This window comes from Mesocricetus auratus, unplaced genomic scaffold, assembly GCF_017639785.1.
Source record: "Mesocricetus auratus isolate SY011 unplaced genomic scaffold, BCM_Maur_2.0 Super-Scaffold_4256, whole genome shotgun sequence".
In the NCBI taxonomy this organism is placed as follows: domain Eukaryota; kingdom Metazoa; phylum Chordata; class Mammalia; order Rodentia; family Cricetidae; genus Mesocricetus; species Mesocricetus auratus.
In genome coordinates, this window is record NW_024429182.1 from 16,661,765 (window position 1) to 16,803,968 (window position 142,204).

Sequence of the window (142,204 nt, forward strand, 5' to 3'; positions counted from 1 at the left end):
AGATCTCTTGTAGGTTCATGGTAGTCTACCAATGTGTGTGTGTGTGTGTCTGAGTTCAAAGTAGATCTCTTGTAGGTTCATGATAGTCTACCAATGTGTGTGTGTGTGTGTGTGTGTGTGTGTGTGTGAGAGAGAGAGAGAGGGCCATAACAGGATGTTACTTTGTAACAGTTGATGAGAACAGTAGTTCTAAACAAAGGCATAAGTCTGGAGCGGAGGCAGAGGCCATGTTGGCTCAACCTTGAGTGGAAGAAGTGAGCTAGAAGCAAGTGAACTAGATTCCCAGGGCTTGAACTCTTAAGACATGGATTCTGATTGGATACGAGAGATGAGTTAGAGGAAGGAGTCAAGATGACTGGCTGAATGCTGACTTGTGCAGTTGAATGGATGGTGGTACCAATCCCAGACTGGGATCAATGAAGGAGCCAGTTGCGTTTTGGGTTACAAATGTCACCTAAGAAGGGCGAGGATAATGATACAGGGAGATAAGGAGTTATGGTGTCTAACTCCGTTAAGTGGTTGAGGTCTTTCTGGCTGGGCCAGCTGGTGGCAAGGCTGTAACTAAATATGGTTGGGCCTTGAACTACATGGGAGGGGCCTGGAAGTGGGAGAACTGGGAGACCTGGATGCTTAGAAGTGGACCCAGGGTGGCCCAAGGCCTGGGTGACTCCAGCCTTCATTGGTGACAGACGGCTGGGCTAGGCCATGCTGCCCTCTCCTCCTCTGATAATTAATCCCGCGCGGGGGCCGCGGGCGATGACAGGGCTGTCTAGCGTGCACTTAAGCATTAAATGACCAATTTCTGTCAGACTAACTTCCCCAGCCTCCCCATCCCCTCCCCTGCCGCCCACCCCCTGCCTGGGCCCCCTCCCTCTGCTCCTTGCACTCTGAGTTTTTCAGCAACTGATGGCTCCTGGTTCATTTCTGTGGAATTAATTGGTCCCTGAATGAATTCTGTTGACAGGGCAATTTATCATGTGTTTGGGCTGACAGTGCGGGTGTGTGTATGGCGGGGTAGGGGTGAGGAAATAGACTGGGTAGGGGCCCTGAGATGGGGGAGGAGGTCCCGGGTTGGGGTGAATATGGACTAGACATAAGGGCCCGAGAGGGACAAGTCTAAGGGTTTGGGGGTACCACAGAGCACCCCAATCATGGTTCCATCCTTTGCTACACATCCTGGTCTCACAAGCTTGAGAGAAAACACAAAATTGGTAAGGAACCATCAAACTTAGTCTGGCTTCTCTTCAACTCTTCCGTCTCTCACAATTCAGGTGTTTTCATCGGGAGAACTCAGGACCATTCTACACAAACCCTGATGTTTGGAATGGGGCCGTGGATTCTGGGACAGAGAGAGAGAGAGAGAGAGAGAGAGAGAGAGAGAGAGAGAGAGAGAGAGAGAGAGAGAGAGAGAGAAGAGAGGGAGGGAGAGAAACATCTCATGCTCTCAAGGAGAGAAGGACTGATTAGGTAAGTGAGCTAGTCCCCAGAGAGTTGGGCGCTCAGCCGGCCTGGCTAACAGGGTCCTGAGGGACGAGTTAATTAGGGTATTGGGATGGTTTGGGCAGGCAGGCTATGGGGAGAGGCTGGAAATGTAGTTGGCCTCAAATAGCTGCTTCCTTTGTCTCCCTCCCCATAGTCCCTACCTTGCACCCTCAAAGGTCCCTTCAGGCCACGTTCATTTGCCTTAATGCTTATGTTCTTGATCCAGAGACCTCTAGGCAGACACTGTGAAGAGAGATGGGAAGAAACAGATGGAGAATGGAAATGAGAAATTCGGTCTCCTTCTGTAGCTGAAAGCACACCCCTTTGCCTTCCCTCATCTGCCTGTAGCCACCAGAACTTTCCAGAACATCTCCTGGTCACAAAAATTGCCAGAACATCTACAATATATGATTACCTAAGACTAGACTGGATAAGTGGGGAAAATCCCTGGGAGCCATCAGCTTCTGTGAGGAAACAGAGGCAGGTAGAGAGGAGGAAACTTGTTGACAGTCACATAATGACCTTGTAGGATGACTTGTGGGTCTCTTCTGCCCGCAATTTGGCTGAACCTCTGCCTTTACAACATATTTTTTTGCTTTGCCTCTAAGTCAACATGTATAAATTGGAATTTCTGTGTGAAATTCCTCTTCTACATGTGGGAGCAGAGGCCATGTCCAGGCCCTTGGTGGTGGGCAGTCACAGTGACCAGGCAGGAGAATAGGTTCAAGGTGATGCTGGGATCCAGTTAATCAGGGAGTTCACATAAAGGATGGGATGGGGGCATGGGAAGGGAATGAAATTTTGGGAGTCTAGATGCTGTGCCATGAAGGATGGTGCCACAGTGAGCCGTAGATTTGCCAGCAGAGACGTGGGTCTTCCACCGTAGCTGATTTCCTTCTGGATCTCTGGCCTTCTCAAGGCTCGATCAGTCCTGCCTTCCTCTCAGTGACACACATAAGACAGCTCACAACTGTCTGTAACCACAGCTCCAGAAGATCCAAGGTCTCTGCTGGCACATAGTGAACATATACGCTCGAAGCACTCACACACACACAGAAGTAAAAACAAGTAAGTGAAAGCATATATATCTATATATATCTTTGTCATATCTCCATATCTGCTTCCTTCCAGAGCCTATCTAATTGTTCAACTAGTCCCCATCTCGTCTGGCTTCACTGCCCTGAATTACCAGTGTCACAAACTCTTCCCCTACCCATGGGCTCTCCTTAGGTCCCAGCCCATGCTATTGTCAGATCATTCTTCCAAATAGCAGACACACAGAGCTATTCTGTTGCGCCTATGGAAAATGATATCTAAAACCCTTAACAGGGTTTCGTGTTCTCAGAACTTCAGTCAGAGATTCATGATTGTGAGTGACACCCAAAATATATTTGTTTAAGCCCCCAAGTGGAAGTGTATTGGCTTCTGACCCTGGAAGCTACAAAACAGGCCTTATTTCACATCTGTCTGGATCCAGAGGCTTAATTAACACTGCCAGGACTCTCTGGTGCCCTCCACTCAACTGTGCTAGTCTCTGCTTGATTGAGTGGGCCTCACTCACAGGCAGGCACTCTAAGCACAGAAACATACTACAGAGAGTTCTTAGGGCTCCTGGGCCCTCATTGTTGCCCACAGTCCAGGTGGAGACCCTTGCTCCTTCAGAAGCCAGTAACAGTTCTGCTGAGGTGCTGAGAAAAAAAAAAACCACCTTCCCTCCCTCCTTCCTCCCCCTCCCTCCCTCTCTCCATCCCCCTCCTCTTTCTTTCAAGACAAATGTCCTTCTTCATAGCCCTGGCCGTCCTGGAGCTCACTATACAGACCAGGCTGACCTCAAACTGAGAGATCTGCCTGCCTCTGCTGACTGACTGTTGGAATGAAGGGAGAAAACTGTTTCTAACTTGAGGTCTATGCTCTATAGCCAGAGACACAGGGTCTTCATTATTGAATGGGCTGGTAGACCCTATGTGTGGTCAGAGACACAGGGTCTTCATTATTGAATGGGCTCATAGGCCCTAGGTGTGGTCAGGAGCCGGTGTGACACTCTGTCAGTGCTGTCAGGACTACACAGGATGCTACATGGTTAGACCTCCATGGAAGGAGGGGTGCTCCCCCAGTGGTCCCCACAGGAACTGTGACTGGTGCTTTGAGTTGTGTGTGACAGTTATTTGAGAAGCATGGTGCTCATGAGTCTCAAGCCACCGGGCTGTGGAAGGAGCAGGAGAAGCAGCTGTCTCCTGGAACCTTTTAGCAACTCAGCTAAAAGGTGATCCTGCTCTGTCTTCTCTCACCTCAGTTCTTGCGGCTGCCCCTGCCTCAAGCCTCCTGCTTCCTCGTTTTCTTCCATCGTCACCTCATTCACGTTTGTCTGTCATGTTTGTTGACCAGCATTGTGTGCAAACACTGTCCTTGACATCCCACTATACAGCTGTCACACCATAAACACAAAGCAGCCTGTTTATGCTCTATTGACACGATAGGGGATCCTATCGACAGACGCGACGTAACCTGCCGGGTGTGGCGGCGCACACCTTTAACCTCAGCACTCAGGAGGTAGAGGCAGGTGTTTATGCTCTATTGACACGACAGGGGATCGACAGACGCGACGTAACCTGCCGGGTGTGGCGGCGCACACCTTTAACCTCAGCACTCAGGAGGTAGAGGCAGGTGTTTATGCTCTATTGACATGATAGGGGATCGACAGACGCGACGTAACCTGCCGGGTGTGGCGGCGCACACCTTTAACCTCAGCACTCAGGAGGTAGAGGCAGGTGTTTATGCTCTATTGACATGATAGGGGATCGACAGACGCGACGTAACCTGCCGGGTGTGGCGGCGCACACCTTTAACCTCAGCACTCAGGAGGTAGAGGCAGGTGTTTATGCTCTATTGACATGATAGGGGATCGACAGACGCGACGTAACCTGCCGGGTGTGGCGGCGCACACCTTTAACCTCAGCACTCAGGAGGTAGAGGCAGGTGTTTATGCTCTATTGACATGATAGGGGATCGACAGACGCGACGTAACCTGCCGGGTGTGGCGGCGCACACCTTTAACCTCAGCACTCAGGAGGTAGAGGCAGGTGTTTATGCTCTATTGACATGATAGGGGATAGACAGACGCGACGTAACCTGCCGGGTGTGGCGGCGCACACCTTTAACCTCAGCACTCAGGAGGTAGAGGCAGGTGTTTATGCTCTATTGACATGATAGGGGATCGACAGACGCGACGTAACCTGCCGGGTGTGGCGGCGCACACCTTTAACCTCAGCACTCAGGAGGTAGAGGCAGGTGTTTATGCTCTATTGACATGATAGGGGATAGACAGACGCGACGTAACCTGCCGGGTGTGGCGGCGCACACCTTTAACCTCAGCACACAGGAGGTAGAGGCAGGTGTTTATGCTCTATTGACATGATAGGGGATAGACAGACGCGACGTAACCTGCCGGGTGTGGCGGCGCACACCTTTAACCTCAGCACTCAGGAGGTAGAGGCAGGTGGATCTCAGTGACTTTCAGACCAAACGAGTCTACATAGAGATTTAAGGCCCCTCGGGACCATATAGCGAGACCCTGTCTCAACAGCAAACAGACATCTCACCTTCCAGGCAATATGAAGAAGCAGGGAAGTGAATGGAGAATGGTGTGGTGTTGTATAGTTTGTTTTCTTATTTCAGAACTGCAGGTTAAACGCTCGGTCTTACGTGTAGTAGGCAAGTGCTCTGAGCTGCATCCCCAGTCCCTGTGTGCCGCTTTATTTAAGGTGGTTGGAAGGGCTCTCTGATAGATAACACTGGCGTAGAGAACACAGGAAGCGAGAGCCAGTCATGGGGAAGGGTTTCCCAGGCAATCAAGTATGAGTTTCCTTAGGACATAGGAGGTACAAGTCTGCTGTGACTGACGGACAACCCAGAGGTCAGAGAGAGCACAGTGAGCCAGGGGCAGTACAGGAGCTGAGTTCAGGCTGTGAGGGTGGAGCATGGGTGAGCATGGGTGAGCAGCCAGAGAGTGGAGAGCCTGGGAGGCCAGTCAGGGTCTACTCTGATCCAGGTAGGGAACCAGCTGAGGGCTTTGAGCAGACGGGGACCTGTCCTGAGTGTAGTTGGGAGGGTCGCTCTGGTTGCTACTGGAAGGCGAAGATGGAAGCAGGAAGATCAATTAGGGTTTTTCCCCCCATCCATCCTTCTTTCCTATATTTCCTTCCTTCCTTCCTTCCTTCCTTCCTTCATTCCTTCCTTCCTTCCTTCCTTCCCCCTCCCCTTTCTCTTGTGTTTCTTTACAGGTTATGGTGACTTGAACAGTATGGTATAGAGCAGAGGCAGGAAATGAACATTTTCTGGGTCCATTTTTAATGGAGACTGATTTTGCTGATGGATCAGATGGACGTGGGAAGAGTTGAGCCTAGCCTTGAACATCTGGTAGAATGGAGCTAATTTTACTGACCCAGTGAAAATTAAGGAAACCCCTCAGGGTCCTCACGGGCCTTTGCCCCGCCTGGGGAGCAGCCTTGTTTTCTCCACACTGTCTACCTCTGCTTTGTGAGAAAGGAAGAAACAGTGTAGACTCAGTCCGATACACTGTGTACACAGCTTTCCTTAAGTGGGAGGTGCCATTTTGACATTCTCGCCAGTGTCTTGGCTACCAACTAAACTATGTTAAGCCTCACCTGACATTTTCTCTCCTCGTTCCTCTCCAGGTACCCAGTACTCTAACCACTCTAGCGTACTTTCATGCCTTTGCCCGCAACTGTTTGCCCAACCTGGGGCACTTTTCCCCTCTATTAAACCGTTATATTTGGTTATATCACTTGGGAATCTGTGCCAATGAGGTGGGGCAGGGTTAGCAGACAGAATTGGGTGAAAGAAAATTGAAGTTGGAGACCAGACCCTCTTAGTGTCTGGGTGAGGTAGACCAGGCAGCTGGTAGAGACTTCGGAGTATGTTTGGGGGCTTTCAGGCTGATTCCAAGCTGAAACCAGAGCTCCAGGAAGGGCACCGTGTGAGATTTCCACCGGGAAACAGCCACCATAAATAGTGTGGCCTCTGCTGTCTATTTGGGTGGGAGGAAGACCAGAGTAAATAGGAAGTGGAGAGATTCTGAGGCTTCCACCCAAATGTCTCTGACTTTCCTTTTGATGATGAGTAGATAAGGCCACTGGAGGCAAAAGCAGGTGTCCAAGGCTCGGTGTTTGCAGTGTCTAGCTAGGGCAGCATCCTGATAAACCCACTGAACTTCAGTCTAACACAGAGTCCTGTCTGCTTTCAGAAATCCCCTGTTGAGCATCAGATAGTAACCAGGACTTCCACGGGGGCACATCTAGCACTTGAAATAACTCACTTATGATTGAGAAAAGGTATCAGAACTTCTGTTTCTATGGTTTCCTATTTCATTCATAATGCACTAATTGCTTTGTGGGAAGCATTAAAAAGTAGATATTGTTAGGCTGGAGTGAACCTCCAGAATTCTTTTACAGAGAGTGAAGACTTCGTTCTTTCTGGAGGCTGGAGGCCAAGAGGCCAGGGCCTGCAGGGTAAGAGTAGACAGAGTCACTGGTGAGGACCGGGAGGAAGGTGCGGATGGTTTACTATGTTGGAGGTCCTGTGTACCCCCTGGCGGTGTGACATGATTAAGCCTGGGTAAACTGTTCTGGGAAGGTCTCTGGCATGTTGGTAAGGAGCAGCTGTCTGGAAGGCACTGCCTCAGACTAAAGTCTGCTTCCAGACCCTGTTTGCAGCTCTCAGCTAGTCCTGGAAGATTAGAGCCTGAGAAGGAAGCTTGGCTACAGACACTCCCTAGAGCTCAGAAGGAACATCTCCTGGGGTGGGGGGGCGGATGACCGCTGGTACCACAAGTCTTCGTGACAAGAAGGGAAGGACTGGAGCTGGCAGGATGCTGAAGAGATGGGCAGGGTGCGTTTCTAAGTTTCTCTGATGCAGCAGGACTGCCGTGGACAATCAAGACATCCCTTCCCTAAACAGGAACAGACAGACAGACACAAGGACAGATAGGTCTTTCCCTCTTGCCTGAGCTCAAATGTGTTTAAAAAGACCAACACTGCTCTTTCTTCTCTGCTGCTAGACCTCCTCTAGGACACATAGGCTCACACAGAAGAACAAAACTTACTTCATATGCAGGAAGCAGCTGATCCACCTACCCACTCACATTCCCCCTTTGCCCAGGGCACCTAAGCGTTTCCTCTCTGGGCACACCCAGATTCTAAGCCTGAGCCAATAGTTTCAGCTACTGCTTGACATGTCCCCGGTGGGACTCTGCAACACTCAAGTTGGCCCTTGAGGCCCCATGAGCCAGCTCTTAGGGTCTAGAAATAAATGCTGGAAGGAGAAACTTGGGGCCAGGGTTTGCAGCCTCTTCAGTCTCTTAGGGGACACAGCACAAAATTTCAGCTGACCAATGAGCAGCTGAACCCATTAGGGGAGTGTAGAGAAGACAGGACTGAAGGCTACCCCCACCCTCCAAGAAAGAGCCCTAGAAGTTTCTCTTTCGGGGAACCTGCACCCCTAGGTGTGGTTGCGGGACACTAGCAGTAAGACAAGGCTGATTGGCTGAGAAGGGTCATGTCAAAGTCCTTCTGTAGTTCTGGAAAGCCAAAACTACTTGGTCTACAGCCTGGGTGTGTGTGTGTGGGGGCAGTTCTGAGGCATAGACTTCTCAGGCCATCATCAGAGTTTAGCTGCAATCCAGGGGAATCTTGGCCAAGAATTTAGAGGAGGTCGCATTGGGAGTAGAGTTGGAGCCTTGACAGAATTATTGAGGGTCCATCAGTGCAAGGACAGGCCTATCCCAGAGGCAGGGAGAGAGAAACCTGGAGCCATGGGGAGTGACATACAAAATTTTATTATTATTATTTGTTATTATTATTTATCATGTGCACAAAAAAGAAAGCAAGGAAGGAAGGAAAGAAGAAAAAAACAACAAAACGAACCGACACATTGAAAGTGGCGGAGGAGACCAAAACTGTGGAAGACCTTTCGAAGGCTAGGCCTGATCCTGGACCCTGTGCTCCTGAGCGCAGCCAGCTTCACACAAGACTGGGATCAAGCCTGGCCTCAGTGCTGGGACCTAGGCGTCCTCGCCATCCGGCTCCAGTCACTGGACCGGGACCAGGCGCCCGCAGTTCCCTTAAACTGTCCTCTTTTCTCGTTTTCCTTTTCAAATAAAAAAGGCTCGAAGGGAAAAGAGATCTGGGCTAGGACTCCAAGCCTTTTCGGATTTGTTCAAGGATTTTTATTTATTTATTTACTTATTTATTTTTCACTTTTATTGACTTTGTTTCTGTTATTTCGAGTCGTCACGATCCACGGTTGAGGAGACATGCAGGGAGCATCGCCGCTACCAAGAAAGCAACTACAGGGCGGGGCGGGGCAGGGCGGCCTTCCCGGGGCACGGTGGCAAGGCCACAACGGGCTAGCCCGCAGGCTGGCTCTGCCACTTCTGATGTAGCCTTGGTGGCCTGGGGCAGGAGGGCCGGGACCGAGACAGAGACAAGAGAGGCGGAGAAAGAGACACAGAAGGGGAGAGCAGCAGAGAAAGAGGAGATGAAGAGGGAGAGATGCAGGGAGGTGAGAGCGGAAAACACGGAATTACAGAGAAACAGCCAACAAAACGGAGGCGAGAGGTGTCCACCGGACCATGTTCGTCATTTTGCATAGAGATTTCTTTCATAATTTTTTGTAACGTAAAAAATGCCCCCTCCCCCAGGACGTGCTGTGCTTTAGTGGGCATGTAGCTGTGTCCCCCCTTCCCCCAGCGAGCGGCGACTCTCACAGCACGGACAGCAGGGTGTGTCTACAGGCAGGGCGGGCGGGGGACAGGGACTCTACGGTACCCGGCGGGGCGGAGAGGGAGAGGTTATGTACAGAGAGAGGTTCGCCTCCACACCACACACACCGTCTTTCTACAAAGCAGCCTTTTGGGTTTTTTCCGTTTTGTTCATTTTTGTAAAGACCATCTAAATTTTAAATAAGTGTAGACGTTTTTTTTGCGGCTATGTTCAGCTCCCGCCCGAGGGAAGGCTGAGGGTGGGGGAACGAGCAGCCTCCAGTTCCCATCTCCGGGCCGCTCGGTCGTCAGTTCGCTCCTGGCTCCTACGGCCCGCGGGTTGGGAGTTTGGGGTGGGGGGCAGCGAGTTATTGTTGGGAGAGGCCAGTGCTCGCAGCCGCAGTCGGAGGAAACTGTTCCCGCGGTGGCCCCGACGGCGCTGCGTTCTGGGGACCAGACACAGGCGTCGTGGGGTGAGGATACCAGGAGGGGAAAGTGAGAGGCCAGCAGATGAGAGGCGCTGAGGTAGGGACGAGGCGGGCCGAGAGTAGAGTCTCTGCAGGAGGAGATCCCAGCCCTGGGGAACCAGGCAGTTCGCGTGGACGAGCTCAGTGGCGTCTGGGTACCAGCCTCGGAAAACTCCGACGTCGCAGACGCTGCCCCTCGAGTCCGATCCTGGCGTCCCGGCGCCACTGTCGGGGGCAGGACGCAGACGGAAGGCGGGGTCAGCGTGGCAGGCACGGGGGTGGGGCAGGAGTTTCCCCGGGGTTCCGCTCGCGGCTCCTCCTCCAGCACAGAGTCCTTTCCTTAGTTTCCCTTGCTCCAGCGAAGCCTCCCGGCGCCCGGGCGTCGGAAGCGGGCTGCCCCCGGGTGGGCCACGCTGATTGTGTGTCACAGAGACGTGTCGGGCGCGCTGGCCGGAGGCGGGCGGGCTGCCGGGCGGCTCGGTGGTCCAGGCAGGCGGGGAGGGGCGGCAGGCGGGGCTGGCGGTGAGCCCGGGCCTGAGGGTCCCACCCGCGGCTCCACCGGTCCTGTCGGGCCATCGGCAGGGGGACGTGGAGGGCTGCGGGGAGGGGTGTGGGGCATCTGGAGGTGGGGGTGGGACTGGTGGCCGAGTGGCAGCGCGTCGCTTCGGTCCTCCCTCCCTCTGGGGTGGGCGGTCAGACTGGGACGATGTGGAGGCCGAAGCTGTCTGCCTGAAGCTTGATGTGGTCCCCGCGGTAACTAGTGGCGGTCATAGGCAGCGGCAGCAGCGGCAGGGGCGGAGCCCCGGGGGGCGGCACTATAATAATAAGGGGAACCTGGAAGTTAACACAGGAGAAGAATGGGCTGGGTGAGAGGACAAACAGGAGAACAAAAAAGGAAAGAAAAGCAAAGAAAAGCCCTCCCCGGGTCCGGCAGGATCAGGACTGGAGTGCTGTGGCTCGCTCGGCCCTGAGGCCAGGTGCCCAGGAGGAGTGCTGCATTCACAGGGCGGGAGGGGACAGGACAGGTGACACCTGGTGGCGGACAAGCCAAGGGATCCGACGGCCACTGCGGCCAAGAGCCTGCCAGTGACGGAGAGACAGGGGAGGGGAGAGTCAGGATGCGCAGGCGCCCTCGAGGGATCCCCAGGCCCCAGCGCCGCTATAATGAGTCTGTCTCCCTGGCTCATCCGGGCACCCAGAGTTGGGATGGTCCAGAGTGGGGTCCGTGTCCCGAAGCAGCCTGAGTGCCCGAGCTGGCGGGCGGGCAGGCGAGCCGCCAGGCCGCGGGCCAGCCAGGTGGCGTACTCACTTAGTAAGGCGGGGTTGCTGAATCTCCAAGCCTCGTTGTAGGCGGTGTACTGGGGATGGCTGTACGGGTTGCCTGAGAATTCGCTCCCTGTGGGAGGGCGGGGAACTGGAATTAGATGTGCTCAACGTGCCCAGTTGGCCTCTTCTGCCCTCCCCACTAGTCCGCACTAGTCTCGGGTCTTACAAGCAGAGCAAGTACCCCTGGGGGCAGGTCAGAGGCGAGGCAATCCATGCTGTCTGCACGGGGACCGCCACCAAAAGAAATATCCATATCTCTGCACACCTTGGCATGGAGGGAGGGATCTGTGGGCAGGTTTGTGCCTGGGCTCCTCTGAGAAGCACCGCTGGCTACCCGGGTTTGACCTGGCCTGGCTGTGCCCACTTGAGTAACTTGGGGGCTGGAGAGTTTTTATGGTGGACAGTGGCTTTAGGAACTCCACAGGATGAAAGGGGGGAGGATGGTGAAGGAAGACCCTTGAGACACTTTGTCCCAGAAAGTTCCAAGAATGGCATCTCAGCTCTGTGCCAAAACTAGGCAGGTGGCGATGGTGGTGCGCTTCTGGGAATTAACCCCTCCTACTTTTCCCTCCTGAGGCCCAATTCGAGGGCCACACCACAGGGGAAGGAGACTTGCAGGGATCAAGTGGACTGCCGGCTGCCCAGGAGCTGTGAGTAGTGGAGGGCACTGTGGGTTGGGAGCCTTGGAGAGCAGCCTCCCTCCCTCCACGAGGAGAAAGGCCAGGCCTATGGGTTTCCCCCTCGCCCTTTCTCCTGTGTGATGACCCCAGACTGTTTACAGTGATCCCTAACCGCGGGTTAAGTAGAGGAGAAGGGGCCCCACTCCAAGAAGGAGCTGGGTGGGGGTGGCGGATGCAGCCACTGGAAAGCCTGTTTATTGACGAGGAGGGAAAGCATGCGTGCAGCAGGATAATGAGCTTCTGAGCTCAACTGTGACCAAGAGGAACTGAGCTATCTCCTTCCCCATCGCTAATGAAACAAGTGTAATTTCCTCATCAGCACTAGATTCTGTTTAACGACTCCCCCCTTGCCACCATGAGCTCTCCGCGGTTCCCCTCATCTCCACCTCCCTGCAGACTCCCCACCCCCACCCCCGCTCTCCTCCCCCCCCACCTCCCTAAGACCTCCTCCAGCCTCCACCTGCTCACTCATCTACCTCCAAAGTCTTTCCTTGCCTTCTCCAAGCCTGAGTAGGAATCCCTACTCACACCTCCAGCTCCTCGCAGCCCTGTGCAGTGGACTCCCGCATTTTGTCAACCCCCCCCCCGCCTCTGCGTACTCAGGCCACTTCCTTGATTGCCCAATCACCCTCCTTTCTCTCCTCTCCTTCTCCCCCCGTCAGCCAGCGAGGGTTGAACTTCAGGAACAGGGCAGGCGAAAGACTCCAGAGGCAGTGGGTTGCAGGCTGGGGACTTGTTTGTCATTTTTAAGAGAGGAGATGTTGGTGTTTCTGCAGACAAGAATTTCTGCTCCCTTTGACTTTAAGCCACGCCCACTTGGGGGTGGAGGATGGAGATAGAAGGCTTTAAACACAGCCTTTGCCTCCTTAATGCCAAACCCAAGTCCAACGCCTCTCAGCAAAAAGGTGTGCCAGAGTCCCAGGGCACCGTGTCCTCTGAGGAAGTGTAGAGGTGTTCTAGTTTGTTTCCTTCTGAAGCCAAGGTCTCCCTGTCCCCTCCTGCCCTCCACTCTGAGACTAGCTTCCTTCTCTCTCTGGGGTGGGGTTGGTTCTCTGCCGTGCTCTCCTCCTCTGGTTGGTGTGGACCAGTGTGGCTTTGGCTGAATGACTGCCATGCCCCTGAAAATGGTCTTAGGTTCCAAGTTTCCATGGAAACCAGGGCAGGCTCTTCCAAGCAGTGTCAGCTAGCTGGGGTGGGCTGGAGCGCTGGGGCGCAGGCTTGGGTGGGTGGGTGCTGAGGAGGGGCCATAGCCTACAGCTGTGTACACAAGGGGGCGCTTCTGTAAGTTCCCTCCTTGCCTTGTTTCTAAAGGGCCGACTGTGACTTCTGAGGAGAAGGAGGGATGAAGGAGAATGGTTTGTTGGCTGTCTTCCCACTCCCAGCCTCAGACTACAGACCATTGAGCAGCTCACCCACAATTTAGTTACCCCCACCTAGAGCAGACATCTACAGCATTGTCACCTACCAGGCACCATTCCTGCCAGGGTGGAGGTAGGGTAGCTTCCCTGGCCAGTGGGGGGCACATGAGGGGGGTAACCAGGTAGAGTGGTGCTCGTCATATCACGACCTGGAAAAACACAAAGGGAAGGCGTGAGGCCTGGAAGAGAGGGACCTGCCTCAGCTCACCCCTGGAAGAGAGGGACCTGCCTCAGCTCACCCCTGGAAGAGAGGGACCTGCCTCAGCTCACCCCTGGATGCCAGGGAGAGGATACTCTCCAGGAGGAAGGAGATGTGCAGATGTCTATCTGAACAATCGGGCCCCCGAGTGCCTGAATATGGGTTCAGATGTCTAAATGTGTGTCCACCATCAGCTTTTGTGTGTGTGTGTGTGAATACCTCTTTTATGTTGCTCATTGTGTATCTGTGCATACATGTATGCCTGCCATACCCAATCAAGATGGAGATGGGAGGGTGTGACCTGGTTTACTCCTTCTCCACAGATACTCAACTGTTATTGTCTAGAGGACCTCTACCATCCTGTCTACTGCTCTTCTCTAACACCTGTCTTTCCGTCACTACACCCCACGACCACCTCTACAGAGGCAGAGCCCGTATCCTAAGTGGAGCTGTAGACGCCGGGCCTGGTAGCTCTGAAGGACAGGGGACTGCCAAGTGGGCTATTTGGCTGTGACTGTAGCATTCACATGATAGAAAACCATCTTTGATGTGAGTCAGGAACTTTGATGGCAAGCAGATCAGACCAGGTTCCAGTGAACAAAATCTGCTCCCCCTACCAGCAGCAGCCCTGGAGGCCTCTACTACCCTGAGCCTAGAGAGTGGGTGATGGGAGTTTCCTTGCCCGGAGCAGGAAGTGGAGGCAAAGTGAGTCCATATTAGAGAGATGCATCCACCCGGAGACATTTGTTCTGGAACACATGTAACTGGCTTCCCTTCCGTTGCTGTGAAGGGGGTAACCTCTAGCAGGCTCCAGTCTCCACGAACAGGATTGATTCTTCCTGTCCCCGCACACCCATACGCTGGAGCCTGTCCTCTCCCGGAGCCCATGTATCTGTTGTAGATTCCCCTTGTCTTCCTCACCAGACAGTGTCACTCTGTTCCTCCTGCCTCTGTCCCACCCCACGAAGGCAAGGTGTGGCTGGAGGAAGTCATAGCACTCTGTACACCTCCCCTCGTTCTTTTTCTTAGTTGTGTCCTAGTCATGGTTAGGTCCATGGAACTTCTCGTGGCTAGTCTATAGCATCTTTCTCTCTCCACTACTGTCCACTTGATGTCGTCGCCTACTTCATTCCTCAGACATGTACTTTCTCACCCCCCCCGACACGTCTGAAAGAGTCGTCCTTCTCTAAGAATGCACACAGCCACTGCTCAGGCTTTTCCATTCCTGGTTGCCTGCTGAAATCCCCATTAGCTGTCCACTGTCACCTCAAACGCAATAGGAATAAAGGTCTATCTACTTTCTCCTCCATCGGTTCCCCGGCCCTTTTGGAGACAAACCTAGAACTTCAGAGTTCTAGGCACAGTCTTCTTCCCCCACCCCTTCCGATATGCGATCAGTCCTCTCTAGCCATCTCTGTTATATTCATTTCTATTTCCTCTGTCACATTTGTAGTTCAGCCCCCAAGTGCCTGCCTTTGCTCCATTGGTTTTTTTCTTTCTTGTATTCCTGCCCCCACATTCTTCCCTCTTACGATCTAAAATGCATTTGCTAGCCTTCTAAAACATTGCTTTCGTGGTGTCTCTTCCTTGTAAACACTGCCATTGATTCCCTGTAGGTTACAGTTTGAATGGAAACTCTCCAGACTTCAAGTGCCCCAGGTCCTCACCCCACGTGGCTCTCTTACCTCTGATTCTTACTGATTCTCACTTCTGGTTGTTTTCATCTTGTGATGTAAAATGCCTGTGCCTGAATGTGACCATTGCTTCCTTCTTACTCATAGTTTTCTTCCAGCTCAAGCCTCAACATTCCCATCATTCTACTCATCAAGGAAGTTTCTTTCAAATTTCCACAGCATCTGTGTTCCTTGATTGACTACGTCATTATGTTGCAAAATGCATTGCCAGTTCTGTTGTCTCATGCCAAGCAGACCATAACCCACTCAAGGGCAGGACCTACATTCTGATCTATCCTGCATAGTTGAGAACACAGTGGACTCTCAATAAGTACTTATTGATCAATTCTCACAGTCCCTACATTGCATCCACAGCCAATCCCTGACAGATGGTAATGGTTTATCATTCTTTTGTAATGTGTTGATCTACTATAGAGAAGCAAAGCCAGGACAAAATCTGCTTGAATCCTTTCCCTTAAAAATCAATTAAAATGAAGGCTGGGTGGTAGTGGCACATGCCTTTAATCCCAGCACTTGGGCGGCAGGGGCAGGCGGATCTCTGGGATCTCTGTGAGATCCAGTTCCAGGACAGGCTCCAAAGCTACACAGAGAAATCCTGTCTTGAAAAACCAAGACAGGGACAGGGAGAAGGGGAGGGGGAGGGAGATATGGAGGGAGAGGGGGAGATCACTTGAAATGGGGCTGGAGGGGGTGGCTTTGTGGTTAATAGCACTGGCTACTTTCCAAGAGGACCCTGGTTCAATTCTCAGAAGCCACATGACAAGTCACAACCGTCTGTAACCCCAGTTCCAGAGGACTGATGCCCCCTTCTGGCGTCTTTGGCACGAGTATTGTGGTGCACAGACACGCAACCAGGCAAAACACCCAAACACACAAAGCAAATAAAAGCGTAAAGGTTTGAAAAAGTAATTGAAACAACAGTGGAATTTTTACCAAGACTTCTAGTGATAGCTTCACCTCTGTTGACTCAGAATTACCATGCAACAGAATGATTTCCGTATACCTGCTGAGTATAGATAATGCTTTATGTTTCCTGAAATTCACTTGACAGAGAACTAGCAAAGAAGAGTCCACTCCTGAGTCCTAGGCAGTAGAAGAATCTGCATTTGCTTTTTGTTTGTCCTATTTTGTTTTGTTTTGAGACAGTCTTACACCTAGCTCAGGCTTGCCTCAAACCTGTGATCCTCCTGCCTCAGACTCCTGAGTGCTGGGATTACAGATAAGTGTCACCACAACTTGCTTGTGTTTGCTTTGTTGTAGGTTTTCTTGGATTGACTTTTTTTTTTTTTTGGTTTTTCAAGACAGGATTTATTGTGTAGCCTTGACTGTCCTGGAACTCCCTCTGTAAACCAGGCTGGCCTCGAACTCAGAGGTCCACCTGCCTCTGCCTTCGTGAATGCTGGGCTTAAAGGTGTGCGACACCACTGCCTGGCTCCTATATAGACTTCTATTGCCAATAAAAAAGTACATATCTCCTGACCATCTCTCCGTGGAGAGGACCCGAACTGCACAGCAAGAGAAAATACCTATCAGTTCAGAGAAAAAGAGATGAATTATACAGCATTTATTTGTCAAAAAAAGACCCAGGGAAAAAAGAGGATTATGGGAGATGTGAGATTTTGAAGCTAGATACAGAACATGATTCTTCCAGGCCCTGTGATCTCAATGTCCACAAAGCAACCCGGAAGCAGAGGGTGCCTCTCCTTGTTCTTTGCCCCTCCCTTCTTATCCCTTCTATGGTTTTTTTCATGCTGGACAACATATGTCTTTGTTAATAACAGAAAAATTGATCTCCGCTGCCATCATTCTTACAACTAGTAGAATACAAATTCCCCCACAATGGAAGGTATTCACCCAAAACAACATCAAAACAAAACAACAAAAACCAGGAGAGACAAAGAAAAGCTGGATGGTTTGGAAGCTGTCTCCAGGCAACTTGCAAAGTTTATCCCATAGTTCTCTTGCCTGCAAAATGGTGTGTTCAACTTCCAGCAGGTACGAGACTTTGCATCTCTGTCAACAATTGATTGGAAGGCAGATTTCCAAATTCTACTTTTCAAAAAAATCTATGTCTGTAGGTAGCAATTTGAAATTTGAAAAATGTGGGAGAAGAGGCCCCTGGTGATGAAAATGCATTTAAGAATTTCTAGTGTTTGTCATACACCCGCGCTTTGTTCTGTAGCAGGACCTGTGTGGGACCTCTAAGCCAACGAGGCGCCAGCCACTGAATACAAAGCACGCTCAATGACTTCATTAGTACACAGATGACACCTGAAGAGCAGGGGAAAATTGACCAAAGTCTTGCTAGAGCCATATATTCTCCTGGAACACCATTGTCAATAATGAAAAACACACAAGGCAGGAAGTTTTCAAATTACTAAAACTGTCATACCATTTGCCCAGCAGCGTTCTTTGAGCTCGCCTCCTTTGGTGAGGGAATATCAATGGGAAACAGAGGGCCTGGAAGAGCACGGGGCGCTGAGGTGTTACAGAGAGGCAGGCAGATGGCCGTGGGGTGACTCTGAGACTAAGGTGGCACGGCCGTCCCCTTTACACAAACAAGCACAGAACCAGGAGGAAAGCCCACACGGCAGAGAGCATCAGTTATAAAATACGCGCCATCCCATGGAGGACGGGAAGCAGTAAAGCGTTTGCTTGCACACTGACAATGCCAGTAACATAAAAATAGCACCAGGGATCAAAAAAGGATAAAAACTCAACATTACCACGAGAGAGTGGGCGTTTCATGCTGCCTGCTGGCTTTCTGATGTTACAAAGCTTTCAAATATGAGTCTTCAGGATGACCATGCCCTTGTTTTCAAAGTAGAAAGATGGAGACACATGCATAATGACTCTCCTGCGACTACACGGCTAGTAAGTGACAGCAGCAACATTAGAAGCCATGTCCATGCCGCACTGCCTTTAATGACAGCGTGGACCCAGATACTCCCCCAAAAGAGCCAAAGGAACGGAAAAGAGTTTTCCAACAAGCAAAACCTCACACCACCACATTACCATTAAGATGAGGCAGGGAAAAGAGGGACATACGGAATGAACAAGTGTATGGGAGGTCTGTAGTAAAACTCCATGGGGTGGAGGCTTCGTCTCCTTTGAGAGTTTTCTAACACGAAAAAGCCCCTCTGAGAAGCAGTAGTGGTGGAGAATCTTAAAGTACCCAGAGTGTTAGAAGCACTGTACTTGATGAGGATGTCTTTGCAGTTCAACTGCGGGAGTCCCTGAAGACTCCAAAGCCAATTTTTGCAGCAGTCGCTCTGTCTGAATCAGACAGTGCACTTTCGTCAGGCATTCCTTAGCAAATGGGCCAGAGCAAATCAACTGTTTTGGAGAAATCTAAGTGCAGCCTCTCTCCCAAGTACGGACAGAAGTGAAGTTCCAGGCTTTAGGAAGAAGTTAGAGATTTTAAGTCATCAGATCGTGTGTGCCTTTTTGTTGGGTGCTGGATCAGCGATCTCTTTGCTGCTGCTATGTGCTAGTCAACACCTTCAATGTCTTACATGTGTTAGCATCTCCTTTGATTCTTTTATCAGTTCTACCAGCTGGCCTATTTTTAATCCCTGGTTTTTCATATGAGACACTGAAACACAGAAGAACTAAGGGTTATGGTCAGGATTTCACAGATAATCAACAGAGGAACCTAGACTACAGACATGATAGATCAGGTGATTGACACTGGAATGATATTCCTAAATATGACAGACCTAAAGACAGAGTGACCTGAGCTCATGCTAAATGAATCTGTTCTGTAAGAGGACATCTTGGACTGTTTACTTGTTTTGGTTTCTCGAAACAGGATTTCTCTGTATAACCCTGTATATCCTAGAACTCACTCTGTAGCCCAGGCTGGTCTTGAACTCAGAGAGATCTGCCTGCCTCATCCTCCCCAGTGCTGGTATTAAAGACGTGTGCCACCATCACCTGGCTTAAGACTATTTGCTTCTTGTGTGTTTCAGCTTGCCTTATTTTTGTGCAGTGGGGGATTTTAGATGGGGGTTCATTGATTCGCTAGAGCCCCACAGACCCATTTCAAGGGATCCATAGAAAGCAATACGTAAGTTATTATACACATATCTTTCTGGAAAGTATTCATGGCTCCATAATGAATAAACTGTTTATAAAACAAACAAACAAATAAACAAGAGAACCTCTGTTCTTTGGTAGAAGAAACTGATTTGTTTGCAACTACTCAAATAACATTAATGAAACCGTGTAAGAAACAGCAAAATGTGAAGCATCAGGCTTATCTCAAGTCCAGGCCAATGACAGTGTTCAGTAAGAAGGAAGCTGCCCAGGACACAGAAATGGCTACTAGTGAGGCTTTGGCAATGAGGCTCATTAGGCACAGATTTACACAGCAGAAGTTCTACCCAAAGACTTTAGAGATGCTTTTGCTTGGCATCTTTCTCTGGAGATGAGCGTTTCTGCTATCCATTTGACACCGTGAAGGACCCTAAGGCCAGAGAACATAACTCTTGTTTTACTGCCCTATCTTCACATTTGTCGGCCGCGCATATAAGGTGGCAAAAAGGAAGACATTGGATTTCCTCAAAGCTTGTGGTCTGTGCTTACATCTGACACAAACATAATACGTGCAAGAATATAGCCACCAACTTTTTAATTACTGCCTAAATCTATTTTATCATTAAAACAATGATCCTTGAATCTGTAAACGGTGCTTTCAATGGGAGAGGGAAATGGCGTTCTGTGTATGTCATTTTGCTTTTATTTCTAGGGTTCCCAAACTCTCCCAAGGTTTGCCTTCTAGAACAGAGGAGCCTGTGGAAGGACCCCCACCTAGGTCACTGTTTTGGCCTACACTCAGCTCTAGGCTCGCCTGCTCCAGGTTCCAGCAGAGGGGGCTGTGCTCACAGCTCTGGGTGGCTTGTTCTTCTAGCTAAGCGGTTTGTCCACTGACAGCTGGACCTTGTGTCTCCAGGGTGTCCTAGGCAGAGTTGCTAGATCTGCATTGGCTCAGTGAGGTCTGCCCCTTGACCGCCAAACATCTGGACACAACTAGCCAGGCTAGCTCCACCTTCGGGGCCCTTATAGGGCTGTGCATTGCAGCAGTGGGGGGGTGGGGCACAAGGGGTTTCTTCTAACTCAGCCGGGCATGGATGGAACTGCTCAACCTGAGGGAAGACTAAGGAGAATCACTTTCAAAAGACTGGAAGAAGACTCAGCTCATTTACTGCGGTAGACACTGAGGCTTGGGAAGAGAAATCTCCAGTACTCTTCTCAGTTGCATGCCCACGCTGCCTTCTCTGATATGGGCAAATGAAGAGCAGAGCCAGGCAGGTTCTGGACCCAGGAGGATGGGCAATGGACTCACCCATTGGCTCAGTGTGTAAGAGACCCTCGTGCTGGGTGGGCAGAGGTTAAGCCTGTTTGCACAGTCTCCTGATACTCCGGGTCTCCTAGTTCCTCTCTGGCTTTATTTTGTTCTCTGAGAGGAAGGAGCGCTGGGTTGTCAACTCTAATCCTTCTGAAAGTGCAGCGTTTTTCAGGGGCTCTGTGTGAGCGAAACCCTAATCTCAAGGAAAGCAGCCACTTAAGCTGCTGGAGCGTTAGGCTGCTCTTGAAGCCACCACTGGATTTCCTCCCCTCTGCCAGGCAGCCTCGCCGCCGCCACTGGGGAGGAGAGAAGAGGATTCCAAGCTGAAGGCAGCAAAGCCTCTCAGAAGTGACAATAGTGGCAGGGCTGCCTCGCAAAGCTAGGGGTTAAAGCAGCCCTGGCTTATTTGTCCTGAGGTGACAGCTAAGGAGGGTCTTCCTGTCACCTTGTGAGTGTCTGGTTCTTTGAGAAACAGGTTTCAAGTCTTGCCTTGGTGGCTTTAAGGCCACTAAGACATTTCTGAGCCCCACCTGTGACATTCCTTAGGGCACCACAGGTCAGAATTCCTGGTGGCTCGGGAAAGGCTGCATTAGCAGGCTTCTCCTTAGGCAACCTCTTCTTAGGAAGGGCCAAAGAGCAGAGCAAACAAACCACGTGTTGGGGGACCCCACTTTGGGCCACCCCTAGCATCTCTAGACAACCTTCAGTAGCTGAAAGGTTCTTTCTACCCCCTCATTGTGAAAGCAGGATGCTTGCCCAGGCAGCCCTCCTTAGCCTGAGTTGGGTACAGTCCAACTGCACACCCTTGAAATGAAGACCGTAAGTTTTGTGAGAATGTTTTCTTTCACATTCTTAGCAGGCTTCTTTCTCTTGTCACTAAATGAGTTAGAGCATATGATGAAGGAAAAGCATGGTCCCTTTGACATGCCCAGCATCTTGGTTTGTTTTGTGGATAGATGAGATAAAGAGAAATGGTAGAAACTCCCATGATGTGGACCGAATTCTGGTTTAGCTTAGAAGGCCGCAGAACAAGTCTGCTAAGATTCCCCAAACCCTTGCCATCTCCCCCCATGAGTCCATGTGTGGTTTCACTGTCAGGCTGTGGGCCCACTTCTGGGGAGGCTAGCCCAGCATTCCTGGGATGGCTGGTAGGAAAAGACATGGGTATATGTTACAACAGTTCAGCTTGGATTCTACTCTAACCTGGCCAGCCAGTCAGCCAGTGGGTTAAAGGCTCCTCATGACATCTCTCCCCTCAAAAGGTAGACTGAATGAGAGAGGGAAGGAGAGTCCCGTCCAATGCCTCCCTAAGCTGCAGGCCCAGGGCCCTGGCGTATCTGTCAATGTCTCATTGCTATGGAAATGCCTCCATAATTAAATCACAGTGAGGTCTGGGGCTTAAGGTCCTTGGGGATGTAGCTAAAGGCCTCAGAGATAACTAGAGGAGGCCTCAGGCTTTCTCGACCTAAGAAGAGGTGTAGAGAAGAAGCCCACTGGGTGGCTTGGTGGCTCGCCACACATCTGGAGCCGCCCTCACCCTCTTCTTTCAAGGTTGGAGGGAAACTCTAGTGCCTGTTCCCTAAATTCCTCCAGCTAATCAAGGTCTCTGAGCCAACAGACAAAAGTGGGAGACTCCCAGCCTCCTTCAGCAACATTTCTGAGCCTTTATTGCCTTCTCTTACCCTAAGGGGCTGGCCAAGGGCTATGTGTTTATTTTATGGGGGTTGCAGTTGCATTGGATGGGATTGTTAACTACAGGAAAGGGGGGGCTGTTGGTGCTCAGGACTCTGTGTAGAGAAGGAGGTTTCCCAGAGTCCACACCTCTATCTGCCAAAGGGCCACTTTGCTGTCCACTGGGGATTCAGGCAACACGTGCGAGCTGCTGCATTGGCACTCTGCACCAGCATTGCTTCCCCTGGTCACCAGGAATGTTCTTTAGCTCTGGGTCTCTAACCTCGCTTCTGTTCAAAGTTGATGGTTTCTATCTCCTCTGTCTGACTTGTGCACTCCACTCTTGGGTAGCACCCACAGGGCCTGCCTGTACCTGAGTGACAGCTTCCTACAAAGCTCTTGAATAAAAATACATCCTCCTACCAGGGCTGGGAAGATAACAGAGTCTAGCTCACCTTCCCTTGCAGCATACAGGGGAGGAGAGCGCTGTCCTGTGCCTAAAATCTCTCATGGTATTATCCGAAAAAAGAGCGACACTCTGCCGAGAAGACTCTGAATTTGGATAAACTAGGAATAGGCTCAACCCTCGTCCCCTTCACTCACTGGCCTTTTGGATCTCCATTGTCTGACAGTTGACTTCGCACCAGGGGAAGGGGTCTGGATCTGGGCTAAGGAAAAAGCTAGTCTTTCTCTTCGACCTTTTCCTTAATTGATCTTCACTTTGGGATATTCCATGAGAGCTAGCTCTTAGGGATGGCAATGGCCCTCTGTATCGCTTCTGCTAGCTTTCCCTTTGATGGTGGTTCATAGTCACATGAAGTGTGGGAATTTTATATGGTGAGCTCATCATCTATGGTGGGCTTTTGCTTGCTTTTTTCTCAATGGGAATCCTTTGCATCTTGGATCATGGGCTATCTTAAAGAGAAGGTTTCATACCGTTCCTGCTGGCACCAGAGTGAACTATTGACCCCACAAAATTCAGTGTGAGTACTTGGCTTGGGGTTCCCGCAACTACTTATGGCATGAACTTGGACTTAGGCCTGCATATGGGTTTTTGTGCCTCCATTTCTCAAGATGACATGCGCCTCTCTCCTTTGTTTCCCTGGGTCATAGAGAAGAAAGAGCCTGGACAGTGCTGTCCTTGTCCTGTCTCTGTTTCTCACACCTTCTGTCTGGTACGTTATATTCAACATCCCCGAACTAGGGTTTACCTCCGTGTGAAAGCCACAGTGTCAAACTTCCTGCCCTGACTCTGACTTTCCTCTGTTTCTGGCTCTCGTGCGAGGTGCGGCTGAGTATTAACTACTCTGCTGTTACAGTTTACCCAGCTCTGTTTTGCTAAGCTTAGCCTGCCTTGTTTCTGAGCGCCAGCGCCATTCCTCTCATACCTTTGACTGTACCAAGGGTGAGAACTACACTTGGACAAGGTTCGCCCAGTGCTTGGCCCACGCGAGGCCAGTGAAGCCCGCCGCACTCAGCTGCTTGGGGACAGGCTTCTCTGGGAAGCGTTGGGGCTGTGCTGGCACCAGCTCCCTTCAGCGTCATTGCAGACTGCACAGACCCAGGAGGGAAGCTTGCTGTGCTGTAGAACAGATTTGGCCCAAGTCAAGGCACTGTCGCCTGCTCCGAAGCACCCCTAGTGACTATGAGCATCCTAGAACTCGTTTTCATCTTCTCCTCTCAGATTAACATCACTTTCAGGGTCTCTGCAGGCACCCTACTGCTGCAGCCTGGGCCAAGGCCAGAGACAAAGCTACGGGGAAGAGGAGCTCTTGTTGCTAATGGTGACGGGATATAGCACATGAGTGTAGAGTCCTGGGTGACAGGGTTGGGGAACACTTAAGGGTTAAAGGCTGCTCCCCTGCTGAAGAGGATAAGAAGGTGGTTGAAGGCAGCTCCAAAAAACTGCCCTGAAGAAGCCTGAGGCCACAGTGCCCCTGGCCCACTGTCCCATTTAGTGGGTCCCATTTTCCTTATCACTTAGTTGAGACTCGGCTCTGTTCCAGACCGGCAGCCTGGAGCAGTGGGCTGGAGCAAAGAGACGCAGCAAGCTAGGGCAACCCAGCAGCAGAGGGGAGAATGGGTGATAAATTTAAATAACCAGCTTGACTTGGCAGCTTGCTGAGTTGTGATGCAGTGAAATTAAAATCTCGGCAGAACTTGCAAACGCTACCCTGAGAAATGGTGTCTTGCCTTGGTTCCCTGCTGGAAGCTGGGTAGGGAGGCTATCGGGCTGAGTCCTAGCTTGTGGCGGCAGCCACCCTTGCCTGTGATGTGATTAGCTGTGTCCTGGCCCACTGGCTCCCACTCTCCCCTCCACACAATAGTCCAGGCTCCTGTCTCCTCTCAGTCCTGACCTTGTGGAACAGCTGTATCAAGTGGCTGGTGAAGTTTGAAATCAGCCTCTAGTGCCAGGAGGTGGCAGGAATACCAATAAGGTCTGGCTTTTCAGGTTGGGCCAAGGCCTTCCCAGCAGCTTCCTTAAAAGCCATTTCTTAGGGTCTGCCTCTTCTTAGGGAGGAAAGTGAACCGGTACCGGTACCCTGGGACTTGTGGAATGCCTTGACACATCCAAGGCTATAAGCACAACACGACCTTGTAGCTCTCCGAGTTAGTACTCGTCAGGCCACAATTGCCCACCTACTACTGGGTTCCCTTACTATTCCCAAACGAAATCAGAGTGTTTGTGAGCCAGGTGCAGTGGGCTCACTCTCTTTAAGGGAAGTGGTGGGTTAAAGGCCAGCCTGGGCTACATAGAGAGACTCTGTGGGGAGGGGGATTTTAGAGAGGAATTTCTGCAAATACACCGAGTCACTTGTCACCTCCCCAGCGTGCTTGAAGCCTAGTTCTCACAGATGTCAACATCTCTCTAGAACTCACTCAAAAGTCCGTTTGTCCTGCCTGTCCTTGCCACACTGCTTATTGCTTCCTATCAAGTCCTGGCCCCAAAGCCAGCAAGCTAGGCCTGTTCCCACGATGGCCCGTGAGTCTCTGGCCCATACCCGTTTCTCACCTTGACAGTACCTCCAGCAAATTCTGTTTGTCCCCATAATAAACACATCATGAATCATTCATCTTTAATAGATTATGCAAATTAGGAGGACATAAAATCAACAAAGATCAATAGTTGCAGCCGTTTAATTGCCAGCAAAAACATTTTAAGAATGAGCATAATCTGCAGCCCTTTCTCCAGTAATGGCACTATTAATCCAAACATTGGATCTGGGTCTAAGTGTGGAAAAATCGCTCCCTGCCCCCACACGCCCCACCCCCTCCACACTCCGCTCTTTTTTGGTAATTTCCAGTTTCTGAGCGAGTTTCCCCGTCATTACCACTGGTGAACATCTCCGAATGTTAATGGCTTTGCTTTTGTTACTCCTCGCTTGATTGAAATGTCGCATACAGATTGAGATGTTAGTGCTAACTTGCCACCTGGGAATGTCAAGCTGGGTCTGAAATGAACTTTTCTCACACTTGGATCCAGATGGATCAGCCTAAGATGTTCCCAGGCTGAGCTGGGACCGTTCCAGGGCCATGGGGGGGAGACTGGCGGAGGCAGCTCAAGGTGGAGGCGTTTTTCTACATTAGCCCCCCAGTGTCCCCTGCAGCAGGAGTCCTGCCCGGAAGAGCCACATGTCCATCCCCAGGAAGTTCCTGCCTTCTGGACCACTGCACTGACGAGGGAGAAAAGTCCAGTACTTCTGAGGAGCGGCCACCGCACTGGAAAGATGCCCTGGCTTGGGTCGGAAGATCGGAGAACTAATATCCAGGCCCATTGATCTAAGCCATGTGGGCAATGACCCCTCTGGGGTCGCATATCAGATATCTTGGGTATCAGATATTTACGTTATGATTCATAACAGCAGCAAAATTACAGTTACGAAGTAGCAAGGAAACACTTTTACAGTTGTGTGTGGGAGTCACCACAGCATGAGGAAAGTCACAGGCATGAGGGGGTCACGGCGTTAGGAAGATTGAGGACTACAGATCTGAGCTGCATCCTGATTCAGTGGGGACATCACTCCTGAAGGCCTGGTCAGCCCAGGACCACTTCATAGACTCAGTCTTTGGATTCCTAGCCGAAGACTACAACTCTGGTTTTGCTGGACACACTTCAGGAGAGCATGGGAGAGGTAGGGCTCTCTGGAGCCCCCTGGAGGGGGCTTGGAGCCCACCTCAGCCTGAGCTGTGCTCCTAGCCACAGGAAGTTACCAAGTCACCAGTACAAGTCACCACAGAACCCTGTCCTATGGCAGGGTCCATGCCTGCTCCCTCTTTACCTCTGGCTGTGATTCTGGCTGCCTACAGCCTTGCTGTCCTGTCGCCAAGCGGTCTCAGCTCACTCACAGGTAATGCCTCAGTGTCTCCCAGTCCCCACCGAGACCCTTCTGGATCATCCTGTCTCCCAAGGTACGAACGGCACATTGGCTTTAGTGCCTCCAGAATAATTAGGTGAATTTTAATAACCCTTCAATGTGTGTCTCTCTTCCTGGAGCACTCTCCTGGCCCGGAAACCCTTCTGGAGGTGGCATCTGAAGCATCATCTACTAGCCCTCCATGGCCACTCCAGTGCCTCTGCGGCTCTCATCCCCGGGACGCTTGGCCGCCATGCCTCTGCCCTGTTTTTGACCTCCCCCAGCCTTGGAGTCCAACTTTCCTCTCAGTGGCTTTCTCCAGGAAGTGGGGGAAAGGCTGCAATAAGGTGTTCCACTCTACGAGGCTGCCGCTACACCCTCAGGTCCCAGGGCATGGCTGCTCAAGCTGCCTGGAGAGGGGAACGAAGCCCCTCAGCACCGTTGGGGACACAGAAGTGTGCAGGCTAGAGACTGGGAACCTCTGAGTCACTTTCCTCAGCTGGCCGGTTTGCCCTGACGTTCTTCTGCACACGTTCTAACCAGGGGCTGGGAAGTCTGGACAGCTCGAGGAAAGGAAGCAAGACCGCAGGCAGCAGGCCTCCAGACCCCACATTCTCAGGGCGAAGCGAGAACCCTGACCACAGTATTTCATGCCTACGTCACACACATCTGCTCAGGAAGGCTCTCTCTCGCTTCCTCTCTCTCCCTCTGCAGACACCATGGCAGGGGGCCCGCTTGTCACACTGGGCCCCAGATGGCTTAGATCGGAGGCACCCCACCGAAAGCAGCGCCCCACCCTCCTGAAAGCCCCCTTACCAGTCACGACGGGGTAGGTCTGTGTGCCTGACACATTGCTGCCCAGCTCGGGGTTGGTAGATGCAGATAGACCGGACTTGACTTCATCAAGCCCCGGGGTCAGGGCCGGGAGAGAGTATTCATTCCCCTGGGAGGAGAGAGAAAAGTGACAGCTCTCTATTGATGCGTATACATGGAAAGATTCGGTGTGCAGATGGAGAGGAGGACCCCAGAGCCCTCCCAGATGGGGTAGAAGGAGATGGCTGGGTGGGGCAGGGAGATGGGGAGGGGCTCGCTGGGCGGGGCGGGAGAGTTTGGAGAGAGTGGCGGTGCACCTGACATGTGAGGGAGGTGTGGTCTGTACACGGGGGTGGGGGGGTTGGGGGGTGGACTTCCCAGCACCCCTGGAGATACTCCATCATCGTTTGCCTAAGGAGCTCCAGGAGGAAGTACAGCAGTAAGGACCCCTTGCTGAGAAGTATGGGGTGCTCAGGTTCCTCTGAGTCAGAGCCTTGGGGAGCAGAGATGGCCCCTGACACATGGCTGAGGTGGTTGTTGGGGGAAGGGCCTGGTGGGGCCTCCAACCTGGCACTGCTGGGTTGGCTGATGGGGTATGGGCGCCCCTTTTTAAAAAACAAACAAAGACGGCCCCATGGGCCCCTTGCTCTCTGCCTGTGCACTGGGGTATGAAATTGGGGAGGGGGGAGTCCACATGGCTAACAGAAGGGTGGGAGGGGGCCAGCCATCGAGTCTGAAAGGGTGTCCTGCCCGAAACGCTTGGGTAATTGCCTTTTTATTGCAGCCACCACCAAGCCAGACCCTGGAGCTGGGCAGACTAGGAGCCACACAAAGCAGGAAAAGTTGCTCTGATTAATATTACGTTAAATTAAAACTGATTTTCTGCTCTTTCGGGTCCGTTTTTTTTCCTTCCGCTTCCTGGCCCCCCCAGAGGACCCTCTCCCCTCCCTGGCTGGACGGGATTGCCTCGTCATTTCCAATTCCTTCTCGTATTGATCTTCCTGTAGAAATCAGTTTTGTAATTAGCTGCAAATTAGGCCTTCTACTGGGGGTGAGGCTGCCCCCTGATTTATCACCAGAGTAATTCGCTGTGATCGGAGAGAAATTAAAATGAACTCAATTAGGCTTCGGATTTGCTTTATGGGCCCTGCTCCGAGTTTCAGGGGGAAAAATGACTGTGCTGGTGTTTAATAGTCTAATGAAAGTAAATAAAGGTTATTCATTGTAATACAGCCGGGGACTTGGGGAGGGTGCACCGAGCCGCCCGCCTCGGCCAGCTCCTCCTTTGTTGGTTTATGGCTCAGGGCACCTTAAAAAGACTTTTGATTTTTGTTTTATGAAGACAAACAGCTTATGGGATAAAAGGACGGGCGGGGAGAAAGTCGAGAGAGAGAGGCTGGGAGCTGCTGGAGTCCTGGAGTGAAACTGTGCTGAGCGGAGCCTGAGGGGCTGTGCCGGTGTACATGTGTGTGCGCCTGTGTGTGAGCATACAAGCGTGTGCGTGTGTGTGTGTGTGTGTGTGTGTGTGTGCGTGTGTGCACAGCAGGCTGTGTTGTGCTGCAGTTGGAGGCCTGACCTGGGCCATATATGTAGGCTGGTTGGGGAGCTGCTCTGATGTGTGGGTGGAGGCATGAGCTAGAGGGTTGTTGAAGGGGCGTCCAGGGAAGCGTGTGCATTTCTGGCTCTGCAGGACTGCTGGGTTACACAGGGAGTGAGTGCTGTGTGAGGCAGGAAGAGTGGGGGAACGATAGTGGAAATGGGAAAATTACTAAAATAAAAATCACGGTGTGGGGAGTAGGTCACACCCTGGCACACATGTGAGAGTCAGAGCACAGCTCTGTGGAGTCATTTCTACTCTCCCACATCTACATGGGTTCTGGGGCCCAAATCCAGGCTGTCAGGCTCACAGTGTTGGGTGGCAAGTGCCAATACCCACTGAGCCACCCTGCTAGCCCTGAAGTGTGAGGTCGTTGGGGATATGTTTCAGAGTGCTGTGTTTTGCTGACGTCACTATGTGTCAGCCTATGTTGTGTGCCCTGTGCTCTTCTATTTCCATAAGCATTGTGGGTGACTGAGACAGCTGTTGGCTGGCCTGGGCTCACAGTCGAAGGATGAATCAAGGAGAAGGAGGCAGGTGCAGGTGGCTTTCCTTCTGACACAGGACAGGAGGATCTTCATAGACCTTCTGTAGGGCCGTGTGGGGGCAGGGCAAAGGTCACGGCAAGAGGGAATTTCTGTCTTTCTCGTACCAGGATCACAGAATGCAGAGCTAGGGCGGGGAACTGAGGGATGGCCAGCATTGCCCTTCATAAGGAATGGGGAACCCTGAATAGAGATAACATGTATCCTTCCACCAGATCTCATCATCTTCAGTGACGATATACGGACATTACTTCTCTTAATCATGCCGTCATAGTGGCCTGTGCTGTCATGCTCACATAGCGCGCACACGGTGGCCTGTGCTGTCATGCTCACATAGTGCGCACACGGTAGCCATATGAGCACGCGCCCTGCTGGGTGAGCAGGAAGCTTCCTTCTCACCTGTTCCGATTTGATGTGCTCTGATGCTTGGAAGACGTCAGGGTAGGAAGGACGCTCGAAGACTCGATCCAAAGCTTCCAGCTGCTGCTGGGTGAAGGTGTCGGCCCGCAGATGCTTCCGTAAACTGTCCACACCACTCTGGGAGTCTCCGTTGGGGACAGAGCCCTCGGACACATCTGTGGAACACATAGATACTTAAGGCATGAGCACCAGGCCATCAGAAACAAGCAGCATGCAGTGGGAAATGATTGTGCACTTGGCTCTGGACCCTGGGCCCCTGAGCCCCTGCTAAGGTCCCTTACTCCCAGTCCATAAGCTAGAGGGGGCTGGAGGCCTAGGCCTACAGGCCCATGAGGCTGCCCCTTCCTCAGAGACCTGGCTGAGGAAGCCAGAGCCTGCAAGAGCTGAGGGGAGGAAAAGAAGGGAGGCCATTGCAGGGTGGGCAGAGGTGGAGTCAGGGGCTCCACAAAGCTGTTTCCAAGGCTTTCCTTTCCCGGGGCCTCCACCCATCCCCAACCTGAGCCATCTGGGCGAGGGGTTGGGCTCTCAGACAGGCGTTACTGTGGAGAATTGAACTGGGTGCAGATAAATTTCAGTTCCACGGATTCCAGGGGTTGAAAATCATCAAATCTCTGAAGCTAAGTATAACACAGAGTGTGGGTAAAGTAATTAACTACTCCCGAGGAGGAGGGCCTCTGAGAGGAAAGCTGAGGTATACTGGCTGGGCTGGAGACAGAGCAGGAGCAAAGGGAGTCACATGCCGCTTGGACACCCCTGGACAGACTCCAGAGAGCATAAAAACTGCTGTGGCCTGGCCACCAGTCTCCCCTGGAGGGCTCTGGCTCACACCTCAGGGGAAGCCAGCTCCCTGGATGCCTGGTTCTTACAACGGATTTCCACCAGGAGTCAAGACCTGCCCTGTGGATTTAGGGCTAGAGTGTGTTTCTTGCCGGAAGGCAGTCTGGTCTCCAAGTGGGGATCCACCTCGGCTGCTCACTGCCCCGTTTGTCCCTGCCTTCCAGTGTTTGGTCACTTGGAGCTTTTAGAGCACACTGAGGACAAACAGCTTGTCCTACAGCCCCTTTGAGCCCTCACTTAGTAACTGCACTGGCCTTCTAACCCCGGCCCGCCATCCCTTAGATTCCCCACAGCCCATGACAAGCTAGGGAGCCTTGGGCTTGGGGCCAGCCTGTACTTTAGGGTTCAGGGTGTTTGTCTGGGACCGCTATATATATCAGTTTATAGGTGATTATATGATATGATATAATCAATATTGCATTATATACAGTAACATCATACAGTATCATTTAGGAGACCATAGAAAGTATTACATATTGATTAACCTCAATCTACAGCCATCCTCCCTTGCTGGCCTCCCAGATGGAGCAAAAGGCACTACTTTTCAAAAGGACCTCCCATCTTCCCGCCAAACTTTTCAGGAGAAAAGTAAGTTTGCGTGTGGTGAGGGAAGAGAGAAAATATGGAGAGACAGAGAGAGGCAGAGAATGAGAGGGGGAGAAGGGAGCCCAAGATGGGTAGAGGCAGCCTTGGTGGTATTTTTGTATTCCTGTGGATGCAAGACCTGGTAGTTGTATTTGTGTGTGTGTGTGTGTGTGAGAGAGAGAGAGAGAGAGAGAGAGAGAGAGAGAGAGAGAGAGAGAGAGAGAGAGAGAGAGAGAGAGAGAGAGAGAGAGAGAGAGAGAGAGAGAGAGAGGTTCTGGAACCATGTGTGACCCTGTAGGGGAGCTGAAATACAGTATGCTTATTTTTCTCTTTGTGTGAGTGTTCTCTCTCTCTCTCTCTCTCTCTCTCTCTCTCTCTCTCTGTGTGTGTGTGTGTGTATGTGTGTGTAATAAACATCTGGGTGAATATGGGTCTGGATGAGTTTGAATGATGCTACGAATCTCTATTGAAAGAACCCATGCACACAAGGAAAGTGAGGCCATGTCCCCGTCCTCCTGTGAGCTCGCTGCCTCCACTTCCTGTCCCTGTCCCCATGTTCCACTGTGCCTAACCGCCTCTGCTTGCAGTCCTCCTGCTGGGGGAAGCCCTGCTGCTAGGCCGAGTGAGAGCAGCTTCGAGGGACTTTGTATTTATTGCTCCTACCGAACGGGTCCTAGGGAGAAGAAGGTACATTTGTCTGTGAGCATGCCTTCAAGTGTGTGTGTGTGTGTGTGTGTGTGTGTGTGTGTGTGTGTTGAACTAAACATGCCTCGGTGTGGATCTGTGTACATGCCTGTGTGTGGCTTGCCTCACCCTGTGACTGAGAGGGTGTGTGTGTGTGTGTGTGTGTGTGTGTGTGTGTGTGTGTGTGAGCTGAACTAAAGCTTTGTCCTCAGGTCACTGGCTGGAGGAGTCCCTTTGCCTTCATTTATTCAGGGGCCCTTCAGATCTTGACAAATCTGTCACTCTAAATTTGCGAGAGATTATGGTGCTCTCTCCCCAGCCCGCAGAGAGGTGATATATGATATCTGCTGCCCCTATTGATTGCCTGATCTGGTGGCAGAGGCCGGCGAAATGAACTTGAAATGAACATCATGCCTCAACTCATTGTGCGTATAATACACTACTTAATCCCACATTTTTCAGCCGCTATGGAATTCAATTGATCAATCATGTTCCACTGATAGTACTGTTTTAGGGGTTATTGCTGCTCCCTCCACTCACTGACCGTTTATTTATTTATTTTTTTGTTCACACTGGCCCTGGTGGCAAGACAGGTTACAGAGGCAGCAACAGAAAGCTGGGGAGGGCTGGAAGGGAAGGAGAAGGAAGCCGGCTACTGGCAGAGGAGGCACTGGGAGGTGGAGAAAGGAGAAGGATCAGGGGAGAAGGAGAGAGGAGAAGGAGCAGGGGAGGCTGGAAGCAAGAAAGTGCTCATGGCTGCAGCAGCAGGACAAAGCCGGCAGAGAACTCAGGCTGGAGGAGTCTGGAAGGAGTCAGCACGTGGCGAGAAAGGCCTCGAAGAAGCACCTTCATCCGGAAAGGCGGGGTTTTGATGAGCAGTGAAGGAGAGTGATGGAGGGACTCGTGTCAGGGGAGGGTTCAGATAAGTGAGCTACAGGGCAGGGAGAAGACAGTGAGCATACCCGAGGGTGGGGAGACAGGGATATGTCCCTGCAGTTCAGCCACAGGCCTGGGCTGTCACCGGCATGCTCTGTGAAGGGGTGATGCCCTTCCTTTGGGAAAGAAGGGAGAGGGAGGAGCTAAGGCTGGCAGAAGCAGGGAAAAGACGAGGGAGGGACCATGGGCCTGGAAGGTGCAAGGAGGAGATGCTTCTGCAAGAAGAAAGAGAAACAGGGGAGGGACAGAAGGACAGGGGGGAAAGGAGGAGACCTTCCGTACCCAAAGCCAGGAGGTATTGGATGGGGTGAAGACGCTTGGAAGAAGGATGGAACCTGGTGTCACCACTGGGTGTCCGGCTTTGGAAGGCAGTCGGGAGCTAGAAGGGGGTGAGATGGGAGACTAGGAAGAGGAGAGAAGGGAGAAGAGCGCAGAAGGGAAGATAAAGCACGAAAGAAGAGGGCGGGGAAGGGGAGTAAAGTGGTGGGTGGAGTAGCCAGCTGGAGTGCCCTCCCAGAAGCGATGGAGAAGAGGCCACTGCAAGGACCAGCCAGAGCTTGAAGGGCTACCTGGGAAAGCCATGGGCCCATTGGCAGAGTCAGAATTGAGTCCTGACCTAGGTTTTTGAGTGAGGGGGAAGGTAGCATCAATTGCAAAGACATTCCCCACCCCCAAGGAGCTAGGTTCTGCACTCCTATGGGCAGGGACCATGCATTTCTGAAACTCTATGCTAGGCTCTATGCTAGGCATGGCACGTATTAGGTACTGAATGAATGAATGAGACTCTCCCTTGTGGTGTTCAGAATGAGGCCCCTGTCAGAAATTCTCTAGACTGACCAGTCTTACCTGATTGGTGCAGCTCTGTCATTTGTCAGGTGAGTTGCACTTCCCGCTAGCCTCTGGCCAGCATCTACTCCCATCCCTGGGAAGTCCTTCCTGCCTCAGCATACCACCTACCTACCCACCGTGCCTCGAGTTAACAGAAAACACTGTTCCTGAGTAATACCATCTACCCACCGTGCCTCGAGTTAACAGCAGAAAACACTGTTCCTGAGTAATACCATCTACCCACTGTGCCTCGAGTTAACAGAAAACACTGTTCTTAGTTTAGGGAGAATTTAGCCTTGGAATCAAAGCTGCTCCACGATAGAGATCAGAGTCTACACGAGTCTACATTTGTACTCCAAGAAGGCTGGAGTATGATGCCAGTATGGTCTGAACTTTCTGGAACAATCCCTACTTACATTATTCCTTTCAACTCTCAGGCTATGCTTTTAGGGAGAGGTTGAAAATAGTCTTAAGCTGTGGCTTAAGTCTCCCTCAGTGTTAAGATAGGACCATGTGCTGGCTAATAGTGACTGTTGGGTCAATCCTGTTTTCTCCTGGCCCCTGCCAGACCCCTAGCACTGCACAAGGATCGGGACCCCTTGGACTGGAGATATGGCTCAGTGGGAGCATTTACACAGCACATCCAAAGGTCCCAGAACTGGGTAGTAGGACTTTTAAGCCAGTGGCCATTCTAGGGCCCCTTTCCACAATAGCACGCTTATTCCCAGGGAGGATGGGCTTACTCCAAGTACTTTAGGGAACACAGACAGCTATAGATGAATTAATTAAACCCATGTTATCTTCTTTGACTCCTTATTTGCTGAATACCTAACACAAAGTCTTCACAGATCTTGGATTATTTGGACTTCCAAGCAATTCTCCAGTATTGCTAGGAATCAACCCTCCTTTAATGAGTGGCTGAAGTACAGATCAGATAAAGGGTAAGTGACCAGTTCTAGGGCATATCCATCAGGGACCCCAGCACAAGGAAGTTCCTCAGCAAACAGTTAAGCTATGGGCTGAACTGAGTGACAGCACTGCCCGCTCAGTGACATAGCAGGAAACCTCCACATAAAGGACAACCATGAATGCAAATATCATCTTCCTGGAAATACTGCCCCCAACACGGCCACAGTGGCTTCTTCCTGGTCATAAGCAGTTTTACTTTCTTTCTGCCTGTGCTTTCTGACATCGTCTACGCTTTGTGCAATGACTTGTATTACTTCTAGGATCTTTAAAGTATCTCAGGACTAGCAGGGGAGCTTAGTGATGGAGCATGTATTCAAGGCTCTGTGTTCAGTTTCCACACACACACACACACACACACACACACACACACACACACACACACCCATACACCACATACACACTCACACACATAAAAAGAAAAGAAAGAAGGGACATGCCTTACCCCTCTATCTGGCACCTCCTGACAGCCTTACCCTATCAAAACTGCCACTTCATCTGCTCCTGGGCTGCTCTGGAGCAGACCCCACCTCACACCTGACCCCAGGCCAGAACCCTCAATCTGGCCAGTCACAAATGGGAATATCCAGTGATGTCTCAGAAGCTCGGTGAGCGGGAAGTAGCTGAACGCTGTGACTTTGGCTGGAGACGAAGGGAAAATATATCTGTTCTTCCTGTGTTTACCTTTACCTGGATTCCAAAAGTGGCCAATGCAAAGGAAAAGAGGTAAATGGAGCCATGCACTCACCAAAAGAGAGGAGGATTATGGGAGCAGGATAGAATAATTAGCCATTTCTTTTGTCAGATAGCACCGGGGCTCCTAAAAGTCTATACCCTCAGAGTGAGGTGAGCTGGGGCAGTACACTAAATCCCAACAAACAGGATCGAGTTGAGCTTGAGCTTTTAAAATTATTCATATATATGTGTCACACACACACACACACACTGGCTTTTCGAGACAGGGTTTCTCTGTATAAGAGTCCTGACTGTTATGAAACTCATTTTATAGACCAGGCTAGCCTTGAACTCACTGAGACTGCATGTCTCAGCCTCCCAAGTACTGGGATTGAAGGTGTGCGTTACCACCTCTCAGCTGATTATTTTTATTTTTAATGCTATGCAGGCATTATTTTCCTGTGTGAAAGTATGTGCATGTGAATGTAGGAGCCTAAGGAGAACAGAGGCATCGGCTCTCCCTGAAGCTGGAGTTACGGGTAGTGTGAGACGCTCGGTTTGGGTGAGGGAATTGGAACTCTGGTCCTCTATAAGAACAACACATGTGCCGGGCGGTGGTGGCACACGCCTTTAATCCAGCACTCGGGAGGCAGAGGCAGGCGGATCTCTGTGAGTTCGAGGCCGGGCTGGACCGATAGCCTCCGAAACAATACAGAGAAACCCTGTCTCCTAAAAACCAAAAAAAAAAAAAAAAAAAAAAAAAGAACAACACATGCTCTTAACCAGTGAGCTATGTCTCCAACCTTCAAGACACTTTTTAACATAGGAAAAAAAAACTATGTAGCTTTAGTATTAAATTTTTTTCTTCTAGAGGTGGTGCTCAAACTCAGGGTCTTGAATATGCTATGCAAGCAATCTGGCATTGAGCTTTAGTTTTCTAAGCCCAAACACAGAGGCGCACTGGTCATGAGGAAACCAACAGCATGCTTTCACCTATACTTGTTAAATCTATTCAACTTTACTAGGTTCTTGTCGTTGTCATCGTCATCATCATCGTCATCATCATCACCGTTTTTTCAGCTAAAGACCTAAGTCTCACAGAGCAAGTTGCTCTGTCTAACATCACATAGCTGCTAAGTAGCAAAGCCTGGGCCTGAAGTCAGAAATGTCTGTTTCTTCCCAGAAAGTCAAGTTTGCCTTTGTCTTCTGGCCATTCTCATCACAGCCATCATGTGCCACTTACTTCCTGCCCTCTGGGACAGACTCAAGGCACTGGCCACGCTTTGCCTCACAGAGCACCCAAGAGAGACATCCCATCCATTCAACTTTACAAACAAGGAAAACAGCTCTGGAAAAGTCCAGCATGACCACAGGAACTGGAACCGGAGGGAAAGAGAGTAAAGAGAGTGGAGGAAAAGACAGCAGTGTTTGGGGCAGGAGCATTGAATTTATTCCTCTACCTTATCTCCTCCACACCCCTCCCCCCTCAGAAGGGCTCACCCCCAGCCTGTCCCCCAGTCCTCCCCAGCTGCCAGTTGTTGGAGTTTCAAACTCAATTGTTCTCCCCGGTACTGAGGCAAATGGAGTCATTAATTACCTTCTATCTGCTGGGCTGAGTTCAGACTGCGATCAATATCCCCTCTTGTCATTCAGGGCAGCCCGCCTGTGCAGCCCCAGCCCCACCCCCCCATAGCAGTGGCACAGCAGGACCTGGACAGGTTTGGGATGCCATTTGGGGCCTCCCATCTGATGGTGGAACAGGGAATGAGGTTGCACCCCAGAACTGGGGCACCTTTTGTACTGGGAGAAGAGCAAGGAAGGAAGGGGGGGACACAGAAGGAAGAGGGAAGAAGCAAGAAAACAAGGGGTGAGAGGGGAGGGGTCTAGATGGGAAGAGAATGGGGAAATGGACACGGGAAAGAAGGGAAGGGAGGAGCGGGAAGCCTGGAGCAGGGGGGGGGAGGAGGAGGAGGAGGAAAGGAGAGCAAGGAGAGACCAGGCACCACTGTATTGCGGTGCCTGGACAGGAGACAGGGTGGGACACTCCACTCCTTCCCCCCCTAAGACGGATAAGCTTGGAGTCTGCTCTGGCCATGCACCCCAAATCAAGTTTGACAACGGTGAAAAAGCCCTTGGCAAGCTGGTGTTGTGGTGCTCGTCTTTAATCCCAGTACTTAGGAGGCAGAGGCAGGTGGATCTCTGTGAGTCTGAGCTCAGCCTGGTCTATAGAACTAGTTCCAGGACAGCCAGGGCTACATAGTAAGGTCCTGTCCCAAACAAAACAAAATAACAGAAAGTAAGGACTCTTGGGGATCTGGCCCAAAGTTTTGGCTCTGAGCAATGCCAGGTCTGTGCAGTCCACCAGCCCTGGCAAACCCTCATGCTTCTTTTGGCCACACCCAGCTTCTAAACACTGAGTGGATTCACCTTATTTATGGTGGGAGGCTGGGGTGGTTGATAGTATGCCTGGTCTCAGGCTTGCTATGCCTGCCCATACCTACTTACTTCTGGGAACACTATGTCAGGGACCTTAAACCAAGGCTGGGATAGATGTAACATCCTTAAGGCATGACTCAGCCCTGGAATAGCTGTCCCGTTCCCCAGGGCTAATCTAGGCTCTTCTTGATCACTTTCTGTGTGACCTTGGACAAGTCCGTGAGCCTTGTAGGCAGAGTTTCCTTGGATAGAGATGAGAAGGCTGGGGTCGTCCTACAGCAACACTGGCTTTTTCCTCTCTCAGCGTTCCAACACTATCTACCCAAATTTCTGCTGTAGAAATATTAACAACATGAACCCAGAATCTGGTATGATACCAGGCATGGGGATTTAACTCTTAGAACAATGGCATCGAATTTATTTAGCACTCAGGGTATAATGGGTGCTTGTGTCAGAGTTTTTACTGTAGTGACACATTCAGTTTTTATACGAAAAACTTTGTCAGGGAGATCCTATTATTACACCCATGTCATAGATAAGGGAATAGAAGTGTGGAAGTTAAGGGACTTTCCCAAGGTCACACAGAGGCAGCTAATGAACGATGGCAGAGAAGGCAGGGCCAGGCCACAGCGGTGTGCCCCCTGGAAGCTGAGCTCATAACCTGGGGAAACAGGGCTTTTGAAGATAGGTGACTGTTCCAAACCTACTTACCACAGTGAATGTCAGAGCCAAAAGTAAGCTCTGTGTGCAGCAGCTACAGGGCCATGCTTGCTCTCTTCACTGAACTGTCTCACAAGGCAGAGCTTCCCACATTTCCTCATCTTTGTAAGCATAGCACAGGGCCTGATCCATGTGCTCTCAGATGGTGGCTGACGTGTTGAATTCCAAAAGCAAAGATGGGTGAGCCCTGAACTTGCCCTTCTCCCCCATTCTACCTTTCAGAAGAAAAACAGGGAGCAATGGTAGAAGTCGCCACTGAGGATTTGTCACCACACTTTCCAGTTGCTAAGTGTGTCCTGAAGACCACGTCTTCCAATTCCTCCTTAGAGATTTAAACTCAGAAGAAAACAAAACGTAGGCTCAGAGAGGTTAGGTAACCCTTCTGTGTCACAGAGATGGTCACCTGTCCTATCCCTTGGCTCTGGCCAAGGAAGAAAAATGGATTAAAGGGAAGTGATGGGAATCTGGGAGGAAGGAGACCTTGTCTAAAGCTGGCAAAGAAAGGGACTTTGGGGGAAATCCCACAGGAGAAAAGAACACACATGAAACTCCATGCCAAGGGAGTCTAAAAGATGTAATTCCACAGAAGAGATATGCTCTGAAAGATGAAATTCTGCCTCCATAAGCTTAAATGGCCAACCTGACGATGTAAGGGGACTAGGAGAAAGGGAGGGAGGAACGAGAAGGGCACTTAAGGAAATCACTGTTGCCGAACACAGCTAAGCTTTAAAATATGATGAGCCTAGAATTTAAAAGGACATGCACATCGAACAGTGGAAGATTATGCAGCCATTAAAAAAATCATGTTTTCAAGGAATATGTAATGACATGTGAAAATGCTACCATATAATGTTAAATAAAACTAGCAAGACACAAAGCTGTGTGCATAGCAGCACTCCAACTTTAATCAAGAATTACATCTCTAAAGTTGCACGGGCATGGGAAGAAAAGACTCTAAAATATTCCTAACTTCAACATTGGTCATCACTCAATGATGAGGTTATCGATTATTGGGTGTTTTAGAAACGCACTGTCCTGTCCAATATTTTACAATAAGCATGTGCTGCACTTACAGTCAGACAAAAGCACCCTGCACCCATAAAAGGCACAAAACAGATGGAAGAAGGGACAGTACCAAAGAGAGGGACGCAGCAGCACTGGCCTGCGGGAAGACAAAGACCCAGGAGCTCAGACAACGCAAAGGGCCTCGACCTGCTCCAGGGAGGGCCACAAGGAAGGGCAAGTTTGCTCAAACCTTGGGAAGAAGAGAGGAGAATTGAGGAGAGGAAAGGAGAGGAGAGGAGAGGAGAGGAGGGGAGGGGAGGGGAGGAGAGGAGAGGACAGCAGAGGAGGGGAGAGGAGAGGAAAGGAGAGGAGAGGACAGCAGAGGAGGGGAGAGGAGAGGAAAGGAGAGGAGAGGAGAGGAGGGGAGAGGAGAGGAGGGGAGGGGAGGAGAGGGGAGGAGACGAGGACAGGAGAGGAGAGGAGGAGAGGAGAGGAGAGGAGTGAACTCCTAGTTTGCCTTTGTCTCCATGGAAAAGGGCAACAATGCCCAGTGTGAACAGCAGGGGCTGAGGAGGGTCCAGTAGCCTGTGAGCTGACCTTCTCAGGTCACTGTTACACTTCAGGACTCAGAGGAACCAAGGGTCCTAAAACTGTTTCTGCTGAGTCCCTGAGTCCAGAAGATTTTGCAAATGACACTGCAACACCTTCAGTCTCAGGCTTTGGGTATTTATTACACCCCTGCTTTGAGGTACTAGAAAAGAAAAGGTGACACCCGGGAAGTTGAATGTGCTTGCTGAGAGTATATTGTGACACATTAACTGGGTATTGATGCTTAGACTAAATGCCACCCATCCTGCCGCCGCCATGATGGTGTGCCCAATTGCCTTGGCTGGAAGATACAACTCTGTTTTGTTTTATGTTTTAAAACAGTCCTCATAGCCTTTCTGCCATGATCACAGCAACAATCACATTCTGCTTCTGTGATGTGTGCACATCTGCATGTGCACATCTGTCTCAGCTAGACCGTAAGCTTCTTGAAGTCAAGAGCTGTTCCATCTCCCTTTGTAAGTCAACCACACATCTTTACATAGCAGACACCCAATCCGCTTACCATGATACTTTTTCTTCAACTGATTTATTCAGAAAATAATGTGGACATGGTAAGTGTTAACGTTTGACAAAGACGCCCCCTCCCCTTTCTGTAGGGACAGGGTGGAGGAAAGCGAAATTGTTGATGACTGTTGAGCTCAATGGCGTCTAAAGCACTCCTTTATTACATGGGGGGGGCTTCACTTTTTGCCACATGAGTTTCTTTATTTGAAAGGAGAATAACAGCAAAATGAAGAGGGAGGAGGAGAAAGAGGAGAGGAGAAGGAGGAGGAAGAGGAGGAAAAATCCTAAGACTTCTTGGATAATGATATAGAAGACATCCTTATGGCTTTAATCAGGTAGAGTTAAGAGCCTGAACCAACAAGATGAAAATGCAACAGGGATAAATGGGTTACCCGGTGTTTAGGTTTAAAAAAATCAATTGCACCGAGTGCAGAATGGGTGGACTTAGCTGGGTAGCAACTGATGTGAAAAAGATCTTAAGGTTTCAGTTGACCATGAGCTTAATATGAGCTTGAGTCTGACACGGCTGCTAAAAAATCGAATGTAATCTTAGGCCATGCTATGGGTATGAGTCTCCAGGTGAGAGAGGGGCAGTGGTTCTGCAGTGAGTTCTTGGCCTTGGCTGGACTGTCTCTGGGACTCGGTGTTCATGAATCCAGAGATTGGTGACCAGGATGATGAGGGGACGCCCTCAAGGGTAGGAACCTAATCAAGAGGGAAGCTGAAACCCTTCTGGGTTCAGCCCAGAGTTTTCTGAGAGCTTAGTAAAGAGGGTGGAAAGACAGGGAAATAGGAAGTGGGGAGGGAGAGGGAAGGGGAGATATCAAATGGAGATCCTCTGTCACCACTCACTACCGTACTGGTAAATGTCATGACCTCTAAATACTTTACCAGACACGAAGATTGTGAGGGATAGTGTAAATACTAATGCATCCTAGAGCAAGTAAGGTGTGGGGTGGCCTCCTGTGCCACACCCTTCCTCTAAACAGAGAAAGGCATGGCTGCAGACAGCAGGCACTGTCCAGCTATGTCCCATGTCCATGCCCAGGCTGTGGCCCAGCAAGCAGGAAGGGCAGGCTTTATGGTGAAGGCTAGGCAAGGCCAATGACCCTCAAGAATCTGGGATTCTCCCTGTCACCACTCTCCCGGGCCCTGGCCTCCATCCACATGGGAGGCGTCTCTGGAGACAGCCAGTGCCGAGGCAGCCCTATTGCCTGCTTCCTCTTTTTATCATCTCCCTGCACACCCCCCCGAGTGCATAGCCAAGAGGCTTGCTTCTTAGTGAGCAGACACCTGTGTGCCCTGTGAAGCCCTGCCTTTCCAGTAAATCTGCAGCCCAGCACCGGGGGCACCAGGCCCACACTGGCACAAATCTCAGAGTGTTTTCCATACCCTATCAATACTCATAGACTCTCAGCTTTGCCATCTGTCTGTGGACAGAGGGATAGTAAGAATGATCATTTAGGGCCCTCATGGTTAATAGCCAACCTAGAAAAAGGAGATGGGATAGGGGGAACCCAGAACCCCAGAAAATTGTACTACAATAGCTACTTTGTCCATTTTGGGTAAGCTGGCTTCCTCTTCCACCCCAGAAAAGCCCGCAGGTTACCCACTGCTGAGGCAGAGCCAGCCCCCAAATCTGATGCCTGCATGAGTTGGAGAAGAAGCTCAGTGAACAGAGATGGGGGAGAGGAAATGAGGCTAGAGGTGATAGGAGGGGCACACGCTTGGTAAGGGAGCAGACAAACCCACTGGAGGAAGGAGCCCTAGGGTGAGCTCCTGTTGGCTTACTCTCAGAGCCAGTGGGCGGGAGGAGGCGCCCGTGGAGTGGGGAGCTCCTGTTTGAACCCCAGCTCTCTTTCTGCCCCCTCCAGAAGGGGCTGGGGCCTTCTGCCTGATTCAACTCTCAGCGGGCTCCAGTTGGGCCAGAACCAGCCTGAAACCTCTCTGAAGCTAGGCGGGAAGGGGCTTTGTTAGCTCTAAGGACACAAGCAAGGCGAAAAATTACATAGCAGGCCGCCCTAAGTATGCTTGTTTAGAGAAACTGCTTGCATTTATGAAGTCTTTGGTGCGGAAAGCAGGGTTGCAAATGACTGCATCAGAGCGACAGTAAAGGCCATTAATTTCCTGTTATGTTTTCCTGTGTTGGGGGCTTTATTAATTTAATTTTACACTGTCGAACAACAGCGAGAGCTGACACTGCCACACCGCCACGGTTGGGGTTTTCTTTTTGTGTGTGTAGCAAGGCTTTGCCTGACATGCAAATCAAGGCTATTACCAGAACCAATAAAGATGTGGAGGGAAGAGGGGAGGGCTGAGTGGGGAGGGCAGAGGAGAGAGCAGGGGACAGCAAGGGCCAAGGCTGTCCCTAGACAGTTTGTGCCCCACTCTTTGCCTGGCATCTACTGGATGCTCTGGGATCCTCCACAGTCAGCAATCCCTGCCCACCCTCCCCCCCTCCCTTCTGTGCGTGTGTGAACTCTATCTGTCAGTCTCCTCTGTCCCAGCTCCTGGCAGAACTTGAATACAGCAATGGGGGGGGGGGTGGCGGTAAGCTGACATCTCATTGACAGGTGAGAGTCAAGGCACTCTCTCCTTTCAGCCACATCCTCCCCACAATCCCTTTTCTCAACAGTTATGGGTCCTGGTTAAACTCGGTAGGACATATACATCACACGCGCGCGCGCGCGCGCGCGCACACACACACACACACACACACACACACACACACACACACACACACGCACGCACGCACGCACACACACAAGCACAAGGCAGGGAGAAAGGAAACAGAAAAGCTAAAAAAAAACCCAGACAATGGAAGAGTAAAGGGACAGGTTGGAAAGAGGGGATTAGAAGAAAGGAGGGGATAAGAAAACATTATAGGGGTGAATATAATAAAAATATACAAGCATGAGGTGTCATAATGAAACCCATTATCTATAACTAATATTTGCCAATAAAACAAAACCTATTATTATAAAAATAATAAACAAAGTTATGGGGTCTGGCCCACTCACGTATTCTTAGCGTGCATTTAACACAAGAGAGCCCTGTGGGGTGTGCAGAAAGGTCTGGAAGGGCCGATACTCTAACTTGGTTGTAAGTCTCTCTGAGATCTCTCATGGCCTCACCTTGTCAGTCATTTACTTTCTTAGAATTCCAGAGAAAAGGCAAAGGTCTCAAATAATCTCTCCCTAAGAGACTAGCTGTCTTCAGTAGCTACAGGGAGCCCACATGGGCATCGCCCAGCACCAGAAGAAGAGGCAAGTTTCAAGGAGAACTAGTGGTGCCACATTCTGGTCCCTTCCAGGGCCAAGTCTCCATTCCTGCTGCCCAAGACCACACACACTGTCCCTTACTGGCTTCCACGAACTGACTGCCCCATGCGGTCCATAGTGTCTTTGGTTCAGTTTGCCATACAGTCATGCCACACAGTGCCCATACTGCCAAGTGCCTGGGCTGGCCACACTGCCCGAGGGGAAGGAGATGGCAGGTGGAGAGAGGAGGAAAGACGGGCTCCTGGAGCTTCTCCTCCCAAGCACCACACCACCTGTCTCCCTCGGTCCTGGCTTCTCAGACTTTCTCAGCCGTGTGTGTGCGTGTGTGTGTGTGTGTGTGTGTGTGTGTGTGTGTGTGTGTGTGTGTGTGTGTGTGTGTGTGCGCGCGCTTCCACCTGAGCATCTGCAGAGTGTCCATGCATTTCTCCCTCTGTCCCTGGCTCACTCACTCTCCTGCCCACACTTTTTCTCCTAGAACCACTTGGCAAGCTTGGAGAAGCTGTTGGACGGAATTCAGCTCTCCTGAGGAGGAGAGCATAAACTTCATAAACTGCATTTACTTTAATGCAGGTTCCTGGGGCTGTTTTCCTACGGCTTCTCTTTCCCACCCCATCCTCTCTGTCTCCGTCACTTTCTCTACCCTGTATGCACCCTGACATATGCATGCACAGGCGCCCGTGTACACACACACACACACACACACACACACACACACTGCAGGAACATGTTCTACAGCTAGTCCTGAGAAGATGAAATCTGGGGTTGAGCGGAAGGGAAAGGTAGGAGTTCCGCTGGTCCTTTCATGGGAGAAGGCCACAGCCGGGGGTCCTCCACAAGCTCCAGGCCATGCCCACACCCTGCCACCAGTGGAGGTGAGCACAAAGGACTCTTTGAAGCTGGCTGCCTCGGGGAGGGAGGGGACGCTGGCATTTCATAAGGATGGCCAAGTGAAGAGTCACCTGGAAGCCAGGCCACAGGGCTGCTAGCACGGGAGGAAAGCGGCAGCCTGCAGCAGGTTTGTGAGGCCTCCTGTGTGGTGCTGTCAAGGTCAGCAGGTTTGGGTTCATTGAAGGGTCAGGATGGTTTGAATTACTGGCTCTGCTGCAACTAGGCTCTGAGGCTCATGACTGACTCCCAGCTCCTGCGCCAGGCCCCACCCTCTCCCAGCCTGTCTGGCTTTTCCACCGCTGTGGGCCAGAAAATGAGGCCCCAGACAGTCCCCAAGGCCACTATGGCTCTGAGGAAGGCAGGTTGGGGAAGGGTCGCTCCCTGGTCTCAATGGTCTAGGATGTTGCAGGCATCCTGAGTCTCTCAACCCTTCACTTTCTTCATATCCATTCTGAGGGGTTCCGTGCCAGATGCCTGTCTTTCCCCACTGCCCAAGGGTCCGCAAAGATGGGGGCACCAAGGAAGGTGAGCAGCAGGGCCCAGGAAAGCCCTGAGCCTGGCTCTTCCTGCCCGTGAGAAGGGAAGAGCCTTACTGGGGGGGGGGGGGGACAACAGAGCTGAGATGATGGATTTCTTGCTTGATGCCCTGGCTGAGGCAGGGAGGGGGGAGGAGAAACCAAACCAACCTACAGGGGCGGACGAGGGATGGAAGACACACACTGCTACCATGGGCTCTCATGTGAGGGCGGCAATGCAGGAAAGCCGTGGAGGACCCGTTTGCCTTTGCAGAGAGCACGTGGCCTACGCGCAGTGTTCAGGAGCAGAGAGACACACACAATCCCCTCCACAGCAAGTCAGCACCCTCTTTCCTGGGGCAGCCAGTCTCTCTGTTCTTTCTGTCAACGTATAGAAAATGCATCCTGTTGTGGCAAACCTCAGAATACTTAAAGCAACCCACTCTTGAGCCACAAGAGCATGAACTAGCTGGGAAAGAAGAAACGACAACTTAGCTTTCATCTCTCGTGCAAGTCTGCAAACCTCTGCACCTGTGCACCCCACACAGCGTGGTTGAATCTGGTACCCCTCACAGAACAACACAAGTTACTTCTACAGGGGCCACAGCCAAGACTTAATAAAACATCCACACAACCTGTATCTGCTTCTGAAGAGCCACAGGCTCATGGTCAATGCTAGAGTTCAGCTAAAACATGCAATCTAACTGAGATAGAAAAGAACCTGCCACAGGTACAGCCAGCCTCATGTCCGTGGTTACCAAGAAGGTATAATCAGAACCATGAATGATTGCTCACAAGTGGGTTCAAAAGTCTCTTAGTGACTTTTGAACTTAACTCTTTCTTCAACTTTATTTTATTTGCATTGGTATGAAGGTGTCAGTTGTGAGCTGCCATGGGGGTGCTGGGAATTGAACCCGGGTCCTCTGGGCCATCTCTCCAGTCCACTTAACTCTTTCTTGAACTGGGTAGTAGCCAAGTTTTGCGTCTTTGCTGGGGATGAACACAAATTCAGTGTTATCAATGCAATCGAACCCGAGCACTCATCTAGACAGGGGGCTCCCATGATGGGGCTCTGTTTTCTGGGCTGCCGAGGGGCCTGTCACACTGAGGTAGAGTCTGCAACACATGCTCGGTAGTACTCAGCACACACTCAAAGCCATAAAACCCAGTGTGACCCACAGGGAACCTTAGTTCCCCTTATGCCAGGTTTTGCTTCCCCCGACTTCAGTTATCTTCCATCTAAAAATGTTAAGTGGCTGGGGCTGGAGCGATGGCTCAGCAGTTAGGCGTACTGGCCGATTTCCAGAGGACCTGGGTGCAATTCCTAGCACCCACATGGCAGCAGCTTATAATTGTAGTAAGTCCAGTGCCAGGGGAGCCAACACCCATGGCAAAACACCAACGCACATAAATAAATAAATAATATTAGGTGGGAATTTTCAGACATAACAATCCATAGGTTTTCAATTGTGTATCTTTCTGGGTAAGACACCAGAGTCACCTGCTTAGTCCAGCCCTATGGGCGAATCATCCTTGTGCTCAGTATATCCACGCTGTACCAGTTAGTCACTTAGTTCTGTCTCCATTAGCAGATTAAATTTCACAGTAGCAGCTGGGCGGTGGTGGCGCACACCTTTAATCCCAGCACTCGGAAGGCAGAGGCAGGCGGATCTCTGTGAGTTCGAGGCTGGGCTGGACCGACAGCCTCGAAAACAATACAAAGAAACCCTGTCTCGTAAAACCAAAAAAAAAAAATTCACAGTAGCAAACTATCATTATAATTATTCTGCTTTATTATTGTTGTTGTTTATCTCTTACTGTGCCTAATCTATGCATTAAACTTCTGTATGTATGCATGCACTGTGTAGATAGAATTGGGCATACAGGGTTCTCCACGATTTCAAGAGTCCGCCAGGTGGTCTTGGAGAGTTCCTTATGAGTATGAGAAGACTACAGTATTCTCAAGAAATGAGTCAGGTAGCATATTCCTCTCTCTCTAGCTTACTCTTACTGTACTCTTTCGCAGACCTTTGTGTGTGTGTGTGTGTGTGTGTGTGTGTGTGTGTGTGTAAGGGTTAGGTAGGCACAACTGTACTCATGTACTTGGCTTAGGTTAAAGAATCAGTCCAATCTCATATTGTTGGCCCAACATGTGCAACCTTATGGTGTCTTCTGAACGCCCACCCCCAAGTCTTCCCCCAGCTCCTTCAGGCTGTGTCCTGTCCTGTTGAAACAGAGACTTCCTGTGCCTTTCCCTTGCAGGACAAGCTTCAAGACCAAAGGCCACTGAGAGAGTCGGACTCAGTTTACAGTCTCTACCTCTAAATGCCAGCCCACACCCTTCTCAGGTCCTAGACAGCCTACCTATCCAGTTGTGCTCACCCCTAAGTTGCGGCCATAGCCAGCTGCACCCAGAGATCCAAGGCCAGGACGACTTCTCCGCTTCCCCAGGATCCCCCTAGCCTGTCTTGTCTGACACTGGTTCTCTTCCCACCGTTCCTCCAAAGGACAGCTGGGAAGAGCTTGGTGACCAGGGCACGCCTGGTTTCCATTAATGAGATACACGAGTGTAAGCCAGCCATGGAGGCAGCCTACAAAAGGAGGCGATCGCGGCGGCCAGGAGCCGAGCTGCTCAGGTAATTGGTTTATCTATCTGGAAGCAGGGGGAGCAATCTCAGCACAGACAGACTAGCAGTAAAGTCTCTTCCTTAAGGCTATTTCCTTTGTCTTTTCAATTGCTTGCACATCCATGTGAGAGAGGGAGAGAGTGTTAAAGAGAGAGGGAGAGGGAGAAATGTTAATTTGTGAATTAATGGCTTTTCTCAGCGGAATTGTAAATTCAAATGTCACCTCACACGGTGACACCACCGCTGGTCTGCTGAAGAAGCAATGATAAGATCCCCCACCTCCCTCAGTGCCCCTCCCTCCCCAAAGATGGCTGTGGAGTGGAACATGCTACTTTTAATTTGCAATAACAACACAACAGAGGTATGCAGTAATGACTGCCTTTTCCACCCTCCTCCCAGCTTCCTGCCCCCCAGTCCAGGTGGCTCCCCCATTTCCTCTCTCCCCGCCCCCTTCTGAAGTACCTCACCTCACCCCGCTGCCCCCACCCACTCCAGCCAGTGGCTGATCACATGGGGGGTGCCTTTGGAATTGACGATGCTGCAACCCTCTCTTCTCCTTCAATAATCAGGGAATTAATGGCCCTGAAGTTAGAGTGAGGCTGATACCGAGGCCCTGCCCAGCGCTGGGAAAAAGCCTTCATTGTTTTCAAGCAGGAGGCGGGCAGCAGTGAGGGAGATTCATGGATGGAGATTGAATATGCAATTTTCTTTCACCTTGCCAAGAGCTGCCCCTGGGCTGTGCCTGGCCTAAATTTTTCCTTTTACCATCTCTGCCTTATCCGGCCCTCCCACCTCCCTTCCATTCTTTCCAGAAAATTACCTTCAAAATTGATTTCCACTTTTACAAACAAATATAATGGGAACACAGGAAAAAACTTGGGCCGTGATGAATTAGGGCTGTCAGGTGCTTCCAGGTCTCCTTTGCTTTTGTTTTACTACCCAATCCACTCTTTGTTTTTCCAAGGCTGGAAAAGCTGCCCCCATCCACCAAGCGGCTGACCCTCCGGGCCACCAGGCCTCAGCCCCAAACCTCTGTGGTGGCCCATGGTGGAAGGGATCCAGGCCCAGGGACTGTTAGCTCTCTAGGGCTCCCAGTGAAAGCCTGTGCCACTGCCTTGAGTTGGCTGTCTGCCCTCAGGACTCGTTTCTCTAGCCACCACCCCCAAGCTGTCCCCCTTAGCCCCCACACCATGTTCCCTCTGGCCCTCGTACCTCTCAAAGTCCAGACCAGATGCAAACCTCCACCTCCTCTAATGTGGGCAGGATCAGTGTATACCTCGACTAGAGTAAATAAGAGACAGACAGACACTGAGAGATCCCGAAGGACAGGCAGGTAGATCGGGGGCCGGATCCCCAAACTGGGAGACCAGGCTCCTCTTCAAAGAGACACAAAACTTCTGAGCTGCAAATCACACACAGCCTGAGTGGGAAGGACCAGTTCTCTGCCTCGGTTTCCCTAGTCTTGGGGCCCAGCCACTCTCAGGGGAGGGCTTAGGGCAGGCTGCTGATTTGCTAACAGCTGTAAGTTGATACCAATGGGCTCTAGGGGCTAGACGCTATGCAGGCCCATGAACACTCAGCATGGCTCGGTCTGGTTTAGGATGCTCCTGGTTACAGGTGCCAGCATCACACACACAGTACTTTCTCCAAGCATGTGCATTACCTAGAAAACTACAGGCCTTTTTAACATGTGACATTCCACATCCCTCTCCTCCCAAAGATCTCAAAGCCACATTACACACACAATACACTTACATAAACCATAGAAATATTATATATGGTTCAGAAAACAATCATGTGCTCTCCAAGGTAAATAAACTTGCACATAGGAACAGAAACGCACACAGGAAGACACAGAGAGTAATAGCTCCATATCAGAAAAAGAAAGGGACTTTTATATTACATGCGCAGAAAACTCTGGTGGAAGCTAAAAAAATGACAAGTGGCCCACAGAGCAACAAGTGGACAGGTAGAGGCAGACAAAGTGTCTCAACCATGCAGGTGGGATCAACTGCCTCGTCCTTTCTAGATTAGCGTAGCCCAGAGTTGCCAAGTGCCCGCTGGGGTGAGGAGTCTAGGCCCAAATAGACCTCTTTCTCTCACAGTTTCATTTCCTTCTCGTGACTGTTTCTTGCCTAGGTGAGCCATCTTCCAGGGTGGAGCTACCTTCATACTCTAGAGCAATGCTGTGACTACTTTAATACAGTTCCTGATGTTGTGGTGACACCCATCCATAACATTGTTTTCGTTGCTACTTCATAACTGAATTTTGCTATTCTTATGAACCATAATGTAAAAAATATCTGTGTTTTCTGATGGTTTTAGATGACCCATGAAAGGGTCATTTGGCCCCTGACAGGGTCATGACCCCACAGATTGAGAACCACTATTCTAGATACCTCATGTTTTAGAAATCTCTCTGTAAGAAGTAAGGGTTGAGCCTGATGGTGGTGGTGGAGGCCTTTAATTCCAGCAGTGGGAGGCAGAGGCAGGCAGACTTCTGAGTTCGAGGCCAGCCTGGTCTACAGAGTGAGTTCCAAGCCAACCAGGGAGTCTTGAAAACAAACAGCAGGGCGTTGATGGTACACGCCTTTAATCCCAGCACCGGGGAGGCAGAGGCAGGCCAACCTTGTTCACAGAGGGAGTTCCAGGACAGCCTCCAAAACAATACAGAGAAACTCTGTCCCGATAAAAAAAAAAGAAAGAAAGGAAGGAAGGAAGGAAGGAAGGAAGGAAGAAAGAAAGAAAGAAAGAAAGAAAGAAAGAAAGAAAGAAAGAAAGAAAGAAAGAAAGGGGAGCTGTTTACAGCTTTGCTCAGCCTGCTTTATTAAAGAACCCAGGCCACCTTCTCAGGGATGCCCCACCCACAATGGGCTGGGTCCTTCCCTACAACAAAAGAAGTAAGGGTTGTGCTAACCCATTTGACAGAGGAGCTGGGGCAGTAAAATGACTTCCCCAAGGTCACATAGCTGTACTAGCGGCTCTAGGATTTCAGTCCAGCGGTGTTCACAGTTAAGCCAGGGCTGCGTGGAGCTGTGGCCCTGGCAGGCCTCGTCCATGCCCCTGATACGGAGTTTTGAAACCTTCCCTTGCCTCAATCTAGGGCCCCTAAACAGGTGCTGACCATTCCTAGCTCAGTCCCCTTGTGTGCTCCAAGCACAACCTGAGCACTGCTCTTGAGGACTTCTAGGAGGACACTAACTAAGGAAATAAGCTGCCTCTTCCGGCATCAGCATCACCCAAAGCGGTGATGGGACTCAGCCTTCCGCAGTCATGTAGCCTGTCCGGTCCACAAATGCACAACAGTTACAGCTTGGCGCCGCCCACTGCACAAGCCATTGTGCACCTAATTGGTGGAGTATGAAATCCCCGCCCCCTACAAGCCCACACACCCATGGCTGATATCAACACACCTCCCTTCCACACATCTGCAGACCCTCACCCTACGACTCCACACATCTGCAGACCCTCACCCTACGACTCCACACATCTGCAGACCCTCACCCTACGACTCCACACATCTGCAGACCCTCACCCTACGACTTCATGTGGACTTTTGGATGAGCCACAAAACTTCTCCGTGCTTCATGGCCGCTGCCGGTGGACAGCAAAGCACCGAGCTGTGGCCCACAGCAGTGGAGAGAAGGCAAAAGACATGGAAAAGACATGGGAAAGACATGGAAAAGACATGGGAAAGACATGGGTTTTCTGTGGTTGGTTTTGTTTTCTTTCCAGGTCGGGGATTGAACCTGGGACCTTATGCCTGCCAGGCAAGTCCTCTACCGCTTAGCCACACACTCCCCAGTCTGGCTTTCGTTTCTGAACCTGATTATAGATAGGCTGATATTCTGTTTTCCAACTACAGGAGCCGGGGTGTGTAACATGCAGGGAATTACATTTCTTAGATTCCCAGAGCAAGCTCTGATGTACCTGCCCATGACTGTGGGTTGGAAGTGAAAGTTTCAGCACGGCATTGATGAGGATTTCTCCTCCTTGGACTGATACACAGCCTGTGTCCCAGGTGCTTCTGTATATTTTCTTTATCTCTCTCTGGTCTTTCTACCTGGGGTCCTAGATCCACATTTCTCAAAAAACAAAGACAAAAACCCCTGAATTTTGCGTATTCCCACAGGTCGGGGTTTGGGAAGGAATCTGGATCAGCTCCCACACAAACCCTGAGTCAAAGCTGATTGGCCCTTGATGAATATCCCCAGTGATTGATGGCCACTGATACCAATGTTGCTGGTCAATACCAGCAACACTCTGGTTACTACCAGTGTGACACCAGTAGGTACCGCTGAGCAGGCCTTCGTTAATGCCAGCACACACTGTAGTCAGCGCCCACCCTTGCTAATGCCCACCACCGTGATGTGGTTAAAGCTAAAGGATGGGCCACATTGTGAGGTGGAAGCCAGAGTAGCTTCCTGGAGGGCAGAGGGACACCCAGCCTGCCTCAAGATAAGGCATTTCTAGGGAGATATCACTGCACCTGAGGTCAAAGAAGGGTCAGTGTAATTGATACATTTAGGACTCTCCCAGAGGAAAATGCACTTGGCCCTCTAATCCCTCCGGGGTCCCTGGACACACATCCCAACACTCTGCACTCCCTCAGATCAGTTTCCATTTTATCCAAAGTCCTGGCCCAAGAGTTGAAGGACACACCTGGGTGTTTGTACAGCCTGTGCCCCAGGCTGCTCCTGCGACAACGACACGGACTGGCCTGCCAGCTGCTTTGCTACCTTGGCCTGACTGCAGAGTTGGGCTACATCATCTTGACACATAATTATCTCCCCATTCTTAATCATCCTAGCTGCTCCTTAATGCAAACTGGGCCCTGCTGCTCGGAGGCCTCGAGTGGGGGAGGGGGTGTCCTCTAGCTCTCCTCTCCCTTCTCTCCCTTCCCACCTGGGTCCCGTGGATCAAGACTGAGATGCTGGTCCGGGAAAACTGCCTCCCTCCCAGGCCCAGTTTCCAGGGAAAGGACAGCGCTGTCTGGCCTGGGGTTGATGAGAGAAAAAGAGAGAGAGAGAGAGAGAGAGAGAGAGAGAGAGAGAGAGAGAGAGAGAGAGGGAGGGAGGGAGGGAGGGAGGGAGGGAGGGAGGGAGGGAGGGAGGGAGGGAGGGAGGGAGGTACAGACAGGGCAAGAAAACCCCCACAAAAATGCCAGGGTCCCAGGTTACTTCTTGTAACCTGGTTAGGTCTGGCAGATGAGTGTCTGAGGCCGCCGCTATCCCTCACTTGAAGAGTGCAGCCGCTTGGAGGACCCAAACCAACCCTGCTCCTGTGTCTCCTTGCCCAGACACTTTTAGGGCTGCTCCTGCTTTGGGGAAAGCCAGTCCTCTTACACAGGTCAGTCTTGGTCACTTCCGGTCATTCTGTCTACCTGGGCTTGCTTCTCAGCGCTGCCCTTCAGACCCTCGAGCTCATCTGTGCAGAAGCCACCCTGCCATTGCTGTTCAGAGGGTTGCTGCACCAGGTAGAATCTCAGGTTAACATTGTCCTTAGCACCCCCCAGACACCCCCGGGGCCCTCCTCAAGGAGCAGCCCTTCCTGGCAGGGAGCCCCCTCCCTCCCTTCCTCCCCACATAGAGGCCTGGCCAGATCTCCACCACACCATATCTGATGGTCTTTCTACTCTCTGGATGCAGCGTTTAACATATGTGTAGAGTATAAGCTTCCTAAGGACAAGAATCATATCTTGTTTGGCTCAGGAACCTTCTGTACCAAGCTATTCTCATAGCTGACAGGCGGGGGCGGCGGGGGGGGGTCACTGAATTGAACTGACAGGAAACAATGGATGTGAGCAAGGGGAAGGAGAGCATTCCGTTCCTGACTTGGATGGCTGGCCCAGCCTGGGTAGCCCCAGCCTCCCTTCACCACCCATGAAGGCCCAGGCAGCAGAAGGCACACAAAGTCCCCGCTTCAGACCAATGAAAGAGAGCACAGAAGGGTTCCTGTGACCTTCCGGTCCCCCTGGACACCTCACACTCTAAACAAGGCAGGTGGCTAAAGAGAAGCCCTTAGGGTCTGAGGCAGACGCTACCAAGGCGCTCGGGGTGCCAGGGAGCCTGGCTAAGGCCTGGATGTGAGAAGCTCCAGGGAGAACTGGGGTTTAGGGCCTCTCCTGTAGCCTCCCCCTGCCCATCAGGGGCTGCCGCCAAAACAACCACAATGAAATTTAGTGAGTGGCAAAGGCCGTGGCAGCCAAATGGGCTTGGATATTTTGGAAGAAAGAGAAACCGAGCCAGACAAGCTGTTTCCCTGGGAAACGAGGCCATTAGGGCTTCTGGAAGGAGGCCAGCACCAGGTCATCACTGTCTTGCCAGGCCTAGGTCTCTCCTGCACTGTGTTCCTTCTGCTGGAGGCCAGGGAACTTCTACTGTCTTCCCTCTGCCTGGGTCTGGAGAATCCAGACTGCAGCCTAAGGAGTGTCATCTTTGTCCCTGTCTCTGTCCTTTACGCCCTCAAGAGGAGCTTATCTATGCTTGAGATGACCACAGAACCCACTGTCCAAACACAACATTTTCTGAGGGGAGAAGGAGACACTGCCCGGTTCAGATGCAGGGACAATAGGCAGAAATTGTGACTTCCTTGAGCTGATGGAACACGTGGTCATATCCCCCTTTACGTTTTATGGAGAGTATCTTTAGAATCCTGTACACCTTGCAAAGACCAGAAGTTACCACTTCTCTGGCTGGGACCAGCTGGCCTGAGATATGGGTATCCGTGTTCATCTGGGTGCCCAGGCCTCACACTCCAGAGGAAAACAGCTGGCTGAGTGCATCACCAGTGCCGCAGCGTCTGAGAGGCACTTTGCCCATGTTATACCACCAGTCTTTCCCCTGAGTATCCTTCATCCCATGTCCTCCTCTTTAATTCCCCATTCCTCCGACTGGGTCTGTGCTACCCAAGGGACTGGCTGTACCTTGAGGGACCAGGTAGGAGGAAGAGAATTAGGTGTCCACTTTCATGATCAAGAGTATGACAAGGCTATGCCCAGCTCCCCAGGTGGTCTCAGTGGGAGCAGTGTCCATGTGCCACAGAGAAAGGACCCCAGGGTTGTCCATGTCCGCATCACCTGCTACTTCTCTCTGGGATCAAGTGAGGCCAGGCAGGGCAGGCTGGCCTTACATGCCCAGGTCAGATACCAGCTGCCTCCCCAACCTCTACAACCTTCCCAAGGTAAACAGTTCACACTACTCCTCCTGGCGTCCCATGGGGACAGCTGGGGTGAGTCCCAGCAGAAGGTGAGACCTTTGGGGCTGAGCAGATGGTGAAGCTGGTGGCCCCAGCAGCAGCCGCCCTCCCTAGCTCCAGGAACCAGCAGGGCAGTGGGGGCGCCTCGACTTTGCTGCTAAAACTGATCTCACAGCAGAGCAGCTGCGAGGCCCGCAGAAACCGGAGCCCGAGTCCAAGGACAAAGCGAGCAAAGGGGAGCCTGAGCTCCTCCTCCCTACCTTCATCACGTTTCCTCTTCTCTCCGTTGGAGCGAGGGATGCCCAGGATCCCGTTGATGGAGTAGGATCCGACTGGGTCGTTAGAGGCGCTGGACACAGGAGGGGAGGCCGTGCTGGGAACTGGAGGAGAAGGAGGAGGAGACACCATCAGGATAGCAGTTGTGACTGAAGCCCCAGGCTGGGACAGAGTGGAACAGAGGGCAGAAGGAGGCTCATGTCTCCTTCCTTCCTCTGAGACTTGAGGGAGGACTCGCTCCCACAGACAGACAATGCAGGCTGTTAGCACTTCTGCCCAGCCTGAGGAGAGAGGTGACCAGTCAACCCAGCCCCACTCCCCCCTGCCCCCCCCCCCCGCCGCCGCCGCCCACTGCCACCACCACCACCTGTGGCATTTGCTGGTCCCTCAATCCCCTCCCCTCAGATGGATGTAGTATAGGCTCAGAAACTGCCAAGATTAGCTGTCTAGAAAGCACTTCAGTGACCTTCTGGACAGTGCAGCTCCAGGATGCTCTCTGGAGCCATGATACAAGCCCCCACCTAATCCAACAGCCGAGGAAATCCTTCCAAACCCCAGTCCACTGCTTCTCAGTCTCCCGGGTGTAGTCTGAGGTTTCCTAAGATCTGCCTCTGACACTTGGGGCAGCTCTCTCTCCTCTAGGCGCTTCTGGTCTTACCATGGGAGAAGTTCCTACTTCCCTCTGGGGACAGGCGGTGAACACAGACGTTCACGGTGCTGTGATCAGCTCGGGTACAGCTCAGCAACCCTCCCTCCAGCTTACTAACCCAGGCCTGGGTGGGCAAAGACTCCTGACAGCCCAGTAGAGCTGGGCAGGAGGGAAGGAAATCAAGGAGAGGTCAGGGTTCCCGTGCCTGGGACCCTGGAAAGTTGCAGCAGGTGTTCGGGCAGGCCTGGGCTGTGTCTCTGAGGTCCTGTGAAGCGCTAAGAGGGCCAGGGAGGCAGAGAGCAGAAGAGGTAGAGACAAAGATAAGAGGAAACAAGCCAAAAGAAAAGAGGCCAGAAGGAAGGGTGGAGAGAGACTGAGGGACAGATCCACAGCGTACATGAGGGAGAGAAGTGGACTGGGGAGGAAGGGAGAGATGGGGAGAAGGGAGGAAGATCATTAAAAAAAAATAAAGGCTGGGAGATATAACTGTGGAAAAGTGCTTGCCTACCATGCATAAGGTTAGGGGTTCCATCCCTTCCTCTCAATTTTTAAAAGAAATATTTACCTTTTTTCTTTTGGTTTTTCAAGACAGGGGTTCTCTGTGTGGCCCTAGCTGTATTAGAACTCTCTGTAGATCTGCCTGCCTCTGTCTCTAAGCTCTGGGATTAAGGGTGCGTGCCACCACCACCTGGCGGGATTTACTTTTTAAATTTATGTGTATGTATGCATTCAGGTCCTCTGGAATTGGAGTTATAGGTGGTTTTGAGTCTTGCCTGATGTGGGTGCTGGAAACCAAACTTAGGTCCTCTGTAAGATCAATACATGCTCTTAACTGCTAAGCCATCTCTCCAGCCTTCCACCCCCCCCAAAAAAAAAGACGTCTTAAAAAAGATGAAGTAAACCGGGCATTGGTGGCACACACCTTTAATCCCAGCACTCAGGAGGCAGAGACAGGCGGATCTCTGTGAGTTTGAGGCCAGCCTGATCTACAGAGCGAGTTCCAGGACAGCCTCCAAAACAATATAAAACCTGGTCTTGAAAAACCAAGAAAGAAAAAAATAAAAAAGATGAAGTAAAAAAGTAGATTTGAAACAGTGTAGGACTTGAGGGAAGGATATATAGGGGGAGGGAAACAGATAAATGATAACCGAGCAGAAGATGCTCAGAGGAAAGGGGCTGAGGGGCAGGAGGGGAGGAAGACAGACTGAGGAGGCCACGTGGGAGGCACTGAACTAACATCACCAGAGAGGCCCAGGAGGAGAGGAGTGACTGGGGACCATGGGACCCTGGTCTCACTGGAGTGGACAGTTCCAGGAGGGGAGGAGTGACTGGGGACCATGGGACCCTGGTCTCACTGGAGTGGACGGTTCCAGGAGGGGAGGAGTGACTGGGGACCATGGGACCCTGGTCTCACTGGAGTGGACAGTTCCCAGGACTGGGCTGCGCTCTCTACGTTGACTTCCCTCTTCCCTGAGCCCTCTTACCGATGGTGTGGCCAGGGGCAGTCACTCCTGTCCCTGCGCCATCCGGTGTTGGGTGAAAAGGCTGCTGAACTTTGGTCCGAATGATCCTGCAAAGCGTCACGGCAGCGTTACACACGAAGGCCAGGCCCAGGCTCGCCCTGCCTGGCAGAGGGGCCTGCTGAGCACAACCCAACCCCCTCCCCCCAGCGGCCCTGCCTTCCCGCCCGCACCCACCACAGCTCTCCGCAGAGGTGGTCTGCAGTCTGCCCTGCCCCGAGCACCAGCTGAACTATAGCTTGAGTTCGGGCTGCTCGAGTCATGGCTCAGTCAAGTGGAGCACAGCACTTTTTCCATTTCTAGGGGGGAGGACTGGCCTGGCTAGTGGTCCACCTTCCTCCCTCAGTCACATTCATGTAGCCCCTAGTACCAGGAACTGTTGGGGGAAGTCCTGTGTATTTGTCAATAAAGCACTGTTGGCCTATAGAGAACCAAGATAGGTGGGACTAGGAGTCCAGGAGGACTCTGGGAAGGAGAAACACAGAGAGTCAAGATGTAACGCCATGGGGGTAGGAAGCCTGGAACTATTCTCCGGTAAGAGAAATACTTAGATTAACAATTATGGGGTAATTACTTAAGTCAGAGCTAGCCAGTAAGAAACAAGCAAGGCTAACAGCTTCATAATTAATATAGCCTCCTGTGTGTTTATTTGGGACTGATGCAGCTCTAGAACCAGGCTGGCAGGAAGGCTTCTCTCAAGGAAAAGGCTTCCCTTTACAAGGAACACCTGAGTCTGGGGTCATTTTGGCTGGCTTTGCAACTGGGATTAAAGTTAGGGAAGGAACTTCCTCGTCTATGGAAGCCTGGGGAGAAGGCAGAAAGGCAGGGCTGGGCCACAGCTGATCCCACAACAGCACCCGGTCCCTCTGCCGGGCATCAGGCCCCGTGCAACCTGCTCCTCATCTGACTGGCTTGCGGCCTCCCTTTCTTTTCTATGGTCTTCCTTGAGTCAGAGCTTCTTTACCAGTCTGGTTGAAGAGCTAGCACCATGCTTGTGCTCCCCCCGGGAAATAAAGGAACGAATCAAAACCTCCAGGGAGGGAGAGCACACCTGGCAGGAGTCCAGGAAATCACAGAGCTCCATAATGCAAGAGACCAAGCTGAGGGACTGGGAATGCCTCTCCCTCAACCCTGTCCAACTCAGCATCGCCCCTCCCTACAGACAGCCACGTAAGTTGCAAGCCGTGAATCACTCCACTTCAGCTTTTTATTTTCCCTTCTTCTTCTTTGAGACAGGGTTTCTCTGGCTGTCCTGGAACTCGCTCTGTAGATCAGGCTGGCTCCAACTCACTCACAGAGATCCCCCTGCCTCTGCCTCCTGAGTGCTGGGATTAAAGTTGTAGGCCACCACCGCCCAACTCAGCTTTAGCTTTTACTGATCACTTGTAGGCATATAGTTAGGACCCTGTCTCCCAGTGCTGTAAAGTTGGGACGGTATGCTGGGAAGCCCAAGGCAATGAAGCAGCCAGGGCTGGGGGAGAAACACCCCTTAAAGGTAGGGACCAAGGGGGAGAAGGGAATGAGGAGCCTGGCCCAGAAACAGTATAAAGTGTACCAGGCTGCACAATACTGGTCTGTCTTGGTCACTAAGAAGCCACACAGCCTCACACTTATCACTTAGTGTCTCTGTGCCTCAGTTTCTCCAAGTGAACAATGAAGGGCTCACAGGGACACAGCATCTCCAAGGTCTGTTTCCCCAGGAAAAAAAAAGTTAATGTGATTTTAAGAGGAACGAGAGAATGGAGGGAGGAGGCGTTATACACGGGTGCTGGAGGAGGGTGGAAGACCAGTGAGGAGGCCGAGGAGGGCCACCACGGCGGGGGGTTGACGCCTACACCACACCCACAGCCAGAAGCAGCGGAGGCATGAACAGGAGGGAGAGGAAATGGGGCTGAAAGCCTGCGCCTGGTGACAGAAACAGCTATTTTCCACTCGTTAAAATGTTGTACATTGATGTTATATATAATCTATATGACTCCACATGTCCTTCTGCTAACTTCCACAACTGTCTTCATTTTGCAGATAGAAAACCAAAGCCGACAAAGGTTAATGATTAAGGTTTCCTTAGGACCATAGTGTCAGTTAGAGGGGAATCTAAATTCAGTCTCTAAAGCCTGCATCTTCTGCTACTCTGTCATCCCTCCGTCGTTGTGAAAGAACCAGGTCTTAGAGGCCTGAAGCCATGAGCAATGCTCAAGTTAGAGGGGACACGATCCAAGTGACTGGCCTCAGGAAGCTAATATGTTGGCTTGAGGCAATAACAAGCTGGTCTCAAGAAGGACACGGGGAATCTTCAAGGGTGTGAAGGGGAAGAAGTGAGGGAGAATTGCCAGGGCTTGGTGACGAACTGGAGTCCAGCACGGCTCTAAAACACTCCTGTGTCATCGTGGAGAACGGGATGCAGGAAACTGAACCGCGTGTGACGTTGCCTCTGGATGTGTGAGTTGGGCAAGCCCAGGCGTGGGCTGACCCAGAAGGAAGGAGTTGATTGGTAAAGGGGCATGGAACAGTAGGGGAGGCTACAGTAGTGGCCACCGTAGACGGAGGAAGACATGCTAAGGATTTAGTCTATAGAGCCAATGCTGGCATCAAAAAGTGCATGGGTTTGGGAATAAGAAGAGGGGGCCGGGTGACCTTTAGTGACTTTGAGAAGTGTCTGAGCCAGACAGCCGGAACAGGATCCTGGCAAAAGAGGTGCAGGGAAGAGGAGAGTTCTAAAAAACGACTGTGGTGTAGAAGTCACAGGACGGCTCAGTAACCACAGAGTGTGGGAAGGGCGATTCAGGACAGGAAAGAGGAGTACAGGGAAGAGGAAGAGGGTGAGGTTGCCAGGGAGACCAGAGGATGCAGAGCGGGCGGACTAACGGGCGACAGGAGCAAAGGACCAGGGCGGAGGCAGACACACACACACAGCAAGATTGTCAGAGGGAGCTTCCTTTACAGCTCCACACTCTCGGCAGTCAGGAGGTAGAGGACAGGTCCCAGTCTGACCACTGAGAGCAATATGACCTCACCATCAAGAAAGTCTAGAGGTAGGACTTCTCCCAAGCAGCTGTTACTACGCAAGCTTTCAGGGTCTGGGGAACCTGCAATGGCTCTGCTTATAGGCCGACAGGCTCTGGTTTACGGACTTTCAGGGCTGGGGCCAGGGCACACAGATAACTGGACTGGCTGGTGGAGTTCCTGTCTTTATTACGAGAGCCTCTGACCCCTGAGGCACTGATACAGATTTAACTGAGGCAGCAAGTGATGGAAAATCGCTATGCCCTGACAGCGGCTTGGTGGTGCACGGCAGAGAAGTTGGGCAGGGCGCCTGCTGTGAGTTCCTGAGGCTCTTGGTGTCCATCCATGGCCCCAGGCAGTGGGCACCTGCCAGGTCCCAGAGCTGGTCATAGGGAATTTAAGAACCACGGCTGTGAAAACCCTGTGGTTACTTTTATTCCTCCTACATTCTGTGCTCAACGTGGGAAGGTGCATAGCTCCCCCTCCCACCCGAGCAGGCTTTCCCACACAGGAGGCACTTCCCTCCTCCATTTCAATGTGAGCTCAGCCTGCTCACACTGATCCCAAGACAGGGACAGCTGGGATTTTTAACGTCTCCCAAGGATGCATGTACAGTTAAAGGAATTCAGATTTTGGTTTTGCTTTTTTTTTAAATTTTTTTATTTTCATTTTATGTGAATAAGTATTTGCCTGTATATGTGTGTAAGTACTATGTGCATGCCTGGCACTCATGGGGGATAGAACAGGGGATTGGATGCCCTGGAACTGAAACTATAGACAGTGGTGCCTTCCAGGTGCTGGGTAGCACTACAGCTGTGCACCACCACAGTGAGGGGTTTGGGATATGGGCTCCAGACTCGGTCTACCTGAGTCAGAATCCCAGTTCTGTTCCATTCTCCCTGGGAAGCCATTGGGCTTTTCTTATTCCTCTATGTGTAAAATGAGATAGTGCTACTATGGACTTCCCAGCGCTGTGGTGAGGATTAAGTAGGATAATTCATGTAAAGTGATTAGTATGATGTCGGCTCGATAAACACTGGCTGTAATAATAATGTTCACTTGTGTTATTATCCCTGTGGGTGACCCCTATGCCTAGCTGCTTTCAATTTAGGGGTTGAGCCAGGTACAGGCAGGAGGCCTCCCTTCTCAATCTGCCCCAACCGGATCAATGCAGGCACTCCCTGGGAAGAAATGGAGCAGACGGATGAACAGCAGCCGGAATCACAGGCCGATCCCAAAAGAGGCTGCAATCAGAAAGACTCCCGGAAGGCGGACTGGGCCCGGACCAAGTTCCGCCTGCGTGCTCTGGGATGGACCCACAGAGGACTCAGGTGATGGCAGGGCTTCAGAGCATGGGGTGATGAGGCAGAGGGTGAGGTCACTTCCTCTTAGTTAAACTCCCAGGAGACCTCCACTTCCTCTCACCTTGAAGATCAAAACAGTCTCAGGTGCTCTGCGAGACAGAGGAAGGTCTGCCTGGGTCTCCCCAACAAGCCTTTTAAACTGATGAGGGGATAGCTCAGCCTTCCACTGGGAAAGACTCCTACTTAACCCTTCCCCCTCTTTCTCCTCCTTGTCCCATTGTTTCCTCTGTTTCCTTCTCCGTCCGTCTCTGCCCCTCTTTCTCTCTCCGTCCATCTGTCCATCTCCTTGCACCCTGAAGTCCCACTATGGCTGTGTGAGTTTATTGATTCCTGGGAGCTGGGGGGACGTGGGAGGCAGGGCTGGGGTGCTGGGCTAAGGGATGGAAATAGAAGGCTATAAATTATTTGTGACAGGAAAGCAATAGTGGCAGAATGCTGAGCACAAGTCCTGTGTCACTATTAGATTCCTTTTAGCCTGATGACACTGTAAAAAAGGTTAAGTGTCTGCTGGAATCGTACACCTGGGGGGCCGGGTTGGCCTGGGAGCAGAACAAGCCACTGAGAGCAGGTATATCAATTCTCCAGGCCAATAATATTCCTCTCATTGATCGCCACGCAAAGTTCAAAAATCTCATTACAGCCAGGCAGACCGGGAACTTTTTACAAATCAATAGAATGATATAATGTATGTATACTTAGTACAAATGTATCTATTCATCTATCCATCCATCCACGGTCTGCCTCAGGGTTTCCAAGTTAGCCTACCCATCATATTATGTTATGTTATGTATGATGGTATATTGCATTATATTATATGATAATAAATGATGAGCAAAAACTTCCCCTCAGGTGGAAACAAGAAGCAGTCCTATTAGCATTGAGATGACCGCAGACAGCTCACCTTGGAAGGAGTAAGGTCCAGGTGGCCGGGACTGCGAAGAGTGATACCTCCCAGACGGAACTTTAGTGATTAAAGAGCACCGTGCACTGATTTCTTTCCGTGTGAGAGGCCATGTCTAACATTTCATTTGCTCCATGTCCCCAGGAACCCACTTTGCAGTTGGTCATAGGCCCTCTATTTTATAAATGGGCAAGTCAGAGATTTGAACTCAAGTGGACCAATCCCAGGCCCCACACCCTCAACTACTCAGCTCTACTACTTCCAGAGAAAGACTTTCAAACATGCAGGCTCCTTGCTCCTACATTCTGGACCTAGTAGTTCGTTCTTAGACAGAGAGTAGGACGTCTCTGAGACCCACCATTCCTCCCCAGGATGAGGGGGTACCAACATACGTTGGAGCCAACTGCTGAGAATATGTAGACACGGGATCTCCAAGACTGTCCTCATGAAATCCTGCCCACTGCTTAAGCAGACTGTCCTGCTACCTTTGGAATCATTTCCTCCAGGAACAGTGGGCTGCCCCACTCCACCCTGCCCCCAGCCTGGCCATATCTTTGGTTTGCTCAAAGAGCTTTCATCGTGAAATGTCAAGTAATTGCACATACATCCTCTATGCATATACAAACCAGCTTAGACTGTTCCACTCCGGAGTCTACAAAACATAGTTCCCAGTATGGGATTTGTAAGGCCCGTGAGGGACTGTTTCAGACTGGATAAGCTAACTGCCCACTGAGCCGGTAACCACTGAGAGGGTGCGGCCTCTGCCAATGACTTCAAGCTGCGTGGCTATCATGAGCTGGGCCATTCTTATAACAAACAAACAACAATTATATTTGCTTCAGCAAAGGATATTTCAACCAACAAATGCAGGTAATTGCTTCATCTCTGAGCGCTGCCTGTGTTGGGCATGTATCCCTGGCTTGGCCCTGAGGCAAGCCAGCTGGAGACTTTTCCTAGCAAGTGAGATGTCATAGATCACCCAGGAAGCTGTTAACTCCCCTGAAGTGGTGTCTACTCCACAGAACTTGGTAGCCCCTACAATGGGAGGCTGAGATTTGCTTTCTCCTCACACGAGGACCCCCGGAAATTCTGCCTCAGCCTCCCCAGTGACCGCTTTGAGGCACTCCATCCACGAACACTGTCCCTTTGTGGGCTCTGCTTCTGCAGTTTGTATGGTTTAGAGGTGTTGCCCAGGCTTGCTCGAAGGCTCTGTGGGTTTTAGTTTGAACAATAAGAATACCAATGAGGCGAGCCCAGCCATTCTTTACAGCTGAGAACAGGTCTTTCCATTCTGGCTAGAGCAGGGCACAGCTAGAACACACAGGTTCTAGGTTATGAGAGATCTTGCCAGTTGATGTCAAGAGAGCAAGAGAGAGACAGACAGACAGACAAGGAGATGGGGTGGTGCCCATGTAGCCCAGGCTCACACCCTAACCCTGTATGTATATAGCTCAGGCTTGCTTTGCACCCTTTCGTTTGCTCGTCTGTCTGATGGTGTGTTTGTTCTGAGACAGGGCTCCTCTGTGTAGCCCTGGCTGTCTTGGAACTCGCTTTCTAGACCAGGCTGGCCTTGAACTCAGAGATCTGCCTGTCTCTGTCTCCTGAGTGCTGGGATTAAAGGCGTGCGCCACCACCGCCTGGCTTGCCTTGTACTCTTAATCTTCCTGCCTCCACCTCCGGAGTACTTGGAATGTAGGGATGCTCATCTGGAAGTTACACTTAAGCTCCAAGAACAAGAACCCTACCAGAAAGCTGGCAAAAGGGTGTCCTCAAATGACTGCCCTGAAACTACCTGCGTCAGAATCCCCTGGGACATTTGCTAAAATGTAAATCCCTTCGTATCTTCTTGATCTTCCTAAATTGGAATTTCTGAACTCTGCAATCTGAGATCAGCTCGAGGGGTGTGAGGGAAGCACCTGCTGGACAGAGTGAGATGGGGTAGGGTGGAGTGGGGGTGAGGTGGGGTGAGGTGGGGTGGGGTGAGGTGGGGTGGGATGGGGTGGGATGGGGTGGGGTGGGGTGGGATGGGGTGGGATGGGGTGGGGTGGGGTGGGATGGGGTGTTGTGGAGTGGGGTGGGGTGGGGTGGGGTGAGGTGGGGTGGGGTGGGGTGGGATGGGGTGGGGTAGGGTGGGGTGAGGTAGGGTGGGGTGGGGTGGGGTGGGGAGTCAGGAGATGCTCTCAGTGCATGAAGATGGCTCCTTAGTTATACGTCAGGCCACATTTCTCACCGCCTGGTAATCCTGACTCCAGCCAGCAGTCACCAAAATTCCAAAAGCTCTCCTTTCCTCTGTAGAGACTAAGCTCTGGGTTAAAAGTAGAAACATTTTGAAATAGTTTTCTGCATCCAGGCTGACTGGATCCCAGTGGCTTTCTAGATACTATGTAATTTCATGCCACAGCTTAGCCTTCTGAGACTGGCATTGGGGGCGACAGTCCTTCCCTGTGTGAACCTGGGAACCCAGGCCAGACACAATTTACCAGGTTAGATGGGCCATGGGGCTGACCCAAGGGGGCAATAGTGATAGTTTATATGATGAATGGTAAGCATATGGGTTGATTTAATGTCAAGATATGCATAGGTTTAAAAATTAAGGGGCAATGTGTTTAACTAACCATTTGGAAACCAGTCTGCAGTGCATGCCAAGCCAGAGCGTGACCAGACTCCTTCCCTCTTGTCGCTGGCCTTGCCCTCATCTGTCAGGGCTTCCCGCTAAAGCTGGGGTCTGCCAGCTGTTCACCCCAGGGTCCTGCTGGGAGAGTCCGGTGGCTCAGGGAAAGCCTACTGTAACGGGTACTGCTGTAGGCCACTTCTGTGGTGTCTCCTCCTCTGAGCCAGTCCATCCTGCCTCCCGGCTGCTCCATACCCTCAGCCCCTGTAAGCAGAAGGAAGCCTGCAGGGATATTGGGCTCCCTAGTGACTGCCTGGGCTCGCTGGGCCCTTGTCACCTCAGCCACTCAGGGATTCAAAAACCAATCCATCAGCCTCTGTCCTGAAAGAATAGGATGGAGCTAACCACTGCCCTTACTTCAGACACGGAAAAGACAGGGTTTCTCAGCCTCACTTCCAGAATCTTCCCCACCGGCCTGCTGCCTCCACAGCTTTCCAGTCAATCTCTTCAGTTCAACCTTTCCCCCCTCAGGGAACAGCATAGATCTGAAATCTTTCTTTGCCTATTCAGTTCATACTGAATCCTCCATAGACTCAGTCCAGCAAGGGCAAATGTCATAATTATTTTCTGCCATCTAGTAACAAACAAGGCCAGCTATAATGAAAGAGCTTGACTACTAAGTTATGAATAGTATTGAAACAGAAGGATCTTAAGGGACCCCATGTGCTAACATGTGCTCTATATGTTCCAGGCATTGTGTAAGTGCTTTATATGGACTTTAAAATTTAGTGTGGTGGTGTACACCTTTAATCCCTGCACCCATGAGGCAGAGGCAGGAAAATCTCTGAGTTTGAGACCATCCTGGTCTACATCGCAAGCTTCAGGAGGGTCAGGACTATGTACAGAGACCTCGTCTAAAAAAAGAAAATAATAATAAAATAAAACTCAGGTCTTATAAGTACCTATTAAACTTATTATCCCTGTTCTTTGTGTGTGTTTTTTGTTTGTTTGCTTGCTTGCTTTTTTGAGACAGGGTTTCTCTGTATTGTTTTGGAGGCTGTTCTGGAACTTGCTTTGTAGAGCAGGCTGGCCTCGAACTCACAAGTGCTTTAATCCCGAGTGCTGGGATTAAAGGCATGTGTCACCAACACCTGGCCTTATCCCTGTTCTTTAATGTAGACACTGAGGCTCAGAAATACTTGCTAACTTGCCGTAGGTCACACAGCATTTCTGGAACACAGTCAGAATGTAAATGTGGGTGTCTCACTCTAGAACCCACCCCACGAACCACTTGGTAGAAAGAGTTAGTCTTATCAAGAACAAGGCTAGGCCTCACTAGAGGGGCTGCATAGAATAGCAGTGGAAGTCATAATTATCATTTGTTTTAAGTTTTTACACGTATTTGTGTGTGGAGAGAGGACGAGTTGCCAGAGTCGGTTATCCCTTTACACCAGTCTCTGTTTCTGACTAGCACGTGGGGATTGAACTCGGGTCATCAGCAAGGGCAGCAGGCGCCTTCAACCACTGAACCACCTTGCTGGCTCATTTATTTTGTATTTTCTATAGACACTGTACACAATGCGTTTTCTTCATTCCAATCCTAACCACAGCTCTATCAAACCAGTGTGCTCTCTAGTCTACCTTAGAGTCAACAGCATGGCTAAGCAACTCACCCAAGGTCACATCCTTAATATCACATTGCTTTGGATCCAGGCCTGTGACTTCAATATCTGAGCGCTAGGTAATATAATCTCCTCTGGAAATTTCTATATTAATAACCCTTTGTGTCTATTAGCTATTTGAGCATGAACGATTTTTTTAGTCTTTTCACATACACGATTTGGACAACTGTGCAAACGTCTGTAGACAACTAGCAGAGGTTACGTGTGGCTGTGACTTGAGACATGCCTTCCTCTCCCGTGCAAGTGCCATAGATTACTTGATAAGCATCACGTCTGTGTTACAAACGAATCACAATTTGCAAATCGTGTACACAATCCCACAATGATCCTGCATATAGATGTCTCTCAGCTTCCACACTTTAGAAACTAGTTCTGTGATGAGCACATCTTTATATTCATATCTGTTCTAATGCATTGATCTGAGATTTATAACAGTGAATATACTTATCAAAAGCTACTTCATGAATATCTGCCAAGTTATGCCTGCTTCTGTTAAACACGTTAAGCCACAGCGAAACCCATCGATGTTCCCTTTCAGGGTGTTTGAGAATCTCACATCACAATGCTGTTTTTGTATTGGTCCGTGCAGCAGTATCGATGTGCAGAAATGTGCATTTGTATACCTGTGTATCTCCCTGTCTGTGGCCAGAATGGCGTGGGGGTGGGGGATGTGGAAATGAGAGAATTATTAAATGCCAAGTAGATGTGCAATAAATTCCATTGATTTTATAAACTCCAACTTGTCTTCAGTCTCCTTCCATTCTTTATCCTGGGGGCATTGCAACAAAAACCTATTTTAAATACCTTGGCCTCCCCCTCCGTCCCCTCCCCAAAAAAGTGTCAATATTTTATTTGGATTTTTAACTTCGCTCCATAACAGTTGTTTGACCTCCTGACTCGTGCAAGTCACATAAATTCTGGGACTTTATTCAGGAGCCATGTTCCTGCTATTGAATAAGCAATTTGGGAGGGTGAATTAATGACTTGTGCTGTTGCTGGAAAGTCCCTGAAGAAATATTAAAATTGCTTGCAGACTGAATCGATACTCAGTGAACACCCAGCAAGAGACGGCTCCGGCTCAGAATGGCCACGGAGGCAGGAGTCAGAGGGGAATTCCTGCACCCAGCTTGGAGAGCCCCCAACCCCCACCTTTCCCGGCATCCCTGGAGCACTGTCATTTTCTGTAACATGGAGGTCTTATTAAACCCCAACCAGGATAGAGCTGATTTGTCCTGTCTCAGGAAGCAGGCTCTGGGGACAGTTTACTGTTTTAGTAGCAACCAGAGCCTGGAGGCCTTATCAGAGGCGATGGTCTAGATACATCCACCTGCTGGACAGGGGGCTGTGCTGAGTCCTGGCAGCTGCACTGTGCTTAGGGACACTGTGGCTGTGACTATATTCTGCAGTGTGTGCTGAAGGCTGGGTGTTTCAATGCTGACTCTCAATCTTTGCATGTCTTACCAATGTTTATCATTGCTGCAAGGGCCACCTAATCTCAGCCTTTGTGTATGGGTGGCCTGTGGGATGGAGAGTTTGAATTGCGTTATGGGCTAACGTGTGTGGCATCATGAAGACACATCCCAGCAACCGGCCTCAGGTTTGTTTTGGTTTGTGGTATTGTATTGAGGTGACTGCACTTCCTGTAACACTGAGTTGGAGGAATTTGAGTATTGTTTGGTGGCAGTGTCTGTTTCTGCTTTGAATTACTGTGTTCATTGATCATATCTGCATCTCTTTACTCATAATGTATGTCTCAGAGATTAGGTTAATGGATGTCTCCTTGGTGATGTGGGTTGAATAATGATGCTGGATCTGGGTGGTGGTTGTGTGATTCAGTAATTGCTTTAATGGCCTTCTTCTTATAGTTGTGGGTGAGAGGGACAATCTTTTCTTCCTTCCTTCCTTTCTTTCTTTCTTGTTTTTTTTTTTTGTTTGCTTGTTTGTTTTTGTTTTTTTGTTTTTTGTTTTTTTTGCCTTACTCTGGCCTGGTCATTTGCACTGCTTCTTTCCAGAAGAAAGATTCCAGAGATGCAGGGCAAATGTCCTCTTGATGATAAAGTTTACATTTCTATTGGCTGGAAGAGTTCTGACTTAACCACACTGGTTCAGAGCTGGATGTCACCCTCCCTGCACCCGCCTCATCTAGAGAGTGAATCCCCAAGGCAGATCACTATCCCTGTATGGAGTCTAGATCTTGGCTGGGGACGGGGAGGGTGGATGGAAATAAAGTTTCCAGTCCCAGGAGGAACAACACCACGACCTCTGTCTCCCAGAGTCCCTGTTCCTCGACACTCTGTGTCACTTCCCTAAGCATCTTCTCCCCCACCCTTCCCAGATGATATGGCCCAGCAGCAGACTAGTGTCATGGGGATTACAGGCATGACCTTCCACTACAGTACAGGATGCATGCCCTTAGCTTGTAAGTAAACACATGAAATGGCATTAGGGCATGAGACTGAGGGGAGATTAGTCAGGTCCAAAGTAGACAAGAGCTGTGGTGTAGCAGATAAGCACATGGGTGCCAGCACCAGGACTGCATGGGTTCAAATCCTGGGTCTGCTACTTAGTCTGTGACCTTGAGCAAGTTATTTGACTTCTCTCTACTCCAGTTACCACAGCTATAACGTCGCTGTAAAGCCCTGTGGGGTTGTTCTTCAGGCTTAAATCAATGAATACATGTAACTTACTTAAACTGCTCTACTGTAGCAAGGACTGGTTGACTATGAGTGTGATGATGGTGATTGTGATGATGGTGATGATGATTATAAAAATTTACTGGGTAAAACAGCCATGAGACTGTCCAAATATAAACACATGTGCAGGTATGCTAATGCACATAAAATCTTAAGGTCGATCAAGGGGTGTATGATGTGTGTGCTTTAAGAAAAATAGAAAAACTGCAGTTGAATAGAACAGGGTGGGGGGGAGCTCTCTTTCCAGGTTGTTTGGACAATGCAGGGGCTGGAGGTTGACAATGGCAACAATTAGCTCTGTACAAATGACTGGAAGGAAAAGGAAGATGACAGCCCTTATGTAGGTTTGCTCTTAATTGAAAAAACTGAGGGCAAGTTAACCCCCACAGTTCCAACTTAGCTGATTTTAAATATTTCCTGGGGCTAAGGATATAACTCAGTGTTAGAGCAACTTTCGCATGTACACAAAGCCCTAGTCTCAAACCCCAGCACTGAGTTACTTTTCCAATATAAAAAATAAACCAAATTGACTGTTGGGTATCCAGAAAGAGACTGGAAAGATGGCACAGCATTCAAGAGCACAAGTTATTCCTGCAGAATATCTGACTTCAGTTCTCAGCACCCCTGTCTGGCAGCTCAGCTACTGCTTTCAACTCCAGACCCAACAGCTCTGGCCACTCACTCACACACTCACTCACTCACACACACTCATTCACACACACTCACACACACGCACACACACTCACACACTCATTCACACACACTCACTCACTCACACACTCACTCACACACTCATTCACACACACTCACTCACACACTCATTCACACACACTCACACACACTCTCACACACACACTCACAATTAAAAATAAAAGAAATCTTAGGATATCTTGGGGATCACTGAACTGAAGGAGGTCACTGAGCCAAAGTTAGGACAACTTTGGTTTTCACCTTGTTTATTTTTTTGTTTGTTTGTTTTGTTTTTGTTTTTGGTTTTGGTTTTGGTTTTCGGGACAGGGTTTCTCTGTGGCTTTGGAGGCCATCCTGGAACTAGCTCTTGTAGACCAGGCTGGTCTCAAACTCACAGAGATCCGCCTGCCTCTGCCTCCCAAGTGCTGGGATTAAAGGCGTGCACCACCACCCGGCTTCCCTTTGTTTTTTCTGGGCACAGAATAAATAGAAAAATCTATTATTATGGTTACTTTGGACCACTGCACCAAATAGACTAAGCCCAGAGTGATTTTATTTCCTAAAATCTTTTCTGAAAATACTTTTCCCTTGACAGTGGTAGTAACAGCAGTGGTTACGAGACCCCCATCCTCTGGGAAACACCTAGATACAAAGGACAATACTTGACAGATCTGACTTGAGTTTGTCAACTATTTGCTTCCTCCTCTCTTTCATCCTTTGTCTTATCTCCATTTTCTTTATTTTTTCCCCTCCTCTTCCTGCCTGCCTCCCTTCTCTCTCCCCATTACGGCATTTAAGCACCAGGAGAACCCTTCAGAACTATCACATGAAGATTTCCCCCACCACCATTTCATTTATCTCTTTAAAAAATTACAAATGCAAAGAAGCACAGCTTGTGAAAATGCCATGGAGCCTGGAAAATGCCAGCCTTCAACTCCTCCAGCAACAGCAACCTTATCCAGAAAAGGTGCAGGCCTGTACGAGAGCATGCACACGGGCATGCACACATGTATACGGGCTGGGCTTTCAAAGTGGACAAAGGGACAATTACTTGACTAACTCTATTTAGTGGTCAGAGACCTGAAGCACAGAGATTCTCCACCTCCTGGAAAACACACAGCCAACTCCTTTCCTGAATTCAGCTGGGCTCACAGGACACCATGTCTCTCACGGGCATTCACAATACCTTGCTCATTGACTGTCCCTTTGGCTTGTTAAGCAAGCTTTCTTTCTTTCTTTTAGTTTTTCTCTTCTTGTTTGTTTTTTAGATAAGGTTTCTCCATATAGTCCCAAGCCAGCCTTAAATTCAGGATCCTACTGCCCCAGCCTCCTGAGTGCTGGAATTACAGATGTGAAGCCAAGACACTGACCCTTCTTATTTAAAATGCTTCAGTGCTCATAATCATACAAACCAGAAGACACACATACTGACACAGACTCAAACTAGAAACGCATACTTGATTATTACTATTGCAATAAGAATAGTAACATTTATTGATCCCTTAATATTGGCTAGTTGCATTTCTAAGTAGATTTATGGGGGGCTCACTTAACCCTCATGAGAGCCTATAAAGACTTAAGTTATTATCCCTACCATCTAAGACTAGGGAAACTGAGGGACAGAGAAGACATGAGATTAGCCAGACTGGAAATACGGGCACTGTCTCCTTGGAGCCTGCCTCTTGCACTGTGCCATGGAACTTTATAACTTGCCTGGCACATAGGAAGCGCTTAGCGAGACATGTCTGAATGGGTGGATGAGATGGTGAAGGATTGAATGATTGGTCATGTCTATTAAGGACCTTCGGATGGCAGATTCCCTAGTGAACGCCAGGCATAATGGACAGCCGAAGGTTATTTGGATAAAGCCTCTTCCAGTGTGTCCAATGGCTACTTTTGTCCAGACACTAACTGCTGCCACCACTGTGCCTGGCCCGGGCTCCCTTTAAATTGGAAATCAGACCCAAGTGCCTCCTAGAGGCTTCCTAACCACACTTTGTTCTCCAGAATACTCTCCACTGAAACAAGTGTCTCCTGAGGTGCTGGTTCCGTGCCTGAATGAACCCTGAGAAATCCAATCCACCAGGTGGGCGTGCTAAATCACTACATCTTTGGCATCTTATGGACAACTAACATAGATGATTGACTAAAGTTTTTGATTCTCATCCAGATGTTTGGGCGTTGCCATGGTCATTAACCTGCTTGTCAGCAAGTGCTCATGCATTCCCAAGACACAAGTGAACACTACAGAGGAAAAGAATAACCCAGAATAAAACAGAGTAAAGAGGACAGGGGTAGCAGTTGTTTGCGAAATCAGTCAGCCAGGTGGTGTTCCAGGAATGGGCCGCTACCTCAGAGAGCCATTAGAACATGAATCCGGCTCACGAGAGACTCGTGTGCTTAAAGACCTTTGAAGACCCTCTGCAGCTGAGTCCTTCATGTCTGCGGAGCCGTACCAATCAGATCCCTGCACAGAGTCCAGCACCCACGGCCAAGCCAGCCTACCTTCTCTGCACTGTCAGGATGCCTTGGGCCTGTGCACTCAGGCCCACGGGACCCCCACCTACCGTGGGTCCAGGCTGTAGATTCTGTAAAGCTTGGTATAAATCTGGCTTGTGACTTTGTGCATGAGTCCCTGTTTGTGATTTAGCACTATGCCTTTTCTCATCTCTCCTACCTCCATTTCCTTTCCCGCTCGCGTTTTAATGCTATTTACAACTTCTTACTCACGGAGCACCATAGCTATTTTTCAGGGTCTCTAACTGATATACCCAAATGATTTTTCTTACCTAGGTTTTTCTCGCCTCTCAGCTTAATTTATGTTTTAGTAAGCAGGAACTTCATATCACTCCATTCAGTAGCATTAAGGGTTACTGCTTCTAGCAAAGGGATCATAGCACTAAAAGACTCATCTCGGGAGCCCATTGTTTGCTCTTAGGAGCAGCCGGCTCTCCCTGTGTGTAAGAGGCTGTGTGCGTGCAGACGTGCACACACAATGTCCTTTGCGATGTGTGCCTCCATGCTCCACTACCCTGTGTCAATGCCACTTGGTGTTGGCAGGAAGGGCCCAGAAAAAGCATGATGCGGGCAGCAGCTGACCCTCCAAGTGCTGGAGATAAAGCCAGACTGTAGGCCTTCCCTGTTGACATCATTGAGTTCTTCTAGGAACCGTCTTATATATGCCTGGTGGGGTTATTTCCTCCAAATCCTCCCTCCCACACCTCTTTTTGCCTCAGTTACAAGGAAGGCTTATGACGACATTATTCACAAGCAAGTCTATTTGTTTGGATTTTTGGAGGGATGGGGGAAGGGAGCTCCTATTCTTATAGAAGGTTAAAAAACAAGAAAATGCTTTCCTACATTACTGGGCTGTCTATTGCCTTTTCTCCTCTTTAATTCATTCTATATTTCTTCTTCTCATGACCAATTGTATTTGACCTTGAACTCTGCCCTTTTCCTTCACAGCCAAAATTTGTTGCACAGTGGACAGCACCTGCAGAGTAGGTACCTAACCTGATAGGCCTAGAGACCAGTAGTCAGAGGGGCCAGACCATCACTCCACTCCTGGAAATAAATCCCATTGTATTTGCATTTTAATTTTCCACATAAACAAAGGCTCAGAGTACTCGCTTGGGCAGCATCACTGGACGAATTTAATTAGAAATGAAAAGTTTATAGGGCCCTCTTTAATGCGATTAATGCTCAGTTAACATTTATCTCATCCGTATGCTGGAATCTCCTTTTCTGAGCAGCCACTAGCCATGAAATGAATTTCTCTCAACTTTTTTGTACCTACCCTGAGAGACCTTAAGGACTCTGCATGACCTTCCAGAGTGTCTCCCTAGGGTCAGGAAAGGAAGAAACGGGAGTGGAGGAAGAGGCAGATATTACGTGGTAGGTAGGAGGGTAAGGAGTGGAGAGTGAGTGTGACCCCCGTTTCTAGAAGGAAGTGGACTAGAGCCAGAGCTGTGTCCTCTGCAGGAGGCCAAACATCAGCCCAGAGGCCTCAGAGCGGCCTACTTCAGCCCTTTCGTGGCCCCCATCAGGCCTGAGGCAGGGCCAATCAGTGTCAAGGCATCCGGTGCTCACCTCTCTCTCCTGCTACCTCTTCCCTCTCACCTGGGAGTTAGCCAGGCTTTCCCTCCAAGGACCATGGTGTAAGGAACCTCTGCCTTTCCCAGAGGCCAGACAGTCACAGTAAGTGGAAGCTGGCCTGCCCTTCTTAGAACAGCAGAGGCGAGTGGGGAACACGACACCTCCACTGATCCCTAGAGGAAAGGTGGCCTCCCTTATCTTATCAACATCTCTTCACTCTTCAGTTAGAATTGGCTGAGATTGGTCTCTCTCCTCCCCATCATCTCACCCAGGGGAGGGGGGCGGGGTGAGGAGAAGGGGAAGGACTGTGGGGGTACACCCTGCCTATGATTGCAGATAACCATCCTGACCTTTGGCCTCATCCCTACACAGGCTGCCTCTGAGGCCACAGGTAAAGACAGCCAGTGCTGTGGCCATACACAGGTGAGACACTTCCAACAGAGCAAATGTGCACTGATGGCACATAGACCCGCACTCCAGATGCAGGCGTGCTCACAGATGGGTGTCAGAACCCTTTGTAGACCTGACCTGATCCTTACCTATTGATTCATTAGGATACCTATTGTCCCTTTGAACCCTTGATCTCTGGATAGCATTCAGCAACATCCCGAAGGTGCAGACTACCCAAGCCATGGCAGGGATCCTTGCTTTGGGACCAAACAGTCCAACCAGCCAGAGGCTTTTCTGAAGAAAGAAACCACCAGCTCCTGGTTTGACAAGCCTGACTTCCGAGAGATCGTAGAGATGCTAGGTCAGACCCCCAGGCTGTGAAAGCCGGGCTTAGCTTCAAACCACCAGCCTACATGAGCTCTAAAGGAGCCACACATGGCCCCCAGGCCAGCTCTATCAGCCTCTATCAGAACATGATGAGCCTTGGAAGTAAGACAAAGGCTGGCAGCATAAGGGACAGAATGGGGTACTTGAGCCTGACTATCTCAGTGACTCGTCAGACCCAACGGTGTCTGCAAGACTCCTGAGTTCCTTCCGCTGCCTGACAGATATGGGCTGGGCATCTGGATCCCCCCCAAAGATTCCAGGGCTAAGAGAGAGCACCAGAATCAGGAAAGGTACCCCAGTACTACCTAGTTGTCATTTGCTTGAGCTCTAGGGCCCCCTTGTTGTCCCTTTATGCTCTCTCTGCTCTCCCTCCTTCCTCGTATTTCTCCGCTGTGCCTGCAAGGTGAATACTGCTCCCTTTCCAGCCAGCTGCCCTGCTGTATACCCTGCCAGGAACAGCCTGGCATGTTCCCTCAGCTTTCTCTGCTCTCAGGCCACTGCAGAGGGAGCTCACCATGGGCAGACAGGACTGAAGACAAGCATGGCGCGAAGTCTAGAGCAATGTGGCCTTAAGCGCCAGGCAGAAGGTACAGGGGACTCCATTGTGAAGCCCCAGAGATCAGGGACCACCCTGCCTTCTTCTTGACCTCTCTCATACTTTTCTTGGGCCTGCCAATGACAGCCACAATCACTGCCAGGGATATGCAATGTGCTGAGGGGCAGGTGGTCACAGCCATGTTTACATTCCCACAGCTCTTAGAAAGGACAATGAAACTGTGACCTTGAGATTTGCCTGCCATGTCATTTGCTTTGCCCCACCATCAAGTCGGAAACTTCTCCCCAGCTGACGTCTCCTTTGTCAACTCTGGGCTTCTCAGGATGCCACCAGCCTGACCTGCCAGCTACTCTGGGCGCTGGTTGCCTCTAACCACATCTAAGATGCTTCAGGGGACCAAATGTCCCTTATTTAGATGACGGCACCCTACCCCCTTTCTCAACTCTAGTTTCATTCTCTATGCTCCAGTCCCAAATGCCATCCAGACCAAGGAAGCTACCAGACCTCTTTCGCCCCTCAGCTTCTCACCTCCTCCATCACTCCTGAGGTCTGCATCACATCTGCTGTACCCTTCATTGCCCATGACTGCCCTGCTCCTCCTCCAGCTAGGAGTTCTACCATCTCCCATGACACCCCAGAAACTTCTGCACCAAGGTCCCCTCACACTTGCTCTTTCCTAAAGCAGAGTTAGTATATGGAGTTGCACAGACCTGAGGCTGCCCACTGCTGGCCAAGATAGAATTGAATCCAAATTGTGCTTTATTTGGCTAGCACAGAAATGTTAAAATTTGTCTTTTGGGGTCCTGCAAGATGGCCCACTAGGTAAAGGCACTTGCCATGCAAGCCTGAAAACCCGACTTAAATTGCTAGAACCCTCAAGTTGGGAGGAGGGGCTGGAGAGATGCCTCAGTCGTTAAAAAGTTTGCCAGAACCCACATAAATGCTGAGTAGCAGCAGTGGCCTACCTGCAATTTCAGCCTTAGAAAGCAGAGATAGGATCCCTACAGCAAGCTGACTAGCAAGACCAGTCATATCGGCAAGCTCTGGGTTTGACTGAGAGACCTTTCCTCAATGAATAAGATGGAAAGCTATGGAGGATGTTTCCTGACATTAACCTTTGGTCACACACACACACACACACACACACACACACACACACACACACACACACACACACACACACCATGCACAAAAATGCAGGGTAGAATAAAAAAGGATAGAGTCAACTCCCAAAGTTGTCTTCAGACCTCATCACGCACACACGTCCTCATACAAACAATAACAGTTGTAAAAACTTTCTCTGTATCAATGCCTGGAGGTTGGGCCCATGTCCTCCGACTTCTGTAGCCTGCTATCCACGCATCCTTTCTGTCCCGAAAACACTGGTGTGTGACGCCTGTGGCTGCATGCATTTCCACTAATGCTCTTGGCACACACCAGCTTGAGCTTCGGGGCTCTACTCATCTTACCCTTGCTTCCAAGGCCAAGCTCTCTGGAGTAGATGACCATGGCACTCTTCATCCTTTTCTCTCTGTCTCTCTCTCAACACAAACTATCTTCTCACCACATTGTCACTCAAGAAACACAAGAAAAGTTCCTGAGATTTCCATGGCTTAAAAATAAGTTGTGAGTGGAACTTGGCTAAATGACCCCCCCCTTTCCACATGCCTTCCTTTCCTACCTGGGGACAGAGGAATCCTACTCTTTCTCAGGTCAGTCCATTTTTCTCTCTTTTCATGTGCCAGCAGCTCCCTTGCCTAGTCCTCTAAGGAGTTCCCATCACTGCCTTTGATATTAGGCCCTGTCTGGCTTCAAAACTTTCTCCAGTTCTACCATGTACTTAATTTTTCATCTAGAATCTTCCTTGCTCCTTAGTACCTAGGAAGGACCTGGGGCTTGGGCCTGGGCCCTACACAGATAAAGCTGTGTTCATAATTGTGGACGACTGCCATTGCCATGCTTCATGCTGGGTGCCCTGGCCTGAGGTTCCGTGTGTGTGTGTGTGTGTGTGTGTGTGTGTGTGTGTGTGTGTGTGTGTGTGTGTGTGTGTGAGCGCGAGTGCGCTTGTTGAGACGGTCTCATTCTATAGACCAAGCTAGCCTTGAACTTATGGAGATCTGACTGCCTCTGCTGTGATCAAAGGCATGTACCTCCATGCCTGGTGTGGATCATAGTTCTGAAGAAAAGTGTGTACGTGGAAGAACATCATCTTGGCAACTGATGTGACTAGTTCTGCCAACAGGGCTGTCCTCATGTCAAAGTAAGTATGAACACATGATCACAGAAATCCCCATCACAAAGGTGGTGCCCCAGCAGCAAAGGTTCTCGTATTGGGATTAATGGGACTTAAGGAATATTGTAATACAAATAAAAATTGATGGAAACTTGGCCCAAGGTTGTCTAAATTGTGAAATGGAACCACCTTTCGTCCAACTCTATGACTGTTAACTACTTCAGGCAACAACTCAAATGACTGTGGTGATAATTTGTTTATGAACTAACAAATAAAGCTTGCCTGATGATCAGAGTGCAGAGCTAGCCACACTACTCAGCCTTAGAGGCCAGGCAGTGGTGGAACACCTTTAATTCCAGCATCCACCCTAGTTAGCCACAGAAGCTGGGCAGTGGTGGTGCACGCCTTTAATCCCAGCACTGGAGAGGAGGATAAGGCGGTGGAGACAGGAGTGCAGTGTATTAAGGAGACAGGAGTGCAGTGTATCCAGTCTGCAGTCACACTGAGGCCAGGACCGCCCCAATCTGGTAGAGGTAAGAACTCTCTAGTGGTTGGCTGCTTTGCTTTTCTGTTTTATTTGTTGGGTAATAAACAAAACATCACAACTGACTTTCGATTAACCACCTGAGCCAAGGACAAGGTGCCCCGCCTTGTACTGTAATGACAGGTCACATACCAGGGACTGTTTTCTTTGTTCTCTTGACCTCGGAACCCTGTACCTAAGAGCAGATTCAGGCAGACACACAAGCACACACAATCTCCCACACAGAAGATAACCTTTGCTCCCATGTACCACTGTGCACACATTGTGCATACACTCTAACTGCACCTTCATAGCATCAAACCCAAAAATGTGATGCACCAGAGAAAACCGTCTGTGCCCAGCGGCAGCAGATAATTCCTGGAGACAACTCTTCAACTAGTGTTTCTCTTGCTTGGGTACTGGTTGAGACCACCAGTCTTCGGGTTTCAGGAACCATTCTTTGGATGCTTCGCTTGCCATAGATGCCTCCACCTTGTGAACCTGAACCCTGGACACCTGGTCTGATGGGGAAGGAGGTATGGAAAGACAACAGTAATCTAGAAAATTAGCCTGTCAGATGGGCACTGTCTACTCGATTCTTTAAGGACACGAGAATTGGCTTCTTCTCAGTGGGTATGTTCTCCTCTTAATGGGAGAACTGCAGTGCAACTCCAGATAGCATCAAAGTACTTCCCTGAGTACCAAGGCCCTGCAAAATAGCCAGGTCTGCAGCTGTAGGAAGCTGGGGGTGGATAATAGGTCCCTGGATTAGTTTTCTTTCCTCAGTCCTTCCTAGAAGGCTGAGAAGCTGGGCCTCCATTCCCTACGGGCTCAGGGGAACCCCCTCTCCAGGGTGCAGGCTTTGGGGCGAAAGAGTCATCTGTGCTAGTTACCACTACTACTTTTCTGTCTAAAGCTGTGACATTCTAGTCCTCAAGTCTATCCCATCATGTTGGCAACCCAAGCACCCTCTGAGGACCACAAGCCCACTCCCCGGTCACCCTCTAGAACACATATTCCTACCACCCCAGCATCGAATGTTGTCTCTCCTTGCTGAGGTTGACTGCACAGCAATGCCTTGTCTGTGCCAGGAAGCACACACAACCCTGCCTTCCCAGACTCTCCTTCTCCAGGAACCCCTGCTTCTCTTCTCAAGGAGCTGCTCCTGCCCAGCACCATCTCCCCTTGGCTAATTCCCCTTGTGGCCCCTCTATTGAACTGTTGTGTTGTCCATTTCCCTGTGACAAGGGCTCTGGTTACAGAGTTATTGATTGGTTTCATGCAGACAGATGGGCCCTTCCTGGCTCCCATCGAAATCCCTGGCTGTATGGGCTGATTGTTGCCTCTCAGGGTATAGGATTGCACCAGAGACCACCCTCCACGCAGTCTCCTTTGCCCGGGCTGTGGATGGTAATAAATGGAGTCAGCCTGAGCAATAATGAAAGCAATCCAGTAGGGTTACCTGTGCAGACACAAGATTTATGCCTCTTCATATTTGATGTGATTGTTTTATTGAGTTCTCAGAACAGTTGGGACTTTATTTGCCTATTTGGGGGTCCCCCCTCTCATTTCCTCTTTACATCACCTTCTAAACCCAACCTGGAGTTTTTCTTAATATAACCCCTCATCTTTACTTCTCAAAAGTTGCCAACTGAGGTAGGAACTCAAGGCAACCAACCACTGAAAACCCACAACCAACCAGCAGGGAATAGTCAGACCCAGGAGCCCATCACAACCTTCCAAGTTCGATCCCGGAACCCACATGGTAGAGGAAGAGAACCAGCTCCCACATGTTTTCCTCTAACCAGCATCTGAGTATTGTGCTAGGTGTGTCCCAAACACACACACACACACACACACACACACAATCAATCAATAATAAATAAAAATTTGAAACATTAAAAACACAAGAAACAAATCAGCAACCATGCCTGTGTCACATGCCTCTCTGAATATGGGTGACCAGAACAGCAGAGACTCCCTCTAGGAAAATGGGCGAGCATGTCTTTGAGGCAGAAACCACAGAGAAGACACTACTTGCAGCCCCTGTCTGAGAGGCCCAGAGCCGCAGGACAATTTTCCGTCCTTATTTTTCTCATTCCTCTTTAGGTTGAAGCCCTTTTCTTAACTCACTGACTCACCCTGACTTTTTGCCTGTCACCAACAGTGGTGCCTAACAAACAGCTACAAAGATCTAGAGATGTGGCAAGCAATGCCCTAGCTTCCATGCCAAGCCTGGTCCAAGAGGCAAATCTAAGTGATCTAGATCTGAGTTTCAGAGGCAGAAACAGATGTGTTGGTCTAGGGTGTGTCTCCAGAATTCCCACGGCTGTGGTTAGTGACCATCAGCTTACTTGCAAAAACAGGTGACAAACCACTGCCCACCGCCAGACCAATGATAAACTCCCGAGAATTACACAGTAGGGACGCCAGAGTGACACAAACTGGCGTTACCTAACCCAGCCATGAGTCTGCAGCCGTCTTGAAGCCAGTGCTGCCACTGCAAGGAGGAATGTGCTCACTTCAAGTCAAACAGGCTAAGGAAGAATACAGGGGTGGTGGGTGATTGGTGAGCTCCGAGAGTCCACTGCAAAGGGTACAGAGTCCTTGGCCCCCAAAAGTGCTGGCTAATCTCAAGAGGTTCATCAGCTAGTTCAGAGACCACGCCCAGAGAGTCTTCAGCAGCCCTAGACTCCACCTGGAGTTCCTGCTGTTCTCTCAAAGAAGTGGTCTCTACCCAGGGCAACAGTCCAACCTGAAGACTCAAGTGTGTATCAGGAAAAGCCTTCCTGCTTCATCAATACTCTACTGGATGAGGCAACTTGCCTCCTCCTTTGGTATGCGGGTCTTCCATCTCTACTCTACCCATAGGACATTTCCCATGCCAGGTTTCAATCTAAAATTACCTGTTTACAAACACTGTACCCAGCAGTGGTGCCTCAAAGCTGAAGAGCTGGCAACTCCACTTTCAGCTGTAAGTAGCCCAATATTTACAATGATTCAGTAAATTCCACTACCTGGTCAGAACTGAGATTTTAGCCAATGGTCTCTGGGTGCGGATGGTTCTCTATCACTCCTTTGGCCCAGAGAGGCATTTCTATGAGGATTTTCCAGGGGGAGGACTCAGGTTGGACAGCCAGGGTTTTATTGTGGCAGGGCCAGAGAATGCCAAAGCCATTTTTAAAGCATGGAAAGCAATTTAGTTTATAGCCATAACAGCATATTTCCAGTGTGGCGACAGCATCTGTTTGGGGGAGAAGACGAAAACCTTTGGCTCAGGTGGGTGAGCAGGTGTAGACTTCCTTTCTTGCCAGCCCTGGCTCCTTAGCACCCTTACTTAAGACATGTATGCATGTACGTGTGTGTGTGTGTGTGTGTGTGTGTGTGTGTGTGTGTGTGTGTCAACAATAACAACAATACACGTGGACACCCTACCATCCCCCAGGCTCTGGACTCAGGAACTCCCTGCTTCCCAATGCACACCACTCTCTATATACAGGAAAATCTCCAGCTCCTTCCTACAGTGAGTGAAAATTCTCTGAACAGAAAGGCCCAAGTTCCTGATACAACCTGCAGGAACGCCACACCTTTATCAGGCATTTGCAAGAAACACAGCTCCAGAAGAACCTTCCCCTTCAAGGCAGGGTACCCACAGGAATGATATTGATGATTGGGGTGCCCAAATGTGTCCCAGTGAGACTCTAGAAAGCCCCAACCAATTTTTCCAAAGTATCAACCATGGGAAGATTCCTCCCAAAGCAAAATTAAAAACAGCCTGATAGATCCTGTTGACAGATTAAGCCTTGAAGCCCAACTGCAGAGTCACGGCTGCCCATGTTGCTGGTTGGTGGCGTCCCTGCTCCTGGTTCATGCTCCATCCACCTTCAGCAACGCCTACTCAGCAATGCCTCGTTTTTCACACCCAAAGGAAGCCTGTGTGTACCTCAGGTAACAGGTCCCTGTGACCGGCAGCCTCTGTGGCTGTCAGAGTGGTTGGGCTCAGGTCATTCTTTCCCCAAAGCTCGTTTCATGGATAGCCAGCTAGTCCACTTTCTTCCAGTTTGGTAGGTGCACATTCAGACTCTGGAGTTTGATGTTAAGGTCACTTGTCCTCTGTACTCTAGGACTTTTTTAGGATGAAACATCCTCAAACTTGTGTCTAAACCAGCTCTAAAAATAGCCCGGCCATCCATGGATGTGTGTTGGAGGGGGAGCAGACAGGGAGGGGGTGCTAGTCAAGGCTGCCACCACACCCCACCCAAATAAAGCAAATCACGGTAACTCTGTGTGTCTTAGACTCTCCCAAAGCTTGCAATTCCTATCACAGACAATAAGTATCTCCAAAACAATCCCCAGGGCACGGTGCCATTACTCCTCATCTCAGCAACTCTTGGCTCAGATACTGTCCTTCCAAGACCTCAGTCTATCTCACCGTGAGGACCACCAGCTGCTCTAGAGGCAAAGTCTCTGGGTGACTCAGAAAAAAAAGTATTGTCCCCTTCCCCTCCCTCACTGTCACACCTGCCCCAGTACCCAAGCTCCCCCAGCCTCCTGACTTTTACATGCAAAGCATTTACTGTTTTCTCAAACCACCCAGTGTTTTTCTCCAGCTCTTTTGGAAAGTATCTAAATGTCAAACAGCCGCACATTTCCAGTGCCTAGCTGAGCCAGGCCCAGGGAACTGGAGAGTTTCGGAGGGTGTATAATTAGCCGATCAGTATTATGTTGCCCTGTTCATAACTGAATAACCATTTTAATACAGATGGCACACACTGGGATAATTTCTGGGGTCGCCTTGCAGTACGTTACAGCAGGAGTGTGGCAGAGGGAATCTTCTTTAGCCAAGGTACATTCTACCAGCTAATTCTACCTGCTGTTTTCAGGATGATTTGGGATAATTCCATATCATTTGCAAAATATTAAAAAAAGATAGGTGATGCTAGTTGCCGAAAGAAACACCATCTGAATTATTAGTTGTCCTGATAATGGGCCTATGAAGAGTACAAAGAATAACAGAGTATGAAACTCTTAACTGTCTTCTCATTTGGGGGTGCCTGAGAATGGAGGGACCTGCTTCGGACTGCGGTGTGACTTTTGCCGCCCTGACTCTCTGCAAACAGTGGTCAGGCTGTAACAATTCTGCAACTATGGAGCCAGTTTGGGATTCTGGGATTTAGTGCTGCCTGAGTGTTCTGTACACCCCAGGTTGATACCTGGCACGCACTGGCTGGGTGGGGCACATCTGCATAAAGCATGACTGTGTGATCTGGGGCTTAAGAGACCCAAGTATCCTGCAAGTTGACTAGAACCTGCGTGGCCCCAGTGTCTGAACCCATCAGTGTGGAAAAGATCAAGATAGGCATGCTTGCTGGTGGGGGCATCTCCCAAGAGTCGGCCACAGGCACCCAGCTCTCACTCCCTGCCTCGAATCCCGCATCCTTGTCCAGCTCCTCTACTCCCTGCCAAGTCCTGGCTGGTGGCTGGCATCTGCTCTGTAGGCCTGGATGCCAGTACTTCTCGACCGGAAATTTGTGTGGAGCTGGCTAGCAGGACCTGGGCTCCTGGGAGGCAAGCTCTGTGGGAGTTGGCTGAAAGGGTAAGGGAGTCGGGAATCTGGCTGCCCCTGGGGAAGGGTACATGACTTTAGAAAGAAAACTCTGCTTGGTAGCGGTCAATAGACAGTGGTCATTTTAAAAGCTTTGCTATGGGCTGTGATTGTTTCTAGATCCCGAGGCGGGTAATCTTGGAGTCTTAATTACCACAAACACTTGGATTCATTTCCAGGACACCGGCGGGAGAAGCCTGGCAGAGAAAACCCAGCCCTGAACTGGAGAGAGCCCTGTCTGTCTGTCTGTCTGTCATTTCTGCCTCTCAGGTCCACTTTCCCTGCCCAAAGACTTCAGGCTGGGAGCTAGAAGGAAGGGTAGAGGCTGGACAGGGCAAAGATGGCCCTGGGAGACGGCCCAGCAGGCGGGAGTAGGGAGCTGGAGCTCTGCCCTCCAGACCCAGGGGGGGCTTTGCTCACCTGTTGATGGATGAGACGCTGGGAACTGTGTCATTGTCGCAGATGCCCTCAGCTAGCAGCCGGTCCCGGATCTCCCAGGCGAACATGGTCGGGTTCTGTCGTTTGTATTCAGCAATCTTGTCCACCACTTTGGGCGTTGCCACCTTGGGCTTGGAGCCACCAATCACTCCGGGCTTGATGCTGCCAGTCTCGTAGTACCTGGGCCAGGAAGGCCGGCAGGGTCAGCAAGAAGCCGGTGGTGGCAAGGGCAGGGGGGCTGCAAGCTTCAGGGCTGCTAAGCCGCTCTCCCTCCCTAGGCATCAGCGTGAAGGGGAAAAGGCCCTGTGTAGCTGAGCAGACTCCAGAAGGTACTTGACTAGGGCCGGAAATGGGCATAGTAGCCGGACTCTGACAGTGGCTAGAGCCACCCGGAGTGGAAGACTGACTGGGGAAGCAAAGAAGGGCCCATGCTGGGAGAGCTAATCCCACCTGAAACACAGTCCCTGTGGAACCCAGACCCTCCTTTAGCCTTCCAATGCTGCGTTGTCCCATCTTGGGACCCCCTTCTTCCAACCCCATTCGCGTTGATTAGCTGGAAAAACTCCCTCCTTTTCTGAGTGTAGCCGGCTTCCTCGGAGAGTCACTGGGTAGACTATACTCCACCCTCACTCCAAGGCCCAGTCATCACTCGAATGCCCATCTCAAAAGGGGCAGCCAGTCCTTTAGGTCCCTTCAAGTGCGGACCTTCATTCCTGCCTAGCATCTCAACTTTTAACTAAAGCCGGGAAGGGACGGCAGCAGCGGGCCCTCACCTGCCCAGGATTTTGCTGACACAGCCATGGCTGACCCGCAGCTGCCGGGAGATGTCACAGGGCCGCACACCCTGGTGGGCCAGCTCCACGATGCGCTGCCTCACCACGTCGGGTAGGGGTCGGCCGTTCACAAACACCCCCCCAAGCTGGTTCACACCCCCGTGCCCTGCTGGGGAGAGACAAGAAAAAAACACAACACCCCACACACAGCAGGGACCGGCCATTAGTCAGGGTCCGAGGCCCGCCACGTGGGAAGGGAGCAGGCAGGGCTAAGGGGCATGTCCCGGGAGAAAGGTGGGCATGCAAGACAGAGGAGGGCTAGATACCAGACCCCGGCTAGCTGTACAGCCGCCTCTCAGACTAGTGCGCTGCCAGGGAGAGAGCCCAGGAAGAGTAGAGAAGCCAGGAGAGCGAGCAGAGGCGGGAAATGGAGAGGGAAATAACCGACAGAGGGGAAATAATGTCAGTAGGAATGGAAGTAGGGTGGCGGGGAGGGGAAGGACAGGGTCAGGGTCAGCATTGCTGCCCACTAGGAACCCGCCTGCACCGCAGGCTAGGCGCGGCTTGGGTATCACAAGGGCTCGGAGCCAGATGATTTTGGAGGGTGGGGGGTCCTCTTGACTCAGCTCAGAGGAGTCTTCCGTATAGAGAGGGACTAAGTCAAACGCACCCCCTTTTTAGCTTCGTTGCGTACCTCTCCCCTTGGATTTATTTTTAATTGTAATTGTACGGTTTCCTCTTTCCCTGTTTTTCCATTTTGTTTTCAACGGGAGTTCTTTCTTCCCTTTATGGTTTCTGTCTTCTGGTATTTTGAGCCGTATTTCTCCTCTGCATCCCTAATATCTAAGGTTTTGAAATCCAGGTGGAGAAGGAATGGCTCAGAGGTAGTGATTCGGAATCTGCTGCGCTCAGAGACAAGAGGCGGTTAAGACTCCTTCTCTTCCTGGCAGCCGGCAGCCGCTGAAGAATGCTGGCTGTTGGGGTTCTCTGCTCACTGCTCCCGGCTGTCCCTCCCAGTCTCCCCCAACCCCAGATGGCTTGGTAGGGACCCCACCTGCCGGCTTAGGACTCAGAGACACTTGGTGTTGCAGTCTAAGCCAGTTCGGGACCCTCTGACCTCTCATTCCTCGGCAGCTGTCCAGGAAACCTAACAGTAAAGGCGGATGTTCCACCGGCCAGAGCAAAGCCCTTGATTTCCAGTCCCACTAAGTGGGGGCTCCCAATCTGGAAGCCGAAAAGCGCACCCGGTGCCAGGCTCGTGGCCGCTGCCGATTGTCCCATTTTCCGCGGCCTAAAGCAGCCTAGAAACCCTGCACCTAGAGCGATTGATTAACCTACAGCTGCAGTTCCTCAGCAATCTAACCGCAGAGACTTCTTGCCGCAGAGTCAGGCCAGACAAGGTCGACAACCTGCAGCCCATGGCCTCAAACGAGTTTCGGAGAAAGCGGGCTCTCTCTCCCATCTTATTCTGGGGAGACCAATACAAGCTTGGGAGAAGCCCCTGGACCGAGGCCTCTAGTCGAGAGGCTCCCGGAGGCCAGCACCTCTTATCTTACACCTCATATCCCCATAGTCTCCCCATCCTTGGTCCCGCTCTTCTCCCCTCCCCTCCCTATAAACCCGGACATCAATAATTTAGGCCCCGGGAGAACTCGCGTTACCGGTATGAAAAGGCGGCAGCTGCGGGCAGATTAAAGATGAATAATTCAGCCTCACCGGGCTCCGGGCCCGGCCCCTCTGCCCCAATATCTGGGATGGGGATTGCAACCCGGCACGGCTGGGGTTCTGAGCCCACGGTCCGAGGAGGATCCGCGCTGAATCAGGCCTGAAATATGCTACTGCCGAAGGCGCGCCGACCCGGACTGCAGCTGCTCGCCCGCCCGCCAGTCGGCTGCCTTGCCGGCCTGCATAGTACCCCTCTCCCTTCCTTCGACCATTTTCTGCTGGGTTTGCTCCCCTTTTGGTTTCGAAGTGGTTCCCTGAAACTGGCCCTGACTGGCGCGTCCCGGAAGCAATCCTCAAAAGAAAAAAAAAAAACCACCACCACTGAGAGAGGCGGTGGCAGCAGGGCCTTGGTGAACCGGCCGGCGGGTGGACTCTGTTTCATTCCCTCCGAAAAAGAGCTAGGCTTCCCGGCCGGTTGAGACACAGTGGCCCGAAGTCTCTCGCTTGGGTTTCCTTTACCTAGAAATTATTTAGGTAACTGTATTTTATTCCAGGAGTTTTTTAAAAATCGTCCCATAAAGTTAAAGGTGTGCTTAGGGAAAAAAATAAACTAAACACGGCTCTCTCTTATTGGATCATATTTTACAGCCCAGATCAAGGCTAGGTCTAAAAAGTTACCTTGTGGAAAGTTACAAATTATCCTTAATTATTAATCTATAGATGGGAAGGACTATTCAACTTAGAATATTATTTATCTTTTTAAGCAAAGGAAAATATCTGACAACTAGTTTTCCAAGTTAAAGACCTGGCATGAATTAGATAAATTCAAAATTCATTAAGATATTTTCCCATTTCCTATTTTTCTATTTATTCCCCCATAAGATCCTTTTAATTTTCTTTCCTTGATTTCCCTCTCTTGATTTGATTTCTCTTCTCCTTAGCTTTAGCATTTGCCTTTCTTTTGTTCTTTCCCTCTCGTTTTTTTCCATTCTTGCTGAGTCCCCTGGTCTGGGCGCTGGCTGTATGGCCCTCAGCAGAGAGTGGAGGGAGGCAGGCAAGGAAGTCTCCAGAATACCCGGGAGCGGGCTTGGGAGGCTCTACTACTTGCTTTCTCCCTGACTTTGATTTCTTCTCAGAACCCCTTATTGTTTTTAGAACGACCACCTCCCTGGGCAAAGCCAAGAAAAGTGACCACTTTCTCCTGCCAATCTCATGCTCCCAGCTGGAAGGGAAGGGGGGAGGTGGACAGGTGAAGATGAAAGAAAGAGGATGGAAATATTTCAAACCCGTCCCCACGAAGCCTTGACTAAGCTGGAAGGAACCGGGGATGCTGTGAGCTGAGGCTCAGGAGGGGGTCACACCCCCAGGAGCTTCTGCATGGCTGTCCTGACTCCAAGGAGTTCAAGCTAGGAGTCTCCTCCTGACCATCAAACTCTTAAGTTTGAGAAAGGTGAGAGAGAGAGAGAGAGAGAGAGAGAGAGAGAGAGAGAGAGAGAGAGAGAGAGAGAGAGAGAGAGACCCCGAAAACTGTCAATTAATCCTCCAGTAGTTCAGGGCAAAGGCTAGGGAGTCGTGGGTGGCTGAATCCTAGCTGGGCCGAGGGCTATGAATCCCGCGAGGTGAGGAGGAGCAGGTGGAAGGAGCAAAGGCGGGCGCAGCACTAGGGAAGGTGGAAAGGCAGACAGAACGATACGCATGGGGCGGTGAAAGCAGGAAAGAGAGCGGCTGAAAGGCTTGAGAAACACTAGGTAAGAGAAATAGGCAGGACGCGAAAGGAGGGGCCGGGGGAAAGCCCGTGTGGCTGGCCTCTAGGATGAGACCTGAGCGCAGGGGGCCGGGCCGCGCTGGGGCTAGCTGGGATTGGAACCGAGACAAGAGCCGGGCGCCGGTACTCACGGTGCATCGCGGAGAAGGGGTCTGCTTTGCAGTGCATATCCATGGGGAGGCAGAGGAGCGGGAGCAGCGCGGCCGCCGCCGCCGTGTCGCCTCTCAAACTCAACTTCAGGACTTGAGGAGAAAAGGAAGGGACGGTGGGGGAAGGAGGGTGAGCAGGTGCCCGGCTCCTGCGGGGTACGCGAGGGTGGGGGGTGCCGCGCTGTGCTCCCCGCCGGGACTCCTCCGGGCCCGCCGGGGTTTGCAACCGCAGCGGCTGCAACTTGCCACCGTCGGGGCACGCGGCTGGGCAGTCAGCAAAGCAGCCCCCGGGCGACGGCCTGGGCCAAGGGGCACAGGGGGCGCATGGCTCGCGCGCCAGCTGCGGCCAGAGCTGAGGCCGGGTGGGGAAGACGGCTCACTCAGCTCCCCTGGAACCCGGTGGTCTGAGAGGCTCTGAACGGAGAGGGCTCAGGGCAGAGGCGGCCCGAGGGCGCCGGGAGGGGACCCGGGCCGCTCCAAGTGCCGGCGAGTTGGCGAAGTTGGCAGAGAAGTAGCAATCCCCGGGATGTCCAAGCGGGCGCCCGCAGGAGGGGAGCGCGCGAGCCGGCCCCCGCCCCCGGAAAAGGCAGGCGCACGCCGCGGCGGCCGGAGAGCCGGGAGGGAGGGAGGCAGCCTAGGAGCCGAGCAGCGCTGTGCTGGCCCCAGGTGGGTTGCGGCTGCAAGAAGACTCGGCCGGAGACTGGAGCCTGGGCTCCCGGTGTGTGTCTCTCTAAAAGCTGCAAAGCCCCCCTCCAGACCCCCTCCTCCTCCCCGCGCCGGGAGATGGATGACTTGTCAGACAAAGGCAATAGATTCCACCACTCTGTGATTCGCCAGCGCCGGAGCCCCGAGCTTCGGCAAGGAGGGCCCCGCGCCTGTCACTCCGGTGCCGGCGAGGGGAGGGCCGGGGAGGGGGAAACGGGAGGGAGCAGCGGGCGAAGGAAGAGGGAGGGTGAGGAGCGGGCCAGGGGGAGGAGGGCTAGGAGCCCGGGATTAAAACTACACTGAGAAACGAAACTCGCCGAGAAGATAAACGTTAGATAAGGATAAAGAGCGGCCAGCCTAATGAATATTCAGGCATCCACGGAGGGCCTTGGAGCGCGCCGCGACCCGAAGCCAGGCTCTCCGTCCTAACTCGCCCGGCCCTGCCATCCACCGGCCAGTGCCCGCAGATCCCACCGCCCGGGGTCCGCATCCATAGTCCTAACTCGGCTATCCCTAACGCCGAGCTCCCTTCCGTTCCTCGCGGTGTCTTCCTTCCTCCATCCCTTTCCCTCTGGTCCTTCCCTTTCGCCTTTCCCTCCCGTGGTACCTTCCCATCCACTCACGCCTGATTCTCATTCCGGGGCAAAGTGCCCAGCAGTTTGTCCCCTCCGGTCCCACACGCGGTGGCGCGCACCCCCCTCCCCGGAGTCTGGGCAGTCCAGGACGCTCGGTTTAGAATCAAGCTAGAGGCCTCTGACTAGGACCCACCTGCCTTGGTGGGACCAACGGACGGCAGGAGAGTCGGGGAACTTGGCTTCTGGACCCTCGGGTAGCTAGGGAAGGGACTGGGCCGGGAGACCGTGCGCAGCGGCTTGTCCGCAGCGGCGGCAGAGGATGCCGAAGCCCAAGGCGGGACCAAGACGCTCTCTCCCCGGCTGGAGAGAAGAGGAGGCTGTGAACGTAGCTGAGCGCCGCCCGCCGCTAGCTCTGCGGATCCGGAGCGAGCGCAGTCGGCGCAGCACGCAGGCCTGGCCCGGCTTCTATGGGAGCCGCTGGCCCAGTCTCCACAGCCTGACCCGCACTCGCTCCCTTGTTCGCTGGGGTCCTCTCGCACGCACTAGGCAAGAGAAGCCCTTTGTCTCCTAACTGGTTAAGTACAGAATATCCGGGAGATCTTTATGAAATATTTTCCCTCGTCTCATAAATCATCTTGGCACTTCAGCTGATGTTTTAACTCTCTCTCTCCCCCCTTCGCTCCCTCCTCCCAGGTTTCCCTGGGTCTGAGAAAGGGAGGCTCCGGGAAGCTGGAGCTGCCAAACACTGCTTTCTTGCCTTGCGGACCCGAGACTCTTGGCGTTGTCTGCAGCTACCGAAGCTCAGAGGAAGGTCAATGAGTGGGTTCGCGCCCATCCCTATAGCCAAAAAGCCTCAGCAGTAGCTGGGATTGGGGGAGGCACCCACTAGACTCAGTCGACTCAGACTGACTCCTACTGGGCATCTAGGACCCTGGTTTCCTGGATGCCCTTACTCTGAGTGGGTTTCAGGCCAGGTTCAGCCGCACAGGATTCTGAGCTTTCCATTGCTTGGGAAGATGGGTCCGCTGGGATCTGAGCCTTTGCCCTGTCTCTCGGAAATTCCTGATCCCGATCCGATTAATCCAATTGCAGAGTAACTGTTAGAAAGTAAAAAATAAAAAAACAACAAGGCAAAACACCTATCCATCTGTCCCCCACCGCCCTGTCCCTCGCTTCCCTTGGGTAGGAGACTGTTGGCTCAGGGGTCCTGCCGGGAAAGACAGTGCCTTCTTCCAAAGGCCTGCAGATGGCGCTCGCGGGTTTGCTTTGGCCTCACAACCCCAGGAACCCTCACTAACTTCTTGTCAGGAAGGGAAAAGGGGAAAACAGAGTTAGTCAGCTCCCTGGCCGCGGAAGCCAGGACCTTTCAAGTGGTAGTCACAGGAGTAGCCTGCGCTTCCTTCGGAAAGGTAATCAACTCAGAACTGAAGGTGGGGAGCATTCAAAAGGTTCCTATGGAGAGAAACCCCTAAAGGGACCCTTGCCCAGGTCTCCATGTGTTGGGTGTACAAAGTTATGTCTTGATAAGTCTGAACTGTTGGAGGAACAAAAACTAGTGGAATCCACACTTCTCTAGAACTCACTGTGTTCCTCTGTTTCGTATCCCATGAAGTGTGAACACGGACAATGGACATTTTTACAAGGGGGGTGTTGATCTTTACATTTTGTAAAGAGAATTAGCAATTTGTGAAGCGTGTTTGAAGTTGCACTCACACACGTACTCGTATCCTTCATACACACCCTCTCAGGAATGAGAGCCAGCGATTATCTATCTAATTTCCAGGCAGCCTCAGAAAGCCCTGGCAGACCTTCCTCCCCTTGGCCCTGGGACACTCACTCTCCCAGGGCTTCCTGCTCAGCTTCCCAGCCGGTCTTTGGGTCTAGATAATCAAAAGGCAATCCACCCTGCTGCTTCGGAAGCCCCGTTAGCCCCTGCACAGCCTTCTCTTTGGACTTCGGCAGGCATTGAAGGGCTGCTCAGACGTCCCTCCCCACTGGCCTCTCCCTCCGACTCTCCTTTCCTGTTCTTTTTCTTCTTCTATGGGCCCTGACAGAAGGGGAAAGAGTAGGGAAAGAAAAGAAGAAAGAAGAGGAAAGAGAGGAAAGAGAAAGAAAGAAAACAATCCAACCCCAAACACAACCAGGGTTCCGACCTGTCAGGGTTGGTTGCTTTTCCCTCGTCTGCCTCTAAATGAACCTTTTCTCCCGAGTGTTTTCAAAGCAGCCTTTCCACCCCCACCCCAACCTAGGGGCATTTACACTTCAAACAAGGCGCCCGCCTCCCTGCGGAAATTTAAAGGCAAATAAACTTTTGGGGAGTTGCTCTGATACCCATCTCGGGATTTGCATCATTAGCCGCCTGTGTGCATCTGATCAGCCCAATAAATCTTCCTGTGGATCGCAGCTCCTTCTCCTTCTCCGCTCCCATCTTTGCCGTGCTCGCTTGGCGCCTGGCGGCCCCCTCCTACCTCCTCCCTTTCCGACCAGCTAGGGTCGAGCTGGTTCCCCGCCGGAGCGGGCCTGCTCCGCTCGAGTGTGAGGTGTGCGAGCCGCCGTGGTCGCCATAAGAAGACCCTCTTGTTCATACTTATGCAAAGGTGTCCCAAGCCGTGTACGACCTGTACCTCAGGTTTCAATGTCTCTTTCGGCAGATTAAGCATAGGTAAAATGTGAGTGGACACCCCATCTGCTATCCCTGCTTGCCCAGGCTCCTTTTTGTGACTTTTGCTAGGTTTTTGGTTTGTTTGCTGTCCAGGAACTTTCTGTTGGGATAGAAAAGAGTGATGTGGGTGCCTCCCTTCTGCTCACAGGGCGCTGATCCTGGGTCTAGACACAGGGTCTCAAGTAGTTCTGGGAGGTGGCTGTGCTACTGGGGACCTGGAGAGAGGCTCGGCAGCAGTGGAGCAGCCCAGCTGTGCCCCTCCCCCGTGGTCTGGGCTTGCCTTTCTCCTTCTACCTCCTGGGGAGTAGCGAGGGGAGCTAGGGCCTGAGCGCTGACGGAGGGGATTAGAAATTCCGAAATTAAGAGCATCTCCCCAGGAAATGCTCCCCACAGCGCAGACCAAATTAAAAGCATTAAAGTTGGGGGGGTGCTGCTTAGAATTAAGGGCCAAAAAAAAAAACCTAGTCCGAAGGAAAGGAAAGCAGCATCAAGAGAGATAGCAAGGGTTGACTACGTCTCTTTTGGATTATTCCGTTTGGAACGCATCGCTTCCATTAACAAAAAAAAAAAAAAGAAAGAAAAAAAAGTTCTTACAATCAAACTATGGGTCGCACACCCGCGGCCCATTTGCCCTCCGAGTGCGCCCTTGGAGGGCGTACCCTAGGTATCCAGATCCCTGGCAGTGGGTGAACGCTCCGGGGCCCCTCTCCTGCCCCGCCTGACCGGCTCCCGCCAGCCCTCCTCCCTGTATCCCTCCCCCTGCCTAGCCGGCTTTCTGGTCACATTGGAGGATTTTTTTTTTTTTTGGAAGAGCTTCTGGTACAATATGGAGCACCATGGGCTGCAATTTCACACTCCACAGCACATTCTCCCTAAAGCTACTTTTTTTTTCATCTAAGACCCCCTAATTTCTGCTTCCTCGCTCTCCCCCTTGCTCCCTCCCTCCTGCTCTCACTCTTCTTTTCCCGCCTTTGTTCCCAATATTTGGACACCCCACAAGAATCCCGGGGGTCCTGACTGTCAGCTGGCCCCGCCTGCCTAGTCTGTTGGCCCTGTCGAGGCCGAGCGCACGTGCTGAGTCTTTATCCTCCTTGGCCCCTCCTCCCTTTAACCCTGCTTCCCCACATAAGAGGACCCAGCAGCCTCCCGGGTTCTTCACAGCCCCTTTGAGGAGCAATGACAATACAAACCACTTGGCCACCAAAGGGGCCTCATACCGGCACGGGTCAGCCAGGTGGCTGCCAGTGGACCACTGAACTGGTGGAGGGGGCGTATGAAAAAATGGTCAAAACATGACCGGTAGACCCACAGGGTAAGAGTGGAGGACGGTGACTAAAGAGAGAACCAAGGAGACCCGATAATCCTGGCTCGGACCTGAACACCAAAGGCACTGGCCCCAGGCCCCCACGGAGGCCGTCTAAAAGGACCTTTCCGTCCCCTAGCCTACAGGAAGAAGTTGCCTCTGCCTGTGTAGTCCCTGTGCTGCTCCAGACCCCAGTGTTCTCACCTGTAAAATGGGGACAATTACACTTGTCTACTATGGGGCCCACCAATGGACACTTTGAAAACAAACGCTTCTGTGGTAGATGAAGGAGTAGCTGTCCAGCACCTGACGTCCACGAACACCGAGGGGAGGGATCTGAGCGTGGAGGCTGGCAGAACACGAAGGTGTTGTTTTCCACCCTACCCCGGAACTGTTACTGGGATTCCCCACCGCCACTCCTTCCTGCGTTTCTTCTTTGCAGACTCCCGCCCCTTTCCTTGGGACTACACCACACCCATCCAGGTTTCTCTTTCGCCACTCCTCCAAGCCCACTTCCTGCCCCCACCCCTAACCTCCGCCGGCTGTAACTGCTACTTCAGTAAGATTTCTCACCCACACCCCCAACAATCGGGCTGTGACCTGAGGCGCGGCCCCCTCTTGGGCCACTCCGCCAAAACCTTTGGCAGAGACCGGGGAAGGAAATAAATCCCGGTCTGCCCGGTTCCAAACAAAGAGAGTTGGTCGTCCTAGAACCTGCAGTCAGCTAGCCAAAGACTGAGTAGAAATGAGACGTGGGCAGAGCCTGAGAGCAGGCAGAGGGGGGGCAGAAGAGGTTTATCCTTTTCGCCCAAATGGGGTGCTGAGGCCACCGAAAAGAGGCCTGCCCCCGAAGGCCTGCAGAGGCCGGGAGGGCAGAGCCTGTCTCTGTCGGGCCAGCTGCCCCCTCCTCCTCCGAGCCTGGGTGAGAGAGTCCAGGGGTGGCTGAATGTTGACGGGGAAGTAATGATTAACCCTCTTCTCAGTCTGCTGGAGCCCGCGCCTTACCAGGCTGTGGTGGAGGGAGACTGTGCTGGCGGATCTGGGATGTCCCCAGCGCCACCCGCCGCCACCACTGCGACTACAGGGACTGCGGAGGGAGGGGACAGGAGGTAACCAGAGGTAGTCAAAGGCAACTGAGTGCCCCGCAACTCCAGATGCGGGGAAGCTAAGGGTGGCTAAACAGCCAGGGCCGATGCATCGGGAAAGGAAGGAGCCGTGTGTGTGCATGCGGACCTGGGCTTTGGGCCCGGCGGTGCTGAGGAATAGTTGGAGAGGGGCGGGAGCAGCAGGGCAGACTTTCCCGGGAGTTGTGAGCAGACACACCAAATCTACTGTGTCGGATCCATCCGCGCGCCGCCCTCCTTCCCTCCTCGCGCAGCAGCTGTGTGGATGGATGTGAGGAACAGGCGGAGCGCGCGCCTGAGCCGGGAGCCGGTAAGGCAGAGCGAAACCCGCCGGCGAGGCGAGGGAGGCCTTGGGGGCTCGGCCGCCCAGGCGGGGGAAGGGCTGCGAGGTGGCTGCTGGAAACAAAGGACCGGAGAGGAGGGGAGAGAGGACACAGGGGCCAGGAGGGCTGGCTGAGACGGGAGAGGCCCAAGAAAAGGGGTCTCTCGGGGACAGACCAAGGTTTGTGCACGCCTGTCTCTTCCATCACGACTAGCTTAGAGCCAAGACGCTCCTGGGGATCTTGGCCCGATGGCCTGCGGCCTCGGGTGGGGACAGAGGCTGTAGCTGCAGCTGCGGGAGGGGGGACTTGCAAGTGTGCGAGCTTGCAGGTGACTGGGCTTGGAAGAGATGGGGAGGGGAGGTCCTTCCTAGGGGTTAGATTTCTGCATTTGGTGCTGCCAGTCTCCGCCCTCCGCTCTTGCAAGCCAGAGCATCCATCCCCTCAAACTTCGCTGAAGTAAAAGGCCTGGACGTAATTTTTTTTTTTTGAGGGACCAGAACAAGTTCCCTTCTTTGGCGGGGAAGGGAGTGATTTGGTTTGAGACTCTAAGGGTCATCTGTATCCAGGGTTATCTCTTAAGTTTCTGTCACTATCCCTAGAAAGAAAAGGCAGCGCAAAGTCAGTCCTTGGTAGAAGGAGCCCAGACTCAGGAGTTCCCCCACCACGTCTAGACCGGCAATGAGCGCTAGACCCGCGGCTAACGAATACGTTGATGAAACTGACTAACGAAGAGAGAAAACCCCTTTCAATGTCTGAATCAATTAGAATTCCTAGTATGTCTCCTTAGAGGCAGAGACCTCTTGGTAAGGTGGTTGGCTGAATGTGTCTGGGTGCCGTAAGGGTTTCTAAATTGTGGTGAGGGGTGTTTAGGCAAACAGAGTTTCACACAGGGCTAATGTAGAAACCCAGGACCCATTCCCAGTGCTGCCTCCTCCTCCGCATTCAGCCCTCAGCCCAGGCAGTTCCCAGGCCAAGGCCTCCCAACCTCTTCCAGCAGGACTGCCAATCAATCTTACAGGTCAACACAGCAATTAATAACGGGGTGAAGAGGCCCAGCAAAAGAGGGTGGGAGGTGTCAGGCTGTGTCTTCCCTCAGGCTCTGAAGACCCAGTGACTGGATCAGGGAGAAGGCAGCGTTATCTGAGGGGAGAACAACAACAAAAACCCTGGAAACTCAGTGAGAGTCTGGGAGTCCACTCAGGGCTTCCAAAGGAAGAGGCGGGGTATCATCAGACAGCTGACTGGGGGTTAGGACAGGCCAGAGGAACAGGGAGGACCCACGACCTTCATTTCGATACTTTGGGAGAAAGATCGTAGTGACCCGGTGACCGATTCACTCTCCTCCGTCCTTTCTTTCTTTACCCTCCCGCGTTTGTGGTTGCTGCTCAGACTCAGGCCAGAGAAGCTAAATAAAACCCGCATCTCACGTAAACCCCCGTGCCACGCTTTCACTGCTGCTGCCAACAAGCCGATTTGCTCGCTGGCTCCCTTCTCTTCTGTATGTCATTGTCATTTTGAACTGTCAGATTGGGGGGCTCACAAAGGGACACAGGGCACTGGGGGGCTTGCAGCGGTGGGACAAGCCTGTGATAAAGACAGAGGATAGAGAATCCGGAAGGGCGGAAGAGAGAAACCGGGGTGGTGCCGGGGTGGGGGGTAGCGGACCTGGGCACAGCTCCGCGGCAATGGGGGGGATCTTGAACGAAATAGACATTTTTCCTCTTCCCTGCCTCCCGCCTCACTTGGCAGCCTCTTCCTACCCTGTACAAACTAGGCCTGACTGGACTGCCGGCCTGGCTCCGGGAAAGGGAGGCTTGACAGCAAACCTGAGCGGTGCCGGGAGCCGAGCTTCTTGCCTACCCCACCAGGTGCTCCCGCGGTAAGTTCCAGGAGCCTGGTTTCTTCTGAGTGTCCCATGCAACTTGGAACGAGAATCCTGACAGGGTCACGGAGATGTCTTAGGGCTCTGCCTTTTCCTTTCCCGAGGTGCTGAACAGGGGGCTTGCATTGGGCTGGATTGCTGGGTCCGAGTACCCAGTCTAGGCACCTTAGGTCTACAAAGCAGTTAGAGGCCCCTTCTGGAAGAAAGGATGGAAATGTTGGAGCCTGAGCAAAGAGGACCTGGGAAGGAGAGGCAGGGGTAAGAAGCAAAAGAGATTCAGAGAGTGAGGTGGGGAAAGCCTGTGTAGGAAAGGAAGGGAGAGGGAGAGAGGTTCCCAGGAAGGCTCAGCCATTAGGTCTGCCCTTGGGCTGCAAGCTTATACGGTCGAGGGGGTGCACAGATGGGCTCTCAATTGAATTCCATCTTCAACACCATCAGAGATTGATTTTATACTCGCTTTTAATTTTGCCATAATTAATTAGATCATTACAACTGTTTGCTATTGATCTCCCTACTTAAACCTCTGGTGGAGAGGGCCTGCCCAGAGCCCTAAAAGCCCAGGAGGCCACAGTTGACACTCACAGGGACTCACGGGGGCAGCCCGAGGAGTGAGCCAGGAAGCTAGAGCAAGAAGTATGTTGGGGCTGGGGGGGAGGGGCCCTTGAATTATCAGTTGAAAGAGCTGAACTTGAGCTGGGGTCATGAAGTGGAGAGAAGTGAGATTTGGATAGGTGAGGAGTGGAGGGAAAAGGCCCCGAGTTAGGCCTTGACCTCTGCAGAATTACTTGGAAAACTCTGGAAACTTGATCCAGGCCTCTCACTACCAATCTCAGTTTGGGTACTTGGCCTCCCACCCTTACATTACACCAGGGCGCCTAATGGGCAGTCACAGCTGAGTTGGCAGGTCTTAGAAGAGAGGGAGGAAGGGAAATAAAAGACAGCAGCACTAACAGCCCTTGGCTAGTCAGTTTCAGACTCTCCTCCCCAGCCAGCCCCTGGCGCCTGTCATCTCTCCACTAGCCCCCTCCCAAACTTCCCTTGAGTTTTTTTAAGGGGTCGACTCTCTACACTACTTCTTATAACCAAATATTCAAAATCCACACATGTGCACACAGTATATATATATATATATATGTGTGTGTGTGTGTGTGTGTGTGTGTGTGTGTGTGTGTGTATGTATGTATGTATTCCCACCACTGGAAGCTAAAGTCTGCCCAATGTTTCCAACTTGAGGAAAGTTGTGTAAAATATTTATGCCAAGAGAGAAATCAGAACGATCTAATGCTAAACACTCAATAGAAAGGAAAAGCCAAGTTCTACAAAGAGAAGTTGCAAAACTCACGTTTCCTGCGTGGAAAGTTTTCAATAGAAGATCTAGAGGTCACCAGGAGGGAAAGCTTAAGAGGCCCCAAAGAGGAACCTCTTTTCCCCAGCCCTCAAAGTCCCAGCTGTAGACCATAGCCGGGAAGGAAAGAAGAGTGGGTCCCGCTCTCAGCCGCACAGTCCCAATCCTTCTCCACTGATCAGCGCCCCCCACACCCACCCCATGCCCCCACTCCCACCCTTGGCTATGCCGCTGCCGCCCAGAGGTCCTAGGTCTTACCTGCTCGGCCCGCACACTGTTCCATGCTCTGCTTGCTGCTGCCCGGGCCTGGGTCTAGGCTAGCCGGCTCCTCTGCCGCCCCACAGTCGGTCTTGCCTTGGCCGCCGCAGCTGGGAGATCCGGGAGCAGCCACCCGCGACGAGGAGGCTCAGATAACCGCGCTGCCGGCTGCCTGAGCCGGCTATGAGCTCTGATCGCGCCCGCGCTCACACACCGGCCTCAGAGCACAGCCACCGGCCTTGGAGCCGCGGGCTCTCCGGGCCGCGCACAGGCGCGCACACGCACGGAGGCCCCCAGCCCTGCAGGCGAGCGGATATCTATACCCTCGCTGCCCAGAGGCACCCGAAGACCGAACCCCTGGTCTAGACTCCAGCACACCCTCTTACCCCACCCCCTCATCTTCACGGTCACAGGCTCCCCCTTCAGATTACAGCCTGAGAGGCCAGGCGTCCACGCTCTGGCTCTGGCCTTTGCCTTCTCCCCAACTTTGTGCGGCTCCCCCTCCCCAAGACTTCCAGCATTCACCCCTTCAGGCTCCTTCGCCTGCCTTGGACTTTTTGGCTCTGAGTTTAGCTTCTAAAGTCTCCCCAAGCACACCCCAACTTTTGCAGGCCACACAGTCGTTCCCAGAGGTTCCCTGTCCCTATTAATACTTTCACTGTGGCTCTGCTCTCTAACTTCTTTGCAAATCTGCTCTGGATTCTTTTTTTCTTTTCAACAAACAGAAACTTAGGAGAAAAGGGAACCGTCCCGGTGTCCTTGGAGAGGTATTGAGGACCAAGAGCAGGAAGGAAAAGTCCACCTCTCCATACTCAGTCTGCACTCATTTGGACACAACCCTTCTGCAGTATTCTGAGCACCCCCCACCCACGTTTCTTGGGCCTTCAGACTCACACCCTTTGTAACTACACCTGTGCTTTCATCCGTGATCAAAGGCCCACTCTCCCTTGTCCCGCATTGTACCCTCTCAATCTGCAATTTACATCTCTCCAACTTTGGCCATAAATTCTGTAAATCTCTCATAGCCCATTTTTCTTTTATGTGCCTGCTTGTACTTCCACTTCCTTCAGAAGCACACCATGTGCCCCTGATGTCCCCCCGCCCCCTCCCCCGTGGTCCCTTTTCTGGTTTGTTCTGTTTTACCTTGCTTGCCCTGGGACTTCCCCTCTTAGAGCCTTGTTCTCATAGCTAACCCTGAGCAGCTGTCCAGGAAAGCATTGGATAAGTAAGCCCCGTGTGCAAGAAGAGTTCTATGATGATGTCACACACACACACACACACACACAGAGAGAGAGAGAGAGAGACAGAGACAGAGACAGAGACAGAGACAGAGAGAGTGAGAAAGACAGACAGACAGACAGACAGAATGTCTGGGAAGAAAAGATCAAGGCAAGAGTTGTGACTCTAGGTGGTGGCACCCGCCTTTAATCCGAGCACTCCAGAGGCAGAGGCAGGCAGATCTCTGAGTTCCAGGACAGCCAAGGGCTACACAGAGAAAGGTCTCAAAAAACAAAACAAACAAGAAAGAGAGTGTGACTCCAGTCCACCATACCTTCTTTCCTTACTTGAAGACTTGAAGCTGACTCCAGAGACCACACCCCCTCCACTGAGCTCACCCTAGAGAGATTGTCCAGCAAGAAAGAGGAAGCTGGAGAAGAACGAGGAGCCACAGTAAGCCTCCATCTTCCTGGAGGAAGATGACTTCTTGGACAAATTATGACCTTGTTGGCTTTTTCTTTTCCAACAGCACTGGGTATTGAACCCAGGATTACTCATCCTAGGATGAGTATTCTACCACTGAGTTAGATGGTTTACCAACATGTTTTGTTTCATTGGCTCTTCCTCTTTCTCTTCTCCTCCTCCTTCTTTTCCTTCTCTCCTCCCCCCTCTTCCTCCTCTTCCTCATCTAACCATGATTTTCCAACCCAAATGCATAAAAACTTAAAAGTAAAACAGAATCCTCACTGGTCACTTTATTCCCAGTACTCAGACAGCAGAGGAAGACAATTTTCTGTGTATTTGCTGTGAATTTGAGACCAGTCTGGTCTAGATAGCAAATTTCAGACCAGCCAAAAAAAAAAACCCTGTTTTTTTTTTCTTGCTGTTGTATACAGAGAAATATGTCCATGGTCTAGAATAGGAGACTAGTATGCATGATTAAACTCTAGGCACACAACTATCATGCGATTACTGTGTCCATGCACATGAGGTAATGACTGCAATTAGCTTCTCATCGTCACCTAGGACCCCACCCAGTCCCACACCATTTCAGAGTGTTTTCTGCACTTATATATTTGCGTGGGTGTAAACATAGTGAGCACATGAACACATAGAATTTCATGTGGAGGTCAGAGGGCAAGACTAAGAGGAATTAATTCACTCTCCTCCCACCATGTCTATGGGTACCAAACTCAGGTGATCAGGCATGGTGTCAAGTGTCTTTACCCCTTGAGCCATAACACGCATACATGGCTGGTAGTGATGAAGGTGGTGGGTTTTGTTCGTTTGTTTTGTTTTTTGTCTTGTTTGCAACAGATCTTACTATATAGCTCTGGGTGGCCTAGAACTCAGGGTGTCCTTGAGCTTGAACTCATAGAGATTCCTCTGCTTTTGCTTCCCAAGTGCTGGAATTAAAAGTGTACTCTGGCACACATGGGTTTTGTCCTGTGAAATCACACCTTCACCGCAAAACTCTCTGTGTCCTTGTTTCCTAACATCTGAAATGGTGGCAATAACCCTTACCCTTTTCACGGGTGTCTTAGGAGACAAAGTGTGCTTAAATGATTTACAAAATGTAAAGCGAGACCACACTTGCATCAAACATTATTGTTCCTACTAAACCTAGGAATTGAGACCCAATCTCCCAGACACACAGGGCAGGAAGCACTCACTGTGGGGGCTTTTGAGGTCACACACTCAACTTTCTTGTTCCTGAGCTAACTACTGGGAAACAAGGCAGGATTCAGGGTTGGGGCAGTGCCAGGCAGGGGCGGACGTAGGTCTGGAGAGGCAGTTGAGTGCACTGTTGTTCTAAGTAGCTTGAGCATCACTGAAGGACTTGAGAGGGCAGAGGTTTCTTAGCCTCTTTCTCTGTTACTCTTCCTCCAGACACCTACAAGATGATGTCAGTCAAAGACATCTGGTCACCTAGCTCCCTCCAGTCTCCTCCCCGGGTTCTGTCTCCCTTTGTCCCCAGGCCCTCACTCCTGTGCCACACTGTCTCTTGAGCCCTTTTGCTCACTGCTGGTCCCATTGATTGAAAGTTTCTTTCAGGATCTCTGAGGAGTCACAGGAGAAATGATCCGCCAGCCTATTGATTCTTCATTAGAATTACATTTTCACATGTGCTAAGTTGGTTTTAAGAGCCTTTTTCTGTTGTTATTGTCTTGTCAGACCCTGGGGTCCAGGGAAAACCAAGTTTAAACATTGTGGCTTCTTAGGGAGAAAAAAAATCACCAGCTCTGGGACTGTGATTACCTACCTTACTGTTGTCATGATGATAACTGTGATTTGGTTTAAGTGTCTTTAGGAAAAGGGTCTCCTAAGAGGAGGCTACCCAGGTCAGGTAGAAGCTGGTTGATAAGGGATCTGAACTCCTGGAGGAAAGATACTAGAGCAGTTTTTTTTTTCCTGAAGTTAAATTTAGTGGTAGAAGTTGTGATAATTGCTTCTGAAACAAGGGAGAAGGTACAAATTTTAAGAAGGACTTTTCTGCTATCCTGTTCTCCCTCCAGATGGACAAGAAGAAAACACTTTTTCTTCTCCTTAAATAGTGTGTGTGTGTGTGTGTGTCTGTCTCCCTCTCTATGTGTGCGTGTGTGTGTATCTCTGTCTCTGTGTGTGTGTGTGTGCGCGTGTGTGTATCTCTGTCTCTGTGTGTGTGTGTGTGCGTGTGTGTGTCTCTGTCTCTCTCTCTATGTGTGTGTGTGCGCGTGTGTGCTAACCCTTGGGGGGATTGAGGGGGCAGATGGGGGCAGTTATCAGACATCAGGGAATGAGCAGGGATGGGCCAGCAGAGGAATGGACAGAAAGGGCAGAAGGGAGGGAAGAAGAGAGGAAAAGCAAGGAAAACAAGAAAACGGGAGGGGCAGGGCAGAGAAGCAGAGAAGGGGAAATGTACAAAAGAAGGAAAGGAAGACAAAGGTCAAGGCAGGCAGAGGAGTAAGCCTCAGGGACTCCCAGTCTAGGCAGTCTGTCCTGCCCCCAGCCAAGGCCCCTTTTTCCTGGCCTGGCAACTGGCAGCATTTGAGTGGGCACAGGCATCGGTGGAGCTGAGGAAGGAAAGCAGAATGTCTCCGTGATGTGTTTATCCCCTAATCAGTTCATTAGTTATAAACAACATGACATTAGAAGTTAGGAGGCAGTTGATATTAATTTTTATTTAACTAGTTGATGTTTAATCCGTCACGCCAGGCTGGGTAGCAGCGAGAAAGATCTTCCTGACACAAAACCAGTTAGAACTTCATAAGGCGCAATCAGTGTCCGTGCCTCGAAACAAACAAGACACACACACACACACACACACACTCACTCACAGAGAGACAGATACACACACACACACACACACTCACTCACAGAGAGACAGAGAGAGAGAGACAGAGATACACACACACACACACAGAAGAAACGTGCTTGAGGCTGAGAGAACCTGGCAGGCAGGAGAAGACTAACTCAAGGCTAGGGCTGGAAAAAAGGAAGGAAGGAAGGAAGGAAGGAAGGAAGGAAGGAAGGAAGGAAGGAAGGAAGGAAAGGAAAGGAAAGCTGGCAGGACCAAGGATGGGAGGAGGACAGCTGTGCATGGGTCTGGCAAATCCAGAGAGTCCTGGGCGAGGCAGAAACGGGCAGCCCTAGGAACAGCAGCAGGGGCCTTGGTAAGCCTGGCCGAAACCATCACCCTCGCCCCTAAGCCAGGAATGCTCCCGGGTCTGGCAGCCTGGCGAGAGGCCAGAGGCTCACGTGCCAGTCAGATGGGGTCCCAAGTCCCAGGTTTTGAGGGCAATGACCTTATCTTTCCCTGCTGCAGGAAAAGCAGGACAGGCAAGGAAGGAGGCAGGCGTGTGTGTGTGTGTGTGTGTGTGTGTGTGTGTGTGTGTGTGTAAGGAGTTCAACAAAGTTAGCAGCGTCAGAAGCCAGAGCAGGGTGTTCATACGTGTGGACTCGGGGGGGTGCTGACAGTGACAAAGAGGGGGAAAATGAGTTATCGTCCCAGGGGTCTGCAGTCCTGAGAGGACTCTCCTTGTGTCTTCCGAACATCCCAGCAAGCCAGGCTTGAGGCCGGGATCTGACTGTGTTGCTTCTGGGTTCCTGGTGTGACTGTACGTGCCGATGGCTGAGGTCCCGGGCTAAGTCTGGGTTAAACTCCCCCCTCAACTTCCCTCATGCACAAGCACTGGGCTTTTTCCACCTTCTCTGCGGGCACTGACTGGGTCACGGCCCCTGCTCAAGCAGGCGTGGGGGACCGGGGCTGTAGTTTTCCGCTGTCCCGCGGCGGGACAGTTTGGAGGGACAGAGTCATCCTCGTGGCGCGCAGGCTCGAGTCGATCGCCTGCCCCGTTTGCATGTTAATCTGCTTCCACGGCGAAAAGGAAATCGCTGAAATTCCGGAGAAAATTGCCTCTCGCCAACGGTTAATAGTTAACTCAGACAGGAAAGTTCCCAGGGAAGGATGAAGCCCGGGCAAGAGGCGCAAAGGGAGGCCCCTGGGAGGCGCCCAGGGCGGCCCGCAGCCCCGCGCCTTTCCCCTCGCTGGCCCAGCTCGGCCCTGCTCGCCTCCCTCCTCCCGCGGCGCGTCCCGCACCCCGTAATTAGCATCGTTTAGTTCACAAAACCCTTCCTAGGAGAAATCTGTTCTCTCGTTCCGGGGCTCGGTTCAACACCTGATTCCGCCGAGCGAGGCGAATAAATCACCGTGGCGGCGGGGGAGCCGGACCCAAGCCCGCCAGACGGGGGCCCCTGGGAGAAGGAAAAAGTGAGAAAAGGCGGAGGAGCCAGGAAGATAACGTCGTCCAGGGACAGTGAGGGGTCCAGGAAAGGGAGGCTCCAAAGAAAAGAGAGGGGCCCAGAAGGAGAGAAGAGGCCGAACAGAATAAGAAAATAAAGACAGACGATAAAAGAGAGGCAGAGAATGAGAAAGAAAAGCGAATTTGAAGAGAGGGGAAAGTGGGAAGAGAAGTCAGAGAAGAAGGGTTAGGAAGACGGAGAGGAAAGAGGTAGAAAAAGGGGAAAGAACAGTGAAAGAGCAAATAAATGCTTCCGCGGCTAACCACGGCAGTGACATCAGGGCTGGAGCAGTGGCACCAACCCAGGAGGCCACAGTGGGGAGCTCAGTATGTGCCCTCGGGGCTCTAGGCCAGTCCCACGCAGGACTGGACTCAAAGAAGTCCCGGGGTTTGACCACACAGGCGTGCGTGCGTGCGTGTGTGTGCGTGTGTAAAATGACATCTGAGGCCATGAAGTGAGGGAGACCTATGCAGATAAATGACACGGGAATCTTTTTAGGAGTTGAATTGGGTGCCCGGCCTGAAGTGGGTGAGAGCAGATCTTTAGCTCAGAGCCCCTGCAAGCCCGCAGCTCCTACCCTTCGCTCTTCAGCAGGCCCTCGAGAATTCCCCTGTCATGCATGAGTCTGGAGCTTCCAGAAAGGAGAGACGGATCACAGCTGTGAGGAAAAAGAAAAAAAAAAAAAATCTAGGCAGAAAACCGCGACCCAGCGCCAGCGGAGGGCGCATTTCCTAAGCCGATTCCCTGGCATGTCTGAAAGGCGCTCTGCTACTCCCCCTTGCTTTGGGTGCCGTGGCCAGCACTGGCTGCCTAGACCAGAGGGTAGGAAGAATGAAGAAGCTTGACAGAGCAAAGTAGTGAGAAAAAGAAGGGAGAAGAAGAAGGAGGAGTGGGGAAACAGGAACGAGGGAAAGGAAGGCCTAAGGATGCTAGGAATTGTCCCATGAGGTGTGGATAGAGGTGGGAGCGCCCTCCCCCTTTCTGGCCTCGCCATTGCAAGCTTTGGCACTCCCAGGATACCCGTGTGAAGACTTAGACCCCAGCAGGGTTGCTAAGGGCCTCAGTGTCAGTGTGACCCAAAGTAAGGAGTGGAAGTCATCCAGTCGGGCCGGGCAGCCTCCGGATGACAAATGCTCAGGAAAAATTCCAGGCTCAGAGCCCCTGGGTCCATGCGGTCCAGCCCACACCACAGCAGCTCTATTTCCGACCTCCCCTCCGAGCTGAAGCAGGACAAGAAAAATAGTCCTCCAGGAAGCAGGTGGGCTGGCTGCTTGCTCACTTCCTACACGTGCAGGGACACCCGACACGGGGTGCTTAACTGATGCTGAAATCTGAGGGCTGAGAGTTGAGGAGAGAAAGGAGGGGGCCCTGAGCTGGGACAATGCCGAGAGAGAGACAGGATATCCCTTAGCAAGCCTTGGTCTGCACAGCGCTGCACACTGTGATCACAGATGTTGCCCCACCCCCACCACACAGGCACAGATCCCTTTTAAGGATGACATTACCTGTTGGCAGAGAAACACTGAGCATGTCAAGATGTGGACTCTCAGCTGGGCTTGGTGGTGCACGCCTTTAAACCCAGGATGCAGGAAACTGAGGCAGGCTGATCTTTGAGTTAGTTCAAGGCCAATCAGGAGTTGCAGGGCATTGAGGGCTACATAGTGAGACCCTGTCTGTCTGGGGTTGATGGTGGGTGTGGGTTGTCAAGGTGATGAGAATATAGGAAAACACAATTTAGTGCCAGGGGACACTTGGTAAAGGACCTCACAAGATGATAGACTTGAGTTATGCCTGTTGCTGCAGGTCTGCAATCTCACTGGTCTTTGATCTTGTGTGTGTGTGTGTGTGTGTGTGTGTGTGTGTGTGTGTGTGTGTGTGTGTACTACATGCATGCAAGAGCCCACAGCGGTCAGAAGAGAAGTTCCATCTGTGGGAACTAGTGACGGGCAGTTGTGAGTGGTCACGTGGAAACGGAACCCGGGTCCCTACAAGAGCAGTGTGTGTTTTAAACTACCGAGCCAGCACTGCAGCCTCGTCCCGGCTACTCTTGAGGTTGTAGCAGAAGATGGAAAAGTCAAGTCCTCCCTCGATTACAGAGCAAGTTCAAGGCCAGCCTTGGCAACTTAGCGAGCCCCTGTCTCAAGAATTTAAAAACAGGAGTCGGGAAACCTGGGGATATGTCTCAGTGAGACGCTGCTTGCCTAGGGTCTGTGAGATTCTATCTCCAAAGGGAGGGGTAACTAAACTCACCTTAAATGGAGGGGTGGGGTGCATATTCCCCCGGCCTAGAAAATGTAAAGAGAAAATGCATGGGGAAGTTCAACAGCTTACCTATTTGGGAAACTGTTCCAAACCAAACCTAGGAAGCCTTGTAAGGGGAAGGGCAGAGACCAGGGCAAGGACAGGGAAGTAACAGCATTTTTCCTAAGTTTTGATTTTCCCTTGCAGAGGCTCCCGGGGATTTTAAACTAGGGAGTAACAGGTCTGAATTTAGGGGGAAGATCATTAATGGAGGTATGAGTAATGGACTGGGGGTGAGAGAGCAGAAACCAGGTAGACAGTCTTTTCCAGAAAAGACAAACTCTCGAGGCCAACCAGTCTGAGGGACAACGTGTGAGCTTAGGTGGAGAAGTAGAGGCAAGAGGCCTGTGTACTGTGTGTGTGTGTGTCTGTGTGTGTGAATGTGTGTGTCCATGTGTGGTGTGTGTGAGTGTGTGTCTGTGTGTGTGAATGTGAGTGTGTCTGTGTGTGGTGTGTGTGAGTCTGTGTGTCTGTGTGTGTGAGTCTATGTGTCTCTGTGTATGTGTCTGTGTGTGTGGTGTGTGTGAGTCTGTGTGTCTGTGTGTGTGAGTCTGTGTGTGTCTCTGTGTGTGTGTGTCTGTGTGTGTGGTGTGTGTGAGTCTGTGTGTCTGTGTGTGTGAGTCTGTGTGTGTGTCTCTGTGTGAGTGTGTGCCTGTGTCTGTGTGTGAGTGTGTGTGTCTGTGTGTCTCTGTGTGTGTGTGGTATGTGTGTGTGAGTGTGTGTCTGTATGTGAGTATGTGAGTGTGTGTGAATGTCTGTGTGTGAGTGTGTGTGAGTGTGTGTCTGTGTGTGGTGTGTGCGCGAGTCTGTGTGTGGTCTATGTGTGTGTGAGTGTGTCTGTGTGTGAGTGTGTCTGTATGTGAGAGTGTGTGAATGTCTGTGTGAGTGTGTGTCTGTGTGTGTGAATCTGTGTGTCTCTGTGTGTGGTCTGTGTGTGAGTGTGTCTGTGTGAGTGTGTGTATGTGAGAGTGTGTGAGTGTCTGTGAGTGTATGTGAGTTTGTCTGTGTGTGTGGTGTGTGTGTGAGTGTGTGTGTCTGTGTTGAGTGTGTGTCTGTGTGTGTGAGTGTGTGTGTGAGAGTGTGTGTGTGTGTGTGTGTGTGTGTGAATGTTATGGGGTGAGATGCTAAGTAAAGATCCATGTAGGATCCTGAGGAAATTTTAAATATTTTATTAAGTTTTATTTCGTGTGCATGTGAGGAGCACACACACACCACAGAGTACATATGGGAATCCCAGGACAACCTGCAGAGTCTGTTCTCCCATTCCACTATTCAGGGCTCAGGGATTGAACCTGGGTCATCAGGCTTGGCCGCAGGCACCTTAACTTGACGTCATCTCACCGGCCATCAGATACCTTAATCTCAATCCTGGCTCCTCCCCAGTACCCTCTTCATTCTCACTTGCACACCCCCTACAAGACAGCCCTCACAGAACAGTGCATGTTACTGAAGGCGTGGCTTGTCACTAATCCCAGAGCATCAGCGAGAGCAGCGTCAAGAGTGGGCAATGGAGGCGAGGTCCTGAGGTGGGCTCTTGCTTAGATGAGAAGCATACCTACTGCGTGGCCACATCCCTGCACCGGTGCCTCAGTGTCCACTCTTGCAATGTCCGTATATGCCTGGCGTGTGTTAGCTCATTGCCAACCCTCTCCAGACTCGGGTTCTTTTGCTTTGCTTTGTTTTTGAGACAGGGTCTCATTGTATTGCTCAGTCTGGTGGCAATCGGGAGACCCTCCTGCCTCAACCTCCAGGTAGCTGGGTTATAAGCAGACCTGGATTACAAGGCAGACCTGGCACCTCTTCATGCTGAGCACAGGACAGGTGTCAGAAGCACCAAGAATGGTTAACACAGGACCACAGGGGAAGGCAGTCAGCTCAGAGAGGGGCCTGGAGTGCAAGGTGAGTGATAAAACAGCGAAGACCACTAATACCCCGAGGGTTCACTGCATGCCACACACTGAGTACTTATGTGTGATCATTCCTTTCATCTTCACCTACTGTCATCTGCCTGTGTGTGTATGCGTGTTTCACGTGTGTATATATGTGTGTTTCATGTGTGGGCACGTGTATGTGTTTCATATATGTTTATATGTGATTTTCATGTGTGGGCACGTGTATGTGTTTCACATGTGTTTATGTGTGTGTTTCATGTGTGGGCACGTGTATGTGTTCCATATGTGTTTATATTCGTGTTTCATGTGTGGGCACGTGTATGTGTTTCATATATGTTTATATGTGATTTTCATGTGTGGGCACGTGTATGTGTTTCATATATGTTTATGTGTGTGTTTCATATGTGGGCACGTGTATGTGTTTCACACGTGTTTATATGTATGTTTCCATGTGTAGGCACGTGTATGTGTTTCACATGTGTTATATGTGTTTCATGTGTGGGCACGTGTATGTGTTTCACATGTGTTTATGTGTGTGTTTCATGTGATGGCACGTGTATGTGTTTCACATGTGTTTATATGCGTGTTTCATGTGTGGGCACGTGTATGTGTTTCACATGTGTTTAGATTCATGTTTCATGTGTGGGCATGTGTATGTGTTTCACATGTGTTATATGTATGTTTCATGTGCGGGCACGTGTATGTGTTTCACATGTGTTTATATGTGTGTTTCATGTGTGAGCACGTGTATGTGTTTCACATGTGTTTATGTGTGTGTTTCATGTGTGAGCACGTGTATGTGTTTCACACGTGTTTATATGTATGTTTCCATGTGTGGGCACGTATGTGTTTCACACGTGTTTATATGTATGTTTCCATGTGTAGGCACGTGTATGTGTTTCACATGTGTTATATGTGTGTTTCATGTGTGTGCACGTGTATGTGTTTCACATGTGTTTATATGTGTGTTTCATGTGTGGGCACGTGTATGTGTTCCATATGTGTTTATATGCATGCTTTCATGTGTGGGCACGTGTATGTGTTCCACATTGTCTTCCTCCGTTACTATGTACTTTACTGAAGCAGGATCTCTCTATGAACCTGGAGCTAACGAGTTTAAGCTAGCCTAGCTGGTCAGTTTACTCGGGTCTCTACCTCCTGAGTGCTGGGTCACAGCTGTCATCCACACAGCTGGCCTTCTTGAGGGTTTGGGGGATGTGGAGTCCAGCCTTTGTGCTTCAGGGGCTTTTTAACCCATGGAACCATCTTCCCAACCCACCACCCACTGTTTTCAGTCCCATTTTACAAATGAAGCAAGTGAGACACACAGAATTACAGTAACTTTTCCTCCACCACACTGGGCAGGTGGCACAGATAAGCTCTGTAGCCAGAGGTTGTTTCTGTGGCCTGTAGCTATGATCTTATGCTGTGCTGGACATCTCTGGTCAGAGTAAAGTCAGAGGGAAGAGAGGTTCTGTCTGCGTCTAAGAGGCCCGCCTTGGAAGCCTTCCTTTTGGGGCAACACAGGAGTCTCTTCCAGTCCTACTCCAGATCTTCACACCACTCCCCACTCTCCTTCTGTGCCTGCCTAAATCTGGGAAGGCAAAGCTGGCCTCCGTGATGAGGCTGTGATGACCCTGAGGCTGCAGGCCCACGCAGCCCACACTCCAAGAGGTATTTTCTGTGTGGGGAGGGTTCCTTCCCCAGCCAGGCTCTGTCTCTGGCTAAGATGCCCGTTGACTGGGCTTTAAGCTTCAGTATGGGGAGGCAAGGTATGCTTTGTGCCTCATGGCAGCTGGGCTCAGTCTCTGATTGGGCCTGATCCTCAACACCAGCTACAGACAAGACCTGATACTGGTAGTCCAGGGTTCTCAACCTTCTCAATGCTGTGGCCCTTAATGCAATTCCTCACTGTGTGGTGACCCCTAACCATAACATTATTTGCATTGCTGGGCAGTGGTGTTGCACATCTTTAATTCCAGCACTTGGGAGGCAGAGGCAGGCTGATCTCTGTGAGTTCGAGGCCGGGCTGGACCGACAGCCTCCAAAACCATACAGAGAAACCCTGTCTCGTAAAAACCAAAAAAATATAAAATACTTGCATTGCTACTTCATAACTGTAATTTTGCTACTGACATGAATTGTAATGTAAATATCTGTGTTTCTGGGTGGTTTTAGGCCACCTCTGTAAAAGATTGAGAACTGCTGCCTTAGGCTGATCTTGATCCCCAACTCCAAGGCATGACCTGGGATGCCCCATGCAGAGCCTCATGAAGCTGACCAAAGCCCCTCCCACTGGAGGCTAAGGGTGCTGCTGAGAACCCCACTCTTCTCTCCAGGGCCCTTTGTGTCCACATCACCTAGTGTGTTGTGTGGCTATCACAGAACTGACCTCATGGGAGCCAGAGGGCACCACCTACACCCATGCTCACAGCCTGGTACCTATCACAGCTCCCTTCTCTCATCCAGAAGTCCTGACCTCCTTGCTGACAAAGACAGGAGCTGAGGGAGTCCTGGAACTATCCAGGTCTGCAGGGGTCATTCCTGACTCCCTTAACCCCAGGTGGAAAGAAAGGAGTAAGTATGTTGTGGAGGATGACCCTAGGCCCATGTTTCTGGAGAAGGCTCTGTTTTAATATGTATATAAGCTGAAACTTAACTGTTTCCTAGCAAACACTTGATACCTTCTTTCAAATGACCTTGGAGTTCTGTAAAACAGTCGCTGTAGTTGAACAGACAGATATGCCCACAGAGCAAGCACCATGGAGCAGAAACCATTTATGTACTCCTCTCGGGGGCCTGCCTTTACAGCTCCAAGTGCAGTCTTGAAAACCTTCCCGTAAGATGGACAGGGTGTTGGGCAACGTGCCAAATCGCTCAGAGGCGACACTGGGGATGAAGGTGACTGACTGGAAGGATGTAAATTAGAGGTAGGAACTGTCTCTCTCGCATCTCCCTCCCACCTCTTCACCTTTCTCTGCCAAGGAAAAGCGTGTGTGTTGCAGGAGAGGCGAGCAGACTGAGGTGGACCACTTCCCCTCTTAGAGCAAGTGTCTTCATATGGGAAGCAGGAAGCCTGGTCCCTCCCACTGGGGAAACTGAATCCTCAAAGTGCCTCGCACAGTACTTAGCACTGAATGGGACCCTCACAGATGTCATTGTCTTGATCATTCGCCTTTCAAGGATGCATCCTGCTCTGGGTCACAAGCTCTCCTAGACACCTCGAGCTGGGAGCCTGGGGTGGGGCTGGAGGGTTTCTCTAGCAGGGTCCCTTCTGTTGCAGACTTGCTGGCCTCCCGGGTATGGACCCCGGGTTCAGCTGCGCAGGTGCGCAGGTCAGGCCTGGAACCTGCTGCTTGGGAGTCGTCTAAGGAAGCACGGGTGACAGGTGCATGATATCACTGGGGGACTTTGCGGGCTGCAGCCCGCATCTGAAGGGGACCTAGTCGCGGAGCTCGCCGGGCTTGCGGCTGCCCAGGGCCTCGAGCGGACTGCACACTCAGAGCCTCGCTCACCCGCGGCCCGCCCCTCCCGCCGAGCGCCGGTGCTCGATTAATAATCATAAACCCCCCGCTCACCCTCCTCTTAAAATTAATAACTCTGTAATTAGAGTCATTTCTGGAGCCTCTGGAGCCGCCGAGGCCAGCAGGGCCGCCGGCCGCCCGCACCGTGGGCAGGAGTGAGGCGAGGCAGGGTGCGGGCGCGGCATCTGCAGGTACCGAATGAGAATTAAAATCGCTCTCGCCAATCCAATGCACTTTTTATCAGCCATCTATCTGGGAGCCGGGCCCATTCATCATCCGAGGCATTCTCCCTGAAAACAAGACCCATTCAGATTTTATACAAATTATCATATTTATCATCGTCTCCAACTCCGGAGTAACATCTCCGCAAAGTGTCTGCGGTCTCCCCGGGGAGCCGCGCGCCTCGGAGCGCCCGCCAGTCCCCCACCCCCACCCCCCGCCGCGTCCCTCCCGGGTCCCTCCGGAGTCCCTCCCACCTACCTCCTCCCGCGCCCGCGCTGGCCTTTGATCCCCGGTGGTTCCTTAGCTCTGTGGTCCACATTTCCCCCAGACTCTGCTCTCCTTATCTCTCCGTTTGGCCTTTGATCTCTTAGTCTCCACACGCCCTCCGTCTCCACTTGCTGACCAGGACCCTGTGGCTTACTGGTCCGCCCAGCCAGCCCGCCCTCCCCCTCCCCCCTTCCTTTCTTCCTTCCTCTCATTCTGTGTCTACATCCTTACTTCTCTCTCTGGTCTTCCTCCGTCAGAGCCCAGCCCATCTCCTATCTCCCTAGGAAAACTAAGAAACAAGAGCTCTCTAGACTTGTTTGCTAGACTTCTCTCAGAGGCTGCAGAAGTCTCCCGAAGTGGGGCTCACACTATCTGAATGTAGGGACCACCCGGGGCCCACATCCAGGATTCAAAAGAAATGAAGCTACACACATACCAGGGCTGCACACGGACCAGATATGTTCACCAGTCTGTAGAAAGCCAACATGGCTGCCACACAGTCCACTGTACACGGCAAACACAACAGGAACCCCCCCCAGACCTCACCGCACACACTGTGTTCATTGTCTGACTGCACACTCACGGCCCCAAGTTCTCACACAGCCTCCCATCGCATAACGTCCCACACTAACACTAGTACCTGAGTGCAGCCCTGCGCAGACACACACCCCGGTCTCCATAGGAAGACATCGCCCTCCACATACACGACTTCCCGATGCATGCACAGCTTTCTGTTGCATACACAGATGCAAACGCACAAATGAGGAGATCTACAATGTTTTCTTCTCAAGTTCTCACCTCTCCATCTCCCTTTCACTCTTGCTATCCTTCCTCCCCCTCCTCCCTCTGCCTCCTTCTCCACGCTGACACCTGCCAGGTGGCCACAGGGCAGGTGTAGCAGTGTCAGGAACGTGTGTGCTGGGGTGGAGGGGTCGTTTCCCTATAGCTAGCTGCCCATTTGGCCCTTGGAACCCATTTCATGTGCTCTGCCTGATCCATAGGGGTTAAGGAGGCTTCTCTGGGTAGGAGGGCTTATCCAGACTTCCAGGAGACGGCGTCACACACACAAAAGAGAGCAACAACATTCAAAATACATGTTTCTGACTCAACCGTTACGAAGGACTGCTTCCTTTGTAGGCCTTGGTCCTGCGAGTGATCCTTTGGCTCCCCAGGGAACGGCTAGTCTCCAACATAGTATTGATGTCCACTTGGTCTAGTCCATTCTCAGCTTCCTAAGGGTTACCTCAGTGTGTTGCTGTGGAAGGAGTTGTGTCCTGTGGGCCATTGGTTGGCTTGTTCATTTATTCCTTAGTTGTTGATTCCCATAGCGTTATTGAATGCCTTCTCTGTAGCTGCTCAGGGAAGGGCATGAGAAACAACAGTGGTAGACAAGGGTTAGGGAGTCCCCGCCTTTGCCGAGAGTCTAGTCTAGAGCCGTGAATCCATAGAGACGCTGCAGACGTTCTGTTCTGCACTGTTCAACTTGGTGTCCACTGGCCATATATGACTATGGAACATTTGAAATGTGACAAGGAACTGAGAGTGTGCATGTCCTCACGTGTCCACATTTGGTGCAGCTGCATGCTTGGAGGGTTGTGTGCACTTGTGTGCTTGGAGGGTTGTGTGCACATGCATGCTTGGAGTGTTGTGTGCACATGTGTGCTTGGAGGGTTGTGTGCACATGTGTGCCTGGAGTGTTGTGTGCACATGCGTAGTTGGAGGGTTGTGTGCACATGTGTGCCTGGAGGGTTGTGTGCAGCTGTGTGCTTGGAGGGTTGTGTGCACATGCATGCTTGGAGGGTTGTGTGCAGCTGTGTGCTTGGAGTGTTGTGTGCACATGTGTGCTTGGAGGGTTGTGTGCACATGTGTGCACCTGTGTGCTTGGAGGGTTGTGTTCACATGCATGCTTGGAGGGTTGTGTGCACATGCGTGCTTGGAGGGTTGTGTGCACATGTGTGCTTGGAGGGTTGTGTGCACATGTGTGCTTGGAGGGTTGTGTGCACATGTGTGCTTGGAGGGTTGTGTGCACATGTGTGCACCTGTGTGCTTGGAGTGTTGTGTGCACATGCGTAGTTGGAGGGTTGTGTGCACATGTGTGCTTGGAGTGTTGTGTGCACATGTGTGCTTGGAGGGTTGTGTGCACATGCGTAGTTGGAGGGTTGTGTGCACATGCGTGCTTGGAGGGTTGTGTGCACATGCATGCTTGGAGGGTTGTGTGCACATGCGTGCTTGGAGGGTTGTGTGCACATGTGTGCTTGGAGGGTTGTGTGCACATGTGTGCACCTGTGTGCTTGGAGTGTTGTGTGCACATGCGTAGTTGGAGGGTTGTGTGCACATGCGTGCTTGGAGGGTTGTGTGCACATGCATGCTTGGAGGGTTGTGTGCACATGCGTGCTTGGAGGGTTGTGTGCACATGTGTGCTTGGAGGGTTGTGTGCACATGTGTGCACCTGTGTGCTTGGAGTGTTGTGTGCACATGCGTAGTTGGAGGGTTGTGTGCACATGTGTGCTTGGAGTGTTGTGTGCACATGTGTGCTTGGAGGGTTGTGTGCACATGCATGCTTGGAGTGTTGTGTGCACATGCGTAGTTGGAGTGTTGTGTGCACATGCGTAGTTGGAGGGTTGTGTGCACATGTGTGCTTGGAGGGTTGTGTGCACATGTGTGCACCTGTGTGCTTGGAGGGTTGTGTGCACACGTGTGCTTGGAGGGTTGTGTGCACATGCATGCTTGGAGTGTTGTGTGCACACGTGTGCTTGGAGGGTTGTGTGCACATGCATGCTTGGAGGGTTGTGTGCACATGCGTGCTTGGAGGGTTGTGTGCACACGCGTGCCTGGAGGGTTGTGTGCACATGCGTAGTTGGAGGGTTGTGTGCACATGCGTGCTTGGAGGGTTGTGTGCACATGCGTGCTTGGAGGGTTGTGTGCACATGCGTAGTTGGAGTGTTGTGTGCACATGCGTAGTTGGAGGGTTGTGTGCACATGCATGCTTGGAGTGTTGTGTGCACATGTGTAGTTGGAGGGTTGTGTGCAGCTGTGGAGGCCAGAGGTCAGGCTCAAGTGCTGTTTCCCAGATGCTGTTCACCTTGGTTTTTGAGGCAGGTTCCTTTACTGGACTGGAGTTATCAAATAGCGCAGGGTGAATGCCCAGTGAGCCGTAGGATCTGCCGGTCCTCGCCTCCCCAACATTGGCATGATAGCAACATGTTGCCATGCCAATCTTTTTTATTTTAACATGGGTTTTGGGAATTGAATCCAGGTCTTCATGCTTGGATAGTGAACACTTTACTAATGGAGCTATCTTCTCAGCTCCAGGGATGGAGGGTCGGTTTGTTTGTTTCTGTTTTTGCTTTTCAAGACAGGCTTTCTCTGAATAGTTTTGAACAAGTCTATTCTGGAACTTGCTTTGTAGACCAGGTTGGCCTCGAACTCACAGAGATCTGACTGCCTCTGCCTCCAGAGTGCTGGGATTAAAGGCATGCACCCCCACCTCCCAGCCAGGATGCTGATTTTAAAAAATTAATTTAATTGATGTATTTGATTGAATTGTGGCTAATGGTTGTCGTATTGACCAGTAAAAGGCTAACAAGCAGGTTAATCTTCATTTTGTTAAATCTGACATGATATAGGTGAAGGATTTCCCCTCCCTCCTTCCTAAGCTTTGGAAGACCTGTGAGTGTATCTCTGAGCAAAACAAACAAACAAACAAACAAACAAACAAAAAACAGTTTCTCTCCTGTCTGGACCTCCAGTTCCTAAACACTCTAAGAATGTAACTCTGGGGCTGCAGAGGGGGCTCAGCAGTGAAAAGCACTTGCTGCTTTTGCAGAGGACCCAGGTTTAGTTCCCAGCACACACATAGCTCATGACTTGGTAATTCCAGTTCTAGGGGATCAGACACTCTCTTTTGGCCTCCAAGACACCAGGCACTCATGTGGTATACATACATACATGCAGGCAAAAATGCTCACACACATAAAGTTAAAAATATACAGACTTGGGCTGAAGAGATTGCTCAGTGGTTAAGAGCACTGACTGTTCTTCTAGAGGTCTTGAGTTCAATTCCCAGCAACCACATGGTAGCTCACAACCACCTTGAATGAGATCTGGTGCCCTCTGCTGGCATGCAGTCAGAAGACTGTATACATAATAAAAAAAAATCATAACAGCCGGGTGGTGGTGGCACACGCCTTTAACGCACACCTTTAATCCCAGTACTCAGGAGGCAGAGGCAGGCGGATCTCTGTGAGTTCGAGGCCAGGCTGGACCGACCGCCTCCAAAACAATACAGAGAAACCCTGTCTCATAAAACCAAAAAAAAAAAATCATAACAAGGTATTGGAAGTAATTTTCAAAAAAAAATACAGACTTAAAGAAAGAATGCAACCTCCCCGCACATGCATGAAAAGCATTTAGTCAAAACCTGAGTCCTTAAAAGAGACACATTCTAGGACTGCAGATAGAAGAATAACTACTTGCGAAGGAGAAATAATCTATATTACATACTTATTTGGTACCAAACCCTAGTTTTAAAAGATACTTTATTATTTATTTACTTTTCAAGACAGCTCTGGGTGTTCTGGAACTCACTATGTAGACCAGGCTAGCCTTGAACTCACAGATATCCACCTGCCTCTGCCTCCCAAGTGCTGGGATTAAAGGTGTGCGCCACCACTGTCCGCAAACACTATTTTTATATTATCTGTTGCATAAATCTTACCAGGGCTCAAATGTGCAGGGAGAAATAGTTGAGAAGACAATAAAAAATGACCTATGGGAGAGCCAGAGAGGGGAGGCCTCTTCTTCTTCTTCTTTTTTTTTTTTTTTTTTTTTTTTTTGGTTTTTATGAGACAGGCTTTCTCTGTATTGTTTTGGAGGCTGTCGGTCCAGCCTGGCCTCAAACTCACAGAGATCCACCTGCCTCTGCCTCCCGAGTGCTGGGATTAAAGGCATGCGCCACCACCACCTGGCTGAGGCCTCTTCTTTTACTAGTCTGTGATGCTGTGCGTGGAACCCAGCTTGGGGTGTGCTAAATACACGGGTCACCACTGGAGCTCCACCAGCAGCCTAGGCAGGGTCCCTTGGTTCTGGACACACTGGCCTGAGATGTAGCTCAGAGGCACAACAGTTGTCTACGGTGTCCGAGGTCTCGGCTCAATTTTCAGCCCTTGGGGAAAAAGGGAGACTGTTGCCATGGAGCTGATGGAGCTGATGTCACCATCAGGTGACAAGTTGTCTGGTGGAAAAATACAGCTTCAAGGATTATTTATTTATTTATTTATTTATTTATTTATGGAATTTTGGTGCAGAGGTTCAAACTCTGGGTTCCATGCAAATTAGGCATTGAGCTATACCATCAGCCCTAAGTTCCTTAATTTTTAAACAACGACCAGAACAACTGTTTTTTTTTTATATGAAACACACTGGAAGCTATTTAAAATATAAAAGACAAGTGACCCTCCAAAGCCACAGAGAAACCCTGTCTCGAAAAACCAAAAAAAAAAAAAAAAAAAAAAGACAAGCGACTAGTGGGCCAATGATCTAAGGACAGATAAGCAAGGATAGTCATGGCCATTTTGTTTGCATGACACTGAAAGTCATAGAAGTCATTGAAAGCCAGTACTATGGTGCATGCCGATAATCCTAGCACTTGGGCGGTAGAAGTAGGAGAATCAGGAGTTCAAGGTCATCCTCAACTGTATATTGTGGTTGAGGCAAGCTTAGGCTGCGTGAGACCTTGTCTCAATTTTTAAAACAGCAATCCTTAATATTTTTTAACAGAATACTGTGCAGTCTTAACCTAGAGGAAAGTGTCTCTTCATGTCGGGTTATGGGAAGATCTCCATGACAAACGCGAAGGGGAAGCATGAAACAGGTGTGCAGTATCACTGACATTAGGAAAAGGGCACACGTACATGCACATCATCCCATGGCACCCGTATCCTGCATAGCGCCGTCCAGATTGGTGCAGAAGAAACTGATTGCCTCCATAAAGGTAGCATGGATGGAAGGATCACTCATTTTTCTCGTGTGCCCTTTAGCATACTGTAAGATGTGCTTTTTGTTGTTGTTGTTGTTGTTGAGACTGTATCTCACTATGTAGCCCAGTCTGGTCAATGTGTGATCCTCCTGCCTCAGCCTCCTAGGATTCCAGTGTGTACCTCCATACCCAGAAGTCTGCTTTGACTTTCTCACTAACCACGTGATTTACCTACTTACCATGCAGGCTGAGCAAACCTGGCTGGAGATCGACCGGCCATGGCTTTGGGCCACATGTTTCTAGGTTCTGATCCTCATGGGACATCTTTTTGAAGCAGGTGTTGTTGAGTTTATCATACAGATGAAGAAATTGAGGCCCATTCGGGTTGAAGTTGCACCAGGGCTTAGAAACCAATTTCATGGTGGCACTTTGATTTTACCCCGGCCTGCCAGCTAGAGCAGCACACAGAAGCGGGGTGATGGGGATGTCAAATGTCAACACCGACTGAGAACATGTTCTGTGCCAGGAGTTCCCTAAGTCTTTAAGGTAACAGTTCTCGGGAGCTGGAGAGATGGCTCAGAGGTTAAGAGCACTAACTGCTCTTCCAGAGGTCTTGAGTTCAATTCCCAGCAACCACATGGTGGCTCACAACCATCTACAATTCAATCTGGTGTATATGTAATAAATAAATAAATCTTTAAAAAAAAGGTAACAGTTCTCAAAACAACTGTATGCCATTACTATCCTATTTTACAGATAGGGAAGATGAGGCAGAGAGGTTAATTAAGCTATCCAGTTACCCTGGCCAAAAAGTGGTTGAATTGAAAGTCTTATATGAGTTTTCTAACTCCGGGACTCTTTCGACACACAAAGAGAACACTGAGAATTTTTAATTTTTATTTGTGTGTGTTATCGTGGTCCTGGGGACTAAACCAACACTTCTTTCATGCTAGACATGTGCTTTGCCAGTGTCCCTGCTTTTATTTTCTCTCTTCCTTTCATAAGAAACTTTAAGTGCATTGGTTTAAAGGTCAGATTCCCTGGAACTTGAGTTACAGACAGATGTGAGCTGCCATGTGGGTCCTGGGAATTGAACTCATGACCTCTGGAAGAGCAGCCAGTGCTCTTAGCCACTGAGCCATCTCTCCAGCCCTGCTTCTTTCTTTCTTATATGCCCCAAGACTGAGAGCAAAGAGAGGAGTTCCTGTCTTCTAAGTAAATGTGAGTGTTGAACTTTAGGACTTGTGGGTATTAATGACGAAAAGAGAACATGAAGCAAATTCTCTTTAACTCTGTAAAAACAAAACAAAAACAAAAACCAGGAAGAATTTGTGCTCCTCTTGAGTGGATGACATCACAGGGACTCATAAGTCACATCACACACACCACACACACAGCCTGACCTACATGAGACCTTATCTCAAAAAATAAAACACAAAGAACGAACCTAAAAGTCCGCTGTTCGGAACCTGGTTAAGTGACTTACACCATCTCATCAGCAGAACCTTCCCAGGCAGCCTTAACACAGAGGGAGGAATGATTGGGTTCACATCAAACCAACTGCAATGTACCATCGTCTCTGGCAAAGCTGCCAAGTCCTTGTGCCCATCTGGGAACTACAGGAGAAACCTGAAGTAAGAACCCAAACTGGAGATGGAGGAAGATATCCTCTACAGCAACAAAGATGTAATGGGAGAATCAGGGCTATGAGCAAGACCTCATCCCATTGGCAGTTGGGGTATGACGTGAGGTCTGATGTCGCTTTCTGTGCCCAAGGACTTGTCTCTACTCCAGTGGCTCCAAAGGCCCCAAGTCCCCTGAGTGTTCACCCACAATACCTTCATCTTTCTGCCAGACCTGCTCAAAGGCCAAATGAAGAAGAAGGCCCCCACATCCTCCACTTTCTCCTGCTCTAGGTGCCTAGCATTAATTCCAACACCCTACACACGTCTAAGGAAGAACAAGCAGGCAGGCACTGAAGGAACTTTCCATGCTCTGTCTCCCACACCCATGCTTCTGTGGCCAAACAAAAGCTCTTGCAGGATCAAGATTGGTGGACCAAGGGCAGCGAGAGACAGCCTTAGACATGAGGGCAACCTTGGCAACTAGATGTACATCTTGGCCTACCCTAGGGTCTCAAGTATTACCTCCAAAGAATTGATTTTACAAACATTTATAAGGTACTTAGACCACATGACATTATTCAGTACATTGTTAGTGTATTAATTTCCTTTTGCTGCTGTAACAATTGCTGCTGTTTTTTAAAACATATTTTATTTATTTTGTTGTTTTCAAGACAGGGTTTCCCTGTGTAGCTTTGGAACCTGTTCTGGAACTAGCTCTTGTAGACCAGGCTGGTCTTGAACTCACAGAGATCCGCCTGCCTCTTTATTTTATTTTATTTTATTATGTATATGAGTGTTTGTCTCCATGTATATCGTGCACCACACGTGGGCCTGCTGCTCAAGGAAGCCAGAAAAGGGCGCTGGATGCAAGTGCACTTGACTCGCTAGCCCAGACTGTGAGCATCTTTTTTTTTTTTTTTTTTTTTTTTTTTTGGTTTTTCGAGACAGGGTTTCTCTGTGGCTTTGGAGGCTGTCCTGGAACTCGCTTGGTAGTCCAGGCTGGTCTCGAACTCACAGAGATCCACCTGCCTCTGCCTCCCGAGTGCTGGGATTAAAGGCGTGCGCCACCAACGCCCGGCCGACTGTGAGCATCTTAAAAATCGCATTTATTATCTTACAGCTTTGGGTTCAGAATTTTAAACTGTGGGAGTGGGGCTTACCGTCTTCTCAAGGTTCTGAGGGAGAATTTTAAACTGTGGGAGTGGGGCTTACCGTCTTCTCAAGGTTCTGAGGGAGACTTTGCTTGCTTGCGTCTTCTGGAGGACGCCCACACCCCTGGTCATGGCCGCATCGTTCCCGCCTACGCTTTTGTTCTCCCGTTTCCTTTGCCACTCTGTTTTCCTCTGCAAGGATCTCTCTCATGGTATATAAGACCCATCTGGTTAATCTACAATAATTTTTAATCCACTATTACTATTATCATTATGTGAGACAGACTCTCACTATGTATCCTGGCTGGCCTGGAACTGTATATATAAATCAGGCTGGCCTCAAACTCACAGAGATCCACCTGCCTCTGCCTCCCAAGTGCTGGGGTTAAAAGTGTGCTCCACCATGCCTGGAAATTCAGGGTAATTGATTCATCTTGGGATACTAAATTTTTGTTTTAATTTTATGTGTACAAGTGTTTTGCCTGTGTGTGTATGTGTGTGTGTGTGTGTGTGTGTGTGTGTGTGTGTGTGTGTACACCACGTCTGTGCCTAGTGCCCACAGAGACCAGAAGAGGGCATCAGGCTATGGGCAGTTGCAAGTCATCATGTGGGTTCTGGGAACTGAATCTCCAATCTCCATCCTTTGTAAGAAAAACTGATGCTGAGCTACTTCTCCTGCTCTAATCTCCAGATCCTTCTCCTCCTCCCCCTCCTCCTCCTCTTCTTCCCCTTCTCCCCTGCTCCTCCTCCTTCTCCCCCTTTTCCTCCCCCTCCTCATCATACCCTTCTCCCCCTCCTCTTTCCCCTCCTCCTCCTCCTTCTCTTCCTCCTCTTCCTCCTCCTCCTCCTCCTCATTTTATTTTTGTTTTTCAAGACAGGCTTTCTTTGTCTAACAGCCCTGGCTGCCCTGGAACTCACTTTGTAGACCAGGCTAATCTTAGATTCTTAATCACATTTTGGAAATTCCTTTTGCCTCAAAGGTGACCTATTTGTGAGTTTTTGACATTTTTAGTACACCAGCTATTCTTGTATCCGCCATAGCAAGTGTTAATTCGTCTAACCCTGATGACAATCCTGTGAAGCAGACACTGACATCATTCTGCAAAGAGTGATCCCAAGATACCTAGAGGCTGTTTGCCCAAGGTCATACTCAGGACACAGAAAAGTACACACAGTTCAAAACATGTCCCCTGAGTGTATGACCTTAACTGCCACATGCTTGGAGACCTGACACACACAGATGCTCTGTGTCTGCAGGTGCACACTCTGTCCGCTCACATGTCTATGTGTTTTATATATATATACAACACACACATGTACTTTTCATGAATATGTATTCTGTTCAAATACTTATACACTATAAAAACAAGCATATCTAGCAAATATCTGGGCACTTGCATCTGCAGATACCCCCTCTGCTCATGCACATGCCACTCACACACTCCCTGAGCACATGCCTGCACACTCACACTCATGTGTCATATCTCAAGCACTGTCTGTGCATGCATGTAAGTATACACAACAAACAAACTTCTGATAGTATTTGGATTTATCCTCTATTAAAAACCACACAGTACCCTTTGATGTATGCACCCTGCATATATCTGCACATGGAACCATGCAACATATAACCTCTTGGAAAAATATACTGTGTCTGCACTAAATACATGTACTGTACACAAACACACCATACAGACATGTATTCAGTAATACCTGTGCTATCTAGACTTACATCTCACCCACAATACTGTGCATACACACACATATTGCACACAGAGGCTCATTTATCTCACATACATGTTACAAACACTCAATGTGCAATTCAAAACATCTTGCCCTGAATTCCCTATTTATGTGCACATACTGTGCATTTGTTCTCCATATAGAGACCCTGAGTACTCTCTCTCTCTCCCTCTCCCTCTCTCTCCCTCTCTCTCTCTCTCTCTCTCTCTCTCTCTCTCTCTCTCACACACACCCACACACACTGAAGCGCACACTAAATCCTTAATATATTTTTATGCACACTTCCTGCAGTTGCAGAGAGGTATACATCCTATGTAGAAATTCTAAATTCGTACTGAATTCTCTGCTTCACTCAAAACATCACATAAGAAATAACCTCACAATTGTGCAAACTCATTCGAAGTCTAGAGGCGTTTTCCTCAGGCGTCCCCCACCTAGGAGATCTGTTAATGCCCATTTTCCTGGGCAGGAGGCTGAGGCAGGAGAGAGGCGGGGCTAACCCAGGGCCGCCCCGCCCCCACCCCGCCTCAGCCGAGGTGTGATCAGCCCCCCGGCCCCGTATCCCTCATCCCCAATAGAAAAGTAGTTCCAATACCATGTTTGTTAACTAGGTTATCTAGGCTGTGGAAGATTTTAATGTTGAATTTTATAGCTTTACCACGCTCTGCCGTCCTTGTGAATATTGTAATATTGCATTTTTTACAAGTTACTCTTCTGTTAATGTTCCAGCTAGTAACTTTTATAATCCTCCTCAATGAAATTTTTTTGTATTCTTCCGCACCGTTAACCCCAATGGCGGCGCCTCGGCCCCTGGCAGGAGGCAGATACGAGATGAATTCCTCTTTAATCAGAAATAATAATAATAAAAACACACACGCGGCTACGCCGCCTCTCGCCCCGGCTTCCCTCGCGCCGCCGCCGCCTCTCAGGGCCGCCTGTGGGCCCCGCGGCCTAGGCCCGGGGCGGCCTGCGACAGACGGCGGCGGCGGCGGCGGCTGGGGCAGCGCGGGCTCGCAGCCACCCCGGCCGGCCAGGGCGCCTCCGGGTTCCTGGCTCTCCCGTAGCCGCACCCGGCCCCCGGCCCCCGGCCCCCCGCTCGCCCTGCGTCCTCCAACTGCGGGAGTCCATCTGCGTGGGCCTCCGTGCCTGGGCCAAGCACGGCTCTCCCTCTTCTGTCTGTGAGCGCCTCTAGCTCGCACCCTCCTTTCATTGAGCTGCCTGCCCCTCCCACTGTTTAGTTTTTATCTTCAGTCCTAGATCTCGGGTTTTTTCCCTTGTAGCTAGTTTTCCTCATTCCTGCTTTCTACACCCCCCCCCCAAGACCCAAAATTAGGGTGGAGAGTAGGAAGTTCCAGGGGAAGGATGGGACCCTGGCCTGTGAAGTGAGACTCAGACAGTCTGGGAACAGGGCTGGCAGGGGCGAACAATTGAACTGTCCCCCGTAGGAGCTGTGCAGGAGAAAATTCTGGTGTCTATGGTCATACCAACGGGAAGAAGGCCTCTGGGGTGAGCTTGGGAGGGAGTCCAGAGTTGAGGTTAAAGGTCGGGGAAAGCAGTTGGCCAGTGGAACTCCAGTGCAGGATCCGAGGCATTTTTTCCTTTTAAACTAGATTTTTAATTTTATTTTTATATGCGTGTGTACTGTACGAGTGCCTGGTGCCAGAGGAGGCCAGAAGAGGGCATTGGATCCCTAGAAACTGGAGTTAATCACCGTGTGGGTACTGAGAACTGAACCCAGGTCTTCTGCAAAAACAGCAACTGTTCTTAACCACTGAGCCATTCGTGTCCTTGGTCTTGTCTAAAGGAAAGGATCCCAAAGATGTGGGGAAACAAGCTGGTGCCTGGAGATGGAAGCGAGATGTTCGGTAGCCTTGGTGAGGCGAGATTGAGTGTAAATGCTTTGTTCTGGGGTAAATGAACTGACCTCATCGGTAATGCCCAAGCATGACCCAGGACCCACAGGAGTCTGTCTTCTCAAAGCATTTGCTGAGTACCTACTAGGCGCTAAGCCCTATCCTAGACCCTGGGAAGACAATGATTGATGGAAATAGTTCTTGACCTCTTGGGGCTTGTAGACTGGTAGATGCCACAAATATTTAAAAGCCATGCAAACATGTCCCTACAAACTAGGGTCACTGCCAGGGATTTCTGGGGTGTACATCACTATCCTCTGGACTTGATGGCAGCTCCAGAGTCACATTCCTGGAGTTCCTATCTTCCTACCTGTGCTACACACACACACACACACACACACACACACACACACACACACACACACACCTCCATTGTAGAGAGAGTGGAGCCCCCTCCCAAGTGAGATTTTAACTAGCCTCTTCATCAGAATTTCCTAGCGACTCCCAAATCTGACCATTTCAGCATTCTCCTCCTTCATCATGCAGAAGGGATGGCGGTCCCACACGTGAGAACAGAGGTGCCCAACATCTGGAAAACAGTCTCAGATCAGCCGAACATCTGGAGCGCTAATAGCGGGAGCCGCCAGCGGGCCCAGGATGCTGGGTTCTGGAAGGGTGTGGGAAGTGAAAAGGCTTCGTTAGTAGGACACTCAGCGTCCTTGGCTTCAAGCCCCTCAACCTAGAAGATCCATGTTGGCGCGTTATAATGGTATCGGGCCTTTCTGCGGCCCACGCCTGTGCCACCAGCGTATCCCCACGGAGTCCCAATCCTTGTAGGAAAGGGTTAAAAGGCCCTGCTTCCCTGCTCTACCTTTATTAACCAGCGACAGAGTGCAGGTGAGGGGCGATGCTGTTAAGTGGGATCTGGACGGGTAGGAAGGAGAGGAGGGGGAGGGGCGGGGGCGCCCGCGCGTCGCGCCTGTGCGGAGCACGGAAGCTGCGAACGCCCGCGACAGTAAAACATCTGTAATGTGCCATTCGCCGCTGCTCGCTGATTGCTCATGGATTAAAGATTAAAATCTCGGCTTTGGCAGATGGGGAGAGAGAGGAAACTCTTACGAGCACGTTTTGCATCTGCATTTCATTCTGCTCTGTTCCCTGCGCCACGCCTGGTGGCGCCCGCCCTACCCCGCCCACCCAGCTCCCGGCTCCCCCCCCCGCGCGGCCTAGCTGGCCAACAACCCCTCGGGCGGCCAGACCCCTTCCTGTCCTTCCTGGCCCACATTTTCGGCTAGGGTTTCCACCTCTGGTCAGGACGGTCACTTTCCCGCCCCGGCCCACGCCCCTCGCAGGTCAAGGTGAACGCAGAAAAGAGAAAACGCTCCATCCCGCAGCCATCCTATGGCCAGCACGGTGCTAACCTGTTTGTCCCGACCGGCACCATCCTGCCGTGGTCCTTCTGTGTTTGAAGGGTAGTAATTGTGGCATAACTGGGCGGGCTCACCTGGGCAATTGTGTTTCTTACACTGAGCTTCTGTGGAGACAGAGAGGGGGACAAGAGAGGGATGAAGATAGAACTGCATCAGGGGTCCTTCCCACGTTCTGATAACCCTTGTAAATTAGTCCAGTCCTAGCTCACTAAGTGTGCTTAGGCACCTGAGGTACATCCTTTAGTCTCTTCATTTCCTCCTCCCTACAGGACATGTTCTTAACATCAAACTTGGTTGAGGAAGGAAATCCAGGCCGATGGGATTAGAGACAAAGGGCTTTTGGAAAGACAGAAGGGCATTAGGGAGACAGAAAAGGAACAAAAGCGGCAGAGTGGTGTGGCAGATGCTGGCACCTGCATGTATGGAATGGTGGGGGTTGAGAAGGGCAGGGAGAGGGATGGGGGTCCTGCCAGGTCTTCGGTGGGAGGAGAAAGTGGTCCAGGGCATGTAGAAAGGAAGCTGAGGAAGGGTGAATGAAGATGTGGCAGATGTAATTAATTACAGCACATTCAAATGTTTGTTTACAGAGATGAACAACGGCCTAGGTCTGATGGTAATTAATTCACAGTATTTCCCGGTACTCTTTGAGCCTCAACCCCTGGGGGAGGGGCATTGGGTCAACTGGGCTGGGTAAGGTGCTCCCACCCTTCTCTGACAGGGATTAGAGCCCAGAATGGAGGCGGGGTGGGGGTGGGGTGGGGGTGGGTAACCTCAGACTTTGCCTAGTCCAGCTCCATCCTCTAGACCAGGGGGACTGAGTGGTTTTTCTCGAAACCAGCAGCTAGTTAGTGGTAGAACTAGGGAGGATTATAGTCTGGGCTTCCTGGAAACATCTTCAAGGCCAAAGGAATGTGGAAGACAATGGCGGAAATGGCAGGGTGGAAGGAGCAGAAAAGGACATGGGGGCTGAAGGAAGGGTTTGGGGAGGAAGACAGATGTAGGACTTTTCCTGGGGAGATGATCAGGGGCTCCCTCATTCTGGGGCAGGGTGACAGGGTGGTATGGTTACCAGAAAGTGGCCCCATCCTCACTGCACTGCCTGGCCCTCAGCAGAAGCACAGGGCACCCTCAACCTTAGTGTCCCACAGTCTGTCAAACTTTGTGACTTCAGGGAGACAGCTGACCTCTCTATACCAACCTTCCTTCCTTTTTCTAGTCTTATCTTTCTCTCTTCTGCGTTACACTTTTAGAAGGGAGCTTGCTGGGTGAGATGACTCCACAGTGAAGAGCTGCTCTTCCAGAGGACACAGGTTTGGTTTCCAGCACCCACATAGCTTCCCATGATTACTTGTAACTCTAGTACCAGGGGGTCTGACTTCCTCCTCTGGCTTTCTTGAGCACTAAGCTTGTGAATGATGCATAGACATACATGAGGGCAAAAGTCATACACATGAAATAAAATAAATGAATCACAAAGTGCTTTATTAAAGGATCAGTTGAGTACTTAAAAGACAGTCTAATTTTAGTATTTGTGCTACCAAAGCTAGCACTCTTTTCAAAAATGTATTCTAATTGTTTCGTGTGTATACGAGTATTTTTCCTGCGCGTGTGTCTTTGCAGTGTATATATGTGTTGGGTCTAGGGAAGCCAGAAGAGGGCATCAGATCCCTTGGGCCTGGAGGTACAGATGGTTGTTAGCCTCCATGTGGGTGCTGAAAATCAATCCCAGGTCCTCTGGAAGAGCAACCTTTGCTTCTTTTGTTCTCTCTCTCTCTCTCTCTCTCTCTCTCTCTCTCTCTCTCTCTCTCTCTCTCTCTCTCCTTCTCGAGACAGGGTTTCTCTGTGTAGCCTTGGCTGTCCTGGAACTTGCTCTGTAGACTGGATTGGCCTCAAACTCACGGATATCCACCTGCCTCTGACTCTGGAGTACTGGGATTAAAGGTCTATGCCACCACCACCCAGCAGGCAACCAGTGCTCTTAACCAGTGAGCCATCTCTCCAGCTTCCTTTCCTTTGCTTGGGACTAGGTCTTATGTCACCCATGGTGGCCTTAAACTCACTGTACGGCCCAGCTGATGTTTCTGTGTCAGCTCCAACAAGGGTCCTTTGTTCTCACCCACTTCGCTGGTGCAATGTCCATCTCAGGATCAGAGATCCTCCTAAATTCACAAGCAAGTTCATTCATCTATTCACCGGGGATTCAGCGCATGAGAGGAATTGCAGGACCCACAAAAACAATAGTGAAGGCTCAAAGGAATGCCAGTGGAGGGTGACACACAGTAGACATGGGAAGACACACACCTGGAACATCTGGTCCAGGCCAGGACACAAAGGACAGGGGACGTGGGGCAGGAGTAAGGGCAAGGGTGGGTCAGGGTGTTGGTGGAAGTTTGGCCCATTCTCAGAAGGGACCCCATAGAGGCTTCTCCTTAAGTGGGCTGGAGAGGGGATTTAGCATTTTCAGGCTGTTCCTTTAACATCAACCCCCCCCAGTGAAGAAAACAGTAAGGGGGAATCAGGCTCCAGGTGAGCAAAGAAAAAGTTGAGGACAGATGAAGGTAGTAGCATTGCCTCCTGGAAGGTTCTGACTTGGAGCAAGAATGGAAACTGGAACTAGTGGCCCTAGACTTCTTTGTGGCTGTGAACGGCTGGTGGGGGGTAGGTGACCATGACTGGACTATGCCTGCAGGTAGGTGTGTGTGTGTGTGTGTGTGTGTGTGTGTGTGTGTGTGTGTAGGAGGGTCATCATAAAAGAAAACTTTCTTGCAAACAATACAAAAAATACACAGAAGACAGAACCCAGAAGACGGAGATGAGTCAGAAGAATCAATGGCACCAGTGAGAGCCCCCCACATGTTGCTCTTTCCTTCCAGTCTTTTTTCTTCAGGAACACACTGAGACCAACGGTGCCTTCAAGCACTTCTCTTCCTCCACTCCTTCTATCTCCAAATCCTAAGCCACCTGGCCATAGGGTCGCACCGGCTCTCCTGTACAAATCCCACGCCACGCAGAGGAATTCTGGGGGCGGCCTGGCGGGCCAGGCATGCTGCTGGGGAGTGTGGGCTGACTGGGAGGGCAGCGGGGCGCGGGGAGAAGCGGAGGAGGGAGAGCGCGGAGGAAGGCGGGGCGGAGCTGTCGCTTCCCATCAGCCGGAGGATTGTTCCCGACACGCGCAGGCCCCGCGGCGTTTCTGTGTCAGGGAGTTTTGCCGGCGCCGTGACCCATGCGAGGGGGGTCGGGCTCCGCGCGGGGAGCGGCCAAGAGTGACCAGCGCGGCCGGCCGCATCATCACCACCTGGCCGGGTCACTGCTTTGCTCTCGTGCCCGGAGCCTCGAGGAGCAAGGGAGGGCTCCCGGGGGTGAGGGAGGACTCTATATTCTTCCAGCGTCTTCTCCCCATATCCCTTGGGGAAGGTCGACGGGGAGCATCATTTCCCACACAGAGGGAAGGAGGCTCCTAGAAGCAGCCCAAGCCAGCATCCCGGACTCAGTTTCTTAGGTTTGGAAATGGGGGTGGTGCGTTTCGTGGTCCTGCCTGCTGACAGTCTAGCTCTTTGCAAAGTAGAGAAGGCCTCGGCTGAGGAGTGCAATGTTCGAGGGTGACGGGTCCCCAAAAGAGGCGCGGAGGGACTATTGAGCCCCAGGTTACCCCAGAGTCAGAACTGAGATTGGACTGGAAGGCACCAGGAGGCTGGGGGTGTGTCTATGCAAATTAGATGGTAATCGGGTCGTGGGTGGCCAGTTTCCGGAGCCGAGACTGCCGGTGGAGGGTGGAGGAGGGGCGGTAGAAAGGGCCGGGACAGCTCCTGACCTCTTCCCCCAAGCCACTGGTCCCATCTGAAGTCTGCCGGCTCCATCTTCAGCACTTAATGATTTTGACGGGCCCCACCCGCGCACCATCGGGGCTTTTGTGTCTGCCAGACCAATGGCCCCTCTCCTGGGCCCACCCATCAGTCACCCGGAGCTCCAGCTGTTCCCAGCCTTTGGAGCAACCTCGGCCCGTCACCACTACAAATTGGCTCTCAACAGCCGCTGGGAGACCCCTTTTCTGCCATTGTCTACGGACAAATGGCCTTTCCCCTGCGCACTGCCCGTGCAGGCCCAGCCCAGGCTGCCTGCTGCTTCTGGGAAAGGGGGTCGTTGAGCTTTTCTAGGAAGCCATCCTGACTTCCTTTTCTAACTGGTATAACCTAGCCAGGATGGGCCAGGAAACATCTGACAGCCCAGGATTCTGAGTCCTTTGCTCAGCGGGCTCCTCGAGGCTTCTTCTGTTTCCTTCCTGGCCTCAGGAGCCAGAGAAGTCTCACTTGTTGCTGAAGCTGAATTAAGGAGTACAGAAGGAGGGAGGGCTAGATTGGTGGGTAGGGCATGAAAACTGGGAGCCAGGGATCCCAGGAGCTGCCATGGCCAAGCACAGAGCCAAGACAATTACATGCCTAGTTTTGCTGATTGCATTAAAATCATTAGAACGAGAGATCTGAAAAACATACATTAAGGGGCAGAATTAGGAAGGGCTTTGGAGACCTGCACGGGCATTCCCAAAGTGGATCTGGTGCCATTAGCTGGAATTGTGTTCTTCATGCAGTCACTGTCACAGTGTGTCAGTACCTTGTCATCCCTCTGCCTGGCAGCGTCCCCTTTCTGTACCCCGTTTCCCCCTGATCACTGCATCTCAGCTCAATCCCCCTGCAACACACGTATCTTTTGCTCTCTTCCTTGCTACATGCCAATCTTCCTCTACCAGCACTGCTGCCCTATGCGTATTAAGCAAGGAGCAAAAAACAAACAAATAAATAAATACATAAAATAAAAAATAAAAAAAGAAATGGGAGGAGGGACATGATGGCACACACCTTTAATCCCAGCTCTCTGAAAGCAGAGGCAGGCAAATCTCTGAGTTAGACACCAGCTTAGAAGTTTTAGGCTAATCAAGGCTATATAGAGAGACCCTGTCTCAAGCAACAACAATGCATTTGAACTTTTCAGGTGGGAGAAATGCCAAGACACTCTCATTGGGTCTAATCTTAGAGTCTAAAAGCCCATCTGTGCTAGTGTCAGTACCAAGGTAGCAACAGAATCCAAATGGTACGGTAGCAGTGAGAATAGAAGATACGGTGTGTCTGTGTGTGTGTGTGTTTGTGTGTGTATGTGTCTGTGTGTGTATGTGTGTATATGTGTCTGTGTGTGTATGTGTGTGTCTGTGTGTATGAAAGAATATTAAATTGAATATTAAAATCTAGATAAGAGTCTATGGCTACCTGTGTGAATGTTTCAGTGTGTGTGTATGTGTGTATGTGTCTGTGTGTATATGTGTGTGTATGTATGTATGTGTGTGTCTGTGTGTGTGAAAGAATATTAAATTGAATATTAAAATCTGGATAAGAGTCTATGACTACCTGTGTGAATGTTTCAGTGTGTGTGTATGTGTGTATGTGTGTGTATGTATGTATGTGTGTGTCTGTGTGTGTGTGTGAAAGAATATTAAATTGAATATTAAAATCTGGATAAGAGTCTATGACTACCTGTGTGAATGTTTCAGTGTGTGTGGGCACGCATGTACACACCACCTTTTTGTCTGCCGAACCTTGATTCTCAACGTAGCTGGCCTTCAGTGGGCATTGACTGGCATTCTAGAGAGGAGAGCACACACAGAGAACTTTGGATCTCAAGTGGCAGTGAGTGGATTGGGCTGGGTTACACCAATGTAGGCTCAGGCCTGGCTAGGTTGGACTAGGTAGGGGTGGAGAGCGTTGTAGCCATGGTGAATGGGACTATCTGGTTAGAGGCATGGTGGAGAAAGGATGAGGCGTGAGTAGGGATGGAAAATGGAATTGCCAGTCCCGAATGAATGGATGGTGGAGTTTCTCTTTTGTAACCGGGAATAATTAAGATAGATGTGCGGATGGATTAGCTGTCCTGCAAGGTCAGAAGCGCATTGCCGGATCACTCTATTATTTCGCTGCGCCACAGCTACCCAGCTAACGCCTTTTTCATGATATTTTGAACATCCGCACAGAAAAAAACCAACTGAGTGCTCGAGAGATACAAATGGATCGTTTGGTGGAGAAATCCGTCTTCGTCACCGCCGCCAGGCTGGGATTAATGCGATTGAAGGCCCCTCCAGGCTCCGCCAGGGAGACGGGCTCAGGAAAGCAAGAGAAATTGGTTTGTACCCCTGGGAACACGATTGATGGGTCAGACCCTCCAGGCTGGGCTGGGCTATGGTGTTCTCTGTAGGGCTGGGGGCAGGGAGTCAGTCTGGGGCCTGGCCTTGGCCTGGGTGGGGCTCTGTTCTCAAAGAGAGACCTAGACTGGCATGAGGCTCTGTGAGGGTGGGGAGATTTCAGTCTGGTGACCCAGTTGGGCTGAGGGACTTTGATTAGGAATAGGAGGATGGTAATATGCTCTCAAGTGTCACCGTCTTTTGTGAGTGACCAGGGCAGGCTCTTAGCGCCTATCCAGATACCGGTGTGGACAGGAGAAGGCCGGTCTGAGCTGAGTGCTGGGTTTGGTGGAGTGTGGTTCCTGTGTTCACAGAGAGCATCATCAGGAAGGCAAATTCTGATGGAGTCATTCCAGCCCTGTGAGGTAGAAGTCAGCAGCAGGAGTGGGAGGGGGTAACATGAGGGAGCTCACCCTTCAGGGGTGATGGAATTTGTTTGTTCATTCTTTTGAGACAGGGTTTTACTGTGTGGCCCTGGCTGGCCTTGGACTCTGAAGACCAGACTGTCCTGGAACCCAAAGAGATCCGCCTCCCTCTGCCTTCTGAGTGCTGGGATGAAGGTGTGAGCTACCACCTCCACCACCCATCAGAGCAGAGGTCTTAAAGGATTGAAAGTCTGCGAGAGGGTTCTGCAGGTACAGGCGCTGGCCCTGCAAGCCTGGCGACCCGAGATCAACGCCTGGAGCTCATGGAAAGGTGGGGCAGGAGACCCAGATGGGACTAGAAGGAAGGCCTTGCCCTCGCAGGATCTTACTAGTCCAATGAAGGAGACAAACAAACAAAACAACAACAAAAAGCCCAACTTTTTCTTAGGGGGAGGTGCTTAATTTTGTTGTTATGTTACGTTTATGGTGTTTGCTGGCTTATGTCTGTGTTCTAGTGAGTAATTGGTAACCCTAAGCACCAGAGAGGGCTTTGGAGTCTCTGGAACTGGAGTTTTGGACAGTTGTGAGCTGCCATTCACCCAATTCCCAGTGGGTGCTGGGAACTGAACCTGGGACCTTTGGAAGATCAGCCAGTGCCCTTACATGCTGAGCCATCTCTCCAGCCCCTGAGACAAACGATAAGTATATGAGCCTCACTGGGGAAGGGAGGAAGGCATGCTTGTGGGCCAGAGGGTACATGCAAACGCTCACCTAAGGGGGTATTAGGGGTTCGGGGGTGGCAGAGAAAGGTGGGTCTGCTTTGTCTCACTTTTTGTGCTGAAAGTGAATGCAAGCCCTCACAGGTTAGGCAAGTACTCTATGGCTGAGCTACCGCCTATTTTAGTTTTGATTTCACTCGTTATATGCATGGATGTGGTAAACAGTGAAACGCCATGCAGGAGAGAAAACCCAGGTCCTCCTTATCGTTCACTTTCATTCCTTCAATATTCCTTCTCAAAAGTAGCTACTGGTATCGTGTGTGTGTGTGTGTGTGTGTGTGTGTGTGTGTGTGAGAGAGAGAGAGAGAGAGAGAGAGAGAGAGAGAGAGAGAGAGAGAGTACCCTCATAAATGATAGTCAATTTCACACATTATTCATTGTCTTGTTTTTTTAATTTAATAAACTGTCCCAGAAGTTACTTCTGATGAACCATGCTGTGGGTCTTTTTCTGAAAGTGTGGTTTTCCGCTGCAAGGCCGTGTAGGTCACTTTTTGAACCCGTCCTGATGTGCACTAACCCTGTTGCCAGTTTTCCACACTGTACTAGATACCAAAGTGCTGTCCTTGAAGCTGAATAGCTGACTGGAGCTTGGCCTTTGAAGGAAAAGGGAACAGTGGTATAAGAATTAGGAGCAGAGAGGGGGAAGGGCCTAGAGGCCCCAGAGGTTCCGTAGAGAGAGGTTCAGTCAGGAGGCAGCAGGTTGGGCCTAAGTGCTGTCCTTACTAGCTCTGCTATTTTATACAAGTTACTGAATTTGTCTGTACCCCTCCTCCCCTCGGAAAATGGTGAGGATAATATGAACTTCATTGATTTGTTGTAAAGTTAAAAAAAAAATCCTTCGCTGTGGGAAAATGGGCGAACATACACTCTACAATAACAGCAGCAATTATCTCTGGGTAGTTATGTTTGAAACGTTTTGTGTTTTCTTTTCTACTTTCTGCATTATCTGTGTTATCTAAAAGTTCTTCAATGTGCATGCGTTATGCTCACAACCAGTGAGAAAGAATACAGGCCAGATGATGGTGGCAGACCAGGCAGGAGGCATCGTTAGACACCGTCACAGGTCCAAACATTTGGTCCTGACTGCTTGGCAGGGACCACCAGGGGTGTGTTGGAGTGACAAAAGAACGGAGTTGTCCCAGAAAGCTCATCAAGTGGAGACCCGAGTGAGTGAATGTGGGGGGTAAGTGTCAGCCGGGCTGGAGCAGGCCCCCCCCCCATCTTGTTCATCCTTCTCCCTAGTACTGAAGCAGGTACGGGCCCTGGCCAAGCATCATGTTTGGCCCTGGAGACATCCTGTCTTTTGGAGTTTTTGGTTATGAAGCTCCTGAAGACAAATTGCTTCTGTGAAATGTTAACCCAAGAGCAATTTGAGCTTCTGTGATCCTGGAAGTGAGGCATTTGTCCTAGTCAGGAAAGTCAGGGCAGGCTTCCTGGAGGAAGTCTCCCCTGCTTTAGATGAAGATTGAGGGAAAACAGGTGTTGTTTAAGGAAAGCATGATCCAGGAAGAAAGAATAGCCAAGTGGTACCTTCAGGGGCCGGAGGAAGCCTAGTTGATGCCTTTGTGCAGAGAGCAAGGGAAGGTTGGAGATGGTGCTGTGGCGAGTCTTTAAGGGCTGTGGTGAGAATTTCAGGTTTCATCTGGAGAGCAGCTGCGTTCAAGGAGGGTGCAAACCCACACGCGACACTGTCAGGCCTGTGTTTCAGCAGCCTTGTTAGCTGCAGCAACTGGAGACGTGTGAATCAGTCAGGAGGCCCCTGGGAATAGAAGGTGGTAAGTGAATGAAGGGGGAGATGATGAAGACGGAAGGAAAGGCATGGGGTTAACAGGTAAGAGAACAGCCTGGAATTAAGTGAATGGGCTGGGGAGGTGGGAGGGGCTGTAAGGCCAGACTGAAGACTTCAGCCAACCACCTGGAGCCATGGACAACTCTGCAGTCAGAGCAGCCATTACCTCTGGGCAATCACATTCATTATTAGTATTGTTTTAAGATGGGGTCCATGTAGCCCAGGCTGGACCAGCTATTTATCTAAGGGCGACCTTGAACTCTTGATCCTCTTGCCTTTACCTGCCCAGGGCTGGAATTGCAGACCCACATCAAGTAAAATCTCAGTAATTATGTTCAGACAACATAGATGATCAGAAAATGGAAAGAGAAAAACAAAACCCTTGAGGCAGACAGAGCTAGGCTTTATACCAGCATTCTAGTTCCTGAGGATAATCCCTTGGCTACCCTGCCACTTGTGATGAAGTCTGTGGCTTTGAAAGACTAATCTGGTGGCTGTGAGCAGGATGGATGGGTTGGAATGATAGGCTTGGAGGCAAATGGGCAGGAGAGTAGTCAGTGGTCTCAGCCATGATAGAAGCAAAGAGATGAGAGGGAGGGAGGGAGAGAGAGAGGGAGGGGGAAGAGAGGGAAATAGAGGCCATTGAGTAGGGACTGGACTTAAGCCTCCACATCTCAATTCTGGGATTATAGTCATGAACCACTATTCCCTGCTCAACATACATTTATTTGCTAATTTATTTGTAATTGTGTGTGTGTGCACACACATGTGCACGCTCACATGCCCTCGTATGTACACATGAGTGCAGGTACTGCAGATCCTGAGGCATGGGCACTGCCAGAGCTGGAGTTGCAGGCAGTTATGACTGCCCATTATGGGTGGTGGGAATTGAACTCGGGTCCTCTGGAAGAGCAGTATAGGCTCTTTTAACATTTATTCATTTTTATTTTATGTGCATTGATGTTTTGCCTGCATGTATGTCTGTGTGAGGATGCCAGATCTGCTGGAACTGGAGTTACAGACAGTTGTGAGCTGCCATGTGGGTGCTGGGAATTGAACCCAGGTCCTCTGGAAGAGCAGCCAGTGCTCTTAACCACTGAGCCACCTCTCCAGCCCCCACAGTATAGGCTCTTAACCCGTGAGCTGTCTCCCCACGTCCTCAACGTGCATTTTGAATCTCACCGGTCCCTAGGTCAGAAGCCTGGCAGGCAGAACTGCGGACCCTCTCAGAATAACAGGGATCCGGCTTTAGCTGGTTGGGCTCTTTTTTGAGGTCCTGGGGACAGACTCCGTCCACACTCACTGCCACTCCACAACTTGCTCCCCGCACCCTTGTTGGGTGTCAGCAGGAAAGTCAGCCTTGGCTTACAGAAGCCACTATCTGGTCCTTGCATGTGTCCCTTCTGTCTTCAAAGCCAGACACAGTGTGCTACTCTATGCTTCTGAGAAGACTTCCTGTGTTTCAGGAAGGGTTTTCTGCCTCAGATTATGCCCCTTTTGCCATGACATAACCGCAGTTGTGATACCTGTTGGTGAAAGTCCTGGGGCCACCCTTAGAGTCTGCACAAGAACAGGATCACTTGTGTTCATGTGTCTTTGGAAGCCGGGTAAGGAGAGAAGATGTAAGGGGCACAAGGGGGACCCTGTAGACTGGAAAGCCAATGATTGCAAATATGATGGCGACAGCACTGGGCACAGGACTTAGGAGAGCAACATATAGGGCGGGGGCTGTTGGATGAGGTGAGCCTCGAGGCAGACACCTAAAACAGCTGGACATGGGGCATTCCCACCCATCAGACACCACCTCCTCTCTTAAAACAAAACAGACGCACACTGTAAAGATCATGAAACCCACGACTTTCCCACATGCAGACACTGGGACACACATATCAAGATTTCTAGTCCCCCTTTCCCAATGTCTTTGTGTTCCTTCCCAGTTATCAGGTCCCCATAGGTGTCCATTATTTGGATATCAATCACCGTCGATTGGTTTTGTTTTGACTTGAACTTCATCTGAATGGTCATCTCATCAAATAACATACACAGGCCTGAGGTATAACTCAGTGATGGAAGATGTATTAGTATTCATGAAGTCCTGGGTCCAGTTTCCAGCATTAAAAAAAAGAAGCAAATAAAAAGGCTTGTGGGGTGTTTGCTCTATGCTGGGTATTATAGCAACTCTGGGAACTACGGAGTAAGCAAGGTCTCAGCCATCATGAAACTTAAGCTTAGCCCGGATGGAAGTGATCATTTCTGTAAAAAGTAGCAAAGTGGTTTGGGGGGAGAGTGTGGACAGAGAAGAAGGAGGGTGGAGATGAAATCTCAGGGAGTGTGTGTGTGTGTGTGTGTGAGTGTGTGTGTGAGTGTGTGTGAGTGTGTGAGTGTGTGCGTGAGTGTGTGTGTGAGTGTGTGTGTGTGTGTGTGTGTGTAGGCGAGCTAAGAGAGTCAGCGTGTGGCAATTGGAGAACCAGAGCACTCCAAGAGGGAGGGAGCGCTCTCTAGCCTCGCCTGCCTCTGAGAGGTTAATCAACGTGTATTTATGGAGCACCTGCTCTGTGCAAGGCTATGCGTACGGGAAGAATACAGAGTGGCATAAAACTCCCTGTAATAATGATCTCTAACATGCCTATAGAGATAAGCGAAAGCCCTGGTGGGGGCAAACACCATAAAACTCAAATATGATCATGTCATTATCCGCTTAAAACCCTTCCACGGCTTCTTATTGTCATTGGGACAAGTACCAAAAGTCCCCATGGCCTCTCTGGCCTCAGTGGTCTGACCCTGTGGACTTCTGGAGCCCTTAGATATCACCTCTCTCCCTGTCAATCTTTCTCTCTCGACCCCACAATGGCTACCATGCCCCCACACCGTCTTCTGCTCTCCTGGATCCCACAGCTTTTGTATACTTTTCTTCCGATTAATAGATTTTTCTCCTTCCTTACCCTCCAGAGTCCTAGTTAACTCTACTCGTCCTTATCTACAACTTATTTCAGTGGCCACCTCCTCAGAGGAGCCTTCCTGGTTTGATGGCATAGAACACATCTCTATGCTTTGTCCTCCGTCAGCTTGTCACATGGAACAAACTTCCCTCCCATTTGTCAAGGGGAGTAATGATATATCCACGTGATAACTGTGTTTGTTACAGAGAACAAGGAGCTTTCTTGCATGTGGCTGCCAGTGACCCTCCAGCACCCAGCTTGGCGCGGGCCTGGTGAGTACTTGCTGAATGAATGAGTGTTTGGAAGTAAAGTCAGGGGCCCTGTCTTTGAGCCCAGGCTACATGACCTTGGGCACGTGGCCTTCTTCTCTTCCTGGGGACTCAGTTTCATCATCCATAAAATGAAGGGATAGATTCTCAAAGGACCTCCAGGCTCGTGTCCTTGGATTCCATGACTCACCCTCATAAGAATGTCACTGGGCCTCCGGCCAGCACATCAGCACTGATATTAGTAAGTGCTGAGTAAGGTGGCCAATGTCTGCTGCTGGAACAGGACAGGGCAGAAGCTTGGATGCTCAGAGAAAATGTCCTGGAAGAGGTAGGGAGGGGAAAGTGTTTCCAACACATGCCTATAATCTCAGCACTCTTGAGGTAGACAGGAGGACCATAAACTGGATGCCAACCTGGACTATACTGAACTTAGGGGTAGCCTGGGCTACATGGCAAGTCTTTGGGGTAGGAGGAAAAAGAGAGAGATGGAAAGACAGAGACAGACTGACAGAAAGAGAATTAAGAGACTGGCCTGATCTGTGGCTAAGGATTCCAGCTCCCTCTCAAGAAGGAGAGAATCTGTGTTTTAATTTCCTGTTGCTGCTGTAACAAATTACCAGAAGCCTGAAGGCTTAAAACAACAAAATTCATTATCTTACACTTCCGGAGACTAGAAGTCTGACGGCATCCCACTGTGTTGGAGTCAAGGTGTGGACAGGGCTCCTTTTATAGAGGCTGTTGGAGCCTTTGTGTCTGAGGGTGTCCTCCTTCTCGGGGTCACTGCCTTGTGTCACTGGCCTTTGCCCTTGACCTGTCGCCTCCCTTCGTAAAGGTCTTGTGCTTACATTGTGTACTTTCAGATGATCCTGGACAACCTACTGGCCTCAAGATCACTAAGATAATTACATCCACAAAGTCCCTTTTACCAAGTTTGGCAATAGACTCTCAGGTCCTGGGGATGAGGACATGGACATCTCTGCTTTCCTGCCATTTTTCTGTAACCAGTGGATGCTCATGCAGCCCTTGGAGCCAGAATGCCTCAGTTCAAGCCTTTGTTAAGTCAGTCACCAGTGGTCCAAGGTTAGGTGAACTCTGTAACCCATCAATGGCCTTAGCACTCCCATTTGTAGAGTAAAGAATGGCAGCATGTTCCTTATTGTGTTGGTTACTATTGTATGACATTTCAGTCCAGATCTGGGGGCTAAAAGAGGATTTTTTAAAAATTGTAGTCAAGTGCTACTACTTAGCTACATTCCCATCTCCGGTTAAACAATGATTTTTTTTTAAGCTCAAGGACCATTTTATTAAAGTTTGAGAGAAAAACAACATGGCAGGCAAGCTTCAGATCCTGGCAGCTGTTGGGGAGGAGGGAGTGGGGAGGAGAGAAAGCCATGTCTTTTGAGTTAGGGTCAGCAGTGAAAGCACCTGAACCAAGGGGGAGGGGTATTTCTTGACTCCCGGGAAAAAGGAAGTGCTCTGAGACACTGGGCATGACTTGAGCATATATGCGATCTCAAAGCCTGCCTCCACAGTGACACACTTCCTGCAACAAGACCACACCCACTCCAAGGCCACACCTCCTAATAGTGCCACTCCCTTTGGGGGGCCATTTTTTTTCAAACCACCACAGCCTCTTTTCTTTTTTTCTGTGTAGTCCAGGCTGGCATCAAACTTGCAACTGTCTGGCCTCTGCCTGCAGGTTGTGGGATTATAGGTGTGAGTCACCAGTGTAGGGTGAAAGGGACAGCCAAAGAAACCCTCTCTGACTCTGAACTCAGAGTCAGTGAAAGAAACACACCCAGGATCTGAAACCGGGCTAGTGAGAGAAATACTTTATCACTGAACCCAGAACCAAAGAAACACACCCTGACTCTGAAACCAGAGTCAAAGAAACATATTTGGCTCTAGGACCAGAGCCAGTGAAAGAAATATGCTTTAGCCCTAAAACTAGAGCCAGAAAGCTTAAAAAAAAAAAAAAAAAGAAAAATAGGCCAGTAAAATAAACAGTTGGGCCCTGAAATCAGAGCCACCTCTGTCCCTGACCAACTGAAACACAAAACCAGCCAATCCCTGACCAGGAAAACCAACCAATCCTGGAGCACCCTGACTCTGAACCCAGAGCCAGAGAAAGAAACATAGCCAGGATCTGAAACACTTTATCCCTGAACCCAGAACCAAAGAAACACACCCCAACTCAGAAACCAGTGCCAAAGAAGCACGCTTTGTCCCTAGAATCAGAGTCAGTGAAAGAAATATGCCCCAGCCCTAAAAAAGGACCAGTGAAAGAAACATTTTGTCTCTGAAATCAGAGCCATGTCTGTCCCTGACCAACTAACCTAGCCAATTCTGAGTAGGAAAACTAACCAATCCCTGAGTAGAAAAACTCCCAGAGTTTTCCTCTGGCCCTAAGAAGCCCTATCTAAGCCCCTCTGCCAACTCAATTTTGGGCTGTCCTTTCCCACCCTGGCCGAGGTGGCCACTCTCCTGGACTCCTCCTTCCTAAATAAATCTCTTTCTCAAAAGAGTCTTGGGTGAAGATCTTCATTCACTGGTGTAAAATAGAAGACCCTTGCTGAGATGTCCCTTAGGGACATTCCCTTAGGGGGGCTGAGCAAGGCTGAGC

At 50.8% G+C, this 142,204-nt stretch overlaps 1 protein-coding gene and 2 long non-coding RNA genes across 11 annotated transcripts; 1 reads left to right on the forward strand and 2 right to left on the reverse strand.

Annotated features, from left to right (window-relative positions):
- Positions 1 to 9,482: 9,482 nt before the first annotated feature.
- Positions 9,483 to 89,252, reverse strand: Pax2 (paired box 2). Of its 9 annotated transcripts, none has more exons than XM_040743937.1 (11): positions 89,038 to 89,252; positions 85,477 to 85,645; positions 84,686 to 84,883; positions 57,497 to 57,582; positions 55,348 to 55,467; positions 49,103 to 49,171; positions 29,774 to 29,949; positions 27,236 to 27,362; positions 13,198 to 13,299; positions 11,036 to 11,122; positions 9,483 to 10,541 (listed from the first exon to the last, which is right to left on the reverse strand). In XM_040743937.1, exons 1-11 carry the CDS (start codon positions 89,078 to 89,080, stop codon positions 10,420 to 10,422), a joined length of 1,299 nt encoding a protein of 432 aa, XP_040599871.1. In that variant the 5' UTR covers positions 89,081 to 89,252; the 3' UTR covers positions 9,483 to 10,419. The 9 variants fall into 9 exon arrangements, with proteins under 9 accessions (XP_040599871.1, XP_040599863.1, XP_040599858.1 ...); XM_040743929.1 differs by having other exon boundaries at positions 9,483 to 10,560; positions 85,477 to 85,642; positions 89,038 to 89,201; XM_040743924.1 differs by having other exon boundaries at positions 9,483 to 10,560; positions 89,038 to 89,201.
- LOC121139920 lies at positions 26,999 to 28,119 on the forward strand. Its single transcript, XR_005876715.1, has 2 exons — positions 26,999 to 27,248; positions 28,017 to 28,119. It is a non-coding gene; the product is annotated as an uncharacterized LOC121139920 (long non-coding RNA).
- Positions 89,253 to 125,534: 36,282 nt separating the features above from the next.
- On the reverse strand, positions 125,535 to 126,735 carry LOC121134258. The gene is made up of 3 exons (XR_005871328.1): positions 126,659 to 126,735; positions 126,303 to 126,454; positions 125,535 to 125,775 (listed from the first exon to the last, which is right to left on the reverse strand). It is a non-coding gene; the product is annotated as an uncharacterized LOC121134258 (long non-coding RNA).
- Positions 126,736 to 142,204: the final 15,469 nt, after the last annotated feature.

Excerpts from the sequence above, each read along its gene's own strand:
- Pax2 (XM_040743937.1), bottom strand. The coding sequence starts at position 89,080 with ATGGATATGCACTGCAAAGCAGACCCCTTCTCCGCGATGCACC. Across the intron at positions 84,884-85,476 it reads GTCAGCAAAATCCTGGGCAG|GTACTACGAGACTGGCAGCA; the intron begins GTGAGGGCCCGC and ends TTCCTGGCCCAG. Across the intron at positions 13,300-27,235 it reads GACCTACCCCGTCGTGACTG|GTCGTGATATGACGAGCACC; the intron begins GTAAGGGGGCTT and ends GTGTTTTTCCAG.